The sequence below is a fragment of the Poeciliopsis prolifica genome, unplaced genomic scaffold (genome assembly GCF_027474105.1).
Source record: "Poeciliopsis prolifica strain line A6 unplaced genomic scaffold, Auburn_PproV2 SCAFFOLD022, whole genome shotgun sequence".
Lineage (NCBI taxonomy): Eukaryota > Metazoa > Chordata > Actinopteri > Cyprinodontiformes > Poeciliidae > Poeciliopsis > Poeciliopsis prolifica.
This window is the reverse complement of record NW_026562397.1, coordinates 6,637,298-6,747,202: the sequence shown is the minus strand read 5'-3', so window position 1 is coordinate 6,747,202 and position 109,905 is coordinate 6,637,298. Positions and strand designations below refer to the sequence as shown.

At 40.6% G+C, this 109,905-nt stretch overlaps 3 protein-coding genes across 6 annotated transcripts in view; 1 reads left to right on the top strand and 2 right to left on the bottom strand.

Annotated features, from left to right (window-relative positions):
* Nucleotides 1–30,256: 30,256 nt before the first annotated feature.
* LOC129370014 (rho guanine nucleotide exchange factor 26-like) lies at nucleotides 30,257–57,544 on the top strand. 3 transcript variants are annotated; one of them, XM_055045759.1, is made up of 15 exons: nucleotides 30,257–30,441; nucleotides 30,998–32,359; nucleotides 33,271–33,319; nucleotides 33,430–33,572; nucleotides 36,628–36,684; nucleotides 37,075–37,235; nucleotides 40,611–40,763; nucleotides 40,860–40,992; nucleotides 42,581–42,655; nucleotides 43,695–43,784; nucleotides 45,097–45,251; nucleotides 49,747–49,956; nucleotides 55,072–55,142; nucleotides 55,300–55,401; nucleotides 56,295–57,544. In XM_055045759.1, the coding sequence occupies exons 2-15, from the start codon at nucleotides 31,016–31,018 to the stop codon at nucleotides 56,435–56,437; spliced, it is 2,886 nt and encodes a 961-aa protein (XP_054901734.1). In that variant the 5' UTR covers nucleotides 30,257–30,441; nucleotides 30,998–31,015; the 3' UTR covers nucleotides 56,438–57,544. The 3 variants fall into 3 exon arrangements, with proteins under 3 accessions (XP_054901734.1, XP_054901733.1, XP_054901732.1); XM_055045758.1 differs by having other exon boundaries at nucleotides 30,920–32,359; XM_055045757.1 differs by having other exon boundaries at nucleotides 30,257–32,359.
* A 375-nt stretch (nucleotides 57,545–57,919) lies between these two features.
* Nucleotides 57,920–93,191, bottom strand: dhx36 (DEAH (Asp-Glu-Ala-His) box polypeptide 36). The gene is made up of 26 exons (XM_055045756.1): nucleotides 92,674–93,191; nucleotides 91,492–91,643; nucleotides 91,280–91,378; nucleotides 90,544–90,748; nucleotides 90,102–90,140; nucleotides 89,777–89,947; nucleotides 89,391–89,470; nucleotides 85,047–85,121; nucleotides 83,705–83,871; nucleotides 83,540–83,621; nucleotides 82,337–82,477; nucleotides 79,829–79,934; nucleotides 75,686–75,773; nucleotides 75,116–75,171; nucleotides 74,968–75,032; nucleotides 74,425–74,568; nucleotides 73,483–73,600; nucleotides 71,182–71,280; nucleotides 69,416–69,589; nucleotides 69,155–69,241; nucleotides 68,972–69,055; nucleotides 67,711–67,810; nucleotides 67,413–67,503; nucleotides 63,730–63,850; nucleotides 59,964–60,116; nucleotides 57,920–59,882 (listed from the first exon to the last, which is right to left on the bottom strand). Exons 1-26 carry the CDS (start codon nucleotides 92,944–92,946, stop codon nucleotides 59,655–59,657), a joined length of 3,198 nt encoding a protein of 1,065 aa, XP_054901731.1. The 5' UTR covers nucleotides 92,947–93,191; the 3' UTR covers nucleotides 57,920–59,654.
* An 8,073-nt stretch (nucleotides 93,192–101,264) lies between these two features.
* The window catches only part of LOC129370016 (probable G-protein coupled receptor 149), a 16,858-nt gene continuing 8,217 nt past the window's right edge, over nucleotides 101,265–109,905 (bottom strand). The window contains exons 4-5 of one of the 2 annotated variants that reach the window (XM_055045763.1): nucleotides 105,791–105,934; nucleotides 101,265–103,909 (exon numbers count right to left, since the gene is read on the bottom strand). In XM_055045763.1, the coding sequence (XP_054901738.1) occupies nucleotides 103,403–103,909; nucleotides 105,791–105,934 (651 nt within the window). In that variant the 3' untranslated portion in view covers nucleotides 101,265–103,402. The remainder of the gene's footprint in view (nucleotides 103,910–105,790; nucleotides 105,935–109,905) is intronic. The other variant, XM_055045765.1, reaches the window with a different exon arrangement.

Here is a 109,905-nt window from a genome sequence, read left to right as displayed (position 1 = left end):
GCACCCAAGTCAAAGTCTGCCTCAAAAATAATAAAGCCAGTCAGAGTGGTAAGTGGATGAAAGGGGGAAGTTTTTCTGCCACTATATTCCCCAGTTACAGTAAACGCCAGCCTCCCTCCCTCTCATCTCTCGCCGCTGCTGCCTCTGCCGTAGCCCCGTTTTAGTATCTTGCTGTGGTGTAAACATCTGATAGCAGAAGAATTTGCCCTTTGGAGAGGAATGGTGCCTTTTTTTGAGTTCCTGTTTCTTTTGATCTGTCTTTTCGTAAAGAGGAAAGCAGTAAAACTTTCACTTCCCAAATCTTTTTTGTGGCACAGCAGCAAAAAACAAAGTCTTTTCCATCCCTCTCAGGCTCCCCGATGACCTCTTTTGTGCATTATTTTTTTTTTGTTTGTCTTTTTTTAGGCATCTGCCGATTTTTATTCGCTGACAGAAAATTGTTGAGGCTTACGTGACCCAGCATGGTGGTGGTTGCTGGGTCATGGGAAATGGTCATGTGACAGCGGTTGCCATGGTTTGGGTGGGGAGGGGGACAGAGGGGTTAGGGAGGTGGTATGGGTGTTCACGGTGACCTTGTGACCCTTGGGTGGTGGGGAGGGGAGAAGACACTGCTGAAATGGTGACTGGTGTGTTTCATCACTTATTTCTGAGTGACTTGTCATCATTATGATAGGCGGGTTAACAATATATTTTTAATAGTTGGGCCCACGCCTAAAAATGTAAGGGTAAGTTTGAATATTGTCATCTCAATTTGAGTGTTTTGCAGTTGCTCTGAGAGGAAGTGGAGCAACACGGACAGCATGAGTGGGTGGTGTGTGTGTGTTTGCATTTTTTTTTTTTGACATGGGACTTAATCACTATACAGGCTTCTTGGCGAATTACAGGTTTCTCTTTCTCTCCAAGCGTCACAGGGCTATTTTTGAAGCACTCTTGTGTTCAGCAGATTGGTTTTGCCTTCCTTATTTTTCTTGGCAGATGTTCCTGTTGTGTGCTGCATTTGTCGCAGTGAGCGTTCTCTTTTGAAATCCATTTGCTCCTGTTAGTTTTGTTTTCACTTTACCATCCTTCGGAGAACCTTGGCACGTCATCAGATAACCCTCTGCAGTAATTCACCAAAGTCTCTCAGCTTTAGTTTATGAGTAGTAGCGTTAGCTTTTTTTTTTTTCTTTAACCAGCAGCTCAAGACGATTTTAAGTTGGTTTATTAAAAGGTTAGAACCACGTAATACCTGCACGAGCTTGGCTTGTCTATTTTTTGTACAATATCGTACCTTCATCCTCCTGTATGGATGATTATCTGCTTCTATGCAAACAACTGCATAGTGCAAACTATTCTGAGTCTGCTAAAGTCGCTAAATGATTATTTTGACATCGGTGCTTCAACATGACGAAGGCCCACTGCGGTCCTGGCCCCTCTTGGACTTGTTGTTATAACTTCTGCGTCTGGACCCACACCAAAAAGCAAAACAAAAACAAAAAGAAACCACACCAAGAGACAGCTGAAATAATTCACTCATGTTTCAACGAAACCCCACTTCAAAAATCTTCTAACTATTTGCCCCCAATCCGGATTATGAGAATCCACAGAGGAGAGGTCGTGACTGGCAGTCGCCCGTTCGCCTCAGCCAGTGTGCTCGAAAACCAGGGAGTGGCTTTCTCGATCTGAGCTGGCTGTGCCAAGACGGGAATGCCCCAGAATTCCTCTCATTCCCACCATTCCTTCAGCTGTAATGTCTGGGCATGTCTTTAGCCGCGGCTGCAGAAGGGATTGAAGGGGGAACGGAGAAACTTGAGCTCCAAGTGTTATTGCGTCTGATCACATGCTTCGGCCTTGCACTTGCCTTTCGTGAGTCGAATTAGTTATGCCCCTTATGGTCCTCTCTGTTCTTTGTTTTGGTTGTCACAATCTCGTCAAAGCAGGAAGCTCGTCAAAAAAGAAAAAAAGCCCGCAAAATATAAACAATAAGCTGCTGAGAGAGGGGGAAAAAAGAAGATTAAAACAAAGAATGAGTTTGTCTAAACAGGCCCATGGATGCTGTCTCACTGCTGCGCCACAAACTGCTCTTTATGCCCATCTTTATGTAATCATAGCACAGTTGTCTTGGTTCACACCACAGCTCCATCGGAATGGAAAACTAGGCCACGGAAGGCAGGCGGACAGAACCACTGATTTATGGTCTTAATAGCTTTTGTACACCGGCGTCAGTGAGAGCCACTAACGCTTAAGGACCCGATTTGTAATCGAGCTGGGCTACCATCAAAACGGATTGTTGAGTCTGTTGGGTCGTGCGCACCGGCAACCGATGTTTGTGTCGGCGCGATGCAGTTTTAAACTGGCTGCATAAAATAATCAATTTACAATAAAACAACCTGCTGTTCCTCTCAAGTCCCATCACAGGTAAAAAGCTGTGTCGCGCTCAGGTAGCATGCAAAACAAGTTTCCGCCACGTGAGCCGATCGGCAGCGGGAAGTTACGCGCTCGAATGCGTTGCATCGTTTGACTTTCATCGGCCCGTCCTCTCAACAGGCCGATGTTGCACCTTCTGGTGAGACGGTTTGATTTTATTGCAACCACTTTTCTTGTTTTCTGTGTTTACTCCAATGAATCGAGCGTATGATTGACTCGCTGTCCTTTGCTCTTGCGAACCAACAGCTGAAGCACAGGTCATCAAAAGTTATATTTAAAGCAGTGCTCTAAGCTTTTGAGCAGGGGAACTACATTTTACTTCAATTTTATTTGCACATGGAGAATGGAAGCGACACCGGAACGTGGGTCATATCGAAAGTGATTAAAAAAGAGCTAAATTCCTGATAAGACCGGGGTTACACCTTCTGGATCGTCCTTTGACATTTTCTGCTCTTTGTCTGTTAGGTCTGTCTTTAATAAAAACACAACAAGGTGACGCATCATTGCAGTACAACGTATTTGAAAATCAAAGTGAACAATACACAGAATAACCAATTACACAAAAACTGTCAATGTAGTTACAACCATCAAGGAAGAGAATCTATGATTTAATGAGTTGCAACAGTATGTAGTTTCCTTTTGAGATCAACAAAGTATTTTTGTATTTGAATTGCAGTTTGAGGAGGAATATCCTTGCGCACTTGTCCACACCACAAAAGTGGTGGGTTGTAATGTACGGAAAGTGAATAGTGCCAAAATTGAAAATAAATAAAAATGTTAAAAATGCCATTTATTGAAACTGGAAATAAATACAGAAATTTATAGTACGTATATAATTTTGTGTGCGTGCTTCAATTAAATGTAACAATTTCATTTTAGAAACTAAATGCAATTATTTCATAATTTGCATAATAATAATTCATGTTGTTCCTGTGCAAAAGCACATCATGCATAAAAGTAATGACACGTTTAGATAACTATTTGATAAGCTAGTTATTTATTATAGTTTGGCACTATTCACTCTCCACAGCTGTGTTTGTGTGTCAGTGGAGTTAGCTGGAAGGAGGAAGAAGGCCACGGACTGCAACAGCCCGCCTCCCATCAGGCAAGTATGGAGGGACTTACAGGTTCTTCTGGCTCCCTGCCCCATTTCAGTAGCTCACCGACCTTTTCACCCAGAAAATGTCATCTGGCCTGTTTTAGATGACCAGGGCTGGTGAGATGCAGTCATACTGGTGTTTAAACTTAAAAATCAGACATACAGACATATGTCTGTATGTATGTATGTATGTATTTACATACATACATTTTCATCATCAACAGTTCAAAATACAGTAACTTAAGCAGGTTTAAGTGTCATGAATACTATGCAGCATAACTCACAATTAAATATCTGTGCTAAAATACAACAGAAAAAGAAAAAAAAACAACAACATTGATGCCACTAAGTTGAACTCAATATGAAAGTTCTGGAGAAGGTAGGCTAATTGAAGCTGAGCCATCTTAGCATTAGCCACATGCTGATGCAACTTGTTGACGCAAACAAGCACCAACCATCTAAAAGGCCCGTCAGAAGTGCAGTTTCTCACCAACGCCGGTTTCTAAAACATGCCGAGAACTTCACCGACTGGTTTTAGGAGTAGTGATGCTGTGTTGCTGCTTGCATCGAGATTAACTTGGTTTTTTGAAACATTTTTAAAATCTGTGAACATCTCATCTGCGTCCTGCCAAGTAGGAGGAAGCATTACTGGAGGATTACTGCTGCTTTCTGCAGAGTGAGAAAATGTGCGGCCGTGTGCAAGAAAACACAAAGTTCCAGCTGTCCGGACTCCATGTTTTCAATCTATATAACTCTGTGGCACAAGCTGCGCCAGAGTATCTGCTCTGCAGAAAGCAATTTGAAACACATAAATCGCATTCCCACATGAGTCATTTTCTGGCCACATATTGTTGTGCCATAGCTGTTTTATTGATAAAGATTTTTAGTTTTTTTTTTTTTTTTTTTCCCCACTAACAGCTGTACCTCTTTACAAGAATAAGATGTCACGGTGTTGGGGGAAAAGTTGAGCTGGAGCTTTTATTTCTTTTTGGTCGTGTTTTAAAGTGATGTTCAAGATTTAGCTCCTATCTATAAATCACACAGGCACAACAAAAAGGGTGCTCAGCTCATGGCTGCAGATCTTGGAAAGCTCTGTTGGGACGGCCAAATAAATAAAGTTTCTTCATACACCGTGTCCCAAATTCTGCAAATTGGATTTAAGTGTCATAAAGATTAAAATTTTTGTTGTGCTATTAAATTTATATACGGTATTGTGTGTCAGGGCTCTTTGAATCACTGTAATTAATTTCAGAGAGCTGGGTTGATCAGTTTGTCTGGTGAGCTCAATTAAAGGAAATATACTTCAGAAGGATGTTCCACATTATTAAGCAGACCACAGGTTTCAAGCAATGTGGGAAAAAGAAAGGATCTATGCTGACAAAAATCATCACAGTGTAGTGCCGGACACTATCTGATGATCGGATCATTATGTGATCCGATCTTTATAATCCATAAAATGTTTAGAAAATCTGCTGCGCATAATAATTTGGAACAGTGCATTTTGAGTTTTTTATTTCTGAAACAAATGTTGTTCTCACGGGGAAGCTTTGTTCAGTGAAATTTGATTTACACTCTAATAGCTCATGACTTGAAAATTATACTGACCATCATTTACATTGACCGTTCAAGAAAATCTTTGAAAATCTCACTTGCATAATAATTTGAAACACAGCATAGTTATTGATTACAGATTTTGACCGTCATGTATCAGACACTCAAAACAGTTTAAAATTGAATCGGCTGCCGATTTTCGTCTTTATTTTTTTATTGCATTTCACAGTTGTTTTGACTGTTCTGCGTCTTTTGACATGACAGAAGAAACACCGTGCACTTACATAATCCACTTTACTGCTCAGACTTAAAATTGCTGACTTTACTTGATCTATTTGTCTGTCTGTAATGATTGAAATTACATTTGATTTCAATCCTGTTTCAATACATTCTTATTTACAAATGATTAATCACGTAAAAGGATGACCTACTAGGTGCCTGTAGACCTGCTAACTCAGTGATACAAAGCAGTAATGTAACATCCACATTCCTAAAATCTATCTCTATATCCGTCGAATGAAATAGTTTTGATTTTTTCCTTTTTGACAATTGTTGCTCTGCTGACTCCTGCAGGGAAAGCAGCGTCTTGCTCTGTTTGCTTCAGCGGGACCAGATGACTGATGTCAGTAAGGCCCTGACCCTTGAACCCCCCCCCCCTGTGGTGAGAGAAATCTGTCTTCACTCATTATTTGATCCTGGCTCTCCAGCATTCGGGGCTTTTAAACAAACAGACTTTAAATGCGTCTCACAAAAGTAACTCGCCATCAGCTTTCAGCTCCAGTTTGCTGTGGCCTCGTTTCACGAGCGACTTCAGCTTTCTGACATGTGGTCACATCCATGACCTGCCGCTTTCATTGATCATATTTTTGTCCATTTTGAAAGAATGTTCACGCCCTGAAAAAACATGATTGTTTACCTGTGATGGACTGGCGATCTATCCAGGATGTGCCCCGCCGCCTCTCGTCCAATCGCAGCTGGAGATGGACACCAGCAAACCTGGCAACCCTGCAAGAATGACCGAGGACAGAAAATAGTTGGATGTGTCTCCTAAGTTCGGATTGAGTGTTTTTATTTTCTCTCTTCTTCCGTTTCTACACCTTAGCCTTTTTCTTTCACCCCAAGAGTCCAGATTTATCATCGAGCTGCTCTCCTGACAAATGTTTACGCAACATTCCTTTTATAAACCAAAGAAACCAGGGAGTGGGAAAAAGAACACTGCAGGAGAACAACCTGCTAAAGAAACCACAAACAATTTTTTTAGGCTTATTTCGTGCCTTAAAAAAACGTAATATTGATGAATAATATTGGCGATGAAACTGAAACAAATCACAAAATCAAAACTCCAGGAAGCACTTTTTTTTTCTCCCTCTATATTTGGTCATGACAGGAAGTGTGTTCAGCTACATCAGCATGTGGCACAGCTGACTGCTCACATAGTTCACTCGGCAAAATTACACAGCAGCCGCACCCATAGCGCCGCAGTTTCTATCTCATTGTCAACGTGCTTACAGGAAAGAAGTGTGATAAAAGCAACAATCTGAAGGATGTAAAACGCCTGATCACTGTCCACGTCTCTTAGGTATGACTGCATGAGTCATCGTTTCATTTTCACCAAAACCAATGCCATGTTTTCATGTTTTTTTTTTTTTTTTTTTTATGATGACGAGAGTTTTGGCAATGCAGCCGGGGACAGATTGTACTTTGACGGTATGCGTTATCATAAACTTGTTCCAGATGCCCCACATGTGACCTTCTGAAGTGTGTCGTTTTCTCAGTTTTTTTTTTTTTTTTTTTGAGGCCAGACTTTGGGAAAATTGCTCATATCCTGCATGCGTGGAGCAGTGGAAGAGGAAGTGAGACGCCGATTCCTCAGTCTACTGACCCACATTTACACTCACGCTGTGGACAACCGACATGCTGCCTCGCAGGGATTTTGATGTCAAAAAGTTGAAAACATGGAAACTGTCCTGTTGGCGTTTTCTTGGAAACATCAACCAGTTGTTTACGGAGACTTGAAAAAAAAAAAAAAACACACAAAAAAACAAATTGTTGTCTACATATAAAAAAAAATACTACAAATTTTTTGGTTACTTTAGCTGACCGAACAAGTTAATTTACTTTAATGCCAGACAGGAAAAATGGTTTGCTTTTCATTTAATTTGGTCTGAACTTTATATAATTTATATTCCCTGAATATTATTTTCTGAAAATGTTATATTTTGGCCTATTTCTATGAATTATACTTCTGATTCTGTGTTCATAGTCCTTGAACGTTTCCACGTTTTGCCAATAAAAATATTTTCAGCTCCATGTCAGGTTGCTATAAAATAGCAATACAAAGTAAATGACTCGATTTCAAAAACATTTTTTCCCCCCACATGCAGTCCAAATGAAATCTCTGGTGGTGCAAAAACAATACAAAAACAAGATGGCTACTGTCACATGGGGATCTCGAGTCAAAAGTCCACATTTTGGAGAATAATGTCAATTTAAAAGTTTTATTGCTATTGTGATTTTTGTCAAATCTTGTCTTAGGAAGACTTTCTCCAGCCACTGTGTTCTTGCAATTTCGAACTTCGCTGACGTCGACCACTTTGGGCACAAGCTTTATCATTACAGGAACAACCACAGCCGCAGCACATGCGCCGCACCATAATTCCTGTCACATGTGTCATGTGATGGGAGACTGAATGGTGTCCAGTGTTGGTGATCGGGGTGCTGACAGGAAGGAAGGGCGTCTCCGTGTAAGACTTCCTGTCTTGTTGTGTGACTCAGTGTCGCTTCTTCTGCTGCTCTTGTCCTTTTCCCTTCACTTGTCCTCCACTCTGCCCTCCCAGCACGTCTCGGCCTGTTCCTCTTTGTTTCTCCCACTCACATTTTTCTTAATTTACTTTTTCTTGGACCATCTGACCGCGTTGTGATCAAATGGCCTCTTGTCTAGAATCGACTCTCTGCATTGAGGAGGTTGATTGCTTTAAAGGCTCATTTTTTTAACCAATGCTTCCGGTTAACAAAAGTCAGATGCGAGGACATTCTTCATAATCTTGCGTTATTAGCAAAATAAATCATTTTATTGTTGCTTAATATAATCAGAATTGGCTTTGCTCGTCAAGTTTATGCCCACAAGTATCCTCGTTTTTGGAAACACTGCTCTGTAGTGCCGGCCTGAAGGTGAAAGTTGTTAACGGTTTGTGTTCAGGTTGTGTGATGTCGCCACCCTTTTCCTGACCCTGGTACAAGTAGTGGATGGAGAAAATGTCAGCCCTGAGGATCCGCTCTATAGAAATGACAATTCTTTGCAACACCCGTCGTTGATTGTTGAATAAAAAGCTGCTATATGTATTGCTGGGATTTTAAATCAGCTCTTTGTTGTAAATTGAGAATGCACACAGGGAGGAAGACACCAGGGCGAAGTAAGTATCCTGTTATTTATTTTTTTATCTAATATCCCGGGCAGCTCTTAGTACAACTCTTAATATGTTTTAGAAGTTCACATTTGTCTGTCGGTTGTGGCGAAGACGTTCCTTTCTCCGTGGGCTTTAGTTTTCGAGCAAAAAGTCAACGCCTGTGGGTCTTTTGTTGGTGTTTTCAACTGGGGATTCTCCGGCCGCATTTTTCTTCATTCCTCCTTCGAGGAGGAATGATAGAAAATATTGATATTGCAGTCACGAAAGAAAAATGAGCGCATGGTAGCAATCACCGGCTGCAGCAGCCGTGAGTTAAGTTCCTATAGTGCAGATTCAAAAATATGTGACCACAAGAAAGAAACAGACAAAATGTATCTTGGCCTATTGAAGTGAGAGCAGTTACTTCAAAATCGAACTCACTACCTTTGAAAATGAATCACTTCTTTTGTTGCTGCTGTCGTGTTGAAGGTTTAATCCGGTTAAAACAGAAATTCACTCAAATTCTCAGTTTGCTCCACAAAGACCAATGACTCAAAACATGCCCTGCTATTGCTTCATCAACAGCAACCCAGAAAGAAGTTTGACATTTGAATCGGGCGATCGAAAAGGGAACACTGGGAGCTGGGCTTTTTTGTGTTTTTTTCCTCTTATTTGTGACCATTAATACGTCTTTGACAAATTCCTGCCGACGCACGCAGACGCGTTCGCATGCAGAACTTTGCAGAGGTGACGATGCTGACCCCAGTTAGTTTCTGTTCGGTTTCGTTGTGACTCTTTGTGTCACAAACAGTTTTGAGTCAAATAAAAAAAAAAAAAAATGCTATGTTGAGTATAAAAGAAAGTCAAGCAAATAACACCAGGTTTTGGCTGCCCATCTCTACACATTTTCCCACATGTTGATGTGTTCCACTAGTGGTGGCCACACTAGACCTGTCACCAGACTCAATGAGTCAATTAATCGCATGATGGATTAAAACAAGCTCAATGACACCAAAACTGGAAGGTAGAGTCTCCAGTTTGGTGTTTTGGTTTCAACTCGGACAATTTTGTTTACAGACGCTTCATAATTCATTTCATTTGTTGTTTATTTCCATCCGTCCATCCATTTTCTGTTGGGAGGGGTGCTGGTGCCTATCTCCAGGCGGGGTTCACCCTGGACAGGTCGCCAGTCCATCGCAAGGCAACGCAGAGAAAATGGTCTCCAAACCACAATATTATCATTTATCGCAGGAACTTCTGGGACAATTTATAGTCCAGCTAAATTTGTTATTGTGACAGGCCTGGGTCAAACCAGATACCGACTGGTTTACTGACCCTTCCACACTCACGCCCCCCCAAAAATGAAAGCATTGAAGGACAGGATGTCCTTTTATTGACACCTGTCCAATAACCATTCCGTCTTATCAGCAACTTGGTATGCCACACCTGTGAGGTGGCATGTCACAGATTTAGACAGATTTGTGAACAACACTGGAGAGAAACGGATCTGTTGTAAAACCCCTGAAGTTCACGACAAAGTGTTGCGTCTATATTTATGCTCAGTGCAACTTGGTCTCTTGTTTTCACATTAGAGATCTTTTTGAGACCTCCCAACGTGCAACACACTTACAGTGAGTGATGTCAGTTCTGGTTCAATGTCGCTTTCATGCATCCAAAAGCTGGAGTCGGTATCTTGTACAAAAATTTTTTGTAGTGCCAAAGTCATAACCCCGAAAACAACGACGCCAAAGAGTTTCCTGCGTGATGCTTGACAGATCACACATTGATGACATCATGTACAACTTCTGCCAATCAGTTGCAAGTGAGCTGAATATTTGTTGCATGTCATTCTCTCTTTCTGTCTGTACTGGTACAACTTTCAATCTCTTAAATGCCTCAAGAGTGACATAGTGGAAAAGCTTCCAGTTTATTATCTCATCTTTATTTTGTTAAGTGTCTCTCTTGATCTTTCTCTGATTCTCCGAGGCCCCTCCTAATCTTTGATTAGGTTGATAACTGCGATGGCTGTCACTCATTGTACAAACGGGCAGATATAACAAGAAGCCACCTACTTGCTGTAAGCAGTGAGGAAAGCAAAAAGTGTATTCGAACTGTTCAACAAGACGCAGCCGAATGAAACAACGGGAGGCAAAAGGAGTTGGAAGCAAATCAGAGCCAAGAGAGGGAAAAACACACACACAAGGAAAAGGGACGTGGCAAGGCTTCAGGTTTCTCATTCATAATAACACCAGGAGTGTCGACACATCGGAGGGCACGGAATCATCTCTTGGCCTTATTTATTTTCCCTGACTCATGTGCTCACATACGTTTCATCATGTTGCCTATCTTGTCGAGCCAGTTCAATCAGAAAACAGAAATAAACTCTTTAGCCTGGAACGCTGGCAAATAAATAGCTGTCGCGTGTGCACATAAAGTCTTTTGGAGCACACATCTAAATGCTCATTCAGTCTTTTCAGTGTTTCTTCTCTGGGGCTCCAGCCTCTGGGCTTGTCCCCCTCGAGTCGTTTCGGGTTGTGTGCGCCTGCAGACCATATGGGCTCTGGGGGGCTTAGCGACTCCCAGCCCAGCCGCCCAGACCCCCACCCGCCTTCGGGTCTCCTAATGTCTGAGGGGAATTTGGGAGATCTCTTCAACCAGTTCAAACTTCCTGTTGATTTTTCTTTCTTTTTTTGAAGCAACCATAACCCACCACTTGTTTCAGCACAGAGCGAGCTGATTTGTTGTGTAATTCTGTGGTTCGTGATTTTGGTGGGTCTCAGCAAAGATCCAACGACGGGGCAGATGGCTCTATCTCGCTTACCAGCGTCTGGCTTTCTCAACTTCCTCCCTGTCACATTTTCTGCACGCGAACTCGACGCGTCTGTGTGCAAAGCGTCCACGTGCGAGCCCGCGTCTCTTTGTGTCAAAGTGTGAGCGGCGAATGTGTTTCTTTAGGAATATCTACTCGGTGTGGACCATATGGTATACCACTGCCTGCTGGGCAAAGATAAATCCTGCATGAAAAGACAGCAGAGCATGGACACACACACACACGCCCACGCACACATACACACACACACACACACCCACACCCACAGACCTTTCTCACAATTAGACCAACTTCAGGGAGGTTTGCTTGCATTGTGCGTTGTAATTAGTCTGCACCTTTTCGTCTCTTGTTGCATAACAGCAGAACCCACCGGGCCTGTGTAGTCGTCATCTGTCGGTCTCTCTTCGTTTCTCGCTCTGCTCCAACTCCATCCTCCTCCTCCTCTTCCTCCCCCTCTTCCTCTCAAGCTGAACTGATTCCTGCCTACCTGCCTATGCTTGTCTATTTCCAGGCAACTTGCCAGGACCCTACCTGAGTCATGGAGCCTCCCCTGAACCATAGCTCAGAAGTCAACTTTGTGTATTTCTTTTTTAAGTCCCCCTCCCCCCTCCCCTCCCTTCTTGCCATCTATTTTCCTGACTGTATGTGTTTTTCACATATATATATATATATATATATATATATATATAATATATATATATATATATATATATATATATATATATATATATATATATATGTGTGTGTGTGTGTGTGTGTGTTTTCCCTGATTGATGGCTAAACTTATCTTGATTTAGGCAATTTAGATCTACCAACATTATGGCACACTTTCTAAGTGTCAAAGAAATGATGAGATGATTTTTTTTAAAGTACTGAGATTATTATTCCTTCAAAGAGATTTTGATTTGGTCTGGAAGAAACTTCCAGCAAAACACAGAAACACAGCGTTCCTTCAAATCAAGCTGAAAACCTGCTTAGAGTTAGCTTCGCTTTTCAATAACTGGAGCATTGACCAGCACAATTTGATGTATATTTTCTCCATCATTTTGATGATGCTATTTGACCAAATGCAATGTTTATTGCTGCTTCATAATCAATTAGTGTATACACTTTAAACTGCTGTTTTGCTGAAATGTGCTTAACAAATAAAGTTGACTTCATTTATTGACATATTACGGTTTTATTCACATAATTTAAGAGATAAAAAAAAGGGAGATTATAGGATGATTTCAATTCTTGGAGACCCTTTATGTGGTCTGACGGAACAAAAATGAAATCATTTGCTCATAATAACCGTGTCTGTATGTCTGGTAGCAGCATCGTGTTTTGTTCCGGTGCAGGAGGGTCTGCACCGGAACTTCGCTAAATAAATGCCGTCGTAAAGGGACGTCGGGTGTGAGTTTTCCGACTGGACGGTGGCCCTGAACGCACCACTACAAGTGACAGAGTTTAGAGACAACAAGGTCAAAGTTTTCAAGTGACTGACACAGTCACTCGGTCCTAGCACGGACAATTGACATGGGGGAAAAAAAACCCAACTCCAAAAGTATTTGAGGATGTTCACTTTTATTTTTCAGACACGCCTCCAATTTTGCAACGTGGAAACGCAGACCTGGTGGCTGCTGCACACGAGTCCACCTCTGCGTCTGCAACGGTCTTAGCTTAATACCTGCCTAGTGCCGTGCAGCAGAGCCAGACTGCATTAACAAAAAAGAGGAAAAAAAAGGAAGGTCGGCGAAATCAAAACACTCCAAATCTCCCACACATCTCTGGTCCGGCTTTCTCTCTCGCTCGCAAATAAAGCGATTCACCTTGGTGTCTCTCTGCACACCGGGGGCAAAACAATGCAGCACACCGTTTCCGTGGTGGAGAGGGGGAGACGGACTGTGAGACCCCCCCGTGGCACAAATCGTCCACCCCCACCGCAATCATCTTGTGCCACAATGCGTCTCCAAACTGTCCAACATGGTCCAGCATGGACGAGGGCACAGCTGGGAGGGAAACAGACAGAGACACAGAGACTGGAGGAGACGAGCTGGTGAAACTGGTGCTGCTTCTGATGCTCTCCTGCAGGCAGAGGGAAAGCAGGGATGACATAAGAGCCGGGCAACCTGAGGAAGGGGAGGTTAAGGATACAGAGGCACACTAACAAAAGCAGAGGCATTTAATACGAAACAGCATTTCAGAGCTTAGTCGCCATGACAACAACACACTTACACCGCCGTTTAATTGCTGCTGCTGACTGCAGTCGTCTGCCATGTCTCAATCTGCTGGCAACATGTATAACCTGTTATTACTGTAATTTGTGGGTAAGTGTAAGCTGGCGAAGGGCCGCTCCGCTTTATGTTTACATGCATTTGTATATGTTGCTGACATGAAAGGGCCACGGTCACACGACTTGTGGTCCATCGATCTGCAACACGAATGATCATCGTTCGCCTCATTTCAGCCCACCGCGAAACGTCTCATTGCCCGTAAGGTGGCTGGACAAGTTGATTGAGTCTCTACGTTACTTTGTGACGTTTTTCTTCACTACAGTACACTAACCTGTCCAACCGGCAGCATCCCACCATCATCTGTGAACAACTTGAGCCGAATGAACTCCTCCACTCCAGGCCCAGGCTGACCCTCATACTGATTCACCTCACATCCATGTGTGAGCGTTTCTTTTCAAGGAACTGAGAGTTTGATAGAATGTCCTAGTTTTTTTTTTTTTTTTTTTTTTTACATGACTTGTGCAACAAGACAATTTCCTTGCATCTGGATGAATGTCTTGGTCAGGATTTCAGTATGAGCGCTACGCAGTAGCATCTTGATTATTTTGCAGCACTGAAAAAAAGAAAATGGAGCTCCAACTTTAAAAGGAAAAAGAAGTTAATCTGTCGCATGTAATCTATTTGCATTTTCTGTTTTTTTTTTTTTAGCATGACGACCTAATAAACATATTTACTCGGATAAACTTAATTTGGTTATTTGTAGCGAATTTGATTTTTTTAAATGTTTTTTTGCAACGTATCGGCCGTTGCATCGGCCGATGCATTGCCGATGCAACGTATCGGCAATACTGAACCTGCATTTACTTTGCATCGGATCGAGAGCGAAACGTGCAGTGTGGCACACTGAAAATGTTATTTCTTAAAACACAAGAGAGATAAATATCACTCGTGTTATTTTCCGTAGCTTGTTGCTTATGTCAGGACAGCAGCTTGACGATGACAACAGCCTCACTGTTTGGGGGTGAAATGCTTTTGCGCACGGTGAACGCAAATTACTCTCCTTTAAAATTTTTAATGGTACATAAAAAAATTCTCCTGTCTGCATTTCAAGCATTTACAGTCAGTTTATATGCCTCTTTTAGATGTAGATATTTAAATCTGTGAAGCCCAGAGCAAAATAAGAGAAATTACATGTGATAATTATGCACCAAAATATTTCCCTTTTCACTACAGAAAGCCACATATATAACACTTTTAATCACATCCTAGAAACTAGAGGCATTTGGCTCACAGGATCCAGTCACGTTGATGTGACACACTCAAAAACGTAATAGAAAAAAAACAAAACAAACAAAAGTCAAAACAATAAGGATGGTTTCCCTCTGCAGATCAAGAAAACGGAGCGTGGAGAGCAAAGTGGGGGCTGATCGCAACACGCTTGGCGAAAGGCAATTTACTGTTTCTAAAGGTACAGAGCTCCGAGTGTGTCTCATGATCCCTGTGGGTTATTTGTCTATTTTCAGAGAACTGTAGGCGGTGCGGGGAAAGTGTTCAAGCCAGGACAGGATGGAGATATTCTCCTAGGCTTCAAACAGCTGGAATGAGAAGCGAGACGAAGGTGCGAAGGTTGTCAACAATCACAGGCTGAAGAGGATAGATCGGCTCACAAGGAATGAAGTATCTCTCTTTCCCATCGCTGGATGTCTTTGTAGCAGATTTCAGCAGGAAAAAGAAGGGGATAACATCAACTCTTATGTCAAGATGAAGGATTTTAAATATTGTAATAAAAAAATAAAAAAAACAACAACTATAAATGACACAAATTTCATCTTGTGTGTGAACTTACTAACAAAAGCAATGAGTATTTATGTTTTTCATCAAATACATCAGCATGTTTTTGGCAATGGTTGTGTGCTATTCTAAAGAAGAAAAAAAATACTAATGTTTTTAGTACTGGAAGAAACAACTCCAGATCAACTTTTGTCAAAAGTTATAGAAACAAAAAACTAAATATGGAGGTCATCAGAAGCATAAAAAAGTTTGGGTTTTTTTTCCATCGGAAAACACTCAACTGTACATTCCTGTGCACTGAATTCATTTGCCTATAACCCCCGGAGAATTTAAACACACACACGTGCACACACACGCCTTCTTTCTCTCCAGCAGAAACACACTGCAAACTTCTGGCCATGTCTGAGCCTGCTCTCGATAAGATAGGCACGGGTTGCCTGATAGCATTGTGACCGTTGACAGGAAACTGAAACAGGGTGGGATGGTTCGGGGCCACAAATTTGCATGCCTGTTTGTGCCGCTACATACGCGGTTCGTGGTCGGACGTTTCGCCCTCTTACCCTCCTGTCAAACGCAAGCCAAATGCTTCAATGCCTCCCCCCTCTTTCTGAATGCTGGCAGTCATTCCTGACATGACTGGGCACTTGTGCTCCGCATGAATGACCGTGTCTCCCTAAAAACAGAAGAAAAAAGAAGATAAAGAGAGAGACCATACTGTAGAGCAGTCTGCATTCTGCCACTGGGCCACCAGGCGGGACAGCGGAAGGCCGTACTGGTTGGCGTTATTGTATTCTGGTGAATAGAGAGCCTGTCACAGACACACGATCACGGTGGCCTGGCAGCTGAGCGTCTCGTTTCAAAGGCTATCTTGTTTAATATTGTTATATGCTGTTTTTGTACAGCACAGATATGATTGCTGTCATTTGTAAAAAAAAACAAACAAAAAAACTGAGTCGACTAACAGATCTCAATGCTGCATTTTGACGCTACTTCAAAAGCACTTTTTCACATTTTGTCACGCTTTCACTTCAAACTGCGTTGTATTTTTATGTTTATTATTTGACATGGACCGTCAAGAGGTAACACGCTAATATGTCGAGGAAGAAAAAATTTGCATGGCCTTTTCTCACAGAAATCTTCAAAGTGTGGCATGCATATGTTTCCCACACTATTTGTTTCGGTTCATTTTGTGGTACAATCAGCTTCTGCTACCGTTGCAGCTGCGGTTCTTTTGCGATACGTCTCGACCGGCTTTGTATGGAGATTGCAGGATTTGGTTTTGGTTAAAACTACCGCAGTGAGTTTTACAGTAAGTTACAGTTGAGTCTGATTTATTCTTAACCGCTTAAATTATACAATATAACCTTCTGAACACTTGTGTCACAAGCCATTTCCATCAATGCTTTCTTCTTTTTTTTTAATGCACATTTTGAAGTATTGCATTAGAAACTGTTGATGGAAACTGCAAAATCCCAAAAAACCTTCACAGGATCGCAGTGGACGGTTTCCATCCGCTGGTGGACGAGGTGAGGCCTCTCTCTATTTTGTGCCTCATGCTAGTTTTCAGCCTCTGCACCTTGTTTTTTGCAGCCATGTGCAGCGACGACCGAGCCTCGTTGTTTCCCTCCAAACTAGCCGATGAATCGCATTTTCTTCCTTCTTTCTCTTTTGCAACCTTTCAAAGGTTCGTCACAGATCGCCGCATCATTTTCTTCGGTGCTGCATCCTGTCCTGTGGAGGCATTTTCTTTTTCTTGTTTACCAAAACATACCATTCTCACGTTCATGTGTACGGGGCCTCAGTTAATACAGCTTATTTGTGAGTTCTGTTTCGCTGGAAATCTCATCCACATAAACATAAAATGCACACTTTTATGTTAAAAACGAGCTGTCTCCCAGAAATCTGTGTTGCGTCTGACCCGGAAGAAACTTAAAGCCAACTCCCCCTCAATGTAAGATCCACGGATTTCGCAGTTCATCGCTAGACGCGACTTTTGGTGTGTGTGTGTGTGTGTGTGTGTGTGTGTGTGTGTGTGTGTGTGCGTGTGTGTGTGTGTGCGTGTGTGTGTGTGCATGGGGGGGTGGGAATTTGGTCGCCTGTCTGGCTTTGACAGGTTTCAAGCTGAGAAAGTCGTGTTTGAAGAGCTCCATTAGCTTGTGGAGGTGACAGTCAAACAGCTTGTCTGGGAGTGAAGGGAGCCATCCTTAAGAGGGAGGTAGATGAAGGAGGGGTTAGCTTAGCGTGGCTAGATGACTCACAATGTGTAGGAGCAGGAAAAATAGATCTGGACCCCCGGGCCCTTCATTTCATCTGGTAATGCACTGCAGAGAGAAACATATAGAACAATAAAAGTGTCTGTCTGTCTGTCTGTCTGTCTGTCTGTCTGTCTGTCTGTCTGTCTGTCTGTCTGTCTGTCTGTCTGTCTGTCTGTCTGTCTGTCTATCTGTCTATCTATCTATCTATCTATCTATCTATCTATCTATCTATCTATCTATCTATCTATCTATCTATCTATCTATCTATCTATCTATCTATCTATCTATCTATCTATCTATCTATCTATCTATCTATCTATCTATCTATCTATCTATCCGCTGTGTGGGTGTAGTAAATGTAAGTCAGCAGAGGTTTCATATTGTTCTCACATGAAGAGCAGTCATCTGCATCATTATGGTGCAGAACATTACATTAAATATCCAAGAGGATGAATACACACAGTCATGAATGTGATGTGTACTGCACTTCACCTACGCAAAAACAACAAAAAAAAAAGAAAATCATTCAAATGTTCATATGTTTTGTACGTACTGATGAGACTTCAAGTTAAGACAATGACATGCACCGCTGGCAGATTTAGACTTAAAAAAAAATTTGTTTTTATTTTTGGTCAACCAGTAATATTAGAGTTTTCTCAAAAGATTTTAGAACAATGAAAAGGTGTTTTTGTTCATGACTTTTTAGTCACATTGCGTTAAAAAGATGTTTACTTCCCTCCCAAATATGAGTGAAAATCCGCATTACGGCGTCAAACTCTTTTGATATTCATACGTATTTTTTTCCTTTTGACGATTCCTCTTATTTATTGAGCTCCAATTGTTTCAGCTGGAAGGTCCCATTGGCATTCCCTCCCGATTCATTCATTCATCTAGTCAAGACCAAAAACTGTCATTACGCCCAGGAGTGGATTTGAATGACAAATTCAATGTATAAGTAAAATAAATAAATTCTATGTAAGTTGTTGACAAGATACTGACGGTTGGATTTCTCCCCTCAACAGTTTCTGCTTAGACTCAATTTTTAGTCACTGATTTGGATCAAGAATAACACGAAAAAACGTTGTTTTTTCCATAGAAGGAGAAATACAGCAGCAGCAACAACAAAAACAAAATATAGTGTTCAAATGTTTGGAGAAAGAGAGAGAAATAGCTAAAGCACAAAGCGTCTGGCCTGAGAAGGAGATGATATGAGCAGATGATCGGGATGCTGCCAGATTTGTCAGCAGCAGACGTGGCGCGTTGGACAGAAGTATTCCGGGAAACTCAGGAACAGTGGATCTTTGGCAGTCTGTGAGGTGTGGAATGGAAAAAAAAAAACCTGACAAGGAGCGACATCTATATTCAGAGAAGCCTGTCTGTTCATAAACGGCCGAGCGACAGGGAGGTGGGGTGTGGGAGGAGGACGGATGAGTGAGCGGCTTTGTGAGGCCAATCAAGCCCGACGAGACGCACGTTCGAGTCGGGCAGATCGACGAAGTCAAGCTGGATGATTTCCTCACTCGTCTCTGACTGAGAAAAGCGTTTTTTGTCGGTGACGTAAAAAACAAAACAAAACAAAAAAACATTTGCTGCTTCTTCAGATGATTTTTTGTGTGTGGGTTCAGATTGGACTCGTGGCATGTAAAATAATAATAATAACCTGTATCAGGAGACTTAATCAGTACCCAAGAAAAAAAAGAAATGACAGAGAAGGGGAATTGCCCTTAGGGCATTTAACATGGAGGAGGGGCTACAGCAGCCTTTGGTGTGGTTTGACTGAGATTTTAAATTGCTCAGGGGCTTAGAGGAGGAGTGTTGTATTTTTGCTTGTCTACAACACGCAGCCGTTTACCTTAAACTGAGAGATTGAAAATATGCGTGCCATGACTCTATGTGTCGTTAAAAAAAACAAATAGAAAGTCATAAAAACATAATACAGTCACCGATTGAGAAACAAGTAGCAGAATCTTAAATGCTTTTGAGCGCTGCCATCAAAATCATCAACACACGTCAAATATGGTCAAAGTTCCAAGTGATTATGGGCCTAAGCCAACTCTAAACAGCTGGATTTTTACTCCAGATTTAAAGGAAATTGTTGTTTCAGCTGTTTTGGAGTTTTACGGAAGTTTGTTCCAGATTTGTGGTGCACAGAAGCTGAATGCTGCTTCTCCGTGTTTGGAAGAGCCTTAGAGGTCTGGAAGGTTGATAACAACAGGAGGAGAAACTTTAACGTATCGTCACACTAATTGGTTCAGAGATTTGACACTTTGGAGTGGAAGCCAGTGCGACTAAAGACAAAAGCATGGATGAGTTTCTCCAGGTTTGGCTGAGACATTAGTCCTTTGATTGTAAAAAGTCAATTAAACCTGAGAGCATGCCCGCGCACTGTGAGATATCCTTTGCTAGCCATTCCATTATCAACTGGGAACAATAGCAACTCAGCCAGAGTGGCAGGATGCTGAGGAGGATAGTGTGCAAAAGTTGTCTACAGAGTCAGTAGCTACCTTTGGATGGCCATCAGATTAGCTCAACAGTGCATACGGGACTTTATGGAAGGATTTTCCATGGCCAGGGAACTTCATCCAAACTTCATCCTTACATCCCTGAATGCCATTCGATGTGTGGTTGGGGTTGTTTCTGAGGGGTCAGCGTTTGCCCCTCAAATCTTGTGCACAAAGTAAGACCCTTAAAGATATGAAACAGAGAGAGGGCCGGGTGTGGAGGACCCTGACTGACATTTGGGATGAATTAGAAAGGAGACAGTGGCCCGGGTTTTTTCGTCTGTCAGTGTCTGACCCCAAATGTGACATATATATATATATATATGTATATATATATATATATATATATATATATATATATATATATATTATATATATATATATATATATATATATATATGCATACTTTTCTTGAAGCAAACAAAGATACTGTCCTTTTTTGACAACCTTTAGTCTAAACCACACAGTCCCTTTACAGCCAACCTTCCTACTTCCTCTGTTTCCTTTGATTCCCAGAGCGGTGCTTTTATGACGTGACTCGTTCCATAAGCGCCTCGTCCTCTTCCCCCTTCCAGCTCAACGTTTGTCCTGTTTGCTTCCTTACAGTGGATGACTCAAACAGAAGCTGCAGGTTACATGCTGCATCTTTGTGTGCATCTGATGCTTAAGAAAAGATGGATAAATCAACTGAATGTAGGCGCGAGACTTGAGAGTTGTGAGAAATCCCCAAAACAAGCCGTTATTTTTAATCAGCGCCCAGGGTCTCTGCTCGTTCTGCTAATTCCCCCAAATATAATTACAAATGTGTATCTGCGGGGTAAACACCTCGGATGCGAGGCCCCAGAGATATTAGTATTCGCCGTCTCACTGAAAACATTTCCGCTTTGCAGTTTTAGTCATCAGTGTTCCTTTTATGGCGAGAAGGAACAGCAGCAAGAAGGGCGTCGTACCCATACGTTTGGTTTTTCGCTTCCCGCAGTCGTCGTTCGTCCTATAGTCATCCTCCGGAAGCCATGCTATCACAGCTTCCTGTGGGGTTTGGCGGATTGTGTTTACGGATGCTGTGTTTACTTAAAAGCTTACAGATGCCTCAGGGACATTCGAATTAAATCCTGTCGGTTGTAATCTTTGGCGACAGAGGAATAATTGTGGAAACCTGGCAGATTGGAGGAATGATTGGTTTGCTTGAGCTGGGAAAAGCATCATTTATGTTCGCTCTAGTTTCATTGATTCATATGCACTCGCTGTGAATTACGGCAGGGGTTCAGCTCATGGTGAAACGTAGAATAAGTACAACACGATTATACAGTTTTAGAGGCTTTTTTGGAATTCTGGAGGTTTAGGAGTTTCACAAAAGACAACAATCAAAGCAAGGATAGTGACTTTGAATGTGCAGCACAAAAAGGAAACACTGATGTTTGAATTAGCTTCCAGTTTTTCATTGTTGTCTGAAGGCGTCTTAGCAGCGGCCTTAAATTTTTCTGTTTATGTGAGCAAATATTTTTACGTTGACGGAACTCACAGGCCACATAATATGTGAAAAAAGTGGAAATCAAAATGTTTTTTGCAAATGTTTTATTTTTACTGGCTCAACAAAAAACAAAACAAAAAATTGAAAAAATATCAAAATGTGATTTCAGAGAAAAGTTTACATGTATATAAAAGCGAAGTGATGCATAAAATCAGGCCTCTCCAAATAAACTAATTGGATATTTTTCTTAAAATACTGCTAGATTCAAAACATCCTCTGAGATTTTAAAAAATCTCCTCAAACAAGTAATCACTGCACTGAGTAACAGACAGGTTCACATTATCCTGCTTCACATCAACAATGTGGTGCATTATTGTTGTGATTATCGCTAATGATGCTGGATGATGATGGTGAGGAGAGTTATAGACTTTCAAAGAAAAAAAAACAAAAAACATATTCATATAGGAAAACATCCATGCAAATATGAATGTGACAAAAATGCCACATTCAGAAAGGAGGAGCATAGCTATTGTTTGAATCTGCGATCTTTATTCTGAGACACAAATGGCTCCATAAACACCGTGTAGTTCTGGATCCTGACAACGCCTCTGCCGCAGGGATGGCAGACCGGCGAGAAGACGAAGACAAATTCCAGTTTTCTTTGGATAACGGCTCCATTGAGCAGCCCTTAGAAGAATAATTAGATGCCATAATTTATTAAAGAGAAGGCACAAAATGGGACAGGAAGGGCGGGGGGGTAAAAAAGTGGACCAGGCACGGGGGATTCGGGAGATGACTCAGCAGCAGGAAGAAGAGAGAAAGGCGTAGAGAAGTTGGCGTGAGATAGGAAGGGCATGCAGAAACAGAAATCCATTACTCATCTGGTTAAAGCTTTAATTTATCCATCGATCCCACTTTGGGTGCGTGTTTGCTTGAGCTAAATTTATGACAGCTGAGAAGTCACACAAGTACTTCCTATTATTCTTTGCTCAAATGCATATTGTTAGTCAGAAAGCTATCTGTTCCGTAACGGAGGCTGTCAACAGCAACATCTGTGTTTTTATGAAGGATAACAAATACATTATTTATGCACACTTGATTTAACAGGGATTCTTCCTCCTCCGCTCCCCAAGGATGATCAATTGCTTCATTCTTTTGGTTTCACGGAGTGCCTTTATAATTGCTTTCATAATTACTATGTCAACACCTTCTTTACAGCCTCTTGCTAAATCTGTGCTGGCAGAAGTGCTCAAACTAATGCTGTCTTCTGACTGACATTCATAAAACAGAGTGCGGCCCAGGAGTTCTACTTGATTTATAGTTTTCTTATCATAATTGAGGAGAAAGTAGAGGTTGTTAGAAGCAGCAAAAATTGGACGCCGAACCACATTTTGCAGCTGGCAAAAGGTGGCCGTGCAGCTCAAGGGGGTTGAGCATATCACACATTGTGATATTCGCTCTTGCAAAGCACGCTGGAAAATGTGCGCTGCTCTGTGTCGGTCTCATAGATGTAATGTCACAAAAGGCCAGAAAAGTTTACGGGTTGTACATAGTTTCTGTCTGTCTTTGGACGGCTGTTCTAAATATGAAATGTCGTGCAAGACAATTAGCTTACTCATCAATTAGCAGAGACTGACTCTCCAACAAACTGGGTACAAATTGTTCCGTTCTCTCTCAGCGCTAACCTTTTGATTTGAGTGAGCCTCCAATTAGTCACTATTAATTTGTGGCTTCATCCGTCAGTATTCGGAAAACAGTCGGGCCATGTTCTAATGGACTACCAAAATAAACGAGGACCCAGAGAAATTAAGAACCAAGAGCAAAGAAATAACCTGGGAAGAGTTATTGTTGGCAACAGGCCCTTTAACCCCAGACTTGGGGGTGTTAGGTGGGGGCTCATTTGTGTCGCTTTAATATTCCCTCTCGCTGGTTTTCATCTTTCTCACTTTGTCTAATGGCATTCATATGTCCCAGTGATTGGAAGCAGAGCAGCTGGCTGGAAAAAACCATTACCTAACTTGTTGGAAGAAATTACATTGATCTCACAGTTGTCAGCCAAACATAAACTTTAGATTAGAAAATCACCTTGAGTGTTGTGGAGCCTTAAAGAGGCTGACATCTTCTATCTAATTCTGCACTTCCCCTTCTTGTCCACTTTAGCGTTTATCTCGATGCTACATCGACCAATTGGCCAATGACGTCACCGTTCCGGGGCACACAGCCAATGAGCATCCACAGGGAGAGTCAAACCGGGGTCACTGCAGCCACATGGGCCAATCAGGACTAGCCAAAAGGTTGGTAGCCATAGGGATTAGCTTGGGTTCGAACACATGCATAGGTGGGAGATGCCCCCCGCGGTGGGCCCATATGTGTACATGGATGGGCAGCGATGCAAAAGTTTGGGCAGCTAAACTTTTGTATCAGTTGTTTTCGGTCACGAGTCCCAACGCAATTGTTAAATAGATATAACAGGTAGAGCTCCTTAATCTGATTTGCATTTCCTCTCCGGCGTGCGTTTCAACCATCCAAAGTTACAGTAATTAAAGTCGTTAGCTGCTCCTCATTGTTCTGCGAGAGGATGGATGAAGAGACACATGGGTGGAAGCAAAGGGTAAGGGGAGGTGTGTGTTTGCGTATGTGTGGGTGTGTGTGTGTGTGTGTGTGTGTGTGTGTGTGTGTGTGTGTGTGTGTGTGTGTGTGTGTGTGTGTGTGTGTGGAGGGGCTGGGGGAAGAGACAAGGACGGAGAGCAAGCGGCACCACTGAGTAGGAGAAGTACAATGAGCCGTGAGTCAGAGAAAAAGCAGAAGCGGGAGAAAAAAGAGAGAAATAAGCTGAGTAAAGGTCAGAGTGCAGAGCGCGTTTTTAAAATGCCAGAATACTAACTGTGCTCGGGAATGCAGTGTATAATGCAGAAACTCAAAATGGACTACTGAGCAAAGGAGGAAACAGCTAATTATTACATCACATGTATAATGTATACTAGATTTTTCTACTTGTAGAGTGTTTATGTTGTCACCTTACTCTGTGGTACCAATGTCATAATGATGGAAATGTTGGTGAGATCTATTTATTGCTTTGTTTTTTTTGTTTAATCTAGCTGTATGATTGTGATTGCATTAATATCACCAAAAACACAAAAACAAATAGAATACAATTCCTTTCTGCAACAATTGTCTTTCAGACACCAGTCACATAAATGAAAAAAAGTGCGATTTGTATCACTAAGCTGCATTTAAACCTGTTTTCTAATTTATTGACATTTATACGCTCGTTGAACAAACAGAGGACAGAATAGTAAAAGCTACAGTTCCAGCAACACGGACAGTTTCTACAGTTTTTAAACTCCGTCGATGGGACTTTGTCCTGACAACGACGAATCAAAATTCTTGCAGTGATGAGGAACGTATCCACGATAAACAACAAGCGATACGATAAATGCTCAGCCCCAGAATTGATGCACGCAGCATCAATTCTGCCTCTGAAACCAGCGCAGAGGCGGCGAAGCACGAAGGAAAGCTCTGTGGTTGGTTCGTAGGGGATTGTGGGTGAAACATGTACGCACTAACCAGTCCCTCACTTAGAGTAAGACAAATGTTCACTGCAGCTTCTCTAATTACTGTAACCAACTCAGAGAATTGTGCCTTAATCTCTAAGTCAAGCAGGATGTTGCATTTTTTTTTTATTTCAAAAGAGTTTGCTGATTTGTCTGGGGGTTCGTAACACAATTTTACAGTTAACTGTGGAAAATGCAAAAGATTTTTTCTCGAAACTCGGTTTTATGCAAATGCCCGTTGCAGGGGTGACCACTTTTGCTTAAAGCCTCAGGTTAAGCAGCTTACTCATACAAAAGAATGAAGGCTAAGGCAGTAATCCTTGGCACTTCGAAGAACAAGATGGCATTTTTTTCCCCTCTTGTTTTATAATGCAGTTATAAGCCTATTAAAGCGTTTTCCGCGTACGTCTCGTTTGACCCGTTTGAACGAGGACCTGGATCCAACTTCGCTGCCTTTGATGAGAGTGCCTTCAGGGAGTTAAGTAAATCTAATTAGTCACATTTCGTCAGGTATTCTACGTAGGAGGAAATTAGCGAAGGTGAGCTAAGAGAGAAAATGCATCCTCCAGGTCAGCCTTTCGATGACCCGATACAAATAGTGGGATGGCCTTGTTGCATTACCAGGGAAACTGCTAGGATGACTCATTTGTTGAGACGGTGGAACTGTTACAGAGTTAAAATAGATTTGATCAGTCTGAGATGAATCCCTGTGCACATAGGCGTCAGTAAAGAACCATTCAGTACCACAGTCTCTCCTCTTCCAGCCTCATCTGCCTGCTATCAACAGCAGGCAAAGGAAACCATTTCACTTCAGCAATCCTGGGCAAATGTGAAGCATTATTTTTATTTTCCGCAGGCCAAGAGAGAAAAGGTGAGTCAATGCCAAACGAAAGCCGCTGCCACTTTTTATTTTGTGCGCAGAAAGAGAATGCCATTGATTTTGTAGCTCGCTTTTCTCTACACGCTCACGCCAAACATCTATTTTCTCACATGGTAAGAGTAAAAAAAAATTTTAAAATCACAGCTGTTGACATCTTGGCATAAGGAAGACACCTGCTTATTTAGCAGACCTGCGAAGCCAAAGTGAAACTTTAAAAGGAAAAGACAGGAAAAAATAAAGTGGAAACTCATTTCTGTTTGTCAGCAAAGGTTACAAAACTCTTGGAGAAAAGGACGTACCTGTTTAGCTTTTGGACTGCATCTTTCTTCATAAATAAAATCTTTATTTTGATATAAAAAAAATAGCATGGAGGTTTTGACAAGAAGCAAAAACCAAAACAAATATGAAAGAGGCTAAATAACTTTTAAAAGTACTTCACATCTCTAGAAATGCTTTAATGTAAGTTTTGTTATTTATTTTATTGAGATTTCATATGTTGAACCAACACAGTTTTGCTCATAAATGAAACAGAAGCAAATTTGTACATAGTTTTCAGGCTTGTCCTCTGGTATGAAATCTTAAATGTAATACCCCTAAATAAAATCCGGTTCAACCAATTTCCTTCATGACTCAGTTAATCAGTAAGCGGAGTGAACCTGTGGGTAAGTGGATCTCGGTATGAGGCGTTTGTGGCATTGAAGAGCAGCTTGAAGCAAGGTTAGGTAATGAAACCACATGGTTCTTACAGCTCTTTGTTCAGCTCACCGTGCAGAAACGGAAAGAGAACAACCTCAAACCTACCAAGACATGATCGTTCATGTAAACTGACAAACCAGAGCTGTAATCGTTTGGGAGCCTGGAGGCCCCGGGGTCATTTTGCATAAGCTTCGGCGATCCACAGTGCAGGTCAGAGAGGTGGAGTCATAACCGCGTTGCAGCAACTGCATTTCATCATGCATCTCAGAGTGGCGAGAAGATAATAAGCCATGTTTGAGGTTTGCCACAAGACCAGCATGAAACTTCTCTTGACTTGCATGCAAAATGCAAAGTGTGTAAAAACCAAGTCAGCATATTCAGTTTTACATAGAAAAGTAGCGGCGACATGTTGCGGGGATACTTTTCTCCAGTTGGGAGAAAGGAAGTTTCAACGCCCTCCCTTTGCAGCATTATTTGATTTTTAAAAAATTGAGTTTGAGAATTGATTTGTGTTTATCTATCAAATCGATTCCTTAACATATTGAGGTTTATGGTGGGAACATACCAAACTGTCAAAAAGAAAAAGTTCAAGAACTGTGAATAGTTTTGTGGGGAACAAAAGGTGAAAATAAGTACTTATGTACTTATAGCTTAACCTTTGCGTTGTTTCATCTGTATTTGCAGACAGCAGCTTGACACAGCTGGTTAGTAAAATAGGAAGAAAGCTATTATTTTTGTTCAACATGTTCTAGTAAAAGAGACACAATAGATGTCTCTGCGGTGTCCTGTCTGGACATGTGAAGCCCTGCAGGTGTGAGAGTTTAAACGTCTAAACGGAAAATGCAGACATGAAAAGAAATGGCTGAATCCTTGTTGTTGTTTTTTGCGCGCCGGCTTTTCCCGAGGGTGTGTGTTGTGGCTTCAGACAGACAGACAGACAAACGGGAAGGGCGAATGGACGGATAAGTGGAAGGCTAACCGCACCGAAGCATTACCCTCTCCTTACTGATGAAACCATTATAATCAGCTCTCTACTGTATGGAGAAACTAACCAGCTCTGACAGATACTTACAACTTTATTTGCTTTTTTTTTTTTTTTTACCTTTTCCTTTTTCTCAACTTAGGATTTCTGATTTTATTTCTTGTTGTTGTTTTGGCTATGTGTCACTGCCACGCTAAAAATAAAATTTTCTCTTAAAGACACAAGAAAATCTCTGAAATCATCAGGTTTTCCCTGGGCTCGTAAAACGGGACAGACGCGCCCCCTAGTGGCCGACAGCGTGTAACACAAACCGGCTTCACCCAGTAAATATTTGACGTAATGGAGCTTCATATCACCACAAGAAGATTTAAGAAAAGAAAACTGCCAAAAATATTTGGCTTCTGCTTTGAGATGCAAGCAACAATCTGTTTATGGAGAAGAAGCAGAGCCTGCCTTCAATTTGACAGGGACATCTTCCACAATCTGTCGTTTGAGAAGTTGCACAAGGCGTTTCATCAGAATGGAAAATGAAAACCGTAAATCCGTCAAAATTTCTTGGCTGATTTCTCTCTTGCATTGGCGGGACGTTTATAAGAAGGGAACGAGTTGGGGACAATGAGGTCGATGAACCTTTTATAATGTACCTAGTTGGATTGAAGCACCAAAGATGGTACTGATGCAAACTCAATTTTAAATAAACTGCAAACACTCTTACACTTAAAAAGCTCCTTCCAACTACACTGAGCGGATGTTGATCTTTCAAAGCAATAGTTTTGAATTTCCTGAGGACATTACTGGTGCTTGACTTTATTTTTATATATTTTTTGTCCTAAAACTAAACGTTGTCCATGTTTACAAACTGGGAAAAACTGTGAATTGAGTTTGTTTCTTTGAGTTTGCACTCTTGGAAGTAGATCAGATCAATCCCATGAACGATTGCCGAGCCCTGACCAGATGTGGATCTGGACGACTTGCCGACCTCAGAAAGAAAATCCAAATGCGAGAACAACAACCCCCCCAAAAAAATGAAGACGTGGCTACAGGAATAACATCAGTTCAGCTGAAGACGCGACCAACACCAAACACTTGGGACGATTATGTCCTGGATGACAGACGATACATACAAACGCATTGGTGAAAGGTTGACATTTTCTGGTGTAAAAATACAACATTTGGTTATGACAGTCTATAATTAGTCAGGAACCTCACTCAGCATTTCATAAAAGCATTGCGACTGATCATTGTTTATGTTCCTACGTTTGGCTTATGTTCCTGACAATATATTTTCTCAAACTCACCCAGCTTCCATCGGTCTGTTCAGCCATTTTCAAATCCCGGGTATGACAGTCGTGCTCAGTGATTAAAAATGTTTCGATTCTTATCAGATTAAAAGGACCTTTTGAAAATAATAACCTTCAAGCAGATTTTTGTCTACTTAAGAGTAGGACTTTTTTAATGGTCTGATGTGATATCGTAATTTTAAACGTCATGTTTTCATTCGCTGTTAGAGGAAAATTGTCACAATTAACAGAAATAAAGGATAGCAAACATCCGTGTGTGTAATTAATCTACATAACATGTTCAATTGGTGAGAAAGTTCCTGAAATAAATGAGCTTTTCAACAATACTCAAATTTCTCGAACGTCTTGCATAAAGTATCAAACAAAAACTTAACGCGTCGTCACCAGTTTTCTAAAAAAATATATCTTTTAAAGGCTGAAACTGACGTGATATTCTCTCATTGAGTCCAGGGCATGCAAGGAAACTAAACCCTAGTTTCATGGTGAGAGAGCAAAATATATATATATATTTTTTTCCTTTCAAGAGATCAAAAAGTGATCTGGTCTGAATTTAAATCTAGTCCCATAAAGGACTGGCAAACTGATCAGTTACGTGTATGCTGCTACTTTTAGTATGTTTTGATATTGTTATTATTATTATTATTATTTTATTTTTGCAACGTGCTTAATAACGCATATAAAAAATAAAAAAACCTCATATACCCCAAAATAACCAGGAGAGGGCGACAAAACGCAACTAAACTGGAAGAAGAACACTACCTGCTCTTGCAATGTTTTGGGTCGAGTTTCACTTTATACTGCAGTAAACAGAAGATATAATGAAAGAACGATTCATAAACACTCAAAACAAATATGGGCTGACATGGAGGATATTAGAGAATGATAGGCTGTGTTATCATTTGGGCGGATCGCTGTCAGAATGGAAGCCCATGTGTATCTCCACAACAATAAAGAAAAAAAGTGATTTTGTTTTGTTTTTCCAGTGAACAACTTTTAAGAGTAGTTTCATTTTCAAAATCATGTCAGATCAGCAAACCGTCTTTTGGACGGTTCCATACAATCTGCGAAGCTACGTCACACACGGTGTTTTACTCTCCGCGCTTCCTTTGAATCGACGATCAAGACCTCGAGCTTCGCTGAACCTGCGTTACATAAAGCACCTGATGTTCTCGGAAATCCACTTCGATACGTAGGAGGGGCAGAAACCGGACTCACCTCAGTCAAGTCTCTGTTGTTCTCAGCTCCCACCTTTTCCAGCCCTCCTCCTGTCACGCTGCTCCTCCCGCCCCTCCCTCCTGGATCAGAAAGCCCTCCTGCGCTCAGTGGCGCACAGACGCGTTTCGAGAGGCGCGCTCAGGAGTCTCGGATCGGGCAGATAAACTTCTGTAACTGAAACGACGGGATCCGTTTATTGAGCTGGGCGCTTTTGGATTTTCGCCGCCTTGGTGGATTCGCTCAATAAAGCTGTTTGTTTGCCCCAGAGCGCTGGCACAATGATCTGCTCCAGATCGACAGATTAGAGGTGAGTTGGACTTTAACCTGCTGGAGAACGCTGTTGGATTCCCCGCTCCACTCCCCTCCGCCCGTGGAAAGTGACTATCTGCTCTTTGCCTGCGTGTTTTGAGAAGATTTATCCCTGATTAAAACTACTGGAACCAAGTTTAGTTCAAAATTTACAGGAGATTTAAGGAACCTCTAAACTCTTGCCTGGTACCACAGTTTTCCCTTGTGGCATTACAGTAATTGCTTGGCGCTAACATCATCTTGTCAGATTGGAACTTGTAATTGGGGCATTTCACCACCGTGAGCAAGTACAAAAGGACTGTCAACTGTTCTCACAGACTTTCCTTCAGTTTCAAGCAGCTTGCTCACTGATGTGTCTTGACTGTGGTATCTGCTGGTGTCTCCTGAACCCTGTTAATAAGAAATCCATGTGAATTTGGACGCTTTCTGCGCTCTTTGACGCTCACCGGTGTTCCTCTCTTTTGCTTATCTCAAAGGTGGAAATCTTAACTCCGAGGGTGTTTTGTTTTTTTTTGTATTCTTTTTGGCACTGAGATCTCTGCGTTTCACCACAGATAGAGAGAAGAACAGCCATGGATTTGGGAAATGATGTGGATTTATCCAACAACAACATCACACCTTTGTGGAGGCGGCGCACGGACCTCAGTGAAGGTCCCCAAGACTCGAACCAACTCAAGCCACGACCCGTGAGCTACCACGTAAACGGGGTCACAACTGCAGACTTCCCTGTGGGGGACGATGGATGCTCCTTCACTTTGAGCCAGCCGCCCCAGCCTTTAAACACAAACACTATGGTGTTAAAGCATGTTTTGCACAGACCTTCGGAAAAAAAGCGAATCGTTCGGAGCATTAGCATTGGGCGCCTCTACAGTGGACGCTTCTCATTGCCCAAGTTTAAAGCTGAGGATAAAAAAGCCACACTGGACAACAGGGTGTGTAATGGAAGTAGCAACAAAAGAAATAACCAGAATGGAAGTGTTTGCTCTGAAAATCATCACCAGGACATGCAGAGGTCAACCACAAACCCTGTTGATCTTGACTTGGAGAAAGACCATGTCTCCTCTGGGACAAACACACTCTCACCTGAAACTCCTACTGACAATTGTTCTCCACACTCACCAAATAACTACCACTACGAGCTGTCTTCACAGTCATCATTATCTAGCTCTTCATCTACAGGGTACGGTACCCTCACCCCCTCTCACAGCTCGTCTTCAAGCATCCCCTCACTTTCGTCTTTAACCTCCTCAGACCCTCCGACGCCCCGCTCCCCTTCACCAGCTGACAGAGGGAATTCATTGCAGTGTCAGACAACCTCCTCAGCATCCTCATACGACACCCTGTACGCCTCCTCCTCTTCCTCTCAACTCCCTCCCAACTTCTCCACATCACCGTCGCTTTCACCTGCTGCATCCTCCTCTCCGACCATTGTCCTTAGCACCAACAGCCCTGCTGCTTTAAAGATGGGCACCCAGCAGCTTATTCCCAAAGGTCTGGCATCCGATGTCCGACAAACCAAGGCGCCTCCTACTGGGACCCAACGGCTGGGATTGGACCATTCCAAACGAGCAGTGAAAGTTCTTAGCATGGTGGAAGCAGGAGGTTACTTTTCTACCGGAGGGGGCCACACCGAAGAGGCAGAGGGAGAGAACGAAAGCCCTGGGGCATTACGGAGAGGTTTGAGGAGTACGTCTTACAGGAGGGCAGTTGTGAGTGAAGTAGACAAGGACGTTACCTCGGTTGAGTTAAAGATGCCTGTCATGGAAGGGCTTGAAAATCCTGGTTCACTCAACAGCTCAACAAACCTTGCCACCTTAAGTCCAACAAGTGCCGAAGCACCAAAAGCTGCAAGCCCCAGGATTTCAAAGTCTTCAAGCCCTCGGATGGATAAAACTAAAAGCAACAAGAAAAACAAGGTGGGCCAATTTGTTGATGAATATATTTGGGGTACCCTAAAGAGGAAAATTGCAATATGTATGTTAACTCTTAAGAGAGGGGCACGCAAACAACACTGTGCTAACAGTGAATTGTTGTTTTAGTAGCAGTAGGTAGAGGGTTTCTTTCAACAGAAAGATGGATTTGGAAAACTTTTGCAGAGCAGAATGGAAAAATATTACCAAGTTCCATAGATGTGCTAAAGACTTTAGTAAAAAAGTTTTTTGTTTAATTTTTTAAATTAAAAGATACTTTAGCAAGTATTGTTATCAGGATATGCACATTTATGCAACAAGGTTGTTACAATTATTACTTGTTTTTCCTCCCCTGTGGTATATTTGTCTTCTTTTTCAATTGGACTGGATATCAGACACAGTAGGAGAGGACAACTTTGTAAAAAGTACATTTTCATGTAGGCTGCAAAAACCTGGCATTTTAACAGGTGGATGAACATTTAGGAGCCACTCTGGTTAGGTGTGTGCAGATCAAACGTGTCACAAAACTCTTTTTACTTCACTCTGTAGTCAACAAGTCGTAGCCCCTGTAAACTTTGGTAATCTGTTGAATACGTTTTAGTTTCTTTGTTGTAGCTGGTTGGGGTTTATTGACTGGGTTAATCGCAGCCTCTCTAATGGCTTAACGTACTGTTGTACACAAAGATTGCTTTGACACAAACTTACATGATCAGGAGGGGATAAGGTCTGAATCACAAAACCACAACACAGACTGACCATTGTGGTTCAAGCTTGGATTAGGACAAAGCCCTGTAGGAAAACAATTAACTTATTTGTTGGCGGTGATGATGTAATAAGACACTGTCTCCACACTGTAGATACATGCTTCCTTGGTACGCCACAATTAAAGTTGATTGCGTTTTTTTCTTCGCTTTCAGACTCTAAATAAGAAGAAGTTGACGTCTCAGCTGACATTTGACAGTGAAGGTAACACCTGTGCTTATGGGTCATTTTGTTTTTCATGCATTCCACCATTTAATGTCAATTTACTTTGAAATTCAACACTGTTTTTTGTCACAAAAATAAACCCATTTCAGAAGAGGAGCTCTACCAGAACTACCAGGAGAAAGCCCTGCACAATGACTCCGATGAGGACGCTGATGCAAGGGGACCGAAGCCGGATCAGGGCATCGTCGTGCAGTACAGACCCATACGTACCTCTTGGAGCCAACTGAGCGTGGTTAGCTAAAACACACACATACACACAAACAATCCCGCAGTAGTTGTGCGTAACCTATCCCCCGTCTCACAATCCGGTTGCTGTGGCTGCAAAGTGTTGGAATCCCAGTGCTCCAAAGAATGCTGTCACAACCAGTTGAGCCATATTTCATCCCCATCCTCCCACTTGCCTCTGTTTTTCTCTGGGACTCACTGTTTGTCCTAGCTCACTCTAGGACACACTCGGCCTCAGAGGCAGACAGTCCGTCAAGAGTCAGAGGAAGTCTCGGAAGCACTGCTGCTGGGCGCCTTTCCAGTGAACTGACAAGCCCTTCATACTCACGCTGCAAACACGCTCAAAATGTTCCCCATAGGGATGTGTGGGACGATCCTCCGTTGCGTAATAAAGTTACGGACTGGAATCTTCACAGTGGGATATCGGAAGCGAGTCAGCTAATTTATCGTTTCTTTTTATTCTTATTAAATCATGCCAAATCCATTTCATCACCATCTTTTTTCTTCGTTTGTTGCGCAAGTTTGGGATGAAAGCTGGGTGTTGGAGTTAATTAGTGTGTTTCAAAAACTTTCTGGGAAGACTAATAAAAGAGGCATTGCGAGCAAGTTAGAAACCAAAACGGTTGCTGGTACTTAAAAGAGCCACCACTCTTCAGTTTTCCTGTGTTATAAAGCTGCATTTTCAATAATACATTTTTTCAACAGTTTGTTAATCCTGGGGTTACTAAGTATTCACATCCAAGGAATAATACAGTACTATCTCACCACTACCGTGCTTCACAGTAGGGATGATTCCAACCAGGTACCTATTCTGTCTTGACGATTGGTTTCTTAGAATTCAGAACAAAAAATATATTCTTTCTTCTTGTTTTGTCTGACCTGTCAGGTGCTTTTTTTGCTGAATTTAAGGTTTCAATGAGGCTTTTAGTGAGTAGTGGCTTCCATCTGGCCACTCTTGAAAATTGGATTGTGATGTGCATCATCAAGGGTTGAACTTAAAGCCGGTTCTTACATCCCCATGAGGAAGTACTGGAGCTTATCCTGAGTGACCACTGAGTTTGGTTGGGTTGCCAGATCTGTGGAGGTTGCAAACGTCTTCCATTTCTGCACCGTGGAGACTGCGGTGCTTTTTCAGGATACTTGACACAGTCTTGTCTCTTAGGTGTGCAGGGAGTTTCTTTCTGCTCTGATAATGAAAACGACTGACTGAAAATGACTACATATGGACTCCAGCTGACTGGCTGAAGCATGGGAAATCATTTGCGTCTGTGCTTTTAGTTGTGTATTGTAGCAAATTTGGGAAAAAGTGAAGGGTTGCAAATGCTTTCTGCTGGTCCTTAGTTGTAAATAGATCTGGATGTGATTTGAGCATAGACCATCTTCACCAGACTGGCCTGTATTTTTCTGAGCTAAGAGTTTTTTTCCATCGTGTCTGTTCGGTTTGCATTTCTGTAAATCTCACATTGGAGAGTCTTAGTCATGCCCCTTTTTTTCTTTTCTTCTTTTTTTCTGTTTTTTTTTTTTGTTTGTTTGTATTTTTTGGGAATGGTGAAGCATCGCTGTTATTGTCAAGGCATGATGGGAGGCTTAGTTCGGTTTGATTCCAAGAACCAGACATACAGGTTGTCTTCAAGTGAGTCACAGCTTATCGGGACATCTCACTCAGCCCTGCCTTGCTTTTCAGCGTCTTTTTGTTTTTTAAATTTCAAATGGGACATCAAATCCAAGAAATTATGATGTTCCAGCTTTCTGTTAAAAGCTTCAGAAGGCGTGGCTTACCCAGAGTTTAATTCCTGCGGTGTAACTGTGAGCAAATAAAACAGGTTCATCTTATATGCTGACACCTAATTGATTGTGTTCCAGTCACACCCTGTACTGTACAAATGACGGTAAATTCACCTGGCATTGCCTGGAAGGTTGTCGCCTTTGCCTAAAAAATATTGAAACGGGGAAGCGGCCAAAACACATAGTATAAATAATAAATCACAAAACTGATATCTGCGCGTCTGAAGGGAGCTGAAAGATCGCTGAAGATGTTTGACCATGCTTGTCCTTGTTGCTTGGCTCAAAGGCTGCAGGGCAGATACTGCCACAGAGTTGACGCCGCTTCTGGAGGAGGCGGTTTCGCTTCCGTTCACGTCAGACTCAAACAGGCTGGGAAGTCGGTGACAGTAAGAAAATACCTTGTCAGGAACAAGGCCTGAAAGAAAGTATAATACTTATTTAGGTGCAATGTTGCCTATATGGAATGAGGTGCTTTGGTTGACCCTGTCACCACCGAGGCATTTGCCTGGAGCTGTTAGCTGGGATGTAGTGAAGCTCCTGCACCTGTCGCTGCATTTCGCCGCTCAGCTGGAGGGTGTTTTTGTACTTTTAGAAAAGCTCAGTTAGGCTGCTTGTGCATGCTTTCTTTTGCGAAAAACAGTCACTCATGATGTGGAAACTACCCGTCACCCTGACCCTGACCCACTTTGTGACCTTTAAAACTAGAGTTGTTTTCTTTTTAATTAATTGTGCTAGTAGTGTTTTATTAAAATGAGGTTTTCAATTCCATTTAGAGTCTCATTCTGGCATATTTTCCCTTAAATTTCAGTACTATTCCACTCTTAGTCCATTTCAAGATACTAGTTTTCTTGTATTTTACTGAAAAGAGAAATAAAGAAAATATAATCAATAAAAAAATTGAGACTGGAATAAAATGAACCCCAAAAGACGGGCACCAGTCCACCCACTAACCCCGCAAGGACAGACAGGTATGGATGGATAAAAATGTTTACTTACTTATTGGATTTGTTCCCATGGTATTTATTTGTGTCAAGCCATTTCGTTCTTTAGTACAGATTTTTTTTAAAAATTTTGACAATTGTTGCATTTGTTGTATCGCAACGACAATTAATACATTTAAAATGAGAGAGCGAGTGAATGAATTTGTGCCAAATACTCCCATTTTAACAAGCAGCTCTCTCGTGAATGCACTTTGCAAACACCAGCCGACGCTCAACAGAAGAGTAATAATTGAAGAAGAAACACCTTCTAATTGAAGAATTGTACTTTTTGTTAAGGTAAAGAAAAATGCCCTGGCCGAACAGCTGAGTCAGGAGGAGCGCAAAAGACAAGAGGTAGGACTTGTGTTTCATTCTCCATACCGCAAAATAATCTCAAGTGTTCTTACAAACCGGGATAAGATGTCCGTTTGTACCTGTGATTTGTGTCACAACGACAAAACCCCTCCATTAAAGTAGAGCGATTAGAGAGGCGCTCTATTAAGCTGTCATTTACAGCAATGAATTGTGAGTATGGGAGTCAGATTTCAAACAGACACAACTGGTTCAAAAGTCTTCTCGGGTGAATATCGTTTGCTTCGACGTTCCAGACGTGACTAAAGTCTGCAGGTATGCGAGTCGCGTCGACGACAGGGCCCCGGGGAAAACTCTCGTCTTTCCTCCCGTCAGATTTCATCCGGGTTGCTTTTCTCTCTCTCTCTCTCTCTCTCTCCCTCTTTCTTTAAGGCCATCTTCGAAGTGATCTCGTCGGAGCACTCCTACCTGCACAGCCTGGAGATCCTCATCCGTATGTTCAAGAACTCGTCGGAGCTCAGTGAGGCGATGAGCAAGATCGAACACCACCACCTCTTCTCCAACATCTCAGACGTCTGCCAGGCCAGCAAAAAGTACGTCTGGCGTTGTTCGGGGAATCGATCGTTTACTTCTCCGGCGAGACGAGAAAATGGTTTCGCTAAAATGAGTATTGCTTCCGCAGGGGGGCAGAGTGTCCAGAAATTGCACTCAAGTAAGAATAGCACTACTCCAAAATGTTTCTGCTCAAGTAAAAAAGTAAAAGTAGCCGTCCAGAAAATTACTCGAGTAAGAGTGAAAAAAAGGGTTTGGTAAATAATCTACCCAAAATTGATCATTTACTATTTAAAAATTACATAATCAGACAGACCAAAATATAGAGTTAAGTGTATATTTTGGTGTTTTAAGGGTGAAAATGACAGTAATTTAAATAAGTAACAACAAATAACAAAACTAGGCAAAAGATTTCTTGTTTTTTTCAAAATCCGTTTCTTTCAATGAAAAAAAAAAACCACACAACTTTAACAAAAACTGCAGGCGTGTGTTTTGTCTGGTGAGTTTTTGGCTAAAATATGTTTGTTTTTCATCCAGCGGGAACAAAATGACTCAAGCGGAAGTGAAAAGTACAGCGTAGTAAGAATACTTCTTCCAAAAACTTACTGGAGTAAACGTAACTGAGTGAATGAAACAATTCCATGCTGCAGACATGCTGCTTTAATTTCATCGCTTGCTATTTTCTCTTTGACTCGGAATCAGGCGTCCAGCGACTGACAGACGACTGAGAACTCGACAGCCGGCTTCCACTGTTATGACACAAAGTATCAACGACAATTAGCTGCAAGGAAATATTTGGGCTAAGCTGTCTGTTATGGTTTATTAGCTCTTGTGTTCAGACTGGTTTTGAAAAATTCCTGGCTGAGGTCACGATGAGCTTCCATTTATCTCACAAATGAGTGGAAACACTCATCCATTAGAGGCTACAAAAGCTGAGACCGTGGAAATCTTTGCTCCCTCAGCAGGGACAACATTTGTTGTTTCTCCAAAAGAGTTGCTTGTAGACGTGATCTCTCTCTCTCTGTCTCTCTCTCTCTCTCTCTCTCCATCTCTCCCTCTCTCTCTCTCTTTCTCTCTCTCTTTTTCTCTGTTGTGGATTTCAAAGTGGGAAAAAAAACAACAACAAAAAAAAACAGGTTCTTTAAAAAAAGAAAGAACAAATGAAGATTGGTGATAGCAAAAGCCTTAACTTTCCCATTGGATAACATTTGCGACTGGCTTTTTACACAACTGCAAGGACCTCAGACACTAATCTATAAGCTTGTGTATCTTATGTTACACAGCTGATCCCAACATTTTTGGGGCCAAATGAATAACAACCTTTGTCTTTTCTTTATTAAATTAAGCACATTCTGAACCAGGCCTGTCACAATAGACAATAAATCAGTTAATCGCACAATAAATCAAAGCAAACGCAATCGTTTTCATTTGTTTGATTTATCATTTTTCTCTTTTCTCTCGCTTTTTACCAAAACTTGTCTTGTGTTTGGCGCTTTGGCTTCAATTATCCCTCTTTTGGAAAAAACAATTTAGTCGACAGAGACTTCAGAATTCATTCTATTTGTTGTTTCTGTTGTTCCGTTTATTCATTTCGGATATTTAAAATGATTATTCCAGCTGAAATGTTTAAATGTTCATCAAAATGTATAGTTTATTGATCTTCGAGAATATGTTCTTGCATTATTCTTCCATTGTTACGATCATATTAGTTGAAAGTTGTCTCTAAACAAAATAAGAGGGGTTCTGACAACGGAGCCTTGTGGAATCCCACGTTGGATTTTTCTTCACTTAGTCTTATAACAAGCAACTGACACACTTCAAGTACATCGATTAGTATGTGAGAATCATTTTAGCAAGTTTGGTGTTAGGTGAATATTGTCAGAATGCCATAAAGCTGAACTCTGATGTACACAACCAGCATCTCAACCTTTGGTCACTTTGGTTACTGTGTAAGCACTGGGTGACTTTACGTGACCAGTGAGTTGCCACATAAAATGAGAAAATGGAAACCCAGAGGGGGGGAAGCATGTGGTTTTGTAAACTCTTGTATTTTGTTCTTTAACACATCAGCTTGTCTCTACAAATTTACCCACGACACGCTGTCGAAATATCCACCTGCTTAAAGGCCATTTTGAGCCAGATGTTGCAGACTGACCATTGAATCTTTCTTGCTACATCTTGTCAAGCAGATCTGCAACCCGCTCATCTTTAAAAAAAAAAAAAAAAATCAGTGCATGAAATCATACGAGTTAAAACTGCCTTGATGAAATTCATTGTTGCGTTTTTGAATGACTCAATATTAGTTCATCCACTCTGTAGACAGGCTGCAACCCATCTCACTTCTGTTCGTCAGACATATTCGTGGAAAACACACACGGTAATGTGCGCTTGCTCCCTGCGACACCGGTTAAGCAACATTTTTCACTTCAAATTTGAATTTTTGTTTTGCAAAACAAGAGCGTAATATCTGTCTGCAGCCAGGATGCTGTGTCGTCTGTATAATGGGGAGTGTGTGCGTGCGTGCGTCTCCCCCACCCCCACTCCTTCCTTTACACACAGGCGGGTTCCTGTTTGTGTATTTTTCCTTTGGTATGGCTTACTTAATAAAAGTTTTATATGAAATCTTACCATTTAACTGGGACAAGAACATTTAATGAGATTCAGGATGCGGTTTAATTCGTGCTCTTTGTCAGTAGTGGTTCTGTAAATGTCTTTGTTCGCGTGTTGATTTAACTCCAGCAATTTATTGTAGCCGTTTGGACTTATTGGTCTAATTTTTGGGAACTTTGATCCTCTTAATGTCCTTAATTTAGGTCATGGAGGGCCTGGGTTTAGGACTCATGGCCATCAAGACATCATGGAAAGAACAAAATTAGACATTTGCAAACGGCCGCATAGTCACAAGAAGTACTGTTTCCCAGCAAAAAAAAAAACCAAACAAACCCTGCAATGGGTCTGTTGAGTGAAGGAACTGGTCTTTGCTCATTTGCTTCTCCAGTTAAGCTCGGACATTGGTCTAGCAGGTCAAGGGCAGCATCCTGTGTCTGTGTCCCCGCTTCCTGTTTGCCACCTAAGCCAGGGCGAGCAAAAACACTCGCTCTCTTGAAGTCGGACAAATGGCGTGTCATTAACCCGGCCATCTGTTGGTGCTTAGGAAGAGGAAACGCATCTATGTAATGGTTACTGCTTGGCTTTTATCTATATTTAGTGTCGGGGAGTTCCGCTTCGTGATCTCACTATGAGTTTTTATAGGTAAGACGTTGGCAGGTCGTCTCGGTATCCTGACTTTGCGTCCATTAGTGCGTCACGTGTTTTCCTCCCTTGGGGTCATAACTTTATGTCATTCTATCATGGCAGCTCATGGCCTACTAACCTTTGGTTTCTTCTTTTTTTTTCTTTTTACAACCGTGCCTCAGGTTCTTTAAGGAGCTGGAGGAAAGACACCAACAGAGCATAGTCATCGATGACATCAGTGACATCGTTTGCAAGCACGCCGAGTCAAACTTCGACCCTTACATCAAGTACTGCTCCAATGAGGTGTACCAGCAGAGAACGCTGCAGAGGCTGGTGTGAGTGACCGAGCGAACAAATTCAAAACAGATGTCTTCCTCAGGGACGTTCTCTCTTTCTCCCCTGCTCCTCTCATTTGGCCTTCTTCCTTTCAGCGGTGCCAAGAATTCTGCTTTCAAGGAGGTACTGACCAGGTTGGAGGGCCACCCAGACTGCAGGAGCCTCCCCATGATCTCCTTCCTCATCCTGCCCATGCAGAGGATCACTCGCCTGCCTCTGCTCTTGGACGTGAGTGAACCGAAGGCGCACAGTAGCTCAGGCCCGAGGAATGACAAGACTTCTTGGAGTTACGCAACGCTTTGTTTATTTGGCTGCGCGCGGAGAGCGTTCTAACCGCAGAGGCGTTTCCGTGACCTCGCGTCATCCGTTGATAATCCCCAGTGATTCATTTTCACTTGTTCGTTTTGTTTGTTTCTTGTTGGAACTGAGTTCCCTGTGTCTCCCTTTTATCTTTTTTTTCTCATCATAATTTTTTTTTTTTTTAAGTGGCTCCCAAAGGGGTTTTGGGGTTTATGCTTGTACTGAGAAAGTTTTATTTCTGTTTGTTTACTCCCACAGTGCCAGAATTTGGTCCCTGCTGATGCAGCGTATTGAACAATCTGTAGACTTCTCTACAGATTTCATTTGTTTTCTATTGTAACACTTTAATATTTCTGATCAGCAAACATTTTTTTAAAGCAAAGATAACTGTAATAAATGCACAATGGAGTTAGCAAACAATTCCATTTACTGGGAAAATAATCCTTCCATCTCAACCTGGCCTTGTGCGAAACTCAGGAATTGAGTCGAATTGGTCATTTTATAACTTTCCCAAGGAGGAAGTTTGGCAAACTCGTCTTTACAGGTTTAATTCAGAACCATTAATGTGTGTTTGTGAACCAGCTGACTGTTTGAGGAGAAGCCAGAGCTTCTCCATATGGTTTAAGTCTGGACTTTGACTAGGCCACCCCGCTCTTTCAGCCTTTCCGAGTTGGACTTGCTGATGTTTTGACAATTTTCCTTCTGATAGTCAACCGTCCCCTTTCAGAGCTGTCTTGCAGAGTGAAGTTAAACTGCACTGATAGTGGCCTGCAGTTTGTCTGATGGTTTGGGGTTTTGGACCAACCCCCAAAGCATGACTCTGCCACCACTGTGTTTGACTTCTGCCACACCCCACCCTTCAGCATTTTCTTCCTCTGAAATGTCGTGTTAGTTTCACACTGGATGTAACTGAGTGTAGTTTCTCTCTTTGGGAGTCCTTTTTGCAGGCCAGCCCACTCCAAAGTTCACGACCTGTTGACGATCCCTTCATTTGTGGATAGTTCTCACTAAGATTCCCTAAGCTTCAGCACGCTCACATACCAGAACTGTCTGACCCGCTTTCAACAAACCAGAGTTTGCATGCTGGGTTAGTCTGCTTTATTTGAGTAAGTGTGAAAGAACAGGCCGTGTAACCCTCCCTAGGCTGCAATTATGTCAATGCCTTTTCCTATTTGTTTTGAAATTCTTTATAGAGTTTTTGCACCTTTATAAACTTTTATAAACTTTTAGCCTACTTCATCTAGTTCTCTCAACTAGAATGGGTTCTAGTTGAGGGATTTCTGATTTTGCAGGTCTTCTAATAACCAATTCTGATTTTGTCCAATGCAATTGTGGTCATGCTGAGGTTATATTTGATATCAAAATTAATTTGAAACAGAAAAGCAAAACACAGAAAACTGTTTTAGGAGTCTTATTTTATTGCTCTGCATGAGCATAGTGGAGAGAGTGGGCTATTGTCCACAACTGTTTCGTTTTTAATGTGAAACGTCTGTATTCATGTGTGTGTGTTTTGCAGACCATCTGTCAGAAGACGTCAAAAGACTCGGCACGCTACGAAACATGCAAGAAAGCTTTGCAAGCCGTGAGCAAGGTTGGTGCTTTATTTTGTTTTTTGTTTCATTTTATTAAATTGTCTAATATCTGGATAAAGTTGCAAATTAGTGAAATGGAATATATTTACGTCTTCTGGTGGTCTGTTTATCTTTTCATTTTTGTTTTTGATAGTTCTACATCTTATTCCCGGTGAAATCTGTTTTACCACAATCAAGTAAAGACATACGTATCTTTGTTTGGTACCTCTTTGCTTATCAGATGGAATCTGTAATCAAATATTGTTTTATTATAGACGGTAAATTCAGCTGACGGTAAATGAAACCGATCCTTAATGGTCATTCGCAATGCAATGATCTTTGCATTGTTTTCTTGTTTTCATGTTGATTTTGTTTTAGTTCTTTTTCCGATGTTGTGCTGCAGCACAGTAACGCGCTGTTCGAAAAACAAATCATCGGGATTTGGAAGAGCCTGGTTTGGAAGGGGCTGATGATTATGGAAATGTCAAGAATGAAATAAAGTTAATGGATCACCGCTAGACTGTCATGGAAAAACAGATTGGTTCCTGCGGCTCCTGGTCTGGTAGTAGACTTACGAGATCCTGAAATAATTGTAAAGAAAAACAGAGCAGTGTCAGATTCTCGTGTCATGATGAGCTGGAGTAAAAAGATCCTAATTCACAAATCGAGAAGCTTTTATGTAAAACAGTTGGGAAAGCGACTTATATGACTGCATGAAATAAGTTATTATTTGCGTAATATGTACGTGTGCTTTGCTGCAATTTTCAAAAAAGCTTAAGTAAACACATAAAATACACACATCCCTTATACTGATGGTTTTTAAGTAAAAAAACAACAATGAATTATGCATTTTGAGTCTACATCTGAAATATTTTCATACAGTCATTTCAGTTAGTTAAAAGAGTAGCAGCCTCTTGCAGCCAGCTAACTGGCAGTGCACAGGAAAAGCAGTCAGAGAGGCAGAGCAGCATTAAATCCTTTGTATTTGAAAACATATATATTTATATATATATATATATATTTTTTTTGTCATTATCTTTTTCTCATCTGTGTGAGCAGGTGGTGAGGAAATGCAACGAAGGCGCCCGCACGATGGAGAGAACAGAGATGATGTACACAATCAACACTCAGCTGGAGTTCAAGATTAAGGTAACAACTTCCCATTAGAGTAAACGAGGAAGTTAAATAAAAGCCGCCTGCGGGTGGCAATATTTTGTTCCCAAACTGACGTGTTTTGTGTATTATTAGCCGAGATGACGCTGAATCGGATTCAAATCTCATTCTGTGATGTTTTTACGTCTGACTTTGTATCCAGTTTAGTTACTTTTATTGCGGGAAACGAGGCAAACAAATTGTAAAACTTCAATTTGTTTGTTGTCAACTGTTTCAAAATACGGTAGAATTTTGCTGATATCAATTTGAAGGTCATTCGCTTTTGATTTTTTGTTTTTTATTATTGTGCCGCTCCTTTTCCAAACGCTGGATGTCCTTGAACACTTTTTCCTGATTCGTTGAGATTCATATTCATTCATTTTCATTCATTTCTTCCAAGAAATGAAATACTTTCACGCGTTATCGTTTTCTGTGGCCAGCCAGATTTTTATCACCAGCGCTGCTCCTGACTAACCAGACAAATCAATGTGAACAAATCAGAGCAGGTTTACACTTTACGCCACGAGCAACTTGTCTGTCATCACAGTCAATGGACTGAGATGTTCATTTAAAAGCAGCACTTTTTTGTCCCAATTATTATTATTATTATTATTATTATTATTATTATTATTATTATTATTTGGCAACATGTTTCACGAACATGAAGGCATGACTTTTATACTTGAGCACATTTTCCCATTTATCTGAAAGACTTTGTGTTGCGCCCCCATCCTGCTGTTGCACTTCTTTCCTTTTGCTTCCACTGAGTAACAGATACGGGATTCTTCTCTCTGTCCTGTTGGACTTCAAACATGTTTTAGCGCTGAACTATTGTGTGTTGACCTGACAACGATTTGGCTCGTACTTGGTCGCTAAATGTTGCTCGTCCCCTTCCCTGCCTTTCAACAACTGGCCTGAAACGGCATTTTATGTCAGGGGCAAGACGAGTGGCGCGATGCAGCTGCACGCACACATGTATCCGCAGCAACGTAAAGCATGCGCACACTTGGCACAGGTCTTCACACTCACTAAACACACAAGGCGTGGCAGGCAGGGAAATGTTTCAGAGCATGAAAACATTTCCATGCTCCGACTTAATCTGTTGCTCAAGTGTCTGACCAGTGTGGGAAAGAAAAAAAAAAAAAAAAGCTGTCGCAGCGTTTGGGATTCACAGATGCCTCTCGTGTCGACAGCTGATCCACCTTTGGTCCTCCAGCTGAGGGACTTTGCAATCTTCAGAATTGAATGCAACTTTATTAAGTTTGTTGTTTTGATCTATTTCCATTTTGTGTGTTTTTTGTGCCTCCAGCCTTTCCCGCTGGTCTCGTCCTCCAGGTGGATGGTGAAGAGAGGCGAGCTGACTGCATTCGTGGAGGACAGCGGCATCTTCACGAAGCGGAAATCCCGACAACACGTCTACTTCTTCCTCTTCAACGACGTCCTCATCGTCACCAAGAAGAAGGGGTGAGCCTGCGAACACGGACGACCTATTAGTACAATTAAAATAACATTTATGAATAACTTTACTGAGCTATAAAAGCTTGTTTTAAGTCAATAATTCCTTAATATTGATTTTATTACTGGCAGATTTCTTTACGTAAAACATAAGTCAAAAATTAAGCAATTATTGACTTGAAGGAAGCCATTACATCTAGCTGAAAAGTTACTTCCAGGTTAGTCTTGTCTTTTTCTAAGTATGCTTACACTGGAAACCAGACAAAAAGTATTTGGTGTGTTTTTGCAGGTGGATTATTTTTCATAGCTCAGAAGCAATGCCATTAATACGAACCAGTCGTTCCAGGTTTATAGAAACTTTCTGATAAATCATTAAGCTTTTATTTCTGCTGAATAAAGTGATTCTTAAATGTTTGAAATAGGAAAATGTATACATTTTTACAAAACTCCTTCTAAATAGATGTCAATTCATTAAAACCATTCTCCCACGGTTGGATTCTTAAACATTTTCAGTATGACGATATCCGCTCTGTTATTTAGACATGAAGACATGATCTTATTGTGTTTTACACATTTTTAAGGTTGCCAGGCAATGTGGAAAGTGCTTCAAGTTCAGCGTCAGCACTTTCGGTATCTCGAAGTTGGTGCTTGTATAACTTTACTGGAGACCATTTCTGAGATAAGAGACCGAGATTGTAATAGGAGCCACATCCCTGACGGTCGACTCGTGTAATGGAAAAATCTGAAGGTGGAGATGTCTTATCACACAGAACATAAGCATCCAGGGTTTATTAGAGGCCTCTTAATGGGAGAAAAGAAGCAGCTTGAGTCTAAAATGGCCAAATGAAAACATTTCCATGCTCCTACTGCTGCAAAAAGCCCAAAGATATTCAGACTCAGAGTAGATTAAAAGTAAGCTTTTTGATTTTAACTAATACAACTTTTTTTTTTTTTTTTCAGTGGTTCAGTCCCAACTCAAATTTGGTGAAGAATAGTTAAAATACGTCAAAAAAAATAATAATAATGTTTTAGATCTTCAGGAGCCATGAATTCATTTCCATTAATTGTCAAGAAGGGTATGAATCCCTCTTGTTTAACTCTTAAGTCTTTCCATTGTCGTCTGTGCTTTCGAGTACATAGTTATGTCTCTATTTTTAGGCAACAGCAAAAATAAACATTCAAAAATATGCAGAGAACGTCCGTAAAACTGTGTTTTTCATCTGCGTGTGGTTTCAATCGCATGCTTGTGAAAAAATTTTCTGAAATATCCTGTCCTTTCTTGTCATGTGTCTGGATTCGATTGCCATGCTTTTCGCAGACTGAGAGTTCCCAATAATTAAAAAAGAAAAGAGAAAAAGAAACACTGAAACACATTCCTCCTTATGTTTTTCTGAGAATCTGATATGGAACAGCAGACTCGGGCAGTGAAAAGCGTCAGGGACTGCGTGTTTGGGAAGGGAGTGCTTTGGAATCAGTGGCGTGTGTGTGTGTGTGTGTGGGTGTGTGTGTGTGAATGGGAGAAGCTGTTATAATATTGGTTTGTACCGTTTGGAGAGCCGCGGCCGCGCCGTGGCACGCCACCCCGCCGTGCTCCAGCTGCGGCGCCGAAAGCACTGGAGGTTCACGAGGCCAGTAGCAGGTCATACACCCTCTCCGATACAACAAAACAACAACGATCTCGTTGGTTCTGACCCAGAGTGTGTGGTCCATCGTGTGGCTAAATCCACCGTTGCCTCAAAAACCTTTCTGCTTCTTCTTGCCCCGTTTGTATTCCTCAAAATGCTCGGAAGGTGTCGCAGGGTCAGAACCGAGACACTTAAACGTTGGAGAAAAATAACCTTTGACCTTAGAAGGTTTTCAGGACGAAGGTAGTGTTAGATAACGACACTAGTGGTAGAAGCGATGTTGTATCTACTGGTTATCTTGCACTTTATTTTCTTAATGTAGGAAGAGCTGCGTTAGTTTCACCCACATTTTATGTGTTTTAAAAGCTAGCGCTTTGCCTCAATGGAAAGTAATGAGTAACTTCTTGCAAGCAGATTTCTAGGATTTAAAACTAGAGTCTGGAAATCACATCTCATGTCAAGACCTTATATCTCTCTCTCTAGCACTGAGATATAATGGGGTTGTCGTGTTTTGGTATTAAAAGATGCTAAGCAGATTGGAAATGTAAAAATGTAATTATATGTTACGGAAAACATCGTCAGCAAAGGGTGTGTGACCAAAATATTACACAATACTAAGAGAAAGATCGACTCCGTTTTTTAAAAGGCCGCAAACTGACGGATGCTGATTCTTTGAAACCAGTCACAGTTCAACATGCAACCTTTTTGAACTCAAAACAACCGGTGTGAAATGCTGAGCAAGTCCATCCTGCTAATCTGTCTTTACTCCTGTACATTCAGTGGAGATGAAAACCTCTCTGTCTCTTTGCCACATTCACATGAGCGAACGTGAAGCTCTTCTTCTCAGAGCCGGAGTCTCATCCGCCCAAGAGACGGCGCGACTCCCGGTTTGTTTGCCAAACAGCAAAGTGTAAATCAGGAAACCAGAAGCTGCCACGGTATGCGGAAACATTTGGTTGATGTCTGAGCTCCCTTAATCCAGAGCAGTGTGTTTGTTTGGTTAAACCTTAGGGTAGTTTTCATCCTATATCATTTTCGGTGTTTATAATCCTCCGCATTTGTGTCAAGATGTGACTGCAGCTGTCTCCCGCTTCCTTTGAGCTGCTCTATAGCGATTGCTGGGCACGATACCTGCTCGCCTGATCACTCATGAATACTCACCGTGCAAACGTGACGTCCCCACCCATCCTGTCCATGTCACAAGAATGGCATTCCTGGAATTTCACCGGTAGATTTGTCCTCAGGGAGGCAAAAATGCTGGTGCTCCAAAACAATCTGGTGAGGAAGACCAGGAGGAGAAACGTTTCTAACTCTACATCATTTTGACTGTTGTTTTATCTTTGCTGAGTGAAGGTAAATCAGATGAGCAACCGATCAATCAATGACTGGAGCATCTCTACTTCATTAGATAAAAGATTCCATTCATTGTTGATTTTCATTAAATCATTTTTGAAGCTCAAAATAAACTTTTGTGATATAATTAATGCGTCTATTTACTCTAAATGTCATATTTAGTTTCTAGGTGTCGCGGCTAAATTGCTTACAGTCAAAAAGAGCAAAACGGAGTGTAAATGTAGACCTGCATCACCTGAGCGTCCATGTGTAGCGGTTAGCTGTGTGCAGTGTAGCACATCAGAACTCTGCCCTGACCCGACTCTTTGTTTGAACACTACTCAAACCATGGCTTCATTACCAACATGCGCATCTGTTTTTCTGTTTTTAAACAAGTCTTTGAAGCTCTCATGCTAGTTCTCAGCTGTTTCAGCTGGTAAAATGGGATTTGGAGATTCTCATGTCATGTCTTCACTTGAATTCTTCTTCCGAAGCTTCTCTGCTGATATTTCCTGACTTGCATAAAATTCATGAAGCCTCCACGCCGCCGAAGGACAGACTGTGCGTGTGGCTTGTTAGCTGTCTGCACCTTCTGTACTTTGAGATTGAGCTTTCCAAACATAAAACAGCGGTTCAAGGAAATCATCACTTAAAATGTTAACGGTTCTTTCTGATAAGAGAGCCTGCAGAGACGGCTTTATTTGGTGTTTTTCTCCTGCTTGTCTCTGGATCACGGGCGCATCCCAGGCTTATTTAAGCAAACGACTTTTACTCTTGTATTTGAGAACGTGTTGAACAGATTCAGTTTCATGGTCGCAAATCTCACCCAAGCAGCGACTCTGAATGTGTCCAACTAGCTGGTGCAAGCCCAAACTCTTAAAACGATAAACGTTAGCTAAATGTATCCGTGCAAAGCACAATGTAACCACATTAGCCAAAGGATATTTAGTTTTGCTTTCAAACGCTGGGCCATCTGACAAAAATAACCAAATCAATGAGCTCACTAATCTGCAGGCGCTCGTTCAGAATAAGAATGTTGTTTTTCAGCTGGATTGTGGAATTGAAATTAGACTCAATTCCAATAAAATGTTGTTTTGTCAATTTTATTTTGAGACCCGTATTTGTTGCTCTGCCAAGTAATAATTTGATGATGCAAATACGTCCATCCTAGTGAATTTAACAGTCAAATCAAGCCACTCCACCATTTCTTTCTGTTCCTGTGCACTACTTCCAGGAAGGAAACAGTTTTCCTTCCTGCTGTTTGCTGTATTCCTCGTTTGCCACCATTAAAAATAACTTTTACTTGGTGAAATGCAAATTTCAGTGAACGGCGGGTGGCCTTTTCTCCCCTTACAGTATGCTTTTCTTGTCTTTTTTTGTCATAGCAGATAAAACGACAATAAAATATATTAAAGTTTGTGGCTGTAGTTCAAAGAACTGAAGTGTGCGGCTGACTTCGTCACCTGCAGACAGATTAACTGTCTCGAGTCCAAAAATGTTTATCAAGCATTTTTTTTCTTTGTGCCTTTTCTTTCTTTCTCCACCAGTGAGGACAGCCACACGGTCATCGACTACGCCCTGCGGGACCAGATCCAAGTGGGCAGCAGTCAGCCTGAGGACGTTCACCTCTCCCCGGCCAAAAGCCCCACGAGCATGCTGAGCTCGCGGCAGGTCGGCGCAAACCACCTCTTCCGGCTGTGTTTCCGAAGCAACCACTCCAGCGAAAAGGTGGCGATGATCCTCGGAACGGAGTCGGAGTGAGTGCCTTGCTTTTTGTTCTTTCTCCCCTTCTTTTTAATTTGGCCATCTTGCCTGTTCAAATTTCACTGAAGCATTTACGACCCTTGGCCTTAAGCGGGAGTGGATGAGTTTCGCCCATCACTCCTGCGTGTTTGTACCTGTTGAAGGCTCATCTTATGGCTATTGGTTCAGACAGCAGAGGGGATCTGAGATCTTTTAACATTCTGTCTGAATTTCTGTGTGAAAAAGCGCAAGTCGTATTTTTAGGTCCATTATGTGCTGCTGTCTGCATCTTCTGACTCACAGACAGACAGAATTCCCTCCTGGTTTCAGCTTCATTAAAGTAACAATCTGCTCTGAAAACAAATAGAAAGATGGAAGTGAAATATGTTGGCGTTTTGCACAGAGAGTATAAAACAGTCAGTGTCCCTACGCCATTTGTTTTCAAGTAATTTAGGCTAAAGTCAGCCCAAGTCCTAAAAACAGCCGGTTGTAACTTCATCTCTCCTCATACAGTAATTACAGAGCAAAGTGAGGATGTTCGGATTAAATAACCCAAACAAAGGAGGGGGATCTGCTTCACATTGGTTCACATGCATGGATGCACAGACACACAATGCCGTACGCTGTAATTATCCGCTGCGGTTCAAAGCTTTGCTAAAGAGAGTCTTCACTGTTCCTCCTCACTCTCATGCAGCTGGAGAAACTCCCTCCGTCTTCTGACGGGAGAAGCTGTGATTTACTGCTTTTGTGTGGAGAAATGTTTTGTGTGGGACATTTCTAATGCTGCTAACACCTTCCTGTCTTTGCTTTTACCAGACATTGAAGCCTACCTATTCAACTTAGCCTTGAAGCACATGTAATATTTTTCACTATTTTTCTATCCTTTGCTCCCCAAAAAAACTTCAATATTTAATAAATCCTCCCTCTTAATGTTTTCTTTTAAGCTTCTTTTATGTCATTGTGGCCGTTAATTATTATTATTTTTTTAAATTAGACTCCAATGAAAACATGAAACTCAACAGGTACTGGTTTGTGTCGGTGACATCATCCGAATGCAATCTTGCTGCCCAACCGTCCTCTCTGCTGCACCAGTTGCTGTGGAAAAGCCTTCGTCTGGCGGCGTCTGCAGCAGTCGGCTGCCAATGCCACGGTGTGTGTCGCACAGCTCGCCGAAACCCCGAATGAGCCCAGAAAAACCGGCGGGGGAGACCCTGGCAACAGTCCAGTGTCGTGGCGGTAACCGGGCTTTGTTTAAGCCGTTGTTTAGCAACAGACAGCAGCTAAGCTGGCCGTTTCCCACGGCCGTGCCCCCACCCACCCACACACACACACACACCCACACACACACACACACACCCACCCACTCTCTGCTCCTGTGCTTCTCCCGATCCTTCGACACATTGCCCAGAGTCTGCGTGCCTCTTCTTTCACAAAGAGGACTGATTGTGTGAGCTCTTTGTTTTCTGATGACCGTCCCGTCCGGTCGTCCCAAGTTTAGTGGAAAAAAAAATAAAAAATTGCACAACATGGAGTCTTGTCTCAGCAGGCTGGGAGTTAAACAAGGGAGGCTGTTAGCAGCTCCACCTAAAAATAGATAAAAAGTTTAACGAGAGAGCTTCTTTTTCACCCCCTCCCCAGTACTAATCCGAGCCAATACTTAGTACAGCTTCTGCAGGCTGACATCCGCTCCAATGAAGAAAGCGATCATAAGGTTCTGACAAATAAAACGTGAACGGCTTCAGTGAGTCATATCTGAGCCGATGCATGCAGCCAATCTTAACTCGTCATAATCTTGCTGCTAATGCTTTCATGCTGAATAATTCATTGAAGTCTCAGGCTAATGCCAGCAAGTTTACTCTGTGTTTTGATATGACTTGTTGCTAATTTTTTGTCACCAGCTTCTGGTGCCCCATACGCTTTTCACAAATAGAGAATGACAAGCTGCTTCACAGTATTGCACATTCACGCGCACATGCATGTGTATTTCCCAGGCACTCCAACAGACTGTCAATCGTTTGCTCCAAATTGCCCTCAAATTGGAGCATGTGGTGACTTTCTCCAGCAGGAAAAAAATTGGCATAACTGTAAAATATAAATTCAGATTCAGTTTTCGTCATATGCTTTAACTTTCTGTATATTTCAGAGCTTATTTTCTGCTAAATCCACACAAGGATTTGATGAGTTTAATGTCCGATAAAGTAATTATGTGGATTAAAAGTTTTCAGCTCGTGATTTGAAATGATTTGGTCATCTGGTCCAGTCAAAACAGACTAGTGATAGATTTGCAGAAAACCTTCCTGTACGATACCTGATGTAAAATTGTTGAAGCATTTAATAAACACGTAAACATAATTTTATGGCACAGTCGGGAGGTAAATGAAGAAGAAATGGAGTTAATACTGAACTTTTAAGGCCTTTTTTTGTGGACCACCATGGATTGGAGAGCAAAGGTGACAAAAATTGTAAGATTTCTCTTTCAGTATCTACTTCCCTGGAAAAGAAATTATTCTTATCTTAAAATATTTAAAACATTGTCCGTTATGTTTCCTTTTATCGCTGACTTTGCGTGCAGTGAATGTTTGCCGTTCCAGGGTGAAATTCTTCACATTCTGACTTTAGGCTCGTCTGTTTTTCTTCTGGAAACAAAACTGCAGAAATGGGTTTTGGTGGGTTTGAGTTTTTTCTTCCCATCTGGCAGTTTTTGCTTTCATTTCCACTCACTGACATTACTCCCGTGTCTGCGAAACCTCTGCTTAGCGTTCCACAAGGAACTTAGAGATGGATCAGAGAGACGGTTCCCTGTGTGAACTTCTACTTTTTCCCTCTTTTTTTGTTGTTGACATTCTGCTCTGCTTGCATGCTGGGATGCTTTCCCCGTGACCTTGTTGCTGTGTCTAGTGTTCAGAATCGGTGAATAGCGCTCGTCTATTAGTGGAACAGAGCGGCTTCAGAAGCCCGCAGGAAAACAGAGCCGAAATTCAGCTGTGGCAGAGAGCAGAACCGATTATATAACAGAGAAGGGAGTCGGTGCTTCTGTTCTGCACACTGGATCGTTTTGGGTTTTTTCTTTTGTTACCCCCCCCCCTTCATCTTCTCTGCTTTTGTTTAAATGCGATAATGGGAAAGCCGTTGATGGGAAATGGAACGTGCAAGCCGCAGATGCTCGGGGATTTTCACAACTGCGCTGCGTTTGTGTCTGAGCAGTAATTAAGAAGTCCCAGTGTTCATGATTATTGCTGGAACACGAACGATGAGCCTGAGCTGAGCCAGAATCGGTGCAGTGTCTCTCGGTGAAGGCACAGCATGCAGCTTTTCTCTTTTGGCCTACCTCGTATCGTCTGACAGGTTCTGTCCGATGACAGGTGTGGCTATTTTTGCACCCACCTCTCTTACATCATCCCATTCTGGATGATGTAAAAGTCTGTCTTATTAATTTCCATAGCCATATCTGCTGTATAATACTGACTATAGCAGTAACAACAGAAATTATTTGTCATATTGTTATGCAGTGATGGATAAAAGTAGTGCAAATAGTTTCACAGCTTTAGAGCAGCAGCTTTACCGTGTGGAAGTCCGAAACGAGAGGGTAAACAAACCGGTTGGAGGGAAACACCCAAAAGTCTGGGCGGTGATGTCGGGGTCATCCGACACAGGAAGGAAGGTCAGAGAAGGGGGCCGTCATCACTCTCGAGCCGCTTGTGTGCAAGAGGTTTTGCAATCCGCCCGGCGAGACTCTCTTCTTTTCAGAGGTGAAATCCGAGCCTTTCACAATGGATTTATGTATCTTGGCATTCCTTCCTCATCGGCAGGATGAATGGCTGAAGCCGGAGGAAGTCTCACTGCAATGAATAGACCGATTCTGCACAGGCTTTTCAGTCAATGGGAGGGGAAGAGGGCGGTGGGGGGCAGGGGGGTAAAGCACCTGCTGTCAGCGCACATACCGCACAAGTCTAAGTACGTCTCGCATGCGTTGACCCTGCCGATGCCTGCGCTTGTATTTGTTGGTTGTTCCAGCTGTTTTGAACGAGAGGCCGACCTGCCGGGGCGTCTGCCTCGCGCGCTCAAACACCCGACCGTTGGCACGCAGGCCCGGCTGTTGAGAAAAGCAAACAGCTGTCTCAGCCACAGGAGGCACATTGATGTCCATGAAATTGAATGAGAAACACATGATGTTTGTAGTGCTTCTAAGTCTTGATACGTGTGATTTAAAGGGGTTTTTAAAGGATGATTGTGTGTGGTTGTCGGTAACCATCCCTTTACTTATAGGAGATGCGTATCTTAAGAGAGGCTGTTTGTAAATTACACTTCTTTGTATATTTAAATCCAGCTAAATTTAACATTTTTGCCAAAAACGAAATAGAGCAACCATCTAATATCAGCAGCAGGTGTGGGAGGGGCACCACTGTGTTAATCTATGTGTCGTCTAACATTTTCTCTGGCTTTTTACGAACAGGACATAAAAGTGTAGGATAGTGTGATGGAGCATTTTAGCAGTTTTATCAGTGGCACCTGAACCTCAGTCATCGGTTGAAGGACCTTTTATCAGTTCCTTACATAATCACAGTGGGTTTTTTTTAGTCAACACTAAAAGAAAACAGGTCCTAATGGAAACAATTAAAACCCAAAGGTTGCTGCTCTGATTACTGCTGTGTTTGCAGCTTGATCACCAGCACAAACGCAAAGTCTCTCTGTTGCTGCTGTGTTGTGCTCCATGTGCGACATAAAAAAAATAATGAGATCTGACTCACGTCTGGCCCGCTACTTTTGTGCAACAGTCCGTGTTTGGGGGCCACCAACACCTGAGTCTGAATGACCCGTCCTCTCCTCTCCTCTCCCCCCTCCCCCCGCTGCTTGGTGGGAATTCTTGGGAGCAGGTGAGATGGTATCTGGTTGCACAGGATCCGACCCGCGCGGCTCCACCTACTTTGTCTGCAAGAAAGCAAGAGCAGGTCTGTCCTCCGCTGAGAATCGGCCCTTTGTGCTCGTTTTATCTCGGCGCTTTCTCGCAGAAGAGAGGGAGGGAAGGGAAAACTTCCTGTGGAAAACGAAAGGTGTTAAACATCTGCTGTATTGTTTTAAAAGTGAAACTCTGGAAAAGTCTTTCAAAGACATGTTTTGTTGTTGTCTAGGAGTGAGCGTGCCCGTTGGATCAGTGCCCTGGGCCAGAACGACAACGATGAGAGGAGACACGACAGAACCAGTGAGTCGTCTCAAAATAAATAAATTAAACAAAATCCTCCTTTTTGAGCTCATTGCGCCACCTTGTGGCCCTTTAGCGAAACTGACCGTCAATGTTGTGAATTTCAGAACAAACTTCAGGCTGTGTGTTTTTTTTTGTTTTGGTTCTTTTCTTCCAGATGTCACGCAGGTTGAGGTGATAAGAACGTACACGGCGAAGCAGCCAGACGAGCTGTCCCTGCAGGTGGCCGACGTGGTGCTGGTCTCCCAGCATGTGGACGGTACGTCGCTCACATTTCCTACGCAGCTCGAATGTATCTTCGTCCGTCTCAACAGGCCGCAACGTCGTTAAGAAGTCATTTTTTTCTGTCCATTCAATGAGGGCGACACTTATTTTATTAGATAGATCACACACCGATTTAAATATTTCAGGTTTAGCCGAGCCACACTTAGAAACTGTGGATATTACTTAAGACTAATAACAGAAGACAGAAGTACAGAAATGCGCTACGGTCCACACGATCGTGGGAAAAGTTGTTGACAGACCACAAAAGATCGTTGCTAAACTGTAACCACGCTCACAAAATGTTGAGTGGAAGGAAAACAACTGCAGCTGCGAGGGGGTTGTAGACCAAGACGCATTTTGAGGAGCATGAGGAGCTTCGCTGTTTAAGAGTTTGTCCGTGTCCTTTCAACTAATTTATTTTTAATATATATACATATATATTTTTAGCTGTTATCTAAAGTAATCTAAATTGACCTAAATAAATTCTGAAATTGTATCACTATGGTTGCAGACCTCCGTAGGAAACAAATCGAACCCGCTGAATTGAACTACTGGAATAAATGAACTTTTTAATGATCTGGTTACTTGAGCCGCGCCGCCGTTCCTCTGAGTTTTCACCGTCTTGCCTTAATTTCCTTTCATCATGCACTCACACTCCTCTCCCTTTCTGCTGCACATCTCTTTCACATAATGGACCTGATGTGTTTGAAACCCCCCCCATACATCTCGACCCAAAAGCCTGGAAGTTAATTGCCGCTATGGTGACCATAGCAACAGGCTTTCTCACGCGACAACATAAAAAAAAAAAATAAATAAAACAAAGAAGAAGAAAATAATCTGCGCTCCAAAAGCAGAGGCTTGACGCGAGTCTTTCTCTCCCTCCCTCAGGCTGGTACGAAGGCGAGCGGCTGCGCGACGGCGAGGCGGGGTGGTTTCCTGCAGAGTGCGGCGAGGAGATCACGTGCCAGGCCACCATCGAGCGCAACATGCAGAGGATGAACCGGCTGCAGGGGCTGGAGACCAACGTGTGAGCCGCGCCGACCCAGAGACGGTCCGACTGAAGGCTTCGGCTGCGGATTCAACACCTGCCTGAGTCTCGTCCCGTTTAGCGACATAGGAGGAGGACGATAACAAAACCGGATCCCTCGATTTAGTCATTGTCATCGACGGTGGCCCTGACGGTGGGAATATGTCACTGATTAATTCTCCGGCTGGTTGAGGAACAACTTCACCCCCCGCCGCAGCCGAAGCAGCTGCTTCAGCACCCTGCCACGTAACAACTGTTGTTGTTAAATTTATAAATGTCTTTTCCTTTTTTCCCCTGTAAACGGCGTGCTGCGTAATGACTACGGTGGCTCTGTGGGAGGTAAAGCAAACCCAATTAGAGGGAATGTGACAGCAGCCCGGGCGCGCGCCCCGCTAACGAGGCACCGGCCGGCCGATAAAAGGCTTTTCCCCTCCATAACATGTGTCTCTACAAGCTGGAACTGTGTTTCAAGCAACAGCCGAGCAGAAGATAAAACCAATAACACTATGTAGAACTGTAAATACTCATAACTGATTATAAAAAAAATAAACTCATTACAAGAAGGGATCTATTATGGGATCCAGTTGAGGAGAAGGGTCAAGTGTCTGCACGCCCTCATGAATCAGACTCCACGTTTATGTCTCGAGCACCATTATTGTCCAGGGTGTGAGTCGTCATTTATTGTTACCTGGCTAAAGGGGGGTAAATAAAGAAATAATTTAAAAAAATGTCCTGGCCAGCGGATGTCGATAACACGATTCCTCAGGCTCTGGACCCAGCACTGATGTTGACCACAAGCCCTGCCTCCCTCCCTCCACCCCACCAAACAGACACACACCTCTTGGAATTGTGGGCTTTACGTTTGCACTGAGGAAAACAAAACAAAACAACAACAACAAAAAAAACAAAGCAGAAATTGATGCATGAACAACTTTTGCTTCAACAAATTCCTCCCTTTGTAACTATTTTAAAAAAAGACAAAAGAAAAAAAATGATTTGCATGTGTAAATATGTACAGTAAGCCTTGTGTTTTCTTAAAAACAGATTTATATTGGAAGAAAAGAAAAAGCGATTTTAATTAGTCTCTTAATAAAAGTGTAATTGCTTTCCATTTTGTTTTCCAAGTGATCATTTCATTCTGCTTATTGACAGATTGAAGCTTTTGCAGTTTCGCCTTGCCGTCACAGAACCAATGTTAACTAACTTTACACATGAATCTGAATCATGTATTGGAAATTTAATTTATTGCCATGGTTCAACATTTTGAATAAGACGAATACAAAACTTAAAAAAAAAAAAGTCAATTGTGATTGAAGACTTCTGAGATGACCATTGTCCAGCGGCACAGATATTTTGCGCTGGAGGAGTGTAAACATCGTACCTTGTGCGGCGCGTGAAACCACTGGTTGCCTTCGTGGTGCGAGATTTAGTACAGCCACAGCTTGAACCCCACATAACAAACCTATTTCAAATCAACAGCCGTATATTGTCTGATGCAGGTGTTTAATAATGCTCAGTGCTCTACAGGTTGGTCTCTCTAACAAATTGGCAACAACAAAGTGTAGCAATGTCACATTAATGTCTACAGAATTAATAATCCTCTCGAATCCACACATTTATATATATATTCATATTTACATGCTCACTGCTGCTGATAATACATGGTGTCAGATCACTTTAATAACCAAAAACTATTTTACATCATTTTGTCAGCGAATACATTTAAGAAATAAATGTGTTGATTAAGTGTGACGGATCACTCTTAATCAAGTGTTTGCATGAGGTGGGGTCCAGAAATGCTACATAATTATGCATGCAAGGAAAAATAAAAGAAGCAAAAAAACACATTTCAGAAGGACACTTTTTTGTCTGTAGGAAGGCACTCTTCCACCACCTAGTGTCAACTAGGAGAGACTACAGCCTCCACAACAGACTTGCACGGCATCTTGCAGGAAAAAAAACTGAAAGAGCCAAGAGTCCTCGAATTTCTGTCCCGTCTTGTAGACGTCCTCATCCATGAGTGTCCAGTTCAGTGCGAACACCAAGGTGTTTATATTTGTATTTGTGAGCCAAGGAACCTGGCAGTTCAAAATGCAAATACGCAAATATCAGTGGAGAAAAGAGTGGAGGATAAATTGAGGTAAGAAAAGGAGCACACACAACTGGAATAACTGCTGCCTAAAGAGGACAGCAAAGCTCAGGCAAGAGTTTGAGAGAGATTCACAGGATGTGACCTGCAACTGGAGTCTGAGCTTCAAGAGAAAGCACACACAGCGGTACTGAAGAAATGGGCTGCAGCATTTGCATTCGTTGTGTGAACCCAATTCTGGACAGAAATGTTAAAAGCCCAAGCTGTAGAAATGAAAGTGGACAGAAACAGTAAACTTTCAACAGAATTTCAGGACCCATGTTCAGCGATGCAGACGTGAAGAAGACCGTCTGTTAATGTAAGCCAGGATTCCAAGACCACTCCAAAAGCAAGAAGCGGGCTGTAGCAGAGGGTATTCTGGGTAAATAAGCGTGCTGGTTCGTTTCTAGGAGGAGACATAACTTTTACGGATGACAGAATAGAAATCCTACAAATTAAAATCTGATACTACTCAATTTTTGTTTACAGTTTGCATGAAAAGAAGTTGAGCTGATGTGTTCTTCACAGGCTTGCAGAGCGCCACCACAGGGTGAACAAGCTTCTCACAGGGTTTGGATCGTTTGACAGTGCAGTTCGAAAGTGAACGGTACCAGCTGAAAATGGAACAAATGTCGCCATTTTGATCCCTAATCGTACCCAGTGTACCAGACTATTATGTGTGAAAACACCTTTTCTCTACGCATTTAACTGAAAAGGTGGCAGACGCCGCACAGAGTGATTTTAAGTAGCTTCTTTATTGCATAATCAATTTTATGGATGAAAGGTGAAACTTTCCCAAACACAAAAAGTACAAACTAAACAAAAACGGATGCATGCAGAGAGGTTGGTCCTTGGATAATCTTAAAAAGCGAAAGAGACGCACAACTCATTCCGCTGAATGACATTTTCATTTTTTCAGCACTCTAAGCCATTTGGCCTTCAGCATCTAGAGAGCACTAAAGTTTGAACCGAACAGAAGCGTCAAGGAGGCCAGCTGTCTATCATAAATATTCCAACAAACTCATGTCTGAAGGTGCAGTCAGTCATCGCGAAAGCCTCCTCTCTTCATTGCCAGCCAAATGCCCAGACACTTTTAATCATCGTCGTCATCGTCGTCGAAGTAAGTGTGCCTTCCGCTGGGGGCAGACGCCCACGTCCTGTCGTCGTCCTTGCTGCTGCCTGCAGGCCTTTCCTGGGTAGTGATGAGGTCTATGATGGCCGTGATGACAGCGCAGTCTTTGGACTGGCGGTTCTCCCAATCCACAGGAGCCGGGTGACTGATTTTGTCTTGCAACAGCGAGTCCAGCTCTCTCTTCAAACTCTGCAGGACACGAAACAGAGAGCGGTTAAGCATAAACGACACGTCGGGGTAAAATGAGCATCTGACGTCGGCTTGGGTCACCTTAACGAGGTGAGCGATGCGCGCCGGGGACCTGAAGACGATCCAGCGGTCCACCGCGACGGTCTCCTGGCCCTCGTCTTTCTGGATGGTGATGTCTCCCCCGAAGAACAGCAGCGAGAACGGGGACACCTCGGTGCAGTCGTACAGGAAGATCTGAAGGGAGACGGCGACATCGCGTACGCGCAATTATGGCATCATCACAGCAGATTAACACGTTCCGGTGGCGGGGAGCGGCGGCGCTGAGGCCGACAGCTTCACCGCGGTGTGGGCTGAAAGTATCCCATTAGTGAAGAGAGAGGCCATGCCAGGTTGAAATGTGTTTTGGTGTCTCTGGTGTGAGGAGAAATGTCATCCTGCCCCATCTGTGAATCTCCCTAATGTGCTACACTCTTTCTATTCATTTCACATCCTTCGCCGACAGCTGCTTATGTAAAGCAGTTCGCTCTGTGAGACCCGACATGAAGAACTGAAAACTCTGAAAGCTAAGTGTAATGCTCCAATTTTCACCCAAATAATAATATGTATATAAAAAAGGCTTTTAAACATAAGACAACAACTAAAATTGAAATAAAATCTTATTTCAGAAGTATGATAACGGAAGATCGTTTCATATAATCACTGGAAAGTGCTAATCATGTATTGATACTGACTGAAATCAAAATGTCTGCTAATTGTCTATCTACAATTAGCTCATCTTCATTTTACAAAGCTGCTTGTCAAGATTTCACATATTCTCATCAAGGCCATTGATAACAGAACATTCAGTGTCTTAAAAACAAGTTTAGATGTCATGTGGTTTTCTTTACACAAAGTCAAAACCATAGGAAGAAACTCAAGAATATGGTAATTAGGGCTGCAAATAACAATTATTTTAGCAATTGATTAATCTATTGTTTATTCCGACGGTTAATTGGATAAAAAAAGGAAATATTGGCAAACTGCTGAGTTTTCGTTTTACCACTCGAGTCTTTTACACGATATTGGAAACACAATAAAAGATACAAATGATTCAATTCCTTTTTGAAAAAGGAAAATAAACATTTCATTGCTTGAAATCATGTTGAAGCTAAAAAAATAAGATCAAGTCCAATAACATGAGCAGCTCAACATTCAACTGGGCTTAAATGAATTTCTTTATTCTTTCACACAATTTGAACCAGGTGAAGCAAAAACTATGCCACTTAAGAAGTTCTGGGTATAACATATTGAGAGACAAAGATAGTTTTTTTTTTTTATCTTAGATGGAAAAAATATCCATATTTTTGTACAATTTTGGCTAAATTACTGCTCTGAATACGTTGTTCTTCAGCAATCTTCCTTTGCTTGTGTCTGTATTCTCCAATTAATGATTCATTACTAAATCAGTTGAGACTTTTCCAACAATCAATTCATCACGAATATTACTATTATTATTACTCAATAAGTTTGAATATTCTCAAACAAGACAAAAATAAAAAGAGCTAAAATTCCAGTCAGAATAATGCTAGGAAGTCAGGATGGTTTCAGAAAGCAGAAAGTGCTTTCTTTCAAATTTGCTCAAGGACATTTATCCCAGTGTTAGTGGGTGGTTTATGTTCAATTTCAATCTTACTCTTATTTTCCAGTCATGTTGTTTGTTGCCTTATCATTCCATCCAGCAAAAGAAGCAACAAAAAACAAAAGTGATGTTATAGGTCCACGTTGATCCCTGACCTATGCTGTTCGTTGACTCGGTCAGTTCCTGCACTCAATTGAAAAAAAAAAAAAAAAAAGAAAACCCTTCGGTGTTCTTTTAAAACACAAACTTTCTGATGATAAATTAAAAAGACAAAAAGGTCAAAGGAAATCTATTTATATTCCAGCGGAAGAAACAAGCTGAAAATTAAGGGTCAAGTCAGTGGGAAGGAAATAAGCAGTGAGAGAGGCGGCACACCTATAAATCTGATGTAATGGATCACCGGGGACAAGTGCGTCAGAGAAGATCAAGTTTAACGTCATCGCACATTTTCCTCGTCTCCCACCCTCTTTTTTCTGCTTCTCTACTCTTCTGCCTCCTTCTCTCTTAGCGAGCAAATAACCTTGGAAATCTCACGCTGTCTGAATACCTCACTCTGCGAACGCAGAAGGGCGGCATTGAGCGGGAGGGAAAAAACACAACAAAACAAACAAAAAAAAAAGACTTAAATGCGACACTCGAAAGTGTAAATTACAGCCGAGCGCATTTTCTTCGTCGACACAGAGGTGGGACGGCGAGATGACAAAGATTCAGGGTCCAATCAGAGCAATTTCTCCATGAAATGTGGTTTTATTTCCTGTAGAGCAGCGACCCTCGCACAAGACAGATGGATGAGGAAAACAAGAGTCTGAGGAAAGCAGATTTATTTAAAAAAAGAAAGAAAAGAAGAAGACTCTTTTGAGTGTTGCGGTGAGCAATCGGCGTTGACCACTTCGCGTCTCTGACCACCTCTTGCATTGTGCCTGGAAGCTTTGAAGCCCACTAGCCTTTGAGATTGTGTTGAAAGGCGGCGTTTTTAATCAAATATTCATTAAGTGCAAAGCCGGCGTGGCACCTCCAGCAACCTTTAGCCACTGGTACTTCCAGTCCTCTCACAGGTGCTCTTCAGAAGAGGCCGGGCAGAATCCCAAAAGCCGTTTTCACACACGAGCAGAAATGTGCAGGAGAAAACATGAACAATACAGGCTTGTGTTCTTAGCCGTTGTTGTTTTTCACGCCGGGGGTTTCACAGTTGGAGATTTTTCCGCCAGAGATGCGCTCAAACGGCTAGATATTTGGGGGGGGGGGGAAATACAACCGCAGCACAGGAGGTGGGACGTGATAAACCAAATATAGATGAGTCAACGTTCTGCTGCTTCCTGACCTGTAAAAATCAACATGTCGATTAAAGGATACCTGCCTGGAAGCGCAAAGTACGCGCAAAGATCTAAAAACAATAAATACATAAAACCAACACTTCATTCACCAACCTAAAGATCTCACGCTTCAGCAGACATGAGTTATGGAAGAGGGAAGTGATCTAAAAGCGCACCAGCAAGTCCACGAATAAATGGCTAAAAAATAATAATCATAATAATAATAAAAAAAGGAACTGACCCGGTCAAAATCTGGACATAAATCCAATTGAAAAGAAGTGGGATTACCTTAAACAGGCTCTGCAATGAAGCTGACATAAACTGTACTCTGTAAAGTTTCTATATGGTGAAGTAAAAGACTTATTGCCAGTCACTGCAAATCGTCGGTTTTTGCAGGCACAGGTGGCACAACCAGGTGTTAGGTGAAATAGGCAACTTTTTTTTTCTTTTTGATAAAGTGAGAATGGTTTGAATAGGGTCTTTTTGACCTTCAGATATGAAATAACATTTTGGCTCCTTTGGATTTTTTTTTTCTATTTACAGAAGTAATTGGTATAAATAAAAAAATAATAATTTCCCTTTTATAACTAAGTAAAACTCCATTGAGATCTAGATCTCCTTTTCAAGAGGGACCTGAAAATGAGAAATTTGTTTGATGATGTGAAATATTTAAGAGTGACAGATAAAAAAACTAAAAAAAACTGAGAAAAGCCTGTAGGAAAGCAAATACGTTCTCATGACACTGAACAGGCGAGGAGAGGAAAATAATCTCTGGTGCTCCAGAAGATTAGTTAGTGTGCCGTCACAACTGTTACTGTTAAATTTTGCAGCCGATCGAAGATCAGATGTCAGCAAACGCCACTCTTCGCTCGCACACACAGTTTGTTCTACCAAAACAAAATGTCTGAGTACTTACGCTACTGGTTCTCATCTTCAGGTGGTAAATGAGCCATGTGTAGCTGAATTCCCTCTCTTCAGCATTGACCGATTTGGGATGGATACACACCTTCCCGTCGGTCTGGGTGTACACCTTCACCCTGAGATGGACGAGACGTGAACAGCAAGGCTTATATTCACGCTCTAAACTTTCTTAGTGGATTCTACTTCAGAAATGGTGAACATTCAATTATTCGAGGCATTTTTAATCTCAAATTCTTCAATGGTGGTAAAATACGGCTTGCTGTACGGTTCATAAATGTATAGAAGATTTTCAAAAGTTGCCTTAAGCCCAAAGCCAGCAAAACAACAACCACTGGGGCTCCATGTGAGTCACTAAATAATACCTGGCTCAGAATCAAGAGCAAGTTTCAAAATAGAGGATTGAATGTGATCTGTGAATCCTGGTTGACTGCAGTGCAACTCAGTCTAACTCATTCGTAGGCCGAAGCGGGTTGAGACCCCTAGATGTGGGTCGTCAAAAGGTCAGGCAAGCCTTCCTGGATAAAAAAAAAAGCCAAATAGTTTTTCTACAAAGTGCTGTTCAGGGTGAGATTAAGAAATCTCAGTACCGATTGGATGGATGGAGTTATTCTCTCAGAGTAGGGAGTTCGTTGGATGTTTTTAGAGAGCAAAAGTTGTTTCTCTAAGGGCCCAATGAGAATCTCTGCATGAAAACTGTGACAACTTTGCAGTTTGCTGCAGTTGAAACCTAAATTACTTATAAATACGCCACACCAGCCTGCTTTTAATGAAAGGAATAAAAAAAATAAAAACACTTTTGAGTCAGAGGAATATGAGGGTCATATGAAAACCTTGGGTTTGTTCCTACTGAGACTCCCCTCCATAGCCGAAAGTCTGGAGTTCATTTGAGAATTTTTCTGATTTTAATTGAATCCATTTTTCGTCTACAAGTAATATGTTCCCAGGGCCACATAGGCAGCAGCAGCACAATCCCTAGGCATGAAAAATCAGGCTTCGCATTCAAAAGCTGGACTGAGGGACTTTTGATGAAACATCACAAACATTTGCTAATTATTTCTCAGCTCTTTGTGACCAGAAAGTTATATTTATGCTTTCATCTTTCACAATAAAGGCCGTTTCCTGGGGCTGGTATATGAAGTGAAGTTACAGGACAGATTTGCTTCTTGTGACTTTTTCTTTTTGTGTGTGTGAATGTCACTTTGTGTGAAATTTCTAAACCTCAACTTGGCCATTTATATTCCATTTCTCATGCACACCAAAAGGCCAAGCAATCCCTTGTAGGATGACTTCTAAAAATAATTATTTGCTAAAACATCTAAGCCGTATTAGCTGTGTCAATGTGAACAGGGTTGAATACAAATGCAACCCAAATGTAACAAAGTGAAGGCAATGCTTATATAAAACAGCGTCCATATGACGCTGTGTGAAATTGTGCAGATCGACTTTGCGTCAACGCAGTAGGAATGTGCCGAGTTGTTGGCGCCGCCGTGGCTCGTCTTTGACTCGCGTTGTGTCGTCAAACCATCTCTTTTTAACCAAAGTCACGGTCAAATCTACTGCAGGACAGCTCATAATATCTCAAAGAATAGCAAATATTCTTTGACCTTTGAACACGGCTTTACGGCAGAAAAGTGCTTGTAATCGGTTACGTAACGACCACTTCTCTTCAACGGATCTTATTTCTAACAGGAAAACCCTGCCATGCCACGGTAAAGGTGTAAAATCACACTTCAACACACCATTCTCACAGAATTCAAATTTCATATAAAGTCCATCATTCAGAAACATTTTTCTTTTGAAAAGTAGGAAATATTACGTTTTAAACCTCACATTCAAGGCCATGTGTCGGTTTTTGGCTCTCAGTGGTACGAAAACCGGCAAACAAATTTGCTGGAAGAAAAAAAAAAAAAATAAATAAATAAATCACTGAATCCAGTCGCATGCATTTAGCTTGTTATTCTCAGAATGCTTCCTTTCATGTCTGCTAGAGAACAGAAGAACAAAAGAAAGCAGAAAGTCTGATAATCATGTCCAAGTTTAAAGTGACATCCTGTTTCAAATGTGGTGCGTGTGTGTGTGTGTGTGTGTGTGTGTGTGCGTGTGTGTGTGCGCCCGCCAACAAAACAGAACTGACTGCTGCACAGCTGAGAACTAACTGCAGATTGATTTGGTGACAAAGGAAAGCGCCCCTACACAAGCAATTAAATCCTTTTATCTTACAACTGGCCAGCTTCACATGCAAACAAAAAGAACTCGGTGAAAATTCACGGCATCCATAAAGGTGTTGCTAAGCACTAAAACGAAAGCGTGATCCCTTGATTATGACGGCTATTGTTTAAAAACACACTGCTGTGAAAAACTATTTACCCCCTTACAGATTTCTTTGGCTTCTGTTTTGCTGGCGTACGTGCGTGTTTCAGCTCAAACGAGATTCAATCTCAAACACAATCTGCGTGAATTCAAAAAGGTGTCCTCAAATGATGACCTAATCTAAAAATAGGAAATAAAATGAACTATGCCAAGTTCACCCAGTGGGAAAATGTCATTAAAAATGCTAATTAGCCAAACCTGAATTTTAAAAGACACACTCAAGGGCCTGATTACTGCTAGCCCTCACTTTGTTTGGACCTGTTCGACAACACGAAGTAGGCTAAAACATCTAAAAGGCAAAAACACTGTGACCTTTTTTTGGAAGATGTGCACCAAGATACATCTGGTGTACAACACCGAACATCAAATGCGGTGGCGGGAGTTTGATTGATTTGTCTGTTTCGGGATCTGAACAACTTCCGGCAATCGAAGGAGACATAAACGCTGATCGTTAGTGGATCAGAACCCCGAAGGAGAAACGTGAGGCTGTCAGTTGTGATCTTAACGTGAAGCAGGCATGGGCTTTGCAGCAGGTCGAAACCTTTGACGCAAATCTCAACTGAATGACTTCTAAAAAAATTTAAAAAAGACAGAATGAATATTTTTGAGTGGCTTGGTCAAAGTCTGGACTAAATGCTGAAATCTCACATGAGGAGGTTGCATTTAGACAATTGTGCAAAAAGAAGTTTGGAGTAACATTTCTCGAGAATGATGAAAAGGACTCATTGCCAGCTGCTGAAAACTATCAATGGCAATAGTCGTCCCCAAGGGGAACAATTCATTTATATACTTATTTCTACAGAGAAAAATAAACTACGATTGATTATTTGAAAACTGTATCTTGTATTCACTCTTCTGGTTTTACTTGAAAGGCAAAAACAGAAGAGAATATGTAAGGGGTTAAATTCTTTTTTACAGCACTGTGTTGTACATATTGCTTGTAATCTGACTTGATGTGTAATAAAATGTGATATATAAATAAAACTTCCATTCCCAAAGCCATTTATCTTTTGCACACAGGTCAAAGCTGCCACATATGACAGCTGCCTCAGGGCACCTCCGTGATGAGTGCATTGATCTTGAGCTGCAAAAGTGCCTTTGTTTGTTTCTTTTTTGACAATTTTTGAAACACGGTTGCCGCACAGCTGTGACTGTCACAATACCCTTCCAAAACTCCTTCTGGATGAGTGACTGTAGAGCCAGCACCATTTGTCTTTCAGGGAGAGAAAAAGAAAAAACAAAACAAAAACAAAACAAAGGACACAATGGATAATTTACTTCTCAACTTTCTCAGACTGACAGACTCACCCAGGTCTCTTTTTGCTGTAGGAGGGTCGGATCATGGCCACCTTGGGGTACAGCCCAGCAACAATCACTGCCTTGATCAACTTCTCATTATCTTAGAAAATATAAGACGATGATGTTTAATTACACACTGCTCTGTTGAAGGATTCTCTGGTTGAAAACACACACTGCTCGTCAATCGTCGGGGATGTTTGGCTTTCAGGTGAAATCTATGGAAAACTTACAAAAAAGCCAAATAATCCCCAACGTTTTGAGAGCAAAATAGTCTGAAAGACAATTAAAAGAAAACTCCTGTAGTTACCTGAATTGATATTGGACTTAGCGTCTTTGGGATCCCTGCTGCTGACAAAGCCAGCACTCATGAGATGTTCAGCAAACTGACCTTTCATGTTGTGCAGCATCTAAATAATAAAAAGGACACATTACTGGAGTGTAGGTTTACAGTTTATGAGCTTGATGTGCAGAGTATTAAACGTCATTTTGTTTTCTAAATTTTAGAGCGCGGCAACATGATTTCACCCGGGTAATTGGTCAGCAGATCTGCTTAAATAGCCAACCTGCAGTCGGCTGATTAGCAGTCACGCCACATGTAGCTTGGATACAGTAATTTTTAGACAAGGTTGCATCTGTAGGTGTGGTGAGTGGCACTCATTTAGTTCCCGCGCCATCTAGAATTTTTTTAATCTTTTGCAAGTGAGAAAAAAAAAAAACCCAACAGTGCCTCACAGAGCCAGAATCGGCTTTATAGGCTAAGACAGAAAGGAAACCTTTGGTTTCATGAGGTCACAGAATTATATGTAAACTTAAATATAAAAAGAACAATATGTGCATGTATATGTGCCTGCTCATTCAATATTAAATTTTTTATAAAAGCAGGTCATAATATTGGAAAGAAACATGTGGGAGCCAGAGAAAACTCATTGAAAAGATATTAAACTGGAGGATTAATAAGAAGTAAAAACTTTACTGGTTTCAAAACATAACTTTTTTTTTTTCATTTCCTTATACCAGCATCTTATATAAACATCAAAGAAACAAATTATGATATACAAGATATGAACTGCTTTTATGCATCTCCTTTGGCGTTTCCTGTCAGTGCTAAACTAAATGGTTTATAACTTATTAAATTAATTAGTTACAATTTTTATTTAATAAGTCTTTACTTTTGATCACCTCAAAGATCAAACTTTTTACACCTGAACTGATAAATTTGACACTCAGCTTGGACTGTTTGATTCGGTTTGAGATTTATTTCACATCCACAACATACAGAATAGTCAACCCTGAATTTAACATTTTAAAACATATTGCAGATAATATAAAACACATTCTGTGCTTTGTGAAACACTTTATTTGTGAAAAACAAAAAAATAATAATTATTGGTTTTGGCCTGAAAATGTTGCTGAAAATCTTTTTAGCCTAATAAAAAGAGGTTTGTTTGTGAGTTAAATGCATTGCTGCTCTTCTGCAAATTACTTTAAGCTGAATTACATATTTTCCCCCCCATCTGTCAGATGCAAAAACATGAAAAAAGAAACATTTTGCAATCAGCCAGCCTCACCTGGAGTGTGTTGGCAGACAGGAAGTTGTCCCAGCAGTAATCCTTCTCATACCTGGACCCCCGCTGCTTGGCTTCCTCCCATCCCTGGCAGCCGGTGCAGAAGAAATTAAGACATACTGAAGTCATCCAACAGTCACAGCTTAAAGAGACGAAGTCAGGGTCACAGCTGTTGGATTTGTTTACCTTGAAGGCATAAACAATAGTGAGGTGGTCACTCTTTGAGTTTCTGGACAGAGTCCTTCTCCTCATGTCTGCCATCTTCTCTTTCCCCTAAAAGAGACGGGCAGTTCCAATCCAAAAAAACTTCTTAAATATTCACGATAGATTAAAAAAAATAAAATAAAAAAAACAGCCAGAAGGAAGATCGCAGCAATGTGCTGAGGTGTACGTGCTCGCCTCTGCTCTCGATGTTGGCTTTCATGTCTGTGGACGCGGCGCACCTACCAGGGGTATGAAGAAAGGGTCTTTGAAGCTGAGCGAAGCGGCGATGGTGAGAACGGGGTCGAGGCATCCCAACAGAGCGCCGAACAGGATCAGCTTGCCGATGTGCGGCTCCACGGGGAGACGGGCCAGGTGGAAACCCAGCGCAGTCAGATTCTCTGCCTGATCCAGAGCGTTCTGGCGCACCATGTCACAGACCAGAGGGAAATGTTTCATGTCATCTTGTGCTCAGGACAATGCGTTTCTAATGACTCCCATCAAAATCAAGTGGTAGAGGTTTTACTTTACTTTTATGTCTGTGTGCATAAAGCGTTCTAGGAGTGGTACATTGAAAGTACTTCTGAGTTAAATCACAGGAGCTTTGCAATAAGCTCCTGTAAGGTCAATAAGGTCAGCGGTGTTACATCATCAAACTTGAAACTTAGCTGGGTGATTTTAAGAGAAAATGTTTTTCTGTGTTTTTTCGATCTGTATTGCATTCGAGGTAACCAATTGTTAATAGAAGGTGACTGCGGCAGTTTGCTGATTGAGTATTAGACAGAATTTTGCAGTACATCAACAAATCTCAGTTTTCCCCTCAGGCAAGGTTTCCCAACCTTTTTCTTAATATATACATAAAAATGTCTACCTCTCAGAATCGATTCTAGGGCATGGAAGCACACATGATGACTGTGTTGTTTTCTTTTTTCTCTTGATCAAGGTTAGGAAACTGTACTCTTCAAACACCATGAACAATCCAAAACTAGACACAAACATGCCTCATCATGTCAGGACTGGTTACTCTGGATCCCCATAAGGCAGTATTACATTTTAGAGTGTTTAGAAACAGTATTTATTTCTCTTTAACTATTTCATATTTGATCATTTTGCCAAAACAAGAAAACACAACTGTGTGTCAATGGGACTATTTTGTCATACAAAGTATGATAACACAGTGAAGTTCAAAGAAAAGTGATGCATGGTTTCCAATATTTATTTAAATAAAAACTATGGTCCGGTGGCTCCACTATGGCTCTGAATGACTCTAAAAATGATAAAGGACCAACTGATGTTTGCAAACAATTACTGGTCACGATTTTCAGTCAATATTCCTGGGAGGAGCCGTCTGTAAAATGAACTTGGGTGACAAATATTAGGCTAAAATAATATTAACAGTTTTTAAAAATGTTAAAAATTAAGAGGAGATATGGAAATAAGGACGCGGCAACAAAAAATCCTAAAAGAAATTTATGAAATGGGGAGGATGACTTCTCCAATTAACTTACATGTAGACTAATTTATTACAAATTAGAAGAAATATAACAAATGATTTCATAGCATTTTGTCTTTGAAACAATGTATGCGAAGGGTTCAAAATTATTTAATAGTAAACATAAGATGGTTCATTTTTCTCTCCTGCCCTTCCTGTAATATTAATATGACTTGTTTTTTTGTGTCTCATCATTTAAGACACAAAATGATAAGACACAAATTGTCTGTTCTCATCACTTTCTGCGATGTGTAAAATGTTTTTTTTCTTTAATGTTACAAGGATTGTTTGTATCTATATATCAATTATACCTGTATATAATCCTACCAAAACAAAATTTAAGATGACATAAGGCCAACAAACTTTTTTGTAATTAATTTAAGACTGGATTTTAGACATGGGAATTTAAGACGTATTAAAGATGTGCAGACAGCCTGACTAAGATGAAGTTACAGAACTATTTGATCCCTGTTAATCAACCCCAACCGAAACAAACTATATGTAATATTTAGTTTCCTACCAGGTCTGTGAGGCTCTTGATGGCGAGGTTAACTGCCTTCTCGCTCGGCGGGTCCAAGGCCTTCTCCAGAAATCGACTAATGGAGCCGAGCTTCAGAATCTAAAGGGTGCACATCAATTTTCATCCAGTCAGCCGAAGCATTTCATTGCACACTGTACTACAAACCAAGCTGTTGGGTATTGCATGAAATTAGGGCTCGTGTGCGTCTCTCTCTGTCCGGCAAGCTCACTCGAAAGGCAGTTTGGATGCGCGCCACTTGACACACATTTACATGGAGCCGCTTTAATGCGATTCCCTTAGTGCCAGGAAGAGCGAATTTGTGATAAGAGCTGATTCTATGAATGTCCACATTCACTTAAAGTGCATTCATTTCCACATCAAAAAAAAGAAAAAAGCAGACTTTTAAATTCACTAAAGAGTAAAGAAGCAACCACACATTCACTCTGCAATTGACAAAAAGGTGGGTTGTGGGAGAGATGTTGGAGTGTCTGTGCATTAGAGATTCAGCCTGGGGTCTGCATGCTGTCAGAGTGTCTCTCACTCTGAGGTTAGTCTGATGCATTAGTCAGCCTCTCACCCACCAGCTTTGAAAAAAATAACATATTATACACACACACACTCAAATTTATTGAACTGAAGCTGCAGGAAGATGCACGCTTGAAATCCAGCTGCTGGTGAGAACAATCACCAGAACTGAATGAACTATGGCTTTATGTTCCATTAGCGATGCTTTAAACACTTTTGAGTGCGCTACGAGGATTCAAAGAGGCAAACAGGAGAGCTCAGCAGCAAGCAGCCAACAGAGGAAAAAAAAAAAGAAAAAGAGAGCCATGTTCATATATGAGAAAGAGGCAATACGCAGATGTGACTACACTGTATTAAAAAAGAAACTGAAACAGCTGGAACAGGGGCGTGAGTCAGTCTGGGATGTCTTTCCTCAAACCTCATTAACAAAAGAGAACCAAAACCCGCCAGCACTGACTAATCCTTCACGCTTGGTTGGAATACTGATACAACAAATAAGGTAGGATAAATGTCTTTTAGAAAATTGCAAATCAGGGGATTTCTGTACACATTAATACGTTTTTTTTTTTCTGGATAATTCTCGTTGCAGATCTGATTGCTGTAATTTTGGAGAAGTGGCAACGGATAAACTGGCATAGATGTACCCTTTAAACAATTTCAGAAGCTTGATGTTAGCGTGCTTTATTTACATAAAAACTAGCTGTAGTGTGAGTGTTGGGGATCAACACCCAATTGCAGCTGAGCTTTATTTAGCCGACCCAAAACGTGACCTCATAAATAAAAGTAATTAAGATTGTGTCTTTAAAAAAAAAAAATACATGATCCATCACGACTTGAAGATGAGTTGTACACTTCCATGACCGAGAGGTTGCAAGCTGCAAAAGAAACATTGTAAAGATGTAAAAAGTCAAATCTAAGACTTTTTCAGATCTTTTTAATGCCACCTTGAATGAAATTTAAGCCAGAAAATTACAGGATGACTGGGGGAATCCTGCTGTCTTTCATGGGCTGACAACAGAAGTGAGTCAGTGGTAAAAACAAACATTGTCCAGACAAATGGACAATGTTAGAAAAAAGCTAGCTAGCTAGCAATGTTGTATTAGCAACTAGCTAACAACCCCAAGAATGTCCCGCAAGAATTAAACAACTACACACAAGATTAAATCATAAATGTACAATCTATGATTAGTGTATTACATTTTTTTGTATTAATTTAAGATATTTTATGGCCTCAACTTTATATGAATGAATTTAAGACTTTTTAAGGATGTGCAGACACTATGTGCATTTCAAAAGGGAATATTGGACAGAACTGGACAGTGATTCTGTAATGACCCAATTCTTTGTGGACTATGTCTAAAGACAAAGCATATGACAGAAAAGCCATATGCTTTAATTTGTTTAAGCAAGTTCCACAATTTCAGATAAAAGGTTGGTCAAAGATCCAGCCAGAATTATGCCAAAAAATAAAACAAAAGCCATGTGGTCAAACTGAAGGACAACATTAATGAGGTTGCATGTTTACATTTGAGCATGTATGCAGAATTATTACCCTGTGTGGATAAAAGAAGATTTACATTAAATTCAAACGTCTACATTCACGAGAATAGTTGTAAAATTCTAAAAATTAAATATTCACATGCTTGGGGGGAAAAAGCGCATACGAATCACATTGATGCTTGTGCTGCTTGTACATTTCTGAGTGGTACTGAAGCAAACCTTCCCTTAGTTCGGTTCCTAAGCCAAAGCCAATCTCTTTCTCCCCACATACATCACCTTTATCTGCAAGCAGAGCTCCTCCAGCGGTGTCCTCATAATTTCAGGTAATTGATAGGCTTCCAGCAGGCTGGCCCGCAGCCCATTGTACAGATGATAGCACTTTCCTGGTTGCACCCTGGATATATGTAAAAAAAAAAAAAAAAGAACCAGACAGAGAGAGAAGGGAAAAAAAGATTACATGTTATATCAGTCCTGTGACAAGGGCTTAATTTGAGAAATCAGTGGGATGAAACTGCACACAGTAAGCGGCTCCTGCTAATTGGGCCTTGCTGCTCTGCACTTTGATGTCAGAGCAACCAAACAGAACAGACGTCTCAAGTCGCAGAGTTAAAACAACCTGGGAGTGTCTGAACTTTGGCTCTTTGTGTTTGCAGACGGGAAGAAGTAAGATGTGGGCTGTTGGAAGCTCACAGAATGAAAACGGAGGCGCGGCAAATCTCTTGTCCTAGTGCGCGATACGTAGAAGGATTGATGGGAAGTGTGTCTTCGTTCTACATGTTTCACAAGATATCTAAATGTAGGTCAGGGACATGCACAGACAGACACTAGGTGGTGCTAGAGCACCTGACCTATTTCCTCCGGACAAAAAAGTGCCCTTCTGAATAACGTTTTTTTTTTTTTTTTTAAATAAAGTGTATCATAGGTGGCCCAAAGGTAGCATTTGTAATTTTGCCCTATAAGACTTTCCCAACCCCTGACTCAAACCTGCCACTTTTGTAGCATTGCTATACTTTATTCTGTTGTTGAGAATTTGAGAAACAAACCAGAAGCATGTTGAACATTATTAAACATCTTAATAATGTTAAGATGTTATTAATCATAATATGGGTATTTATTTGAAATGGATATGATGCCGAAGATGTGCCTGTGATAAACCTCACACTGCTAAGGCAGCCGACAGTTCCATGTGACGCATAAAGTCTCCATTTTTGCAAGTACCTGCCAGCACGTCCTTTCCTCTGTTTGGCGTTGGCCAAGCTAACCCACTCGGCCGTCATGGTGCTGATGTTGTTGTCGGTGTCGAAATTGGTCTCCTTAATCTTTCCTCCATCTATCACATAAACGACATCATCGATGGTGATGCTGAGAGAACGGGTGGGGAGATAAATCAGGAAAGAAAAGAGAAAAACTGATGAAATAATTTAAAAAAAAAGGTTTTTAGCAAGAAGAGTCCATATTAAGTGAGGTGATGTCAGGTGGAGCAGCTTCCTAAATTGTTCGGTTTATGTGAATGCAGCGCTGTGTGAACACTAAATTAAACTTTCTCATCCATACTATGGAGACAGTATTTGTGATCAATCCAAGAAATATATGCATAGGTCAGGGACATGCACAGATAGACATTACTGGGATAAAAGCTGGCTTTTATCCCAGTAATGACTGGCACTCAGCGCATCATTACTGGCACAAAGGGGGAAAAAAAATGGCCACACTTAGAGAAGTAATGGACTCGAGACTAATCATGGAAACAAACATAAACACCTGGTCTCCGCGATATTGGTTGCAATCACAATCTTTCTGACTCCTGGCGGGGGTCTTTTGAAAACCTGGAGGAGGTTGGAGAAGAAAGATGAAACAAGATGTTTTGGTTCGACTCGAGGATGATCAGAGAACAAAGAGAAAGTTTTACCTGCGTCTGATTAACAGTGGGCATGAGGGAGTGCAGAGGGATGATGACGAACCTTTCTGAAACATAGGATGTAAAAGCAAAGCTGAGATAAAACAGCAGCAAACAGAATAATAGAATAGGTGGATAAATTAAATGTAAATGCATGTCCTTAGCTGTATTTATTACATCTAAGTACAATAACTGTTTGTGTGTTTCACAAACAGTGACATTTAAAAACATGTTGCCCATGAGCTGGAAATTCAAATGGAAAGACAAACAGTTTAATAAACTTAACAATTTTTAAAAATTGAGTTACTCGAATTATCCCTTGAAGCCTTACTCGAATTAGGTAAAATCTAAAGAATTAACCAAAATCAGAAACTTATAAGGCCATGACTTTCTTACCTGGGCATTTTCAAATTGCTCAAAGGATGTAATCTGTAAATCTATTTCATTCTGGAGCTCACCAAAAAGAAATAATGTTGTTGGTGTATAAAAAAAAAAAAAAAAACAAACAAAAAAAAACCCTGTTTATTCTCTTGTGTTAAATGAAGTCAAAACCAATAACCGTTAAATAAAAGATGAGCGTACCTGATCGGAACATTTGCTGCGCCATGAGGAGGTCATTGAGACTGCTAATGTTGTCCCAGCCGGGCAGGAAAACCAAGATTGCTCCCTCCTGCCAGAAACGATTACAGAGCCGTTTTTAAACAAAGGCTATGGTAAAAGCAAACCTGCCAACCATCCATTAAATAGTCATTACAACAGTCATTATGAGCACGATGCCCAGCAGCAAAGAGCTGAAGTGAGCTAACAAGGCCAACTTCCCTTAGGCCTCTCAATGAGAGATGGAACGCCTTGCCAACATCGTTATGTCAGCAGCGTCCTGTTATAACGGGGCAGTCTCTGCTGCACATCAGTTCACGTCTCTCTGACACCGCGAAAGAAAAGCAGACCACCAAAAACAGACAGCAAAAAAATACAGACAAATGAGAGATGTGTCAATGTTAGGAAACCATGAACAGAGTCTGCAAATGACAATGTCGGCCAAGCTAGCGAGAAATCAAACCAATACAATAACGATGCAATATCTGAAATAATTAAATGATCAAAGAACAAACCAATAATTCCTAAATCAGATTTGCAGTTTCCTATGTATGTATAGGAAACCTACTGAAAGGTGAAGAAAAAGCCTTTCCAACACAAGCATAAATTAAGATACAGTTAATGAAGTGGAACGGAACAGGGAATAAGTATCGAACACATGGTGAAAAAGGCCTTATCTGCCTTTTTGTAAGCAAAAATGGCATAAAAACCTTAGGAACCAGCTGATTTAGGAACCAGCTGATTTAGGAACCAGCTGATTTAGGAACCAGCAGCCACTGAACAGCTGCAATAACAGATACCTGTAAGAAATCAAAACCTCCACAGTCTTTCCATATGTAATTAAAACGCTTAGATTGTTGTTTCACACTTAAAATCTATTGCATAAGAAAAAAAAAAAGACACTGGATTGGACCAGAAGCGTCTACCACAGAATAATGTAGCCAGATAAAATATGGCAGTTTGGCTTTTGAACATAAATATGACTTGTGCCTGTGGCTTTAATAAAGTCTTAAGCCACACTTCATGCAGCTTTCCAAACACCACCATGAAAAGCAGATCCATCTAGTTGTGCTGCATTAGGATGTAAACACTCCTCTTTGCACATTTCAGCAAACCCGCCAATCTCATTTGAGGCGAATACTTTGTTGGTCGAATAGGAGAGGAAATCCAACACTAACGAATAAAAACATATGGTCTATTAGAGAAGAGATCCGCTGCCGGAGTCAAAGTAATTTGATTACCTTCGGTTTATGCTCTACCTGCTGACTCTCTCTTACTGACTCTCTCAGTGTCCTTGTTTCACTTTCTCAGCACGCTCTAATAGAAGCAAAATTAAAAAGTCGCTTGATAGCAGCTGTAAAATATGAGACGTTTAACGTCTATGCAGAGACGTTTTTGCACAGTCTGTGAGGATTTGCCCCACCACCTCGTCACTGAGTCAAAAAACATTAACCGTAATAAGGATGAAGACCCCAAGCAGTTCACACGATTTCTATTTGTTTGATCACAATCACCCGGACGCGCAATGAAACATTTTGGAATTGGTAATCATCAACAAGTCACATCAAAACAAAGAGGAAACATGCTAAAGTTAGCCTAGCATGTCAACAAATAGCTTTCTATACAGTCAGATATATCTTTTAAAAAAATAGGAAGGTATTCCTCGATTTCCTTCCCATCCTATCAGAACATTGATGGTGGGTCTGCTTGAAATGTATTATGGATGAACAGATTTGAACATTTTGTTCAGAGCATACTAGCACTGTCTTGATCACAATCCTGAAATCTTTCTCTTCTTCAATTAAACGCACAGCCAAACATGGCCACCCACGCCCTTACTCCTGCTGCAACATGTAAACAACATGAGAATTAACAGTTTTAGGACAGATAGTAATATGCTGAAAAAATATATACAATACTCTTTAAAAGTACTGACCACCTTGGATGTTATATCCATTTTATTGCCACTACATTTAAATCATATTTAGCAAAAAAAAAAAAAAAAAACTTGAGAAAAATTTCACAAAACAACCAAAAATAGTCTGACTTCTAAAATCAGCGCAAAGATTAGCTGTGCAAGAACCTAAAATTAGGCAAAAATGGATCTCAGTGTGAACTCAAGTAGTCAGAAAAACACTCATTCTTCAAAAAGAGAAATTATTCACCAGCTGAACGGAGTAAAACTAAAATACCAACACAAAAAAAGTCATTTTATAGCATTAACTACCTCTGCCTTTTAATTACACATAATTATTATTCCCAAAGGCTTGCACTCACATGAGCGAGTGTGTGATGTAGAAACTGTGTATATACAGTAGCTACAATCTGACACATGAGGCACGCAAGGAAGCGGATTAGTTCAAAAGAAAAAAAAGCAAGGAACAGTTCAGCGGTGTTAGCCTACTATTTGGCAACACGCACAGTGATCCTCCACTGATCCTCCCACAGAGCTTCACCTAGCAGGCAGTCATTATTGCTTGCATGTCAACCCCCTTAACGTCTAATCATAGACCCCTTCAATATAATTAACCAATCATCACAGGCGAAACCCGACAGACAGGCCATATTCTTGGTGCGGAGTGGCGTCATGGCGAATCAGTGCCTTTCCCTCTGAGCCGTTTGACAATGCCACGGCAAATCAACTGGTCGAGTGGCTGAGTGGCGGCGTGACTGATGGAGATACGGCTACATATAGGAAAGGGTAATTATTCTGTCTGTCCGAGTTAGTCACTCCTTGTTCCGAGGCGCTCTTTTTCTTCTCAAGTCTTTCGCACCTTTTGGGCAAAGCCGGCGGCCGCAAACAGACATAAGTAATACGACTAGTTCCACGTTGATCGGAGAGGAATACGTTGGAAAAAGCAATCGAGTTCCTTTTGTTTCATTTCCTGAATTGCTGTGAAATGTTATCCTCAACATTATTGTTTCAATTCTGGCAATAAATGGTATCTCAATACCTTCTTTCATGTCCTACAAACTCTTAAATAAGCTTTAGTTGAAAAACTTCTTTCAAACTTTCTTTTAAAAAATATATATAGATTTTTCCACTCATTTTTTGAAATTATATGCTTGGATACATACCCGTGTTACAATAAGTTTTGTAATGCGATAAATTGTCCTAGAAATTATTGCAATAAAAGACATTATTTTCGTCTTGAGGTCAGTTTTAGTGATATGATGATAAAGGCATAATAATGCATGTTCAAGACGTGTTGAATCTCCAAAATAAAACACAACATAAATAAATCAATCTTATATTGATTTATCATGTGATTGATTGCTTATTGATTGACAGGCTTATGGATACAGCTCTCTACGAATCATCAGCTTCTTTAGTAATTACGTTTTAGTTTAGCTTGCTCCGATTGATAGTGACAAATATCAAGTCAGCATTCTTCCATAATAACACATGCATTCATAATTCTGAATAAAAAACCTTTGATGTTCTCATATAAAATTTCAATAATTTTTGATTAGATGCGAGCGACAATTTTCAAAATTAGATACAAGCGCTAGTTGAGAAACAACACTAAAAGGAGCTTCACTGCTAGAATTACAAAAATACTCATACATTCAGTGATAATCTAACTGTTAATAATATGTAAAAGCAGCAGTGAAAACATGCTGAGATGAAAGGATGAAACCTGATGAGAACTGGAAGGAGGAAGGAAAAAAAGGGGGGGAGGGAACTGAACGTGTAGTGGGAGAGCATCTGCTCCATCACTCATTAGTACAGATCTGTAGCCAGGATCTGTGTCATTTTCTCTGATCTAAAGTCACTCTGTGTTTGGAAGCTTGCCCCGCTCCCTCCATCTGCTCTCCTCTGCCTCTCTCCTTTTCCAGCTCAAGCAGCCGTGTCACCTGTTAAGGTTTTTTTTTTTGTTAGTATGTTTTTTTTAACTTAACGTGAATCCGTTTTCAACGTGTTGCACCGCGGACTGCCAGTGTTGAACGTGTCAGGAGAACAACGCAAACCTAAAGCATCCCCCGGCCATGTTCGAGTGGCAGACGCCTGTTCTGCTCTGATATCAGAGGCTGCCTGCAAAGTAATCTTCCTCAGTGCGGATTTACTTGAGAAAAGGAAATCCTATTCCTGACTGCGCTGAAACCGGAAGACGCGATTACTCTCACCCCCTCGTTGAGCACAATGTGCCGGATCAGCGCCAGGATCAGCTCCAGATCAATCTTCTCATCGGTGTCTAACATCTCCACCGCCTCGATTGTGCCGTCAGAGTATCTGGAAAACATTGACAAACATTGAACACGTCGCCACCTCTCATCCGGCAGGATGAAACACAGCCCTTCTGTTCTCTAGTTGCATCTAAGCCAGAAGGGTTTAGTTTTTTTTTTTCTTCTCCCCCATTTACCGGTGTTTCTTATCCATGTGTTTTCTGATGGATTTAAATTACAGATTTGCACCGGAAACAACCGGCGGTGTGAACTGCACATACAGAAATATATTAACCAGCCCTGTTGATAGCAAATTGCGTTCACTGCTAGTTTCTATTTTTATATGTTTTGTTAATAATTTTACTTCTAAATAGGTTTGATACTTGTTTTTACCACAGGCAACACACAAATCTCCCTGCAGCGCTCGGACAAGCCGATCCCGCCCAGCGCTGAGTGCTTTGAAATCGAATTTCAGGCCGGCAATTCAGATCATGCTCTGACCATACAGGATTAATATCTTGAGACTTCTGGGCAGCAGTGGAGCAAGCCAAACTGCATGAGGAGAGGAATTGTGATTTTACATCTGAAAACAGTAGCTATAGCATTCAGGATTTGTACATTTTTGAAAAATTCAATGCATTTTTAAGATACGTTTTTGCACTTTTCCAGCGCCACACTTTTGGAGATAACGACAATACAAATGAACTACAAATAGACAGTTTTAATTCTGTGTATCATTGTTACTAAGAACATCTTGTGATGGTATTCTACATTCTACAAAAGGAACAAGGAAAACCAGAAATATACTGTTTCTTGTATACTACACCCTATTAACTTGACTGATGTGAGAACAAAACACTACAAAAATATCTTCCAATTTCAATAACATTGTTTGACATACAAAATATAAGCCAACCTTTAATTTCAATTACCGTACACAGATCAATAGTCATTGAGCCAATAGGAAGAATAAATATAGATTATATTGAAACAATCTAAACAAATCGTGTTAAGGTAAGAAACCTTCCTGCTCAGATCAAATGAAGACAATACAGAGAAAGCTACAAAAATAAATTCTTTACGTTTTTTAGCATTTTGCAAATAGAAATAATTTCGATAATACCAACTAACCTAAAACCAGAAAGGTTTTGATTTCACTTCAGACAATGTGAAAAAATTTCCTTTTTATTTGGGTGCATTAAAATTTCTGGTTTCAACTGTAAATTATGTTTTCCGAAATCTAGGCTTTTTTATTACACGTTAGATTGTTCTATGCAGTTTGCATATGAAGCATTTTCAAGGAGTTCATACAGAAATCAAGCATTTCCCAAACTTTGAAGACAAATGCTTTAAAAATGCTGAAATTCAAGCATTTCTAAGGACTTCAAGCACCTGCACAAATCCCAACTACACAGCAAAACTAAACTGAAACAACAACGAAGCAAAAGAAATGCTCTTCACAGTGAGATTTCCTGTACTAGTAATTTGAATCCATTGTAAACCCTGATGACTCTGATGGGCTGATAACGTTTTCTGGCTCTGACCTATTGACCTCTAGGTCACCCAGAGGTCACCCATTGGGGATGGTCACCAGCCTGAACCCTAAACAGGACTCAGCAGGTTAGGAAAATGAACAGATGGACGGTGCGTTGATGCTCAACACTGCCTGCCAATATTCAGCACAAAGACGAGACGCCTCCTCAGACTTTTAGATGTAATCAGACTGATTTAACCTCATGCTTCCCTTCCAGTTACAATTGAATGCCTTTGTTCACAAAGTAAAAGATACAACCATTTAACTTATATCTGAAAAAAAGACTACTGTGCAATAGAGGCTGATCTTACAATTGTATCTTTAATCCAAACTAATCAAAATCCAGACAATAAAACAAGGGCATAATAGAGCGACTGCTGAAACCAGGCTGGTGCAGAAAATGAGCTACATCGCCAAGTACCAAAGCCTGAGGCAAGGCGAGGCTGTTTTTTTAAATAAACTTTCAAAGGGTAAACTGTCGCACAAGCAATTATGCCGACAGTCTCCTCACTGCAGACCGAGCAATTATAATGAAGGTAAAGGAACGGTACTGCCCTCCAACTGTCGGAAAACTATTTGTTCATAAATGGTTCCAACATGGCCGCTTTATCATACTCAAAGAAACACACAGTTAAAACCGGAAGTTACATACACAGAGCAAAAAGACAACTTTTTTTTCTCACTGTGTAAAGTTAAAAGAGAGAATTGCTCTCCTATTTTAGAATTACCAAAATTATTTCTATTTGCTAAATGTGACGGTAATGAGAGAAATGGCATATCAGAGATAATCATTATTTCATTAAATAAATAAAAGCTGTGCTGTCCGAGTCTTCCTTTCAGACGAAAAAAAAAAAAAGACGATAGCCGTACTGGGTAACAAAGCAGCTACGGTTTGAAACGCCTGGTTTCAACTGCATCCAAACAACATAACTCACCTGCCCTGCAGCGTTCGTGCGTAACATGGCCAGCTCTCCTTATATTCTTCCTCCTTCTCCTCCTTCTCCGATCTGGATTGGTGGCCCTGCCAAAAGCGTCTCTTCCACGCAGGCCGACGATCCTGATTCTGCGGACGATATCTGGCAGAGAGACAAAAACATCCAGTTAGTGCACACAAAGTGGGCGTTTAAGACTGGATGTATTTGTACCTTTCCGTTTGGTGCAGGTGGAACAGAATTGCAAGCTGTGATGCTGAACTAAACACTGAAGAGCCTAAATACGTCTAAGGAAGTGTTTGACTGCTGAGGAAGTCAAAGCTACTATGTTGAGCCTGTCATCTGAAGTTCCACGCTTTAAATGGGGGGGTAGTATCCATTCTCTAGCTACAGAGTGGCATTTTGTAGCATAAACAAGTAATTATGTTTATGCTACAATATATAGGAGCAAGACTGAGCGAAAGCTCCTAGTGGATGGACATGTAATACAAACAAAACAAAGGAGTAGCAGTTATTGGTGAAAAATATTTTTGCCTGCTGAAATTAAACTGGGCAATATAAAGCAATATCACTGAGCAGAAATTCATTAAAAACAGTTTAAGGTTTATCAAATCTTCATTTTCAATGTTGCTTAGCACTTTAGAAAGACAAAATATGTACTCAAGACCTGGACTGGGTTGTTCTGAACTGGCTGCTTTTCTATTGCCAATATGATAATTCGAAAATAAAACTGTTTAATAGAAACAGGCCAATTAAAAAAAAAAAAATCAAAAAACTTGTTTTTCAATACGTTGAAAAACAACGTATTGGAGGTGAAATGGGGGGTTTTTCAGCTGTGTCAAAATTGGTTTATTTTGCACAACTTCAAAGGAAACTCTTCTCGCATCAAGAATCACACTATCGACAACCAGACGAAGATGACTGGAAGTAGGTGTAGGATCAAAGTGCGGCATGTTTTTGATGGTTTATCAGATGGCCAAACTCATTCACGTGTGATTTTTAATTGCGTTTCAATTTCCATAGATGTGAAATTGTGTGTGTGGGTTTTTTTCCCCCCAACATTAGCAGAATATTGAGACATTTGTAATGGAAAAGCAGCTAGTGACTACAGATTCTTTAAAACACAATTTGTGAGAATTTGTTCTGCAAACATTTTTAAAAATATTACCAGAATGTTGCAATAATTCAAGCGTTTAGTAATAGTACCTGGTCATCTCAATGACGTCTTCAAGCAGGAACTCTTCCACTGGGAACGCTAAGCCAGGGATGTGGATCATTGGACATTTGTCTTAAAAATAAAAAAAATGGGAAAAGAGGTGAAGATAATTGTTTCTGTGTGATACAACGTTGCGTAAATTTGAGGGATCCTACCAAAATATTTAGAGAACTTTTCTGCGTTGAGGGTGGCACTCATCAGGATGACCTTGAGGTCATCTCGGAGGTCGAGTAATTCCTTCACGATGATGAGCAAAACGTCGGACTGAAGGTTTCTTTCGTGGATCTCATCCAGCACAAGGTGACTTACACTGGATAACAGCCTAAGAAAACATGGGAGATTAGATTAGGAGTTTGACTTTAGGTCAAGGGACGAACTAATCTGTAAGGATTATTGTCAAGGTTTGTTCATATTTCCCACAGTGAAATTCAAAACATTTTTCAAGCATTTTCAAGGACCGTTCCAGGACCGTTCTTTGGAGATAAAAACAATGCGAATTAACTAAAAAGAGACGGTTTCAATTCACCTATTGTATGATATAATTTATGGCTCTTATTCATAATATCCTGCTACAGTATTTTACATTCTACAACAAGTACAAGGTGAACTAAAATATGAGAAATCTATGTTTTGACATATAAAATATGAGCCAAATTTTATTTAAATTTCACAGATCAATCTCATTGAGATGTTAGGAGTAATAAATATATTGAAACAAAAGAAATTGTGTTAATGTCAATAATTGTCCTGCTCACATTAAACGCTTGAACACAACATGCAAAGAAAGCTACAAAAAAAAAAATAATAATGAAAAAATCTCTAAAAATTCTTCTCTGCAACCTTTTCTGGCAATTAGTAAATAGAAATAATTTTGATAATTATATCTCATCTAAAACAACAAATATTTGGTCTGATTTAACTTCTGACAGAGAGAAAAATATATATATATGTTTGTCGTTTTATTGGTCGTGTCAAAATAATCTGGTTTCAACTGTAAAGAAGCGTAATCAGGCGTTAAATTATTATAAATCTGATCAGTTTGAATATCAAAAAAACCTTGACATCACCTAAATTAAATTCAAGGACTTCAAGTATCTGTACGAATGGGATTTGCTACAGTTTTAAGTTTTTTTTTTTTTTTTTTGCATATACTATTCTAGCAGATACAAGAGAAATTCTTTGGTCTCTCAATTAAAATCTTCAAGTTCAACATCAAGGAAAAGTTGGCGTTTCGCAAAGATCCTCTTGTTAATCTGAGCAACTCAGAATGTAACGAAGAGCACGGAGGGATGAGTAAACATAGACCTCAGTGTGTGTACATGCGTCTTTATTTCTCTGTCAGTATGGAGACTCACGCTAATGACTTTGGCAGGCGGAGACGAACAAATCAGTACAGATAAAAATAATATAAAAAAAAAAAGACAAAGAAAGGATGTGCGGCAAGCAGAAGCTTGGAGGTGACGACGATGAGAAAGTGAAAGATGGGATCAGACTTACGGATCAGAGCGGAGCCACTGAAGAATAATTCCTGTTGTACAGTACAGTATTGAACCTTGTCTCCGTGGTAACCGGCTGTGAAATGTGAGGAGGAAGAGATGAGAAAGAAGAAAGGCTTTACATTTTACACAAATTAGGTCTGGTACAGAGAGGAAGACGAAGCAGACAACTTCCTCCAGTAAAATGCGAGTTCTTTCACATAAAGTTGAGTTTGTTATTCCATGAAATGTCATAAAGTCTGTCCCTGCTGACCACGACAAGTGGCAAAGGGGTTCTGTACACTTATTTATTCAAAATTGCCAGAACAAACATTATACGTAATCATTATAATACATATACAGCCACTTGTACCCTAACGCTCCATACAGGGTTTTCCTTGTCTGCAGTCAAAAAGAGTGAAAAATATAGAGGAATATTTCCTCCAGCATAGGTAAACACAATTCACACAGACTGGGTTTTTAAATAAATGTTTGAACGGGGAACTTTTTTTTCTTTAAATATGTCACTTTCACCTGCTTTTTATTTTTGGCTCCATATGATCCACTTCCCAGACACTGTTTGGGCGGTCTGCAGCTTCAGCCACGAAACCGTTGAATTTTTTTAGAGACACGATTTGACATTACTGATTTTATCCTTTTGTTTATCATTGTTGAAGAGGAAAAAACTTTTTTTCTTTCCTGATTTTAATATTTTTAAACCCTCATATGACAATGTTGAGAAAAAAGAAAGAGGTTTAAATAGTTTTACTAGATTAATAATTTACATCATAAAATGAGCTCTAAAGGGAACCTGGACTGGGATGAGGTAAGGCAATGCTAATTATTCACACTGGTTTGATTTCATAATTTCACCAGGGTATTCCTCATTGTTTAAAAGTTTATCCTTTGAACGGCACAACGAGTTCTGATTCATTTTGCCTCTTGAAACATAAACGCCAACTGCGTCTCCTCGGCAGCTGAACTTCACTGACAGCTTTGTTGTATAATTAATTCAAGTGTGATATTTAAAAACAACAAGGAAAAAAAGGATTTCTGACAATTATCTAGGAAAATGTAACTCTGGAGCATTAACCTTGAGTGCAGGAAAGAATTGCATATTTACAGGGTCAGAGCAAAACGAAAACAACCAAGGCAGTGAGCCAAAAAGACGTGAAAGTTTTTCAAAAAAAAAAAAAAATACATCACCAGACAGATAAAAAAATAAAAAATATGCTACAGAAACAAGGGTACGATGAGATTTCTCCCCATTCAGACACACTATTTAGCATTTAGAAGGTCCTAATAGGCAGCATAAACGCTGCAGGGAAAATAAAAGCGGCTGGGCTTCTAACAGCCTCGACACTTAGAGCTTTGCGCGGTGCCACAACTTCATTTCTACAGCACAGAGCTGCCTTGCAACAGGTCTGCTGTGAGGTCATCTCGTTGTTCACACTGCAAACAATGAGCCGCCTCGTCCTCCAAACACAAGGCTACTTTTCTTGGTTGGTAACTCAACCTTAACAGAGGCTGAGACAATCCAGTCGCCTTTTATTTTCTAGTGAGCCAAACCTTGTCTGTGGATGTTAATGTCGCTCCATGCTACCTCATTAGCTACCCCATTAGTTACATTGTTTGCTTTTTTTCAGCGGTATGTAAAAGCAGTGAGGAATGCAACAATATTCCTTTAGTAAGACAGAAAGAAAAAGTGCTGTCAGCTGCGATACGTCAATGAAAGACTTGTCACTTGTGTATTATTCATGGCATTCTGGTTCATACAGCTCCTTTCTAAAATATTTGGGCTTTTTCACATTCTGTCACACCGCATGGACAAAACTTTCGAACAGATTGCAATGTTATGACAGACAAGCACAGTGTGGGGAAATCTAATCAGCGAAAAGGAAAATGACCGTTTTTAAAATTCTCAACGTACTTCTGCAGAGTTTCTGCAGGTTTTAGCAAGTCAAATTTAAGATTTTTTAAGACTTCTCCAATGCCACCATGAATTAAATGTAAAATTTAACAAAATAAATGAAAAGAGTAAATATAGGGAATAGTTGGAAGAAGATGCTCAAGAAAATGAACCACATCCGGCCAAATGGTGACAAACTTGCTTTTACGCATGACAGATGCTAAAAAGCTAACTGGCTTGTACAAAGGCAAGTACAAGTAGCTAGTTAGCGTTAGCATCAACCACCTCAAGTCACAGAATGCAGTGAAGATGTCTGCGAGCGGATCAAGCTTTGGCCTGACAGAAAACTACATATATCATGATTAACGAGATGAAATAGTCCTACCAGGCCAAAATTTAAGGCCGATGATCAACAAATTTAAGGCCAACATGTTTTTAAAATAAATTTTAAGACATTTTATGGCCTTAATTTTAGATCCATGAATTTAAGACTTTTCAAGGATAGTCAAAAACTATGTAGAACTGGCTTTAACTGTGTTTACAAATGTAAACTCTTTACTTATCCATTTTTGCAAGCCAGCATAAGCTCCATCAGATTAGACAGGGGGCATCGTCTGTGAAAAGTCACTTCCGTGTACAACGTACGAATAAGTCTGGCTGCAAGTTTTCTTTGACTTCACAATACACTGAAATTTAACATTGTTGTAATACACCTGTAAGCAATTTGTACATCTCCAAGAAATTCCCAGATGACAATAAATCTCAGATGATTATAAAACACCATATATTTAGTCTCCCCATTCTATGCAATTTATTTGGTGACACTTGTTTGACGCAATAGGTGGTCAAGCCAATAACAACAGAAGAAGAAGAATAAATGTAGGCCAAGAAGAGACCACAATAAAACCATTCTTTTGAGAGAAAATATGATGTTTTTTTCCTCAGCAGACGGAACGACAGCAAACACACACCCAAATACTGAGCTAAGAACCAACAGAAGGACATCAACACTGTTGTAGTATATTTGTTTAATCACAAGTCATATCGTTATTGCGATATTATCGTTATTGCCATCTCATAAGCTTTTACCTCCAATATTGTTAGAAATAAATCTAAATTAAGTGTGTTTTAACAGCCCTTAAAACAATAAACATTCAGTTTGCAGCACTGTCTACTTTTGCAAACAGCCTTCAATGCACAAGCGTGCACAGAAAGGTTTTGGTTCTGGCAACAGAACTGGATTACCCAATGAGGGAATAAAAGGAGAAAGGCTATAAAGTTTTCATGTCAGCGTTTCCTGTTTTTTTCTAAGTAAACCTGGTACATCATTAGAGGTTAAACAAAGCGGTATCACACTGTTCACCGCTGGGCTCTGTGAGACCACAACAGTGAGCAGTCAAAGCGCAGCAGCAGCCTCACAAATCTATCTCTCAAGAACGTCTTTTTAAGCTTACCCAGCTCGGTGGTGGTACAGATTTAAGGTTGTTTTATAACAAAAACAGATGAGTCACATCTATATAGTTTGGTGCGAAAAAAAACAACAAAAAAAAAACATCATTTTTTTTTAAAAAGCTCAAGTTTCTGTATCCTGACTTTGAGTCAGGATACAGAAACTGAGATTTATCAATTTGTTTTTTGCTCCAATTAGCATTCACCTGCAATCCTCTGTTGAAAATCCTCAGCAAGCAATAAAGCCTCAGATGAAAGGTTTGACGTCTTTGTTGGCTGGTAAGCCAAACCTTAGTAGAAGCGGTCTTCAGTTTTAAAATCAATTTTTATTTTTACTATTATAAGTATTGTTCTCTGGCTTTTGTTGTTTTGTTTTTCACCTAGATGAGCACAGCTCTGTTCGGATCAGATCAGATGCCGGACTTAAAAATGTTCAACGAGATACACTAAAGACATTATTAATAACTCCTAGAGCAGAATTAAGTTAATGTCTGTCTGCACTTTGATGCAATGTCCAATTATCTTTAAGGCATTTGACTCTAATTGGCATATTGGTGACCGAAAGAAACAGAATCAATTAAAAAACTTTATTGAACAAAGTTGAGAGAGATTGTTTTTCTCGCTTAAATATGTCTCATTTATTCAGATCAGGCATCTGTATTTCCCACTACATTTAAATTTTGGTGTATTTTCAAAAACCACCAGATGATGTAGCTCAGATTGAACATCTGGTTCCAAGAACCTGACTATTAATCTTAGATTTATCTGTAATTTAGCCAAAATGTTTATGCTGCAGATTAAAATAATTATCCGTTTATGAAATCATGATTGGCTTTGCTCTAATAAATGAAGCTGGCATGACGTTTAAGTCCGGAACAGGCTAAGAATCACATAATCAAAGGACATAAAAACTGTATTACTGACAGTTAAATATATAGCGAGCTTTTTAAAGTCAAATCCATTACCTCCATTTCATGCATCAGCAGTCATTAGGAAGAAAAATCTTACCTCTGCAGGCGTATTTGGTAACCACAGGAATTTCCATTTCCTACACTTTCTGCTCTCTCTGCAGCTACACGCTCTGCTACCTGAGAGGAAAAACACACACACAATTCCACTGAAGAAAAGAGCCTGCATCAAAAAAAAAAAAAGAACTGTTTTATCAGGACAAATCCGGTCCACAGGAAAGGAAAGTTTTAGACGGTACCAACATCGGTATTGGACAAAATGTGTCATTTTATGAAGGTCATTTTATTTATATAGCAGTTTCAGCAACAAGGCAATACAAAGTCATGCATGAAAATTAGCAAACTGAATTTTGCATCACGACATTCTTCAGTAGTAGACAAACCAGAACATTTGAGCCAATATAAGCAGGGCTGCAGAAAACGTACGGAGATGGCGCTGATGCGGCGGGGCTGCGTGCAGACCACGCGGCACGTCGAGCCCCGGCCTCTGCTGATGTGGTCGTCCAGGATGAACTGGGTGACCTGAGTGGTCTTTCCGCACCCCGTCTCCCCGCTAACCACCAAGACGCGGTTAGAGTTGATGAGCTGCACCAGATCCTACGGATCAAATCAGAGAAGGAACGCAATTAAGAGGTTGTGAAAAAAAAGAACAAAGAATTCAAAAAATACTGTAGGTATGTTTTTCAATGTAAGATCTTGTAATGAGTTGGAAAGTTATCGCTTAAAGGGACGATAAAGCAGCAATACTTGCCTCTTTCTTTCCGTATGATGGTAGTTTTTCCCTGAATTTCTAGATGAAAAAATGAAGAGGTTTTTATTTCTTTAGTTGTACAATTTTAAAATCATCATCAAATTTAATTTAAACATTAACAATTCACACTTGAAATATTCGGCTTTCAACTTCACTTTCAACTCCAGCCTCATCACTTCTTGCAGCAAAATTCAGCAGTACCTTTTTGTCAACAACACATGCCCTATTTTGTTAACTTTGCACTTGAAAATTAAACTTTTAAACCTGAAATTTTAACATCTCACTTAAACAATGTTGGTGAAACTCTTTACCAAGTTATCTGTAGAAAATGTCTCTACACTAATATATTGTACTTTGAAAAAAATGAATTTATTGACCTTGGAACAGCAGCAGAAAGTTCTGCTGTGTACAGCAAATTAAAACTTCTTATTTGTACACTTACCAACATTTCTTTGTAATTTCTATCCATTTTTTTGCTTTGCAAATCTCTTTTCAAGTCCTCGTCCACTGATGCGTCTCTGACTACTTCCTGAAATAAGAACTCCAGATCCTTGTCTTTGCTCTGTGGTTTTTCCTTCTCCACGTCATCCTCATCATCTTCGTCCCAGTTGTCTGGAGGTTCATCTTTAGCTGCTGCAGAGGAGTCACTGAAAACAAGAAAAAAAACAATAAATAACACACACATTAGGAACATGGTTAATGACAAGGATTATAGTTTAGTTATTCCTTTCATATGATTGGCAAAAAATGACTTTCAAAGGTACATTTTAATTTAAATATGACAAGAGAAAGTCTGAATGATGAGTCAAATGCTTTTAAATTCTGAATGAATTTACTTTTATTGCTCACAAACAAAATCAAATTTTTTTAATATCAAATAAAATGTATGATTTTAATTGATTTTTTCCTTAACAAAACTTTCAAATCGGTTTTATCAAAATATGTTTACTTTATCACCTCGTACAAATATGAGATATCTACACTTTGAGAACAATAAAAAACAAAACAAAACAAAAAAGGGTCTTAAATATGTTGATGATGAGCAGAAATGCAATTACTGGTTGCTATTAATATAACATTTGTATTATATGCAGTCATTTTGGGTTAAAGAGGAGTATTGCTCCACAAGAACCAGAAAATACTGAATTGTTTGAGTTCGAAACTTTTTACACAGTTACCGTTGAGATGTGCGGCTTGTTTTCTTCTGTTTCGAAGAACCGTCCTCCTCTTCCTCCAGTTTCTGCTTCTCTTCCTCAGGCATGTCCCCATCAAAGTAGCTGATTTCACAACATGGTAATAAGACACAACATCAGCTACAAACAGTCAAATAATCTAACTTCATACATCCTTTTACATTGTAAGCTTGGCAGAAGTCACAAGCAGCTCTCACCAGTGGCCGCCGCCGTCGCTGCCGGCTGCTGTCCGCCAGGCGTCAGACACTGAGGACTGTGCGCCCCTGCTGTCTCTTGGGTCACTCTGGACCGAGTTGAGGAGTTTGGTGATGTGTTCCTCTCTGGCTTCGTCCATGTGGACCATGGCCCGCTGCACACATATGAAGAAAGAGAAAATATTTATATATATACATATGATTGCTATTCCACTTTGTGTCGCAAAAAGGTTCTTAACAGCACCACTCGGGCATAGCATTCTAGCTCGGAACAAATAAATTACACCATAGTTGTGTTTCACCGACCTACTAAGCAAATCCGGTCCAAAGGAAAGGAAAGTTTTAGACGGTACCAACTTCGGTATTGGACAAAATGTGTCATTTTATGAAGGTCATTTTAGCACAGTTTCAGCAACAAGGCAATACAAAGTGCTTTGCAGGATTTAAAAGGAAATACAAACAAAATAAACCGAAAGACGAAAAATAATCTAATGTTGATCTAAGGTATGTAAGCTCGGTGCTGGATACGTATCTTCTAGTCTAACTACATCTCTGGGTTGGAAGAATAAGAGTCTAAAATGTAGTTGATAAGGTAGTTTTTCTGGATTCTGAGTTTGTTCTAATCCCTGTTCTGGGGTGCTAAGTAAGTGTAGGTAAGTATATAGTCCGATAAATAAAACTGGGCCGATATTCACGACCGATATTTATTTGTATCTTGTTGCCATTTGTTTCTGAAAGGAGGGGGGGAGGAGTTGGTCACTTGGTATTTGTTTGGCCATGTGACAATGATGCAGCAAAGGATTGTGGGGAGTTTAACTGAGACATAAAAGCAGAGATGGGCAATAGTGTGGTCGTTTTTATCAAGGTGTTGAAAGGGAAGTGAAATCAGGCCTGTCATCAAAACAAATGTAATAAATAAGGCAGCAAGTAAGAATTTGGTCCTAAAAGCTAATGAAGAAGTGACGAGGGTTTCAAACCCTCTGGTGTCCAACGTCAATACATCACAAGAAAACGTCATAAAGCTGCGCCAAAAAAAAAAAAAAAAAAACATCCCAGAGCTCAATACGAAAAAACAATTGGAAAACAGATTACATCAATGATGCTCCACCGGCTCTTATGAATGAAAGGCAACTGTAAACAAATGCACAAGTCATTGTAGTCAAAAGCAAAGAGCGAGGCTCGTACCGATCTGCGGTCCGCTTGTTTCCTCCTCACTGCTCCATACCGCGCGTACCACAAACCAATCTCCCGGCCCTTCAGGTGCGGAGGAGGACGGTCCTTCTGACCTCCTCCGGCTCCTCGGTCCTGGTCGAAGTCGGAACCGTGTCCTCTGAAACCTCTCCCACCGCCGCCACCGCCTCCTCCTCCTCGGTCCAATCTCTCTCTGCTCCCATCCCTGAACCCTCTACCTCCATGTCTGCTTCTCCTTCCCCCTCCGCCGCCGTGGCCATAACTCATACCGCCGTGAGCAAGAAAACGCACTAAATGTACAACCTGTCACAGCAGCACATGTAGGAGCAGCTTGGATTAACTAGCACCGGCTGAACTGGTGCGTTTCAAGCTGTGAAAGGAAAAACAAAAAGAACCTGCCGCTGTCTTTTGTCAGTCCACTGACTGGTAGAGGCACCAGAACAAATTCACTCGATAAATAAACAGGACGCAGCAAACAAAATGCAAAAGCAGCCAGCTATCGCCGTTTGCTGTCCGGCGAGTCGCATGGGTATGACGTAGGCGGTGCGCAGCCGCAGGATGTTGACGTAGCCTCTGAAATGTTGCGAGGGGGGTGAAAATAATATGACACGCAAAATATTAAGAGCTCAAAGTGAGAGGCATCCCAGCAGGCAAACACATCAGTTTTTAGTTGTTGTTTCTTTTGTTTGATTTTTTAATTTTTATTTTTTTTACCAACAATAAGGGGAAAAATTACAAAGGTGGAACAGAGTGTGAGACTGTCTGGATCTTTGTCCCACGAAGGTCATTTCTCCAGGGAAAACAATAACTGGTCCAGACAAATATACCACTGGGACACTTATGACGATTAAACTAGACATGACATGACATTGACATCACATTAATAAAGTCCTAAGACTCTAGGCAGAAATAAAATTTGCCACATTCCACCCTCTTGCAAATGCACTCAGTTTTATATGAACCAAGGCAATCGTTACAGTCTAAGACACCATAAGACAACACTGAAAGGTTTCACAGAGAATTTTAGAAAACATGAAGCTAAAATTTCATGTTTTTTTTTCTTTCTTTACCTTAATGCTTACGAACAGCCACCATATGAGCCTGTCTAATTTACAAAGCCAAGGTTAGCTGTTCTGGAAATGTTTTTTTGCACCTGCAGGGGAGCCTTGCTCTCTCTCCAGCGTTTCTGACTCTTTGTCCTTGGCGCATAAACGATGTGTGGACTGTGTCTTACCGAGCTTTTACTCTGGCCTCTTCATGAGTGTGCTATTCTGTAAATTCTCAATTTATGTGTTGCACTAACAAAATCAAAATGAGTGATTTTCATCTTAATACGTTGGATGCATTTTCATTCCTTAGCAAGTGACAGAAGTTTTCTAAAGTACAGTCAACTGAAAAAGATGAGCCAATACATGTTGACTTTGGTTAAAGTTTCGTTAAAACTCAAAGTAAGTCCACTGAACTTTTAGGGGCAGCGCAGACTCTCATCGGGTCGTTATGAATCCACCACAGGGCAACACAGAGACACACAAGAGAAACAGCCATTCACCCAAACACTCAAACATGAGGACAGTGCAGAGAGAGCAGCTCACCAAACAGTCATGTTGTTGAAACGAGCCAGGGTGCATCAGAATCATGAAAAACTCAAATTAAATCAAGATCCTTTTACTTTTGCAATTGTAATGCAAGAAGATGTACGAAGATGCTAAGCCTCATATTCTCCCCCATTAAGAAGGTATTGAAAACCTGTAATGAAAATTTCTTCCTCTAATGTACTCATGTCACTGAAACGGTTCACTTCATTTTTTTTTCTTTCACACGAATGGAAATGGGAACCAAATACACTTGTCTGGTGTTTTTCTAATCTTACAGAGCACTTAAGGCACTTTACACTCTACATATTCAGGCATTTGCACTCAAGTTTACGATCTTATTTGCAGATCGCTGGAGGACTTCTAGTTGCCAGGAAATGTCTGAGCTGAGTTCAAAATGACGACCTGAGAATTAGTTTTCCCTACCAATGTGTGGCACTATCACATTTCAACCGTCTGGTAGGTTGAAAAAAAAAGATGTATTGCATAAACAAATAAACAGAAGTTGTTTAAAAATCCAATAATTATTTTGTCGTCTTTGTTTTTGTTTTTTTTTATGTCAAACGACTTACAAGATGCCATTTCATCTTCGGAGGAGCTGCAGAGGTCAGCGGCTCAGGTTGGCAACATGAAAAAGTTGAATGAAAAAACTTTTATAAGACAAATATTTATGAAATGAAAATGCAAAAGAACAACCTTTTAAAAAAAGAGAAGATTCAGATTTATTCAGTTAAAAGAGGCAGGAATGTTTTTTTTTTACCCTACCATAAAAACAAGGTGACATTTAAAACACTCCTGCAGCATGAGCACTTTGTCTTATTATTAATCAAATCAGTAGTACTAATAGTACAAAAAAATAAATAAATAAATTTGTATATCCAGTCACTTGTACTGATCTATTTCAGGTATTTTTAAAGGAGCCTTTGAGTCCTCCAAATTAAATTTAACCCCTCAATATGCTCACCACTTATTTTATTGTTTTGACTGCTTAATGCACAATTCTTTGAAACTTCTTGAAAGAAAAAAGCTCATCCATCACCAAAAAACAGTCAGATCAAGAGTAAAGCGGCTTTAAGGGGAGAGCAGTGAAACTATAATTTTCAAACATGAGTTTGTGAAGACGCTGCCTGTCTCCTTAAAGATCACCCTTTCGGAGAAAGTAACTGGAACTGTGGAGCTATTAGCACTGATTAATATTGCGGGAACACCAGAGCCAACAAGCTGATTTAAAAATAGAGCTGTCGAAACGTCTGAGAGAGATGATGAAGGCTTAGTGTCCCTTAAGTGGTACATAGACACAGCTTCTAAAGTGTCCCAGCAGAGTTGGGGCATCATAATTTGGAAAGTGGCTTCCATTAACTTGACAAATGGCATCTCAGAACAATAATTTTGCCATTGAAAAAAGGACTAAAATGCTCCTCATGGTGACTGGATTGAACCTCAATGACTGGACTGGACGGTGGGCTACTTACAGAGGTTAGTGTTAAAAAAAAAGGTTTAAAATAATGCTTTTGTCAACCTTTCAGATATTATTTATTCATATAAAAAATCCAATGTGCTTTTACTTTTAAAATCGTTGGGTCCGATTCCGCCAGCAGACAGTGAAGCTCGATCTGTGGTTTCTGTGTCACCGGCTGATGCGTGTCACCTTTGAATGTACTTTAAATGTCACCGTTTCCAGATGCTGCAGTCTCGTCTGTGCATGTTTTCACACAAACACAGCTATAGAAACCCCAGTGCTCTTCAAATGTAATGAGTCCAAAATGACTTTCCGATCCTGCTGTGAAATAGGCAATACTAGGGATGTTTTCTTGATCTCGGAGGAGATCCCTGCCACCGTGTTTCACCTTTCTTTCATAATGAGTTTTGCGATTGTGAAGCGGTAGCTTGGCACTTCTGGTTGCCTTTTGTTCTTCAAAAGTTGGTCTTCTTAAATATGCTGAAAAAAAATGCAATTGCAAAAGCATGAAACAAGCAGATTTTATACAATTCATCCCAGGTGAAAAAAATAATCTAGATAAGTGCATTTTAAATAGGCTGCATTTAAAAAAAAAGCACTCATTTTAAATATGTTATCAACTGGATGAACTTTTTAAGAAAATATTAAAAACTGGCAATAAATCCATTTTTAAAAACATGCTTCTGGAGTTGTTTATTATAGCTGTATATTATATACATATTTATCTGGGCTACAGTTAAAATGTGGCACATCAAAACATTTTAATGACATGGAATCCAAAATGTAGCATTTCTTGATTTATAGCATCTTTTACTCAAATACAACTCGAGCATTTAGAATGACATTATGTGCTGTTATGAATTGCAATCAACTCACAACAAAACAGGGTGCAATTAAATATTAACATCTGGTTTATAGTGCAGTTGTCTCCACAGAATCATCTAAAGGGACGAAGAGCAGCACAGTGAAAAGGTCCGTCCGTCTCACAGCAGCATTAGAAGATGACCTCCTGCCTGGACCTCAAAGATTACAGCATGGTGAAAGAAATTCAACTTGACTGGTTTTGGTCTCTCACCTTTCAGACTCCAGGTCTGCTGTGCTGCAACTCCATTACTTTCTACTGACACACTTGAAATGTTTACCTCAGACGGTGTTTTGTGCCGAACCTTCACAAAGCCACTGTATTAAGCTTGAACTGAATGTGAGGTCCGACATCAACATTAATAGCTCAGGTCCTGACTTATAAATCCGGATTTCTCTTGTTTAGTGGATGAGATGGCCTGAATAAATCATGTCTGGAAACAATTCAGTTATGGGGAGACATAATTATCGGGTAACTGATTTATTTCAGGCAGTAATTTGTTATGGTTTATTATGATCAATGGGGTTTAGTTAAATAAACAATTTTCTGTTTCACTAATTATTTCGGTAAAATGAAAGGAAAATATTTCCTCCCTATATTTTTCTGTTTCTTATCTCGGCTCATCAAACAAATGTTATCACCAAAGACAAGCCAATACAGCACAAAAAGTATTTTTCTAATTATGATCCTACTAAAGCTGCAGAAGGTAACTTTTACATATAAACAAATCCTCTTTTTTTAAATTTATTTAATCTGTTACAATTACAACATTATGACATTGAGACAAATAATTGAGCTCCTCCCTGTGGTCATACAGCCATCTGCAGAAATACACCGCTCTGTCAGAAACAGCCAATCAGAGCCAGGGGGAGGGTCCTAGTGTGGCTAAAGCGAATTACGATGACGATAGATAAGAAGTTTCCCTGGCAAGTGGGAAGTTGTTTCTCTGCCTTTAGAACAGCTGCAGCACACACACGAGGGTGACTGACAGCGCTAAAACCCTCTTCCTGGCTCTGATTGGTTGTTTTTGTGGCATATTTCTGCAGAGGGCACACAGGAAGAAGGCAGAGGACCTCAGTTTTTCCACAGATTATCTGACATAGTGAATGACATAGTGAACGTTTTAAGAAAAAAAAAAAAGAAGAAACAACCAATCACATATTTTTATAAACGTTAAATACTGCAGCTTCAATTCAGGGGAGAAAAACGGTCCAAACCAACCTCGCCCCATGTGAAAACATAACACACCTTTTTCTTAAATCATGAATTCATTGCAATCCGATTTTGGGTTTATTTCTTCCTGCCACAACCCAGTTTGATCACCGTCTGACATGTCAAATGAAGATATCGGTGAAAAGACATTAAGGCTCATAAAGCAATGCATTTTGCCCATATCTAAAAAACAAAGAAGAATAGATGAAAAGCAAACTTGGTGACATCTGTCAGCCTTGAGAGGGTTACAACACCATTCCTAAGAACAGGGGTCTTTATGCACGAATGCTGAAAACATGGAACAGTGGGTAACGTTCCCAGAAATGATGCCAAAAACCTGTGAGAAAGTATTCTGTGGACAGATAAGATAAGAGTGGCATCTCCAAAAAAGATCATCATGCCACCAGACAAACGTGGTGGCTGTGGTGTGAAGGTCTGGGACTGGTTTCCGTCCTCGAGACTCGCATGTCCTGCCTGTTATTGGTGGAACTGTAAATTCTGCAACTTACCAGAAAGCCCTCAAAGACAGTCTCCTTTCATTGGCCTGCAGCAGGACAAGAGCCTGAAAGCACAGTCAAGTTCAACACAGAATGGCTTAGCACACAAAGCAGAGGAGTTGAAGTGGCCATTTAAATACAACTGCATTTTAAATAGTTTTAAATAGTTTGTTTACGCTCGAAAACAACTGAGTCTAACCATTCCTGCAAAGAAGCGTAGATAAAAAACAGTGTTGTAGTCAAGACCACCAATAATTTATCTCCAACACTCTCCATGCTTACTTATTATAAACATTTCAATGTGGCACAATTGCCATACAATCATCTTGCCATACTTTTTCATCTTTTAGATGAAAAAGTGCAAAAGTAGCTTGATTTGACAAAACATAGATGACCTGTCCAGGCCTAATACCGTTATGATAAAACTCCTCCCTTTCAGATGAGCTTCTTCTACTCTCATCCGCCCTGGTAATTATATTAAGGGGGCATTACAGCACATAAACATTAAGATAATATATAAATTGTCAAAATAAATATCCGCAAACCAGCCAAAAACCGATCAGTTCTTTCACAGCGGGAACTGAGTGGTGTTTTCCGACATGCTGCTTTCAACACCTGTTTGTTGGGAGGTTTTATTTAATCAAACGTATCCCACCGAATCTATTTGCTTGTAAATCTAAGAATATTACAAACAAAACCTTTTCTCAGATTGGGAATGACTTTTGCTTCAGTTGCAAATATTTAAGACTGGCGTTTTTAAAATCCTTTTTTTTTTTTTTTCATACTCTGCAAGCACAATGAATATCTCAGCTGGCTGCTTCAAAAGAAACAAATTATATATTTGAAATGAGCCAGCGTGAAAGAGAAAAAGCAATTTAGGCAAATGCAGAAGCACCGAGGGAGAAAAGTACCAAAGGGCTACGCTGCAAAATTAAAGCTGAGAAAAGCCTTTTGAGTGGCAGAGAGGTTGCGTAAACAACTGATATGAAAGGGAGCGAGGTCTGCTCTGTTTGTTGCGAGTATCTACGGAGCTGTTGCAGATATTCACTTCACCTTGTTTTCAAACCTGCACACAATGGAATCTAATTAAACATTTAACCAAGAAGATACCCTGAAATTAAAACTCTTCAGCATGCCTTGTTGTCACTTTCTTCTGGTCTTGCCTTGTTTATTACATGGTCACTAGAGGTAAGTGGTAAAAACACTATCATTGATAATACAGATGTAATAAAGGTGCTGTTCAGTAGGAATAGAAGACTTTAGCTTATCTGAACACCTGAACCTGATTATAGGCTATTTTAGGTGGTGAAAGCAGTTGAAGTTTGGATGTATGTGCAGGTATTTTTGTTGTGAAAATGTCAAGCAATCAACAGAAAAAAAGTCTGGTAGCATTTTATTACACTGTCATAAACATGACATAACACCTGTAATGAACACAAAGGCTGGTGAAAACCTCAGGCAAAACAACTTTCTGCTGCAGTTTTGCGAACGCTACAATGTACTGAATACAAAGCGCACTATTCAGATTCCTATTTCTAAAACCATGAATCATTTTCCTTCCACTTAATATTTAAGCACTACCTTTTGTAGCTCTGTCATGTAAGTTCAAAATGTATAGCGGTCAAAAAGGTCAGACGCATAAACAGCTTTTAAAGGCATTGTATGTGTGTTGTGTTATTCATGAAACCCACCGTGGCTTTGATGTCTGCTTCTTTCGTTTTAGTGTTATTTTTCTTTCTGGGCTTCAGTTTGTTTCTGCTTCTGCTGCCTGCTGATTTTTCTTTTTTTTTCCTTTTAGTTTATCTTAAATTGCTCTCATCCTATCTCATGCTACCATGTGGCAGTTCTGTTTCACATTAGCTCCTCAACATTTGCTCATGTAATTACTCCTCCTATTATATAAAGCAACTTGATGGTTTTCTCTGTTGTCTGTCGGATTTATTTTGCCACTTTCAAACACTCCATTTCCTCCTGGCAGCTTGATGTTTGCTTTGCTTCCCAATTGTTGCATTCGCAGCCGAAGTAACATCTCCCTTTTAGGGGCCGAAAAATTAAAGTCTAGGTCTCACTGTGGTAGTGCAGCCTATTTTGAAACAGATTTCAAAATCTGTTTGGTTTTTGTTGTTTTTCTTCTCTATCACAGGCAAATTTGCTGTGGTGTATGTTGACTATGAAAACATGTTGTTTTTCAAAGTAATATTTGAGAAGACATTTCTGGTAAGGACAACAATCTGGTGCCAAAAGAAGTGAATCGGACTGATTTGGGGAATTAAAAACCTTCTTCTTCAAAGCAGACAAAATTGGTGTAAAGAGTTTGTGCTCCGTTTGTGCAGCAAAATATTAATTAAAGTTTAAAGGTAAAAGGCCACTACTTTTATTAAATCAAAATGACCTCTAAACTTTCATTAACATCATTAAAGCCAAAGCAGCACAAACAAAAAAAAATTGCAGCACAAAAGTAGTCAAGTTGATTTTGTCTGATTTGAAGAAGATGGGTGGGGGCGGCTGGTTGACCTCTCGTGACCTCTGGAAACATTTCCGAACATCTTTGAAATGACAGCGGCACAAACGGAGCACAAAGATTTGACACCAATTTTGTCAACTTCTCTCAGGTGAGGAGAACCATCCAGAACCCACTGACCGGACTACGCTGCGTATCCATCTTGGATATTCTAGCAACACCCAGGATTAACGGTTACCCCCGGCAACCTGACGTTGGATAAGCAAAACACAATGAATGGGTTCCCAATCTTTTATAAAAAATAATTAAATAAAAATCAGTCTTTCCTTGAATATTCTAGATTCTAACACAAAGTGTGGCAATTGGTGTTCATTTTCATACAAATACGATGCTTCCCCCGCACCCGGGCCGGGGCTTCAGCAACCAGAGATGTTGCACGCCGCGGATGTCAACCTCACAAGTTAATTAGAGCACCTAATTTCCTCCCGTTTTCCCTGATAAATAATTCAACGCTAAGAGTTTGTATGTTGTTGCCAAATATGCCCAGAGAAATGACATGAATAAATAAACAAAAGCTGGTGCACTGCCCACAGTTCTTTGAAAACAAGTAAGCGTTTATTGATCACGTGGTTCATGACGACGCTTGAACAGCAAATAAAACACTGAGCAACACAGATGATGGATTTAATGAGGCTGCAGAGGTGAAGCGCTGCTCAAACCGGTAACCTTTGGCACAATAAACAGTAGAAAAAAAAACAAAAAACAGGTTGACACCAAACACAGCTCTACATTCATCATTACTCGTATGCCTGTACATTGTCTTTTTTTTCTCCTACAATCTGCCCCCAGAGCAGTTGAAATAGGAGATCTCAGAAATTGGTGGAGGTAATTTCCTGGAATGAATCTTTAATGGCAGTCTTCAGGAGGAAGGGAGCTATATATATATATATATTTTTTTTTTATTTAGGCTGACGCAACGAGCCATTCAGAAAGTCTGCAAACGAAATCCACACACACACACGCAGTCAGAGCCAGGGTATTGAGTCAAAGCTGAAAATACTGGAGACGCCATCGTGAAATGAAATTAAGTACATCTGACTTGTGAGAATAAATTACAATATCTAATTTACTGCTGGAAATACGAGGGAATGTGCATCAAAGTAATAACGGTGACACTGGTATCACCTATGAGAATAGGTAATAGCTGCTGAAACTGTCCTTGCAGTGATTCAAAAATGGTTCTGGAAGGCAGCAGAGCCTTTCTCCAGTACTAAATTTCCACATGTAGATAGTGAGAAGTCTCACTGAGTGGCTGATTGGATCGAAAGTCAACTAAACGGAAACGATTCCCCAAAGTGGCACGCGGATGTAAAGTTATGCGCTGCCCGCAGAAATAAAATACACAGTCACTCATTTGAACGGCAGAGAAGCTGAAAGAGGCAGAAAAGTGTTCTGCATACAAATCCCTGTAATCTAATCTGCGGTTATCACCTCATCCTCTGTTCATTTTTCAACCTGGCGTGGCCCTCGGTGCGCGACGCTGACGAGAGTTGAGGTGTTTGACACCGCGGCTGGGTTAAAAGGGAAAATAAATAAATAAATTAGCACATTCCTTTCCTCGGCGCGACGCGAATACTTTCGGTGCGCGTCTGTCTGACATCACAGCACATTCGCTCTCCTCCCTAGGCCCCCCCAACACACACTTAAATGAGTCAGACAGATGGGTCAGGTGGGCCCTCCCCTCACCTCTGAGTCACCGGTGACGTAGGCCACGTGAGCTGTTTTTAAATGAGACGTGTGATCAGACTTCAGCTTCTCTGAGTGATGTTTTTTTTCTCTCTCTCTCCTGCTGCTGAATCTATTCCATGGTGACAGTCTGCCACATGCAAATAAATAAATAAATAAATCTAAGATGAAATACTGATGATCCTGACGCCTGTTCTGGTCTGTCTCTCTATATCATCTAAGTCACCACACTTCGGTGCCTTGGGAAAGTATCCATACCTGCAGAACTTTTCCACTATTTGTCGTGTCACAACCACTGACTTTAGTCTCTTTTCCGGTGGCTTGCGGTTGCAGACCATATAAAGGTGTTGAGTAGTTTGAAGAAGGAAAAGAATATATTCTGTTTGAAAATCTACAGCAGAGGTGGGCGGATCGAGCCAAAATATGGATGATGTCGAGATCAAGTCTGTATCAGAATCAGATCGATACTAACATGATAACGTTGACACTTGAGTTTCAGATTCTGTCATTTTTGAAGTCATAATACTGTTTGTCACTTGGGACAAACCGATGTGGTTTTAGACAAAATGTGAAAAAGATTGAACTGTATGAATACTTCTAAAATGCCGGGGGTTTTTTTTGGAGGCTTATGTTTCTCCATTTAGTTCACACATAAAATATGTATGTGCTTTCACCTTAATTTACCTGAAGAAGAAGCACAGGAGTAAGCAAACAGGCTATTAAAACACGATGAGTCTCTGTTCACATCACCTCAAAGCTCTGTTGAAGCTGTGTTCGTAAAGAAATAAAAAAAGATGCAAAATGATTAGGATATTCGTCTTCATGACTTTACTGCCTGAGTTGCTGTTTCAGCCTCCCCCTGAGGGGCCCCTCCTTTGTCATTGTGAACATATCTCACTCTTCCCCCTCGCCTGCCTGCTTTCTGTACGCCTCATTTAGTAGCTGAATATCCTCATGATACCCTGAGCTCTCCTGCGTCTGCCGCCGGCTGTTCTGCCGGTGGGCTTCCACCGTGTCAGGAATAGTGATGTTGATGGTCTCTGCCTCGGCGTTGCCGCCGCTGGGGATGAGCAGGGAGTAGGACGCGGTCTCGGCCAGGTCGCACGACACGAAGCGGTTCTCCCGCCGGGAGTAGCGCAGCGACGGCGAGCGGGCGTGCGTCGAGGACTGGCTGATGTTGGAGACGATGGAGACGCTGTCCATCGCCTCCTCGTTGTCGCAGATTTCCAAAACCTCCAGGTGGATTTTGACATTGGTGTCTCCCACCCCGGCTCCTATGCCCATCCCCATGCCGATCTCCATGCCGACGCAGCTGACGTTCGTGTCCTCGGCGTGGGATCCAGACGCTGGGTCGTCTGCGCTGGGTTCGTGGCCGACGGACTTGGAGCGATACACTTCCACCTTTAAGGGAGAGAGATTATTAAGGCTGTTTAGAAGCAGCACGTCATTTCTACCTGCGTTTCCGTTGACCATAAAATTGCGCCAATGGGGATTGCAAACACAAATTTGCCTAATGGAGATGTGCCAATTTCAAAAAAGCCCCGGGATGAGGTAGTTTTGTGGCTTCGCCGAAATTAGTGTATTTCGCCAAACTGCAATGGAAACACTTTGTTTTCGCATCACGTGTCAGGTGATCAACAACGGGATGTTACCACTGCAGGAAAAGACAAAGAAGATGACAGGAAACATGATTTTAATGACTTGTCGAGTGAGCTTATTCACATGTGATTTTAATTGTGTTTTTTGTTTAAAGGAGATGCCACAACTTTGAAATTCAATTTGTTTTTCTGTTACTTAAGTGGAATATTGACAAAGTTTTGCACACATTTGAAATGGAAACACAGCCACTGCAAAACTTCCTCTTCTTGCTTAACCCAGAATTCTTCTGATGCTTCACAGAAACTGCTCAAATGCTGGCTGGAGATTTAGAAAAAGTTTCCGAAGGAAAAAAAATACCAAGCATATCCTTTTATTCAATATCCAACTGGTGCCTGGAGACAAACAGCTACGTTTCTATATTTAAAACAGGAATTAGGGCAACTTGGTCTTACAAAACTGCAGATAAACAGCAAGCATTTTTCAAAAAAACAGTTCAAGAGTTATGCCACTCATGAGACATTTTATTCTCATTAACAAGACTGAATGAGGACTGCGTTTGATCATTGGAGAACATGGTTTATTACTTGTCAGTGCCACAAAACCTATAAGGCTTAACAGTGCTAACATAAATTATTCTAAATCTACCTGCAGACTGTTCTTTTGAGCAAATAAGTCATCTTCCTCACATAGTAAGAGTCATTGGAAGAAGAGCTTTAAAAGTGGAAAGTGTGGAAAAGAATTTGGAGTAACTTGTCATCACAAACACAAATCTGCTTCAGTGATATTTTACACAACTACTACACGTGGTGTAGAGAAATAAAAGCGGGGAAAAGATCACAACATCTTTCTGAAGGTGGGCACAATTTCTGTTTTCTCCAACTTTCATTTTTGTGACCAGTGATCACCGTTACATGCAGGTGGCTGATTACGTCACAGCCATGCGACGAAGGAGGAACAAATTTGAAGACTCCTCCAAATTGTTCCGAATTTGAAGGATGGATCTGGTGCATCCTTTGCAGCCCACCATATTGTAAGGCTCATGGTGGGCCAAACAAGAAATTTTTTTCTCTCCTCGCAATGGGGGACAAAGTGAGGGAGTGGGAAGGGAGCACAGTTTTAAATTTAAGCACGTTCAAATCTGTCGGTACAGAAATGAAAACCTTTAAGCCGTTGGGTTGTTAGAATTGCGTCATTTGCATAGAAATGTTTTTATATGTAAACAATGTTTGTAGATGCCAAACATTCTCTTTGATTAATGAAAAAGGATAAAAAACAAACTATAAAAAATAGAAAAAATTGTTTCAAGCTCAGTAGTTTCTTCTAGAATGATCATGGATGGGTGTGAATTGTGTCCTCGTTGTTCAACGTGACAAAAATAGAATTACAGAAAGCAGAAAGTTCAACCAGGCTTTGAGCGGAGAGCTGCAAAACACGATGCAAGCCCTTTCAGACCCAAATATTAGCTCACACTCATAGCTGAGTTAGCCAAGTTGTTTCACTATTTCTTAAATGCCAAGTTGATTAAATGAGAAAAGAGACTATTTATAAAACAAAGCTAAGGCTAAAGCACATTCCAAGTAACATTCATATGAAATGTCAAATATTTTCTGCAACAAACTGCTGAGAAATGGGAAGCGAAAGCTCGTCATCCCATTAGATTGAGAAAGAGCCGAGACTCTTTACCTTTTTGGCGTTGTTCGGGGAGATCTTGAGGCCGTCGCTGCTGACCTCATAGGTGGAAAGAGAGAGCGTCTTGCCTGTGGGTGCTTGGAGAGACACAGTGCCCTGAAAGGCACACAGAGGTATAGAAAGACCACCTGATGACCTCTGTGAAGGGAAACCACAGAAAACGATGAATGTATTTTGCATCCTCGTTAGACTGGAAGAAGGTAAATCAAGGAAAAAAGCCGCACATTCTCTAACTAGACCAAATTAAAATGAGCCAAGCTTGTTGAAGGGTATATAAGCTGAATTTATGTTTCTGTGTTCATTTAAAAGATTTTCTTCAATGTCACAACTGAGAAATGTCACAACAAAACACCAGACTTGGCTTATGGCTTGTGTGTTTTTACTGATTGCGAACGGTTGGTCAAATATGACACCGGATAGGAACAGAAATTTAAAAACCATCCTTGGCATCAAAATTACTACCTGTTTTTTGATGGAAGGAGTTTCTTAGTCTGACTGTCTTAGTTTAACACTGTTAGGATTTTTCTGCGTTATTATTCTTACATTCAACAATTATTATTATTATTTTAGATCATTAACCTAGATCATTAACCCAGCATTATATTGTGATTTTCAATTTAAAGTATTCTCTTCCTCTGCTGAAATGTATAAACTTACTTTGAGGCCTTTTCTTCCTGTGTTTCCATGTGAAACAGTTAACGGTGTTTCTCAGACCTTATCAACCGGAATAGTCCCTACTTTGGAGGCCGCCTGTGACTGTCTCTACTGTTTCTCTACTGCCCTCCCTTATCTTTTAATAAAAGAGAAAGCCCTAACAAAGGGTCTTCAGAGCGCTCAGTGAACGGCTTGAAGCAGCAGTTTGCTGGGTTCTCTCCTCTTGCAAAAGCTTTCATAAAATTCACTTACGTTGTCTGTTTGTTCTTTTATGTAGATTCATAAATACCTATCAAACACTTTCACACAAACTGGGAACTACACAAAGCGGCTCAATCTCCTCCATTTTTGCAGCTGCCTCGGCTGCTATTTGTTTTCTTTTTGCACTGGAGTCATAAAGTAATTTGCAGTTAAGGGTTTCTTAAAATATCTAGATATTTAAAGAAACCCTCCTTGTACGCCTTTGAATTTTTTTATGTAGTCTTTTACTTTGCTTGTTTTATTATTGCATAACTCTGGCTATGTTGATGCGAATGGGATGCGAAAGTCATTCAAACGTTTTATTTATTTATATTTTTACTGTTACTGTCATGCTCTCCAGAAAAGACATGAATCAAAAAACTGACATTTTACAAGCAGAAATTTAAAAAAAAAATCAACAAATAGTTGCTTTGTGTGGCAGCAACCAAATGGAATAGACATAATCTTAATAAAAATCTTCAAAAATATGATTTACAATACTTTATGCCTGAATTTAAATGGCCATGTTGTGTTCAATAGACAAAGATAGTGCAAAACCCAATTCATACATAATTTATTGATGAGACTCTTTGAATACGTTGCATTAGTGACTCTTTATGCACAGTTATTAGACAGGAAGCAGGTGGAAAGAGAAGGGGTGGGACATGAAGCAAAGGTCCAGCTATGGATGAATCTGCGGGGGATTTTGAAAGTGGTGCAACCTTCTCCAGTTTTCTGCAACAGCTGACCACCAACTATTTGCTTTACTCCTACAGTGGATTCATGAAGGAGATGGAGCTAAATGTGTGCAGATCACTTATCGTTTTCTCTTCTCATTCACAAAAACGACTAAAAGAAATAATGAAAATCTGTTCTGCTTTAAAAAATAATCATTTCTTTCATCAAATCCACGAGTAAAACACTGCAAACGGCCGTGTTGCTATGCAAAATCCTGGAGGAGAATGCCAGTGAACGAGTGAATACAAGTTTCGCTTTTTTTTTTATTATTGAAAGCGCAGAAACAGACTGAGATAAGCATTTTTGTTAACGCACACAAGGGTAAAAACAAACAAGCAAAAACACATGGCAGGGTGGCCGAAGAGCTCTGATGCATCCCAACATTACAGGACAACGGTCCGAGAGCCTGAACGCCTCTCCTCTAATCTGACACCAATGGATAAATTCAATTTTACCTTCTGCCATCCACTTCAGAGATCTAATTGATATGAGTCATCGTAAACCAAACAAACACAGGAAAATGAAATAAAAATGTCTCACTGATGCCTCTGCTTCAACAAGAAAGCAAGCAGCAACCATTCGGACATTCGGACTTCATTCCTGCTGTTCAAAGTGACTGAAACTGGACTGAGTAAATGATGTCCAGTTTCAACTAATATTAAAACCCTCATTGGTGCCAAAATGAGATCTAAGACCTTCGGATATCGAAAAGACCGGACCTTGAAGCACAAATCAGCTAAATGGATGAACAATTTGGCTGATGCCAGATTTTTACAACTTATGCGTTTACGGTTTTATTTACAGGTTCAGGTATGTTTATCCCTCCTGATTGTTTATTTTGGCAGAAAATTAGCCCTTTGTACATGTTAGTTTTTATTTGCATTTTTTTCCAGAGAATTTCTTTAAAACAACACACAAGGTTAGCAGAGAACAGGAGATGAAATAACACGGCGCACGAGGAGGGAGACGTCTGCAGGTCTCACTAAAGCTCTGAATTATTAAAAAAGATGCCGAATGTGGTTATGTGATGATCAACAGAAAACAAGGATGCTAGTGATCACATTCACTCAAATGACAAAGCAGTAAACACATGGGGCTGCAAATGTTACAGGCCATTCTGAAAGAAGCATGAGACAATTAGAATGTCGCCTCAAAGTTGTCCCAATGACTCCCCGAATATTTTAAAGGAAAACATTTCTATAACTGTTCAGTAGATATTTACATAGAATCAAACAGTGCAGGAATATTATAAGACTTTGGCTTGGTTTTTATTGAGAGGACGATAAAATACAATAAAATCATGTCTGTGGTAATAAATCCATAACTACGTACTGGCAGAGACTCATTGTGACATTCCTTTATATAAAATTTTGCTCTAAAAACAAAACTTACCTATTATCAAATATGCTCTCTCACCATACCTTTGAGAGGTGCCGCCAAAAAAACAGCCATGATATTTGCATTAAATTATAGAAATGTCTTTTTCTTACTGACAATATTTTCAAGTGGAGGAATTTACCTTCGTTTAATAAGCTGATTATTACACACCATTGTTTTGGCATGAATCAATGGTGATTTAGTTTGTAGCACAGGGTTTTTCCGGTTCCAGTTGACAAAACTTTAAGAAATAGTTGTTTGACTGCATCAACACTTTGCATTAAACATTATAAATTTTAACGGTAAGTGTTTCAGCTGCTCTCTTCAAACCTTTCAACTTTAACAACAGCCTTCTGGGACACGAGCATGTCATGTGAAACAGTTAAGCTTATCTAACTATTTTCTTTATTTATGTATGCGCAAAATTGGATTCCACTAAGCAAAGAGACGAATCAATCATTTTTTAAAATTATTTTTTAACAAAGTTATTTTCATATTTTCATTGCTCCAATTTTGTCTGCTGAAACAAACAAACAAAAATAAAAATAAAATGAAACTAAAAAAAACTTTCTCCACATTTCTTCTTCTAAGTACAGTTACAATATTGTTTTGGTCAGGCAGAGGGATAAACAGGAATATGTAAAAAAAAGACAAACTCCAAAGAATGAACTCTAAAAAATCTTCAAAATCCCTGGAGACAGATTGATCAAGATTATTTTAAGAGTCAAGAATATTTGGTGCCATGGAGGCAACATTTAAGAAAATTCGAGGGAAAATTCACATAATGTTGCACAGTTTTGGGTTTTTTTGTCTCAAGATGAAGCGTTCTACTGCCTCCATTTAGACTACTTTTCCTTTGCTCCAATTTTACGACTTTCCTGACAGAAGTGATATTAAGCCCATTTGTGTTTTTGTGTGTGTGGGGGGGTGCATGTGGGTGTGTGTGTGTGTGTGTTACATTCAAATGTTATTAGAGGAGCCATTTTCTTTCCAGGTTTGGGTTAATTCTATGAAGAGGGAAACTGACTTTCAGGGGCCTAACAACTGAATGCACATTGGATCAGCACATCCCCTGAGGGAAAGGGCTAGTAAGTGTATTT

Excerpts from the sequence above, each read along its gene's own strand:
- LOC129370014 (XM_055045759.1), top strand. The coding sequence starts at position 31,016 with ATGGATTTGGGAAATGATGTGGATTTATCCAACAACAACATCACACCT. Across the intron at positions 32,360-33,270 it reads AAAGCAACAAGAAAAACAAG|ACTCTAAATAAGAAGAAGTT; the intron begins GTGGGCCAATTT and ends CTTCGCTTTCAG. Across the intron at positions 33,573-36,627 it reads CTTGGAGCCAACTGAGCGTG|GTAAAGAAAAATGCCCTGGC; the intron begins GTTAGCTAAAAC and ends CTTTTTGTTAAG.
- dhx36 (XM_055045756.1), bottom strand. The coding sequence starts at position 92,946 with ATGAGTTATGGCCACGGCGGCGGAGGGGGAAGGAGAAGCAGACATGGA. Across the intron at positions 75,774-79,828 it reads ACATTGTGCTCAACGAGGGG|GAGGGAGCAATCTTGGTTTT; the intron begins GTGAGAGTAATC and ends CGTTTCTGGCAG. Across the intron at positions 73,601-74,424 it reads AGGAAAGGACGTGCTGGCAG|GGTGCAACCAGGAAAGTGCT; the intron begins GTACTTGCAAAA and ends ACATATATCCAG.